The 127,506-nt window shown below is 39.8% G+C and overlaps 4 protein-coding genes across 5 annotated transcripts; 1 reads left to right on the forward strand and 3 right to left on the reverse strand.

Moving 5' to 3' along the window:
- Nucleotides 1–5,408: 5,408 nt before the first annotated feature.
- Nucleotides 5,409–114,278, reverse strand: LOC137073721 (obscurin-like). Its single transcript, XM_067442425.1, has 16 exons — nucleotides 114,257–114,278; nucleotides 113,850–114,167; nucleotides 113,416–113,742; nucleotides 113,001–113,315; nucleotides 112,611–112,922; nucleotides 72,791–73,105; nucleotides 72,401–72,712; nucleotides 51,045–51,359; nucleotides 18,422–18,730; nucleotides 17,987–18,301; nucleotides 17,609–17,911; nucleotides 10,159–10,476; nucleotides 9,806–10,081; nucleotides 9,141–9,242; nucleotides 8,236–8,279; nucleotides 5,409–5,687 (listed from the first exon to the last, which is right to left on the reverse strand). Exons 1-16 carry the CDS (start codon nucleotides 114,276–114,278, stop codon nucleotides 5,409–5,411), a joined length of 4,182 nt encoding a protein of 1,393 aa, XP_067298526.1.
- On the forward strand, nucleotides 76,398–101,895 carry LOC137072695 (serine/threonine-protein kinase pim-3-like). 2 transcript variants are annotated; one of them, XM_067440619.1, is made up of 9 exons: nucleotides 76,398–76,741; nucleotides 82,748–82,936; nucleotides 85,220–85,347; nucleotides 88,275–88,325; nucleotides 88,499–88,847; nucleotides 88,937–89,074; nucleotides 100,475–100,572; nucleotides 100,772–100,835; nucleotides 101,495–101,895. In XM_067440619.1, the coding sequence occupies exons 1-7, from the start codon at nucleotides 76,570–76,572 to the stop codon at nucleotides 100,552–100,554; spliced, it is 1,107 nt and encodes a 368-aa protein (XP_067296720.1). In that variant the 5' UTR covers nucleotides 76,398–76,569; the 3' UTR covers nucleotides 100,555–100,572; nucleotides 100,772–100,835; nucleotides 101,495–101,895. The 2 variants fall into 2 exon arrangements, with proteins under 2 accessions (XP_067296720.1, XP_067296719.1); XM_067440618.1 differs by lacking the exons at nucleotides 100,475–100,572; nucleotides 100,772–100,835; nucleotides 101,495–101,895 and adding an exon at nucleotides 92,624–92,927.
- LOC137073665 (uncharacterized) lies at nucleotides 104,690–112,449 on the reverse strand. Its single transcript, XM_067442372.1, has 6 exons — nucleotides 112,207–112,449; nucleotides 111,854–112,129; nucleotides 109,483–109,597; nucleotides 109,095–109,238; nucleotides 104,807–104,905; nucleotides 104,690–104,732 (listed from the first exon to the last, which is right to left on the reverse strand). Exons 1-6 carry the CDS (start codon nucleotides 112,214–112,216, stop codon nucleotides 104,690–104,692), a joined length of 687 nt encoding a protein of 228 aa, XP_067298473.1. The 5' UTR covers nucleotides 112,217–112,449.
- Nucleotides 114,279–124,514: 10,236 nt separating the features above from the next.
- LOC137072715 (CMRF35-like molecule 3) lies at nucleotides 124,515–126,505 on the reverse strand. The gene is made up of 3 exons (XM_067440647.1): nucleotides 126,422–126,505; nucleotides 126,069–126,344; nucleotides 124,515–124,708 (listed from the first exon to the last, which is right to left on the reverse strand). Exons 1-3 carry the CDS (start codon nucleotides 126,429–126,431, stop codon nucleotides 124,551–124,553), a joined length of 444 nt encoding a protein of 147 aa, XP_067296748.1. The 5' UTR covers nucleotides 126,432–126,505; the 3' UTR covers nucleotides 124,515–124,550.
- Nucleotides 126,506–127,506: the final 1,001 nt, after the last annotated feature.

Genomic DNA, 127,506 nt, shown 5'->3' on the forward strand with positions numbered 1-127,506 from the left:
CTGTAAGCATTTTTTAAATTAGGGGGTAATTATACTTTAAGTATTTTTTAATTAAGAGGTAATTATACTGTAAGTATTTTTAATTAAGGGGTAATTATACTGTAAGTATTTTTTAATTAAGGGGTAATTATACTTTAAGTATTTTTTAATTAAGGGGTAATTATACTTTAAGTATTTTTTAATTAAGGGGTAATTATACTGTAAGTATTTTTTTAATTAAGGGGTAATTATACTGTAAGTATTTTTTAATTAAGGGGTAATTATACTGTAAGCATTTTTTAAATTGGGGGTAATTATACTTTAAGTATTTTTTAATTAAGGGGTAATTATACTGTAAGTATTTTTAATTAAGGGGTAATTATACTGTAAGTATTTTTTAATTAAGGCCTAATTATCCGTGTAGTTACGGGGTAAGTATGAATGTGTGGGCTGTAAATTAAAGTGGCTCTTGTTCCCCTCAACACGACAGCATCAGACATCCACATGATCCACATGAGTTTTATGGCGCGCGCACGTAGCGCTTGACCCTTCAAGTTACGTCAAGCGTGAAATCAACCCTTGCATGCACACGCAGATAACTGCTGGTCGGATGCGATATATTGTTATTTTTCTTACAAACACTTATCGTTTAACTTCAGAAGACATTGATTCATCCATTGGGATCACATGGATTACTGTAGTTATTGCTGTATGTGCTGTTTGATGCCTTAACTCTTAGAAACCCAAATGAGTTTTAATTAGCAGAGATTATTTATTTATCTGTGTTCATCTGAGGAAATAAAGTCGTTGGCTGTTACATCTCGGATTACATGAGGGTAAAAGACGAGTAAACGGTGAGGATATTTCTGCGAGCACTGTATTTTCAGTGTAACAGTTACAGAATACTAGCTAGAGACATGTGGCATCCTTCTTAAGATTCATCTGTGGCAAGGAAGAAAAAGAAGAGGAACAAGAGGAGGATGAAGCCAAGCAAGAGAAATGAATGTGCTCTAAATCTGTTTTTTTTTTTTAAAGTTTTTATTTTTCATTTTTTAAATAAAGGTTTCTGAGTGATATCAGATTGTATTTGTGTTTTTATTGTACTTACCCTGTAATTAAATGAAACAAGAGGAGAACAAGAGCCACTTTAATTTACAGCCCGCACATCCATACTTACCCCGTAACTACACGGATAATTACCCCTTAATTAAAAAATACTTACAGTAAAATTACCCCTTAATTAAAAGATACTTAGAGTATAATTACCCCTTAATAATAAAAATACGTACAGTATAATTACCCCTTAATTAAAAGATACTTAGAGTATAATTACCCCTTAATAATAAAAATACGTACAGTATAATTACCCTTTAATTAAAGAATACTTACAGTATGAATAATTTGTAAATTTTCTTGATAGTTACCCCTTTATTCCCCTAATATTACATATTGTTCCCATATACTTACTTTATAGTTACACTTTAATTCCCGAAAGTTATGCTGTAAATTAACTTTAATTATGCAGTACTTTCCGGGCCGTAATCTAAAGTAATCTCACCTGAAACATGAAGTCGGATCTCTGTGAGAAGGTGAGTGTAGATCTGGTTATAGGGGTCTATTCCACAGAAATACAACCCGGCATCATGTCTGCTTACATCGGTGATTGAGGCAGTGAAGAAATGTTCCTGTTCATTTACATTCAGAGAAAATCTCCCATCGGTGGTGGAACTTCCAAATACAGTAATAATAACCTCTAATGATCCATTCTGCACTTTGAACAATTGCTTGGGAAGATCTTTATATTTCTCTGGATATTTGCAGTGGATGACAGCTGTAGTTAATATATAAGCAGTCAGTTCCTCTGAGCTACCGCAACACGGCTCTGAAAACAAGAGACTCTCAATTTAAAAAGGGCAACAAATCCTGTAAAATTACATCTCAGGAATAAAGATAAAGTGTTAAACCCAAAGGCCTGAGACAGCAAACGAGTAATGTTGTAAATATTCATTCTTACCTTGTTTCACATTCAAATTCACGTCCTGAATGTTTTGACTCCCAGCTGTACATCTGTATATTCCACTGTCGTTTACGGTCAGGTTTCTAATGAGCACACGAATCAAACCCACAGATTTATCCTCAGTCATAGAGAATCTCTCTTCTGGGATCCATAAATCATTATTCACTTCTGTCATGGTTGTACATTCATTGCCAGACACTTTGCAAAAGCTTTTTGCACTTTCTCTAGTTTGCGATTTTTTTGGATCATATACACATTTGATGATGACACTTCCTCCAGTCACGACGTCAGCAGCATCACTCATGTGACCTGCCAGTCAAAAATCAGTTCCTCTTTTAAGAGTCTTACATTCAAAACTCTTTCAGAAAGAAATGCACAAATAAAAACGGATAAAACACATAATAGCACACAAAACAATGCTTGTGATTCAATATCAGTTGAGTATAGATTGAGATTGTCACATACAGGCTGTGATATTATAATTAAAAAAACGTCTGACCTTTAATCAGGCAGAGAGTGAAGAAGAGGAAGAAGAGGAAGAAGAGGACGGTCTTCATGATCCTGAATGATAAACCTGTGAACTGGCCCCCGTGGATCCGCTTGTATTGTGTTCAGCAGTCAGAGACTCTATCAGTTCTTCTGTTGCGTCTGATTTTGTGTTTTCTCTTGAGCTCCTAAAGAGTTTTGTAGAAAACCAACGGCTCTGCCTCTTCCTTTTTCCTTCTTGCTAAACTCTTGTGACTCACTGTGATGAAATAGTCCTGCTGTCCCTGACGCACAGAAAGCTGAACCAAAGATAGTGACCATCTTTCTGTTCTTTTGTCTTATGTGAAGGATTGAAGCTTCTGCCACTCAAATTAGCACACATTTACAGATTTAGTCTGAAGAGAAGAACAACCCTGATGCTTGCATCCAAATGTGGCTTGACATCAGTTTGAAGCTTTTTTTCTTAATGCAGGATGCATTCACAGTTACCCAATAATTAATTGTCAAAAAAGAAAACTGGTGATTGTTCAAAATGGCATGTTTAATGTTTAAACAGAAGGTTGCAAACTCTAAGAGTACAAGTGCGGTTATTATAGTCAAACACTGACTAGTTAATGGTGATTCTGCAGGTTAGTGTCCCTGTAAGATGATCACTTTGCCTTTGAATATAAAACACCTGAACAATGATGAACAGAGGCATGTATAACACTAATACAGACATGATATGAACATGGAGCATGATTCATTCAGCGTCTATTAATATCTCAGTTTCATAACTGATAACGACACTGCTTTTCTTTATTTCGCATGGTCCTTCTGCTCCAGATGAGGCATGTCTAAACATGCACAGTGCGTATAAATAAACAGTTGCAGTAAAACATATTAGAACATATAAATAAACAGTTGCAGTAAGTAAAATTCACAATAAAAACACGCCTGTAAAGCCCCTTTCACACTGCACGTCGGACCCGCAATATTCCCGGAGCATTGCCGGGTCGCCTTCTGTGTGAAAGCAACCACGTCCCGGGATTGATTACCGAATTGAACCCGGGTCGGGGACCTAGGAATATTGCGGGACTCGATCCGGGACGAGCACCGTGTGAACAAAAGCCAAAACTAATGCCGCAACATATACGTAGTTATCGTGCGACTCCTAGAGCTTGTTTTTTCAATACTACAACCCTGCAGTGCCAGAAGAGCTCGTCGGTGTTTTAAACGCAGAGAGTGTTCGTATACAAAAGAAACTAAAATTAAACAAGCAGAAATGAGCGCAAACTGGACACAAGACGAGACCACGGAGCTCCTTACTATCCGCGCTGAAGCTGAGATTGTTCGCCGTTATACGTCACATCAGGATGTCACGTGTCAACTCGACCCGGGACCGTTACGGGTTGTGTGTGAAAGCGCACATATTACGGTATTTCGCTGGCAGTGTGAATGGACCAAATCTAGCGGCCCGGGAACAAATGCCGGGTCGCGTTATCCGTGTATTTGCCGGAATCGCAGTGTGAAAGGGCTTAAGTAGTTATTTTTTCTATTTGCATTCTACCACGTCAACCATTTCTATCCGTGTCCAGTCGGATTGTTTTATTGAAGATTTCTAGCCGGTGTTACGCTACGTCAACCGATAAACATCTGACAGCAAACAAAAAGTGCAGATCAAGTGTTTAGTGCAAACAAATGCTACCCCAGATGGCAAGCCACCATCGAAATAATGTTAAGTCAATGTTAATGTGTCAATGTTAATGCCATTGAATCAACATCACTTTTGCACCTGCAATTAATGTTGAACAAATGTCATCCAAAAATCAATGGTACTGGCATAGAATCAATGCCGGATCAATAGGATCAACAACTACAACTGACTTAAAGCCTCATAGCCTGAAATCAACTGAAGATGAAAGACAATAAATATCTCAAGATCTCAGCAGGAGCTCTCATTGAGAACGTACAGAGGTTTAGATGTTGATGTTTTATTGAAAATGTTTGCTCACCATTATGGTGATCAGTGTTTCCTTTAGTTGGGCAGTTTGACGCTTGGCTTTTTATGTGAGTTTGTGGTTCATGCCAAAATGCATGCTGAGAGCCATGAGTTTTATACTTGAGCTGTTGAGATTAATATGCTGATTTTTGATGTCTGGGTGTTCTCGTAGTGTATGTTAAGAATCAAAATTTGCTACAAGAATAGTTGTTGAATCTAATCTATTAATGACAATTCATGAGATTTGTGAATTATTCAACTTTATATTGCTGAAAACTATATCATCTAATCATCTTTGTTTCTGGGTTTCTTTGCAACAAATGATGTGTTCTGGTAAACACTGTTACAAAGACCAGAAACACAGATTGAAAAGTCAAGAGTCGAAACGGCGCAACTTAAAGAAATACTGATCTCCATAATGGTGACCAAACAGCTAAGCTCAATTAATTCTCAATAATAGCTTCTGCTGAGATTTTGAGAGATTTTGAGATTTATCTTCATTTACTGAACCAACATCACATTGTAATATTGAGGTTTGGATGAAATTTCAACATTTTTAAACATTTATTGCGGGTGCAAAATGACGTTGATTAAGTGCAGATTTGAGTTAATGTCATTTTAATGGTTGCTTGCTATCTGGGACAAGAGTTATTCCTAAAAAATATTAACTTCACATTTATGAGACGTTTTTCAGTAACCGCAAGCATTGCTTCACTAACCACAAGTAACAGAATACTTGTAAATTGTTTGGATTGTAAATTGTGCTGTCTTTCTTTACAATAAATGGCTCTTGATTTAAAATATTGTATCTAATGAAATGGCATTCATACAGTTTTAAGTTTGGCTTAAGCACATTGTACACATTAAAATTTCACTGTAATCATTCATGACCAGATTCCATAAAGAGCAATACAATACAGTAATAATCCCACTCAACTAGCTGAGTTACGTGCGGTGACTGACCGTGGTGTAGTCAGAGTAAATCTCCTCGTTATTGAAGGTGACTTTAGCGTCACTGAGAGACTCTTCATGCTTCTGGAAACGGACAGACGCGTACAGGAGCTCAGCAGAGGGGATTGTGGGTAACTGTACTGTTGAATACAGCATGTCTTGTGGATCAGAAGAGTCTGTGGGAAGCTTAGCATTGGAATATAACACATCGTCCTCAGGTCCCGAGGCAAAACGCTGTCTGACCTCTCCAATGTTCTCATATTCGCATGCAGCCTGAAAACAGACAAGAGATATACATTGGATTCAGTTTTGAAAATAATTCAGAGAGGATTTTACAAATTCACTAACATAATCAAATAAATATTCACCCCATCTACACAGCAAAAACTCCAGTGTTAAATTAACTCTCCTGAGAGTACATGTGAGACCACACTCAAGAGTGTTAAAGTGTTAAAATAAGAGTGTTAAAGTAACACTGAAGCAGTGTTAAAGTTAATAAGATAATTAACTGATTATTGGCAATTATTGAAGATACCTGATGATAACAAGCAGAATCACCAAATGAGAATATCACAATTCACAAGTGGACATATTTTCCATTTCTAATTGCAAAGCAACTCAGACAGTGTGTGTTTGTCCGAAAATCATAAAAATAAAAGAAACTTCACTCACACCTTTAGACACTTTAGACAACTTATCATCTGTAATTCACACATTTTTGGATCATGAGAGAAACCAGACCTGAAGGAAAGACTCTCTGGCTCAGGATTCAATCCAGGATCTTCTTGTTGTGAGGAGCAAGTGTTTCCCACTGAGACACTGTGCTGCCCTTAATCACAGATATAAGACACACTTTGACTATTTCTGTCAGAGTCAGACGTCTACAGAAGCTCTTACTGAGAATTAACAGAGGTTTAGATGTTGAGGATTTATGGTTCATTTGAAGTCACCATTGTGGAGGGAAGCGTTTGCTTTAGTTGGGCTCTTGGTCCCCGTACGTGTGTTAGCGTTTCTGAGGCTGCTGTAACTGTGTGTGTGTGAAACACAAGAGTTGTGGCTGAGAAAGCAAAGCTAATGTGACATCAGATGTTGTCAGCTCCTTGTTGATGATAACTAAATCATCAGAAAGTGAGCATCTGATGTTGTTTTTTGTGTTCTTGTTTGGCACAATAGTTATTTGTTTGTAGCCTCTATAATCTTGTGAATCTGCATTATTTGGCACCAATAGCAATAAAAGGACCACCTATCCTGACGGATGAGAAAAAAAGTATGTGTACCCAATGTTTTGAGCAAATATCACACACAGATATCAAGATTTGGCCTATGATTCACAACAATGGTGACAATCAAGCATCAGTTTTGTATTACGAAGCCACCCATCATGCATTGCAGCAGGAAGCGTTTTTGTGTCACCGTTGTTGTGAAACATAGGCCAAACCTTGATGTCTGTGTGTGATCATGGGAAATATTTTCTCAAAACATTGGGTGTATGTACTTTATCATCCTTCAGGATAAGGCTATTGGTGCCAATACTGCAGAGGCCATAAATAAATTACTATTGTACCAAATAAAAACATAATATCAGATGCACACTTTCTGATGATTTAGTTATCATCAACAAGGAGCTGACAACACCTGATTTCACTTTAGCTTTGCTTTCTCAGCCACAACTCTTGTGTTTCACACACACACAGTTACAGCAGCCTCAGAAACGCTAACATACGTACGGGGACCAAGAGCCCAACTAAAGCAAACGCTTCCCTCCACAATGGTGACTTCAAATGAACCATAACTCATCAACATCTAATTATCTGTTAATTTTGTTTTTATGATTTTTGGATAAACACACACTGTCTGTGAGTTGCTTTGCAATTACAGATAAAACATATGTCCACAATGAGCAGATTTGAACTAGTGTTTAACCTTGAGGTCCATGAGGGTCTATATCAGACGTGCAGATCACGTCCAAAACAGACGTCATAAAAACTTTCATTCTGGCTCCTCAGTGGACGTCTTTTCAACGTCTGCCTCTAATGGCAAAGAAATCATTAGAATTATATTGAAAATGCTGGATCTCATGTTATAATCAACCAGATAAACCCAACTAAGAGACTCTAAATTAGTTGAGTGATTCAGATCAAGTAATGACAACATCAAAACATAACCAACACCAAACAATCCGCTTTTCTCATGGCTTGTCTGAGTGTTGGTTACGGCATCAAACAAAATATAATCTTACAAAGTCAAGGGTCAAGAGCCCAAGTTAAACAAACACTGATCACCAAAATGGCCTCATTTGGTAATTCTGTTAACATCAGGTATCTTCAAAAATTGCCAATCATCACTCCATTAATCAGTTAATTATCTTATTAACTTTAACACTGCTTCAGTGTTACTTTAACACTCTTACTTTAACACTTTAACACTCTTGAGTGTGGTCTCACATGTACTCTCAGGGGAGTTAATTTAACACTGGACTTTTTGCTGTGTATTTTCTAAATGCATGCTATTGTTATTAATTGTCTTTCTTGAAATGCATTCAGTTTCGCCTCACTTTTTGAGTGCCACACCAACATCTTAGCAACTAATCAACAACAGATATGATAAGGAAGAATAGATCCATCACTACTCTTGTTTCATTGCAACTTCAAAGTGTTCGTCTTTTGTTTACATTGCAAGTTATCACAATTTATAATTAATTTCCAGTCCTGAACTGTGGGGTCACGTCTGGTCCATCACATGTTCTGTGTTCTAGCTCTACTTCATGTCCAAAACACAGTCAGCAAACAGTTCAATAAACAAGAAACTAAACGCCCCTCACCTCTCTGCCGCTTATCTCTGTCCCGTCCGTAGAAGGGTTCTGATCTGTGGAATAACTTAAGTAAAGTCAAGTCATTTCTAAAGCACTTTAAATAACACAGACTTTTTCAAGGCAGCCTCCCAGTAAAAGGCAGGGAAATTACAGTGTTACAAAGTTCTTCAAGTATACTGTCACTTTTCAGCTCAATTTAGATCAATTCTGAGTTAATAACAATGTCAAAGTGCATCGTTTATGAAGCAAACTCAATTAAACCACACAGCAGCTCAAAAGAGGAAAAAAAGTGTCGTTATTCAGCTTAATTCTCAGCCAGTGGAGTTATTGAATTTTGCTGAATATAAGAATATTTTCAATTAAACAAGAAAAATCATAATCAAGTTAAACTCATCATAAGATTAAAATATGTTAAGACACTAAGGCCGGCTTCGGGAGAAAAAAAGGTAGTTGTTTTTGTCAATTTGGACATGGTTGTCTCAAAACATGCAGTAGTCTTATGAAAACTAACCATGGTTTCATTGTAGTAAAAATGTAGTAACCATGTTTTTTTTGTTTTGTTTCATTGATTACCATTTATATAACCACAGTTTTACCTCAAACACCATGGTTAAACTATGGTTAGAGTAGCAAAGCCATTGTTAATTTGTGGTTACCATGGTTTAACTATAATAATAATGAGTTTTTTTCTGGTTTTAAATGTAGTAAAACCATGGTTAATTTTCGTAAATGGAGTGTCTTCAAGAATAAGGCCAGGAAAAAAATGTTACAGATACATTTTCCATGAAATCAGATGACAACTGGCTTAGACTGCGATTGCTATCTGAATTTAGAATCGCAGGGAGAATGTACAGATGTCACACAAGACCAGCAGACCATTCAATCGTGTGTGTTTGCGTCTGTATGATCCTCACCTCGTGTCTTGGTGCATCTTAATTTGTATAATATCAGGACTGATGCTGCCATCAGCAGTAGAGTCACACAAACACAAGAGGTTAGGATTCTGTTAGAAAAATCTGGAGAACAATCAGACGGTGATGAGTTTAGTCTCTACATTTTCATAAACCGTATACTAATTTGTTTAGCTTTTTTTTTGATAGAATTTAATATAATTTGCATCTGTGAATTTCCTAAAATCTATTTGTGGCTGTTCAGTTCTCTCACTTCTGCTTTCATAACCTGAGGAAATCACAAACCACCAACCTCTTGCTCAACCATTTAATATCTAACTGTGAGGTCAAGACCATTTCTGATGCCAATCACCTTAAAATAGAAACCATTGTTCAGGTTGAGCTCCATTAGCAGTTTTAATGTTCACCAGAATTGCATTAATTCCACTGTTAAAATGTGTGCTTTATTTGAGCTGTACAACTTTGTACGACATTGTTTTATTGTAAATTTGGATATAACAGAAAAGGTTAGGGAGTCATCTATTTCCCACTAAAATAATTTAAACACATTGTTTATGTGACTTTACTTTGCAGCTTTAATGTTTCTTCACTCAATAATATCTGATAACATTTAACTTGTACTGACTTTTATTGAATTGTAAATTATTGGAAATTAAAGAAACCCTTACTCTTCTTGACTTCTAGATTAACTTTAGTGATGATGTGAGCTCCACACCAGTATATCCCAGAATCCTCTTCTCTCAGATCAGTGATGTTCACAGTAAAGACTCCAGTAGATGCTTCATCACTGAAAGACACTCGATCATCTCTGATCGTCTCCAATGAAACTCCATCCTTCACACACATGGAGGGTTCATGTGCTTTGCAGAAGCATTTCTGATGTTCCTCGTGATGTTTGCACTGGATTGACATGTCGTCTCCTTCATACTTAGTCAAGTTCAGCTCTGGAAATGATTACAAATATAAGAACATCAATTCACAGCCATAGTTTGACATATTGAGATGAATAAACCTTCCTCACCCTCGTTCATGATGACGATCAGATGAGTGTAAAGATAATTCACGTGTCTCTCTAATGTCACTGCACACCAGTATTTCCCAGCATCCTCTGCTGTCAGTCCAGTGATGGTCCCAGTGAAGACACTTGCAGTGGCGTCATCATTCAGAGTCAATCTGTCAGTCTTGGTCTCTTTCTCTTCTCTCACAGTCTCACTGAGAGTATTTCTATCTCTAGTGGAGCACTTCCCCTTACAGAGAGACTTTGACTTTGATTTATAGATTGAATCATAAGGGCAGAAGATCTCAGCAGATTCTCCTTCACGTCTCACTACTGGAGACTCTGCAAACACACAAACGTGATCAATTAACACAAATTATTCTGAATAGATGGAGTTACCAAAAGCAAACAGCTCATATAAGCTGAAAATGCCTGGAGGGCAAAGTGATGAGCAGTCAAGGTAAGAACGTCAGTCCTAGGTAGAGGCGAGTAGTTGGCAGGCCAAGGTGGCATAACTTTGAGCTGGAGACTAGGAGACCTGAGGTGGATAGGAGCCGCACAGAGAGGATTCAACAAAGGATGAGCATCTGGTCAGAATCCCTGCGGGACTCAGGCGCCAGGATGAAGTTGGGCTCAGTTGTCAGCTCTGGCTTCGTGGTGGGCTTGAGCTCTGTGTCTGCTGGTCTGTAATGGCCATGTTTGAGGAAAGGCTGGGCTCTGGGTCTAAGGTATGGCCGGCAGTGTCTTCATCCACGGGGCAAACAGTTTAGGAGGATCCACAACTAGCCAGAACCAACTTTACAAATGTGGCAAATGTCCCTTGAGGACTGTGCTCCAATATGCTCATGTTGTTGAAAACCACACAAAGGGAGCATTCTGGGAAGTAAGGCACGCCAGGTGTCTAGTGTGGTCATTGAGGGCACGATGCTCTTGCTCTAAGTGGACAGCTGGTAAGTCCATAGTTATTTAAATAATAATCCTTTCTTTTGGTTCTGTGTTCTGCGTCAAGGCTGAGCATTAAGCAAAGGCACGATGACGGAGAGTTCAAAACTAAACTCACCTTTATTAACAAACAGACCCAGAGACTGTAGGAGTTAATGTACCGCACAGAAAATAAAGACCACACTGAACAAGAACAATGAATGAGAAATCAGGCAAACAGGAACAGGGGAAATACTAAAAAACGAAACCAAAACAGAACAAGACTGTTACAAATCCATTGCCAAACAGTAGTTTTCTACATCGGTTCCAGCCCTGTTTCTACCTGGTATTAAGATGTGCAAGTGTAATGGATCCACTGAGAGGCGAAGTTGTGAGAACCCAAGTGCAGTTTATTAACCGATTTCAAACATAAACGAACAGACTTGACTTGAACAGCCTCACCAACCGTGAGTAACTCATTCAATAACCGACAAATACACAAATGGCAAACATGAGGGCGTAAATACACAGACTAATGACCGGACAAGGGACACCTGTGAACAAAGATCAACAATGAATCAATGACATGACAGAACAGAAGACAAGGGAGCACATGGCAAGATTACATGACAAACCAGATGCATGAAAAAACAAAGCATGACTAAACAAAGCAAACTGAGAAACTCAAAAACATAGCATACAACATGAACATGAACCAACACCAAAACACATTGTGACAGTAAGACTGGAAAAAACTGGAAGGAGCAGAGCCATCTGGGTTAGATAATGGCTACTCTCTGAGAAAACAATGGACGTTTCTGGAAATTCTGCAAAGTTAGCATCCCCACCCGAGACACAATCACCTCAGTGTTGTCTTAATCTACTCTTCTCTCCACATGTTGAGATGATCTGAGATTGCCCATATTCTAGATGGTTTGATGTGAACAATTATCACGCTATACATGTTCGGTATCATTTGATATGATGGTACATATGGTGCAAAAGTCTCAGTCCCACAGAAGTAAATCAAAGGGAAATAAGGTTTTAAGATATGTTATGAGATATGTTGTTCACTGTGGTGGCATGCCCTCTCCCAGGGTCTTTAATGCACATTACCTTCAGTCATCAGTAAGGTGTAAACTACCCAGGTCTGGGACCTTTATTAATGCAAACTACCATTGTTAGCTCATGAGGTTTCTGTCCTGGTCTGGGAATTTAAAGAAATACTGCATGAAGCTCAGGGCTCGATTCTGTAAGCAGATCAGCAAAACAAAAAGTGTCCTTAGACACTGTATTTTTCTAAGGTCAGGTATGCATCTTTTTACTCTTTGTTTCAGAGCATTCAGTGTTTTGTTTTGATTATCTTTGGATTGACTATGCAATTAGCATGATACATTACTAAAAATACATTGTTACATTTTATTCTGACTTAACTCTGTTATGATTTTTAGTAGATTATGTTGTAACCATTGTTACAGCAAAGTTGCGTCAGATTAATAATGGACCAAAGCCTAGTTTTGAGTGGAGCCTAGGGCACATCAACTGAGGTTTTAGAGCTCGGACTAACACTTGGCACTGGCTCAAATGTACTTTAAAGGACAGCAGAATGTTGCTCGACCAACCCAAATAGGCTGAGTCTTACCTCTGTTTACTATCAAGCTACTATCAGAGAAAGTAATGTTGGTCCACTGTATCTGTAGTACTAGTCATGAGCTTTGACTAGAGATAGTGTTACTTTAATTCAAGTGTATACAGATCTATGGAGACTAAACAAGACTAAACTCTTTTAGAGAGAGGAAGCATGGGAGCAATCCTCTAAACAGTATAGTCAATTAACTGTCCACTGACCAATGTGGTGAGTTTGTGATTGTGTACTGTTTCTAGATATTGAAAAAATCACCTGAATGCAGTTGTTGCACACCAACCTACCCACATAGCAACATTGTGTCGGCCCAGATCTGGCCCTCATCTGGCACATGTGGAATACGGATCTGGCCCACATGCTGCGATGAATAACGGCCCTTGAGTGGCCCACTCCTGTTTACCAGATCTGGGCCACAAGCAGGCCATAATAATGCCACATGTCAGCCAAGAGCAAAGAAATAAACCAGAACTAGACCTTATCTGAGCCACAAAATCTGTGTATAATAAATATGGAGTCATTTCAGCATTCATAACCCTTTTAACAAGCAGAATTACTGAAGGAAAAATGAGAACAGAAAAAGAGAAGAGCAGAAACACAAGAACTACAACTGACTTCAGCCACAGCTTTAGATGAAATCAACTGAAGATAAAAGAAGACATTAAATCTCTGAAGATCTCATCAGAGGATTAAACAACTCCACAAACAGCATTACCAGCTTCACACATTACTAACCAGACTGACTTTATTTCTGTCAGACGACTACAGAAGCTCTTATTGAGAATTAACAGAGGTTTAACTCTAATGTGTTTCATTTGAAGTCACCATAATGGTGATCAGTGTTTCCATTAGTTGGGCTCTTTACTCTTATTATCATTTGTCTGTTTCTGGCTGCTGTGAAAGTGTGTTTGTAAAACATATCAGCAGCAGGAAAAGAACCTTAAACAAACGGACATCAGATGATGATGGTTACCTGTTGATGACTGGGTTATAACCAACTTAAAATTTACTAATGTCATTTGATTCTAACAATTGTGTTATTAATGCATTTTCATTATAATTCCTGAGTTATTGCAGCATCAGATCCTGCAGTATTATAACCATCAGTTAGAAGATTTTAACGAAAAGGCTAATCTACAATGACACACAGAGACATCAACAATCAGTGTATGAATCTCATCAATGGTGGCAGTCAACAAAATATTCAAAATAATCAGATCAACAAAAAGCTATTACATGTCACAACAACAAAAAGAAACAAATAAAAGCAAATATTTTGAATTAAAACAATAGGACAATTTAGCTGCATAATTTATTCATGCTGCAATGCATGCTGGGAGTTTTGTACTATGCTGGTACCCAGCATGCACTGCAGCATTAATAAATTATGCAGCTGAATTGGATTATGCCGCATTTTTGATCGTCACCATTGTTGAGATTCATACGCTAATTCTTGATGTCTGTGTGTGTCATTGTAGATTACCCTCTTGATTGTGAAAAAAAAGTCTGATTTTTATTGACTAATACTGCAGGATCTGATGCTGCAGTAACTCAAGGTTTGTAATGAAAATCCATTAATAACACAATTGTTAGAACCAAAGGACATCAGTCACTTTTAAGATGATTATAAAACTGTTAACAGGTAACCATCATCATCTGATGTCAGTTAATTTAAGATTTTTTTGCTACTGCAAATGTGTTTTACAAACACACTTTTACAGCAGCCAAATGTATAATAAGAGTAAAGAGCCCAACTAATTTTGTGACTCAGATAAGGTCTAGTTCTGGTTTATTTCTTTGCTCTTGGCTGACATGTGGCATTATTATGGCCTGCTTGTGGCCCAGATCTGGCAAACAGGAGTGGGCCACTCAAGGGCCGTCATTCATTGCAGCATGTGGGCCAGATCCGTATTCCAGCTGTGCCAGATGAGGGCCAGATCTGGGCCGACACAATGTTGCTATGTGGGTAACTAAATCTTGCAACATGGATTATAAAATTTACTTGAAGTAACAAATGAAGGATCAGATAATGTAATCTAAATAATGGAAAGTAGAAAATGGGCATACATTTAAATCTACACCTACTATGATGTTTATTTTTTGCTGCTTTGAGTTTATCTTATGCTGGTTCACGTAGACTATATGCCATTTACCAGATAATTACATAAATTCAATTCAATTCAATTCAATAATTTATTGCCATGTCAACAAGTTGATAGGAATTTGTCTTGGTACAACTCTCAGACGTAAAAGACATAAAGGACAGACAACATAAGTACAAAAACAGACAATGTTCCCCAACAATACCCAGCAAACAGTATGACTTTAGACCAAAACCCCGCAGACATTAAAAAGAAAATACCCCTGGACAAGAAAAAGAAAGTGCACAGTGCATACAGTTGATAGTGCAGCTAGCTGTCAGTGCAAATTCAGATGTCTAATAGCCAGAGGATAAGTACTGTCTCTGAAACGTGAAGTAGAAGTCTTAATGCTTCTATATCTTCTTCCTGATGGGAGGAGATTAAAGAGGTGAGGAGCAGGGTGAGAGTCGTCCGCTATGATTTTTTTTGCCTTTCTAATTATTCTGGTGGAGAAAAGTGAAGAAAGTGATGGAAGGCTACAGCCTATAATTTTTGATGCTCTGCGTACTACTCTTTCCAACCTAGTTTTGTCCTGAACGGTTGTGTGACCGAACCAGACAAGCATGGAAAAAGTGAGCACGCTTTCAATAGTTGACCTATAAAAGTGGGTCATGGCAATTTGGCTGACTTTAAATTTTTTGAGCTGCTGCAGAAAGTGAAGTCGCTGGTGAGCTTTACTGATCTTAATATTAGCGTTGAGCTCCCATGATAAGGATTCCTGTATTGTGGTCCCAAGGAACTGGAAGGAAGTGACCCTCTCCACCTCCACCCCATTAGTGATGTGTCGTTCATGAACGATTCGTTCATTTTGAACGAATCTTTATTATGACTCGGGACTACCGAGTTGTCTCAGATAGTGATTCATTCATTTTGTGTTGACCGCACATGCGCATTACGCAACATATGGCTTCTGAATCAGCTCTGAATCTCAGAATGATTAGTTCTTACGAGTCTTTCGGGTTTGAGTCTTTCGTTCTTCCTGTTAGTCCCATAGAGTCTATGCTGTCAGTAACGGAAACAGAAAAGATTAGTTCTTTTGATCGAGTCTCGGGTTTGAGTCGTTCGTTCTTCCTGTTAGTCCCATGCTCTGTGTGTGTGTGTGTGTGTGTGTGTGTGTGTGTGTGTGTATGTATGTATGTATGTATATAATTGAATTTGTGATGTTAGACTTGAATAGTCAATATATTTCCCATATTTGTATAAGTCTGATATTAACTGAGAATAGTATATAAAAAATAAATAACTACGTGCTTTTTACTAAAAAGTTGTGAACTAGTGTTCTATACGGTGACAAGTCACGTGACAAAAGAACGAACGACTCAAACCTGAGACTCAAAAGAACTAATCTTTTCTGTTTCCGTTATTGACAGCATAGACTATATGGGACTAACAGGAAGAACGAAAGACTCAAACCCGAAAGACTCGTAAGAACTAATCATTTTTGTTTCCGGACCTGTGTCACGCACGGTCCGGGCGGCCCAGCCCCCAGATCTGATCAGAGTCAGACACAGACGAGTCGACAGCTAACGTCTCGAGGAGCTCGAAGACACGAGAGGCGGAGAACAAACGTGATAAATATGAAGTTGCAAGAGAAAGAATGTTTTGGATCAGGAGGTGAGATGAACTAACAGAGTTAGACTGCAATAGCCTGACCCAACAACTAATCAATTAATAAAACATTTTAGTTTCTTATAATTTGGCTTTGGTTGCAGTACCCTATAGTTTATTTTTATGTCGTTTTAAAATGTAATCAACATTTTCATAAGTACTAGATGTGTTGGGCTATTTAACATGTCATTTTGGTGAAATGAACGAAATGACTCGAAAAAAGATTCATTCATTTTGCTGAACGAGACTCAAAGATCCGAGTCAGTAAAATGATCCGAACTTCCCACTACTACACCCCATTAATGGAGAGCGTAGGGAGGGGACTAGGGGTCCTTCTAAAATCCACTACCAGTTCCTTGGTTTTTGAGGTGTTAAGTATCAAGTCAAAGCTTTTGCACCATTTCACCAGCCCCTGCACTTCTCTGCGGTGGTCAGACTCATCTCCATTAGTAATAAGACCAACTACAGAGGTATCGTCAGCAAACTTAAACAACAAAACTGAACTAGTGTGTGATTGACAGAATTGTGTGTATAAAGAGTACAAAAGTGGGGAAAGGATGCAGCCCTGAGGGGCGCCAGTGTTCAAAAACCTTGACTGTGAGACGTAATCACCCATTTTAACCACCTGCTTCCTATCGCATAGAAAGTTGAAAATCCATTTGCAGAGTGATGTACTAACACCTAGCTCCTGTAGAGTGTTAATCAGCTTCACAGGAACGATGGTGTTGAACGCAGAGCTAAAGTCCACAAAGAGTAACCGAACATATGTAGATTTTAACTCCAGATGTTGAAGAATAGAATGCAAACAGAGTGAGACTGCATCATCAAGACTCCTATTTGCTCTATAAGCAAATTGGTGGGGGTCAAGCGAAATACTGGACAGGTGTTTACATATCAAACGCTCAAACACTTTCATAATGACAGAAGTTAAGGCCACTGGCCTATAATCATTAAGACATGAGATTCTATTTTTCTTTGGAACTGGAATGATCACAGCAGATTTAAAACAAGCAGGCACAATACCAAGTTGGAGAGACCAGTTAAAGATAAAAGTGAGGACAGATGTTAATTGATCAGCACAGTGTCTTAAAGTGGCAGACATTAGATAAATAAAAGATTGCCACTGTTATTTACTACAATGAAATGCTCTGAATTCACTCACTGATGATGTTGAGCTGAACTTTGGTGGTCAGGGAGATGAAAGTCAAATATGTGTCTCTGGTTTCTGCTCCACACCAGTAAACTCCAGCATCTCTCACGCTCACATTACTGATGCTCACTGTAAAAACTCTCTCTTCATTTCTCTCAGATGAACCACTCATTTGTGTCACTGTAGATGTGCTGATGCTTTGGCAGATGTGATTATCATCCTCTTTGCAGAAATGAACTTCATGTTCCTCTGGGATCTGACAGAAGATGTTGACTTCTTCACCAAGATGAGCAGATTCAGGCACAAAAGTTGCATCTGTAAACCAAGAGAAATTACATTAAAATCATGAAAACTTTAAACATGCCAGCTAAAGTATATTGTGTTCCTCACCGTGTGTGACGTGCAGCTGAAGTTCAGTGAAGCTCTCAGTATAGTCAGACACATTCACTCCACACCTGTATGTTCCTGCATCTGCAGCTTTCAGCTCTCTAAAAAACACCATCAAGACTCCTGCTCTGGTGTCGTCATATAAAGAAACATCTCCATTCTCCATCCATTCATCCTGAACTCCTGGATTCTTCCTCTCTGAACATCCATCTGACTCTTTACAGATGTATTTTGGCCTGGTTTTGTATTGAGGATGTTCACACTTGATCATCACACGACCTCCTGAGTGGCCAGCGACTCGAGACACGCCCACTTTAGCTGTCAATCAGATATTTTATTCATTTATAATACATTGCATTAACTCAACATCCACTTCACTGTAATTCTACAGAATTGTTTGATGGCTACATTATTTCTAAAACATCTGAATTCACTCACTGATGATGTTGAGCTGAATGTTGGTGGTCAGGGAGATGAAAGTCAAATATGTGTCTCTGGTTTCTGCTCCACACCAGTAAACTCCAGCATCTCTCACGCTCACATTACTGATGCTCACTGTAAAAACTCTCTCTTCATTTCTCTCAGATGAACCACTCATTTGTGTCACTGGAGATGTGCTGATGCTTTGGCAGATGTGATTATCATCCTCTTTGCAGAAATAAACTTCATGTTCCTCTGGGATCTGACAGAAGATGACTTCTTCACCAATATAAGAAGTTTTACTCACACTCTTTGGATACTTTGCCTCTATAAACCAAGATAAAATTGCATTAAAAATCAGTTCAGATTCAAACATGCCAGCTTAAGTATATTGTGTTCCTCACCGTGTGTGACGTGCAGCTGAAGTTCAGTGAAGCTCTCAGTATAGTAAGACACATCCACTCCACACCTGTATGTTCCTGCATCTGCAGCTTTCAGCTCTCTAAAAAACACCATCAAGACTCCTGCTCTGGTGTCGTCATATAAAGAAACATCTCCATTCTCCATCCATTCATCCTGAACTCCTGGATTCTTCCTCTCTGAACATCCATCTGACTCTTTACAGATGTATTTTGGCCTGGTTTTGTATTGAGGATGTTCACACTTGATCATCACACGACCTCCTGAGTGGCCAGCGACTCGAGACACGCCCACTTTAGCTATCAATCACAAATATCATACAATCTCAAAGAAAATGCTACTAATTTGTCAGTTTTGATTAAAAAGTTTGTTCTACTCAATGTATAAATATCACTTCTAATAAAATTTACCATAGACATTGTAGAAAAAAACAACAACTGATTTTAGTTATTTCCACTTACTACCAACATATAGGTGAACAGTTTTAATAATGGAGTAACTGTACGAGTATCTGTAGGTCCAACCTCCACATAAATAAACTCCTCCATCATCTGGTGTCACAGCTGTAATTCTCACAGTCATGAGGTTATTATGTATGTCATCAGAAACACTCAATCTTTCTTTCTTCTTCCATTTGCTGTAAATCGTCTCAATGGAGTCTCTTCCTTCTTTGAATAAGATCTTGGGATCATTGATATGATTCTGTGAATATTCACAGCTGAAGGCGGCAGTTTCTCCAATCTTCACCTTCACCCTCTTTGACACTTTACAACAGAAATCTGTCATTCACATAATAAAGAAATATATTTCACAAATATAAAAGCTTTGAAATTATCAGGAATTTTACTAAACAACAATTTTAATACTAAAATGACTGACCTTCTTTCACATTGAGAGTCATATCGATTGACCATTTGCCAGAAACCTCAATCCGGTAAGTTCCAGCATCTTCTGTGTTCAGTTCTCTAATGTAGATCACGAGTGTTCCATAATCATTGCAAAATAAAGTGAATCTTCCTTCATTAATCCATTGATTGTGTTTTCTATTATGTATTATTAGTGTATTCTGTTGTTTTTCCATGTATTTAGCATTGTCTTTATGCCAAGGCTTCCATGGACTAACCAGAAGACTTGCTCCAGAATATCCAGTGACGCTAAAGCATCTCACTGCACCTGTCAATCAGATTGATACTGTGATCAGAAACCTCATGAACAGAAAACAGCATCATTACTGCAGTGATGAAAGAGAAAAGCTCTGACCTGAGATCAGGTAGAAAGTCAAGAAGATGAGGAGGATCTTCATTGTGAGTTGAGTTCAGTCTTCTTTCTGCTGAATCTCTCTGTCTCTACATCTGTCTGCTTTAGTTCCTTCCTCTTTCTTCAGCTCTTTATCAGTAATGAGCAGCTTTACTGGCCCCTCCCACCATCAGCACTGACTGAATATGACATTAATCACACTGAAAGAGCGCCACCTAGAGGATTTGATGGAGCATCTGGATTAGGTCAAAAACAATAAAAACCAGGGAGTCAGTGTAGAAGATGGAGATTAACAGACACACAGACACAAACACAGACACACACACATACACTGCTGTTAGACTCCATTAGGGTTGGATTTGATGGAGCATGGAATTACCTTTGTCTCAATAAAACTGTACGAAACTTTTTCAGAAACGATCAAAAATATGCCATTACAATAGAAGAAAAAACACATTCAAAATGAAAAAAACCAAAATCTCAGTTTTGGTTTGCTGTTTTGACACAAACCTCTCGTGGGGGCGGGCTTAACAGTGATCTACTCTGATTGGATAAAGAGCTTTTGATGGACAGGTGGAATGATCTCGCGGTGCTTTGTATTAGTTCGTAAAGATGAGCTCTCAGGAGAGACATGGAGCGGCGGTGGCTTCATCTTCATCATCTTCACCCGCCTGTTCTTCGAGGTAGCAATATGTTTGTGTTATTGAAGTAACCAGGGACAGACTGGGGCTAAAAAACAGCCCTGGACTTTCTCCCAAATAGACCCATCATCCGGCCATTCGCCCCTAGGCGTGCACAACAGACACTGTACTATGGTGTACTATATACTACACTGTACTTGGCCCTCTTTTCTTTAACTTTTTCCCATCCACCTTTCTCCTTACGTTTTCTGCTAGACATTCTGCTGCGATTTGATTACGGAAATCCGGGGACCAATCACAAACTAGTAGGCCGACTCATCTTCCTCAGGTTTTTTGTTTTTAATAAGTGATCGTATTAGTGTCCCTACTGATGGCTGTTCATATTGTGTTATTATAGGCCTGTTACGATAACAAATTTTGCTGGATGATAAATTGGCTACGAAAATATTGTGATAAACGATAATATAGTCATTCTGAGACCATTTACATTTAAAATAATGATAATGGCATAATAATGCAGGTACACCTTCAAAGATCAATAAACTTCTATTTCTAAAGACTATTTACCACGGAAACATTTTAAATATTCACAATAAATGAACAAAACAACCAAAAACAATAAAAGCAATGGACTCTCAGTCTGTTAAAAAATGCACTTGAATAAATACCAAAAACAATTAATAAAATGGATGAAAACTGCAACGGATGATTGTGTTTTAGGTGCATATTAGAGGTGGCACGGTTCACAAAACACACGGTTCGGTTCGTATCACAGTTTTAGGGTAACGGTTTTTAGTTCTGTGCGGTTCTTGTTGTTGTTTTTTTCTTTTAATCGTTAACACTCCAGAAATTTACTTCAGCATATTATATTTAGCTTAATTATCCACATTTTAGGATACAGAATTTAAAAAACATTGTTATATCATGTAATAATGCACAGACTTGACTTGACCATCTCTGAGGAAATCTAGGTGAGATTTTGATACAGCAAGAGAGAAGACACTGATGACATGCTTTTCATTTATTTGGCATAAAAAGGAGAATGTGTATCTCTACAGGAACTTATTGGCCTTTCACACAAACATTAAACTGAAGAATTAACTTGCATTTATCGGAATGAGCGAGACCCCGTAACGCTTAGCAGTGTGCACGTCAAATTTTTTAACTTTGCGTGCGGCTCCGCAACCGAAGAAGCACGAGTTCCAGACGAATCTGGCTGAGCTTGACGTCTCATCACGCCGCACCATGCGCTGCACCCAGTCAGTGCGTCTTACGTCTACACTAATCCGGATAAATTTAAAAACGAGTTTTTGTCTAAAAACGCTCCGCGTCCACACTATCATTTTCAATCGTTTTCCAAAAAATTTTAATCTACACTGAAACGTCTGAAAACGTAGTACAGTGTTGGGTTTCCATTAAACGCAGTACAGTGTTGGGTTTCCATTAAACGCAGTACAGTGTTGGGTTTCCATTAAACGTAGTACAGTGTTGGGTTTCCATTAAACGCAGTACAGTGTTGGGTTTCCATTAAACGTAGTACAGTGTTGGGTTTCCATTAAACGCAGTACAGTGTTGGGTTTCCATTAAACGCAGTACAGTGTTGGGTTTCCATTAAACGCAGTACAGTGTTGGGTTTCCATTAAACGCAGTACAGTGTTGGGTTTCCATTAAACGTAGTACAGTGTTGGGTTTCCATTAAACGTAGTACAGTGTTGGGTTTCCATTAAACGCAGTACAGTGTTGGGTTTCCGTTAAACGCAGTACAGTGTTGGGTTTCCGTTAAACGCAGTACAGTGTTGGGTTTCCGTTAAACGCAGTACAGTGTTGGGTTTCCGTTAAACGCAGTACAGTGTTGGGTTTCCGTTAAACGCAGTACAGTGTTGGGTTTCCGTTAAACGCAGTACAGTGTTGGGTTTCCGTTAAACGCAGTACAGTGTTGGGTTTCCGTTAAACGTAGTACAGTGTTCGGTTTCCATTAAACGCAGTACAGTGTTGGGTTTCCATTAAACGCAGTACAGTGTTGGGTTTCCATTAAACGCAGTACAGTGTTGGGTTTCCATTAAACGCAGTACAGTGTTGGGTTTCCATTAAACGCAGTACAGTGTTGGGTTTCCATTAAACGTAGTACAGTGTTGGGTTTCCATTAAACGCAGTACAGTGTTGGGTTTCCGTTAAACGCAGTACAGTACAGTGTTGGGTTTCCATTAAACGTAGTACAGTGTTCGGTTTCCATTAAACGCAGTACAGTGTTGGGTTTCCATTAAACGCAGTACAGTGTTGGGTTTCCATTAAACGCAGTACAGTGTTGGGTTTCCATTAAACGCAGTACAGTGTTGGGTTTCCATTAAACGTAGTACAGTGTTGGGTTTCCATTAAACGTAGTACAGTGTTGGGTTTCCATTAAACGCAGTACAGTACAGTGTTGGGTTTCCATTAAACGTAGTACAGTGTTGGGTTTCCATTAAACGGAGTACAGTGTTGGGTTTCCATTAAACGTAGTACAGTGTTGGGTTTCCATTAAACGCAGTACAGTGTTGGGTTTCCATTAAACGCAGTACAGTGTTGGGTTTCCATTAAACGTAGTACAGTGTTGGGTTTCCATTAAACGTAGTACAGTGTTGGGTTTCCATTAAACGGAGTACAGTGTTGGGTTTCCATTAAACGTAGTACAGTGTTGGGTTTCCATTAAACGCAGTACAGTACAGTGTTGGGTTTCCATTAAACGTAGTACAGTGTTGGGTTTCCATTAAACGCAGTACAGTGTTGGGTTTCCATTAAACGTAGTACAGTGTTGGGTTTCCATTAAACGCAGTACAGTGTTGGGTTTCCATTAAACGCAGTACAGTACAGTGTTGGGTTTCCATTAAACGTAGTACAGTGTTGGGTTTCCATTAAACGTAGTACAGTGTTGGGTTTCCATTAAACGCAGTACAGTGTTGGGTTTCCATTAAACGCAGTACAGTGTTGGGTTTCCATTAAACGCAGTACAGTGTTGGGTTTCCATTAAACGTAGTACAGTGTTGGGTTTCCATTAAACGCAGTACAGTGTTGGGTTTCCATTAAACGTAGTACAGTGTTGGGTTTCCATTAAACGCAGTACAGTGTTGGGTTTCCATTAAACGTAGTACAGTGTTGGGTTTCTATTAAACGCAGAACAGTGTTGGGTTTCCTAAAACACATATATAGTTACAATGGAAGCCAGATGCAAATCAGGTGATATAGTTTTCATACTGAAACAGAATTAATTACTAACCTAATCACTGACCAAATGTGGTAGTTAGTAGACTTTTTATTTTGCCACAGATCATATTTTGAATTTAGATTTTTTTTTTTTTTTGAAATTACATAATCAAATATTTTAGACAGACATCAAGATTCATCATATGATTCTCAACAATGGTGACACGCTTCATGCTGCAATGCATGCTGGGAGCAATTTTACTGGGACTTTAAATGGGACTTTTATTGTTGGGTGGCTCCCAGAATGCATTGTGACATAAAACTTGTCACCATGGTTGAGATTCATATGCTGATTATTGATGTCTGTGTCTAAATAATTTTATCCCCATGATAAAAAAAGAGACACGCCCACTTTAGCTGTCAATCACAAATATCATAAAATCTCAATGCTACTTATTTGCCAGTTTTGATTAAGAAGCCTGTCCTACTCACCAATGATGTACAGATGAACATTATTAATAATGGAGTAACTGTACGAGTCTCCGCTGATCCAAACTCCACATAAATAAACTCCTCCATCATCTGGTGTCACAGCTGTAATTCTCACAGTCATGAGTTTATTATGTCTGTCATCAGAAACACTCAATCTTTCTTTCTTCTTCAATGTGCTGTAAATCGTCTCAATGGAGTCTCTTCCTTCTTTGAATATGATCTTGGTATCATTAATATGATTCTGTGAATATTCACAGCTGAAGGCGGCAGTTTCTTCAGTATTCACCATCACTCTCTTTGACACGTTACAACAGGAATCTGTGATTCACATAATAAAGAAATACATTTCATATACATAAAAGCTTGAAATGATCAGTAATTTTACTGAACAACAACTTTGATCCTAAAATGGCTGACCTTCTTCCACATTGAGAGTCATATTTATGGACCAGCGGCGTTTCACTTTAATCTGGTAAATTCCGACATCTTGTGTGTTCAGTTCACTAATGTAGATCACGAGTTTTCCATAACTGCTGAATAAAGTGAATCTTCCTTCATTAATCCATTGATCGTGTTTTCTATTATGTATTATTAGTGTACTCTGTTGTTTTCTCATGTATTTAGCATTGTATTTATGCCAAGGCTTCCGTGATCTAACCAGAAGACTTGCTCCAGAATATCCAGTGACGCTAAAGCATCTCACTGCACCTGTCAATCAGATTGATACTGTGATCAGAAACCTCATGAACAGAAAACAGCATCATTACTGCAGTGATGAAAGAGAAAAGCTCTGACCTGAGATCAGGTAGAAAGTCAAGAAGATGAGGAGGATCTTCATTGTGAGTTGAGTTCAGTCTTCTTTCTGCTGAATCTCTCTGTCTCTACATCTGTCTGCTTTAGTTCCTTCCTCTTTCTTCAGCTCTTTATCAGTAATGAGCAGCTTTACTGGCCCCTCCCACCATCAGCACTGACTGAATATGACATTAATCACACTGAAAGAGCGCCACCTAGAGGAGGTTACAGTGAAGGATACTGAGAGCTCACACAGGCTTCATCTTCTCTATAGAAGGACACATGACACTGACTGAATATGACATTAATCACACTTAAAGAGCGCCACCTAGAGGAGGTTACAGTGAAGGATACTGAGAGCTCACACAGGCTTCATCTTCTCTATGGAAGGACACATGACACTGACTGAATATGACATTAATCACACTGAAAGAGCGCCACCTAGAGGATTTTATGGAGCATTTGGATTAGGTCAAAAACAATACAAACCATTGTAACTGAATGAACTTCAGGGAAAGACATTTTATGTGATTCTCAGACATGAAATAAAATGTCTATATGTTATTGTTAGGTCCCTATGTGACGTTGAGTTGTGGTTTGGGTGTTTTGTATCGTCTCTCATATGTTTCTCTGCTGCTCTGTCTCTCACTTTCACTTTTGTAGGTGACGAGCTGAGTGGATGCCTCGGCTGTCGATCATTTGGGACGAGGATTAACGGTGTCAGGTTACAAAAGTGTGTGTCGCTTTAGCGCTGCCGTGCGCTCTAACTGTTACTATGCCAATCAAACATTGGATACATTTTCGTCAACAAACATGACAATCAACTATTGTCTTATAAACGAGTAAACATAATTGATAACAAAACATGGCCAATTGTATATTGACAAAATAATACTTCTGAGGTAAAATCAACTGAAAAACGTTGTGACACACTCTGAAACACACCTACAACGAGAATAAATATTGTTACTTACGGAGTTATTAACGCACAGCAATACCACACGAGGAAAAACGAACTTTTAAGGAATAAACAAAGCCAGTAAAACTCTGTAAAACGCTGCAGCTGGATGCTGCTGAAATGAAACGTTCTGCGCATGCACCAGACCAGCCTGAAGTTTGGCTTGCGCATGCGTGAGGCAGGGCAATATTTGTACAAGGGGTTGTTCTCAAATTGCCTTTGTGTGAACTTGAGCTGTGATTTATTCTTTATCGAGTTTAATCTTGTTGATGTGCTTTGATGGCCATGTAAAAGCTGCTTAACTGGCTGCCCTATAATTCCTCATTTGCGAGGTTGTAAAAGCTTTAAAAGCTTCTCAAACCTCTATAGGTAAGATTGGCTATATATATATATATATATATATATATATATATATATATATATATATATATATATATATATATATATATATATATATATATACCATATTAGGGCTTTCATATTATATATTCATATAATTAATTGCATGATTGTCATGAGTTAACTTGCGATTAATCACACATTTTTGTCAGTTGTACATGTACCTTGAATTAATATTTTTCAAGCTTTTTAATACTCTTATCAACATGGGTATGGACAAATAGGCAAATGTACGTTTATTATTAGTGAAACCATACTCATAACAAGACTAGACATGTATCAAAGGTCACAGATGTTTTTCAAAGAACTAGTTCATGTCTCTTAAGCCTAAGCTTAAAACGTCAGAATAAGCAGTGATTCCTCTCATTTTAAGAATAGAAATAGAGGAAGTTTTTACACTGGCAGTTAAGTTCAGAACAGGGCATGGTTCATATGAATCATTGGTAATGTGAAAGCTGTCATGTGGACCTGAGAGCGCACCAGGTACCGAACCTGAGACCAAATCCTGCAGGAGGTGCTCTGAGTTCATTTGCTCTCAAACTGTGCTGGGATTCATGTGAAGGGTGTGAAAGACACGGACTCGGGATCACTCTTGTTCAGAAAAGTAAACAATGTTGCCAACTCTCGCAAGACAAATAAGCAACCGCAACCAAAAAAACCCAAGCCCAAACCAAGCCCAATATATTAATATTATCATCAACATCATTTAGGATCAATAATTTTGGTATCAATAAATGAGCCTGCAACATATTAAACTGAAACCTCTCCGAGTTTGAAAAACAAAAACACATGTGATTTTACTTTTTTTTATTTTTTTTATTGCAGTAAAAGGCACACAATATCTTCCAATTAGCTGTGAACAGAATATGTTTGGAGATGGAAAATGAGAAAAAGTGACGTAAAGTCTAATTATGGTAATCCACAGAGTTACCATACCAGTTAGAGTTACCATGGAGTTAGTGTACACATATTAAGAGCAGTGGTGAACACACACACACACACACACACACACACACACACACACACACACACACACACACACACACACACACACGCATGAACACACACTGCAAAACGTGAAACAGATAAGCCCTGTATCTATAATGTATATCTGTCCATCAGTTTACTGATATTTTTTTTTTTTAACAATCGTTTTAAATTCCAGTTATTGTGCTTATGATGCTAATGAATAGTCCTTGTGTTGTCACCCAATAGAGCTCCGGAGGTCACGTGACCCATTCTGTTTACGACGCCATTTTGGCAGGCAAGAACAGCTGGCGCCAGCATCAAGTTTCAAGGCAACGGAGTTCACTGCGCACTTTAATTCAAAAGACATAGACTTGTACATATAAAACATTAATAGATCATACAGAACATATCTAGGACTGTGACGGTGTCAGTTTTTTTTTTTTACCACGACGGTGGTCTAGGGCTGTGCCAGTGTCCGGTGAACATGACAACCACGCCACCGTTGTGGTAGAGCGCCACCGCGGTGGCTGAGTAGCATCGGCAGGGGTCAGCCAAACAATAGTAATATCTAAATACGGTTTTACATGAATATTATGACACGAGTGAAGCACTACGCTTTATTTACAAAATAAATAATAGGTCCGCAATTGTTACCTCGCAGCCATGGGAACAACATTCATGCCGAACAAGATACTTCATTTACGTCTCTCAAGATTTGGGGAAATAAATAAGAGATTCCATGTCCAGTAGAATAAAATGGAGTAAGCCTTTTTTTTAATTCGTGGAGAATTGAGTAACCAGATCGATTTATTCTGTACGCGTATGTACTTCACTCGTGTCATAATATCCACGTAACTAAAGCATTAACATACAAAAAAAAGACACGAGAGGTGTAACGTTACTAATCATTCCAGGGAACAGAAGAGATTAAACGTGAGAGAATAAAAGCAAGAACGACTCTGATTCGGAGCTGAGGTGAACTAACAGACTGCTCAGCCTGAAGACCTAGATGAGATATTAATGAATAATAACAGTGCGTTTTGCTTGAGACTCGCCCCATAATCACAGCCCAAAGGAGAAGCATCAGACTCATATTCTGAATAGAATTGAGTATGACGACGTCAGTCTAATAGTTTTCAGCGTTATAAGGTTGATTGATTCACTTTTCTGATTTAACACAGGATTTTTCTGTGTAAAAACACCATGTGAAAACTGAAAAACAACAATTAAGTCTTAAAATCGACTTCATCACAATACATTTATGACTGAAATCCTGGTACATAGAAATCTAAAGCTGGTCATAGAGCACAAGGGTAACCGAGAGATGAACAACAACAACAAAACAGTACTTTCACAGCTCTGAACAGACTACAAATGATTCTTAAGTTACATGTTTCTCATCATAAAGGTTAGTTACTAAAAAGATGTTATTGAGTTCAAAAGCTGCTGTGTCTGCATTTGGAGTGGAAATGTTTTTCTCTAAGTGTCACTCAGGGGTTTTATTTCCTGTCTTCATCACGACCTCAGATAAACTGAGATGACAAACTATTTAAAACATGCGAAAGAAGCAACATGAGCAGCAGCGGAAACTTTAAAGTGTCTCATGATTCAACAGACTGAATGACATCTGTACATTAACACTGATAGTAACAGATGCTGATCTGTGATCTCCGATATAAAGGACCAACTAGTTGAGTCTTGGTATTGTTGGTGTGGTAAATGACCGTGGTGTAGTCAGAGTGAATCTGGTCCTTACTGAAGGAGACTGTAGCGGCACTGAGAGACTCTTCATGCTTCTGGAAACTGACAGATGTGTACAGGAGCTCATCAGAGGGGATTGTGGGTAACTGTGAAGACCAAACTGACCTGTGTGTGTGAGCATCACCTCGTCTTATGTGTCTTAATTTACACACAGTCAGAGTGAATCCACCAATCAGCAGCAGAAACACACACACACCAATAATGATGATCGTGGAGGAATCTGGAAATAAAGCACAAACACAGTTAAAGAGAATCCAAGACATACACATGAATGAAATAATATCTACACAAATATTTAAACTGACAACATCCAGGTCCAGCATGAATATATAACATGAGCTAAAGTGATGCCTTATCTTAAAGCTGCTCTGTTTCTGGTCATATTTCTGTTTTTGTGGCTATTTCATTATTTTTGGTCTGTTTTATACTGAGAATTAACCATAAAGAACATTTGTGAACCTAAACAAATAAAAATATAAGAACTTAAATACAATCAATTATACAATATTATAATAATAAATAAATCAATAAAAGTTAATAACATTTATTGATCACTTACTGGCCAACATTACTGAGGGTTTTTACATGCATAGCTTCATACACTTTATTTTTGCTTATTATTCATTAGAACTGAATTACTCTGCAGTAACATGCGTGTATTTTAGTCTCTCCTCTGCAGATCTGCTTCATCTCTGTTTCTGTCTCTGAGTCTTACTGTGGGTTTCCTGAATAAAGACCGTAAGTTCTTCACAGGTAAACTAAACTGAGACTCAGGCAGGAAGACGATGAGAGTTAACAGATCTTATATGCAGCACTTTTAACTTTATTAAACAAAAACACAACAACCAGATGAAAACTAAACTGAGACCAAAGCTGAATGTGACCGACTCAGAACCTTCAGCTCATTTCTGTGGTTTAATCTGGAATAAACACAAACACAGACCAGGAGTCAAGACCAGGAGTCAAGTCCTGCTTCTGGAGGGCCAAAGTCCCGTTTAACTCAAACACACTTGTGGTTTTCACACTGGGCAAACATCCATGGCGCATGACAGAAAACTGAACTCGGGTGTCATGGCGGGGAATGGTAAAAGAGGAGCGAGAGCTGAATTGCAGGAAGATTGGAAGTTTATTAAATAAAAATAATAATATAAACAAAAACTAAAAACTAAAACTTACAACACACAAGGAGCAGGGAAACATGCATCACATGAGAAGCACATGACGGGTGTAGAACTTTCCAGCAAGTTTAACTATTGTTTATATATACACACTCACATAAAGGATTATTAGGAACACACACTAATACTGTGTTTGACCCCCTTTCGCCTTCAGAACTGCCTTAATTCTCCGTGGCATTGATCATCAAGCTGCTGAAAGCATTCTTTAGAAATGTTGGCCCATTTTGATAGGAGAGCATCTTGCAGTTGATGGAGATTTGTGGGATGCACATCCAGGGCACGAAGCTCCCATTCCACCACATCCCAAAGATGCTCTATTGGGTTGAGATCTGGTGACTGTGGCGGCCATTTTAGTACAGTCAACTCATTGGCATGTTCAAGAAACCAATTTGAAATGATTGGAGCTTTGTGACGGTGCATTATCCTGCTGGAAGTAGCCATCAGAGGATGGGTACATGGTGGTCAAAAAGGGATGGACATGGTCAAAAACAATGTTCAGGTAGGCCGTGGCATTTAAACGATGCCCATTTGGCACTAAGGGCCTATTGTGTGCCAAGAAAACATCCCCCACACCATTACACCACCACCACCAGCCTGCACAGTGGTCACAAGGCATGATGGATCCATGTTCTCATTCTGTTTACGCCAAATTCTGACTCTACCATCTGAATGTCTCAACAGAAATCGAGACTCATCAGACCAGGCAACATTTTTCCAGAATTCATATGTCCAATTTTCGTGAGCTTGTGCAAATTCTAGCCTCTTTTTCTTATTTGTAGTGAATATGAGTGGTACCCGGTGGGGTCTTCTGCTGTTTAAGCACATCCACTTCAAGGTTGTGCATGTTGTGGCTTCACAAATGCTTTGCTGCAACCCTTGGTTGTGACAAGCAGTTATTTCATTAAAAGTTGCTCTTCATATGTTATAATCTTACTAGGCCACAGGGTTGTTTTTTTATCATTCCTGGTCACCAGGCAGAGTGTCCGTATATGCTTAATTGGTCACAGTGCGCTATCGTCACCTTTAGGTTTCATTTTCATTATATTGATAGTCAGGACTGGTACAGCTTGCCAGTGAGTGTCTATAAACGGTCATTGCTAGTGTAGTTCAGATCAATAATTAATATCACTTTCAGGCTACTTAGTTTGTGGATGATTATTGTGTATGTGTGCACAATAAAAGCTCAAAAAGTGACTCAAGTTGTATCCACAGTTCTTGTCCTGAAACCTTTCCAGTCTGGAGTTTATTGAGCTATAGCAAGTAGCTCAGTAGAGAACTGGACAATGGGTGACAGAAAACAATAATCCAAAAAAGTCATAGAAGATGGCACAGTCCAGAAAGTTCTTAGAAGGGACCAGGGAGGGGTGGAGAGTTGAGCCAGCAAGGCTTAGATAGGCCTGGAATCCTGGCAGACAATCCAGAAGGCCAGAGAGGGATGGACCAAGCGGCGTACCGGCTCGGACCAGGCAGACTCTGGTGGCTCTAGAGTCCCAGCAGAGGGCCAGGGTGGATCAATCGGTTCAGAATCCCTACCAGGAAGCTATAATGTGCCAGACGGATTTGGACACTGGTCAGGGGAAAGGCGCTTGGGCGGCACAGGCAGGGCAGGTAACGCAGTTAGGGCAAGGCAAGGACAAGACAGGTGGGGAAAAGGAATCAATAATTAGAGAACAAGATAGGCGGGGTCATGAACACATGGCACAATGAATGTGTGACAAGCCATGTGCTCACACCCCACATGAGAAACACAAGCACATGGCAAGCAATGACAAATACCAGCCATGTGCTCACACAAAAACAAGACCTTCTGTCTCAAAACCAAGAATAAGCTAAACAGAAGTGACAGAACCCTGACATCGGTTCAATATGTTATGATTTTTTTATTAATTTGGTGCTATTATATGCAGCAGAGTAAAGGACACTTGCGTCTACTATATGTTTTTCACATGAATGCTGCTTTCTTAGGCTTACAAACAGACTCTTGAGGAGAATGCTGACTGTGAGCCATTAAACGGTTAGCTCACCTGACAATGTAAATTCTGTCATTAATTCCTCTACCTCATGTCAGTCCAAACTCATAAGACCTTCGTTCATCTTTAAAACATAAATGAAGATATTTTTGATAAAATCTAGAGCTCTCTGACCCTCCATAGGCCACAATTTAATCAACACTTTCAAGGCTCAGAAAGGCAGTAAAGACATTCGTTAAAATAGTCTATGTGACTCCAGTGGTTCAAACTTAATATTATGAAGCAATGAGAAAAAACTAAAATAATGAATTTTTTCAACCATTTCAGAACTCAGGCTCAGTATTGGCCTGCCACTGTGCATGTCACATGTATGCATCATGGTGCTCAAAATTGTTGAATAAAGTCATTATTTTTGTGTGTTTTTTGCGCACAAAAAGTATTCTCTTCGCTTCATAATATTAAGGTTGAACCACTGGAGTCACATGGACTATTTTAACAATGTCTTTACCCTTTTCTGGGCCTTGAAAGTGTTGATTAAATTGCTGTCCATGGAGGAGTCAGAGAGCTCTCGGATTTAATCAGAAATATCTTCATTTGTGTTCTAAAGATGATATGAAGGTTTTATGGGTTTGGAACGACATGAGGAACAGGAATTAATGACAGAATTTACATTTTAGGGTGGGCTATTCCTTTCCTTTCCCAATCATTCTACGCGCTCACTTTTGCTTTTATCAAAGGTAAATCAACACCACTGGCATCCCATCCCATGTGTTTTGTTTAACTAATGACGCCGTCATCGTCTACATCACATGCTTTCACATTCACAATCGTAACACAGTTTGGGTGCAACCAAACACAGACCTCCTCCTACAGGTAGACTCATTTTACATTTTTCATGCAAACCATGTCCCGTTTCAAACTAAACTGCCAGTGTGAAAGACCCCTGAAAGTTTATAATAATCCTGGAGATCGATTAGCTTATTCAGCTGATTAGGATTGGAGCTAAATTCAGCAGGATAGCGGACCTCTAGGACTCAATCGCAAATAAAATCATCAAAATCTGTCACAAACACAGACTGCAGATACTTTTGTACCAGATATGTTTGTTTTTTTCACTTACCTATAATATGCAGATGAACCGTATTAATAATGGAGTAACTGTACGAGTGTCCGCTGATCCAAACTCCACATAAATAAACTCCTCCATCATCTGGTGTCACAGCTGTAATTCTCACAGTCATGAGTTTATTATGTCTGTCATCAGAAACACTCAATCTTTCTTTCTTCTTCAGTGTGCTGTAAATCGTCTCAATGGAGTCTCTTCCTTCTTTGAATATGATCTTGGGTTCATTAATATGATTCTGTGAATATTCACAGCTGAAGGCGGCCGTTTCTCCACTTTTCACCATCACTGTCTTTGGCAGATTACAGCAGGAATCTGTCATTTATAAAAAAATATTATTTTATAATTAAAAAAGATTTGAAATAATTTTACTAAACAAAGACTTCTTAAAATGACTGACCTTCTTCCACATTTAAAGTCATATATATCCGCCAGTTGTGAAGGACTTCGATTGCGTATCTTCCAGCGTCACGTTGGTTCAGTTCTCTGATGAAGATCATGAGGTTTCCCTCATTGTTACGAAAGAGTGTGAATCGTCCTTCATTAATCAATTTATCATGTTTCTTATCATTTATTATTACTCTCCACTCTGGTAATTTGGCCACATATTTAGCAAAATCACTGAACCAAAGTTTCTGTGAATCAACCAGAAGACTTGCTCCAGAATATCCAGTGACGCTAAAGCATCTCACTGCACCTGTCAATCAGATTGATACTGTGATCAGAAACCTCATGAACAGAAAACAGCATCATTACTGCAGTGATGAAAGAGAAAAGCTCTGACCTGAGATCAGGTAGAAAGTCAAGAAGATGAGGAGGATCTTCATTGTGAGTTGAGTTCAGTCTTCTTTCTGCTGAATCTCTCTGTCTCTACATCTGTCTGCTTTAGTTCCTTCCTCTTTCTTCAGCTCTTTATCAGTAATGAGCAGCTTTACTGGCCCCTCCCACCATCAGCACTGACTGAATATGACATTAATCACACTGAAAGAACGCCACCTAGAGGAGGTTACAGTGAAGGATACTGAGAGCTCACACAGGCTTCATCTTCTCTATAGAAGGACACATGACACTCTATATTAATATTCCTCTAGAGGGCGACATAAAAATGTACATGTAAGCCTTTACATGTACATTTATATGTCGCCCTCTAGAGGAATATTAATATAAATTTATATAAAAAACTGCATCTGATAATTTGAGTTTGATATTTTTTCTCAGTTGTAAGAAACTTTAGCAGCTGATTAGGAGCAGATGGAACAGATCTGACTGGATTTGTTTGGATACTTTATGCATATGAATAATATCATAGATCGATGTGCTTTCAGCACCACGGACAGCAGCCGTCAGACAAACTTCACATGAGTTTCATTCCTCCAGATTTACTCTTTCTTTCACACATACAGGCGTCGAGTAAATCAGTGTCTTTTATAAATCATCAGCAGAACAGAAGAGAATAAATCTCTGTTCTGCATCAGCACATTGCAACTACTTCAATAAAACAACAAAACTGTAAGTTTACTCTCAGAAATTGAACATGAAGTCATATTTGCCTCTAGATGGAGCCAGAGATTTTATTAACACTTCTCGTTGTGTTTAGGAGCTACAAAACGAAAATGATAAATGCAATCATTAACATGAAACCACAAACACTATATCCAGGAAAAGAGAAAACCCCACACATCCAAGTGTTGTTTGAGTTTGTAAAAATATTAAATATATAAGCTTGTCTGTGTCAGTTAAAGAGTTGCTGTCAGGATCAAATAAAGTACCACAAGTCATTCATACACTTTGTAGTCAAAATTGTACGATGGGCAGAGTTCAAGAAAATAGACATTAGAGCGCATGGCACAAGGAACATGTGACAAGCCATGTGCTCACACCCAACATGACAAACACAAACACATGGCCAGCAATGACAAATACCAGCCATGAGCTCACCAAACAGAATACCGCCTGTCACAAAACCAAGAATAAGCTAATCCAAAGTCACAGAACCCTGACATCAGGTCAATATGTTATGATTTTTTTTTAAATTAATTTGGTGCTATTATATGCAGCAGAGTAAATTACACTTGCGTCTACTCTGTGTTTCACATGAAGGCCGATTGCTTCATTTTTGTAGTACTAATTTCAAATCTTCTGACGAGATAAAGATTTGTGTGAGAAACAGGTTTACATTTAATTGATTACTTATAAAAAAAAATACTTGACAGTCAAAAGTTGACTGGCCTGCACAGAGTCCTGAGCTCAACCTGATAGAACAGCTTTGGGATGAATTAGAGCGGAGACTGAGAGCCAGGCCTTCTCGTCCAACATCAGTGCCTGACCTCACAAATGAGCTTCTAGAAGAATGGGCAAAAATCCCCATAAACACACTCCTAAACCTTGAGGAAAGCCTTCCCAGAAGAGCTGAAGCTGTTAGAGCTGTGAAGGGCCGACTCCAGATTAAACCCACAGGATTAAGAATAGGATGGCATTAAAGTTCATGTGCATGTTAAGGCAGGCATCCCAAAACTTTTGGAAATATGTTGTTTATTTAAAGTTATCATGTATTACACAAATTTACAGCATCTTTTTTATGGAGTGGAAAATCTTTGACCACACTGAAAAAAATCACACCTTTTTATCACACCTGCAGACTTCAGTTTCAAACAACCCAACAAACACAAAGGGACTTTTACAAGCAAGTGTTTTTAACCTAGTAAAGAAAAACTGGGGTAAAGAGCATTTTTCTGAAAAAACACACTTTTGGTCTTAGGTGCAAATGCAAATTACGTGTTTTCTTTAAAACAATCTTGTAAATTTTTAAAATGAACATACAGATTAATTTCAATGTTTATCATGTTTTTTCTCTCGGATGATGATATTATTTTCAAATTTCTGAGTGATCAGCTCTTAGTCTTTATTGTCTTCTGTTCAGCTTGTGTCTCTCTGTGGGTTTCCTGAGTAAGTGTTTCATTCATCTGAACTGAGACCCTGAGCCTTCACTAGTTTTCTGTGGCTTTGAGCTGGACAGAATAAAACAGCCTGTTCATCACGGAAACAAAAAACACCTCCAGCATTCACGAGAAACAGCACTGAACAGATTCTCAAGCTTTATGTGTCTCATCATAAAGGTTGGCTGAATTGGTGGCTGCCTGTTTAAGAGCTGCTATTATATGTCAAAAGCTGCATTTGAAATGTGTCTCTGCATCTGGAGTGGACACTTTATACCACAGTTCAGTTTGTGTCACTTAAGGTGTGTGTTTCCTGTTTTTAATCACGCCTTCAGAAAAACTGAGCTGACAAATGCTTTATAACACCAATAAACCTCAGACACAAAAGCAATTTCAAATGTGTGAAAGTAGAAACATGAGCAACAGTGGAAACTGTAAAGTGTCTCATGATTCAACACACTGAACAATAGAACAACTGTTTAACACTAAATCATGGATTATGAAGGTATTTTTATTAATTTACTGAAATCGTTAGGAAATACTGGTGTAATGTGTGCTGATCTGTGATCTGTGAGTTAGTTGAGTCTCATGTGGTAAATGACCGTGGTGTAGTCAGAGTAAATCTGGTCCTTACTGAAGGAGACTGTAGCGTCACTGAGAGACTCTTCATGCTTCTGGAAACTGACAGACGTGTACAGGAGCTCAGCAGAGGGGATTGTGGGTAACTGTGCAGTAGAGTAAATTGGACTTTGTAGATCAGAGGAGCGAGTAGGAAGGTATTTAGAGTAAAGTGCATCTGCTGCAGCATCTAAGTGAGAATGTGGAGTCTGAAATGGAAACGTGCAGAATTAATCTTACAGATGAAACAAGAACTGCAGTGCATTAAGACAGACTCACCATTTCACTGTTTGTCACCCGTGTCCCGTTTGATGATGAGATCATTCCTATGATCAGAGCACAACATCAGTTACTTAGAGGACGTGTGTGTGTGTGTGTGCGTGTGTGCGCGCATGTGCGTGTTTTCAAAAAGAAGAGCATCACCTTGTCTCAATTTGCACACAATCAGTGCGAATCCTCCAGTCAGCAGCAGAATCACACTCACACAAATAATGAGAATTGTGGAAAGATCTGGAAAACAGAAATGTTGTGTCATTATCTACATCTACAACAATGCAGTGCATTGTTCTATGGTACAATGATTTGTATCTGACAGAGTTGAATAAATTAGCCATATAGAGACGAAACGTGAGCTCTTCAAGATATTTTGTAACGTCCATAAAAGCTTTTTCTCTCTGCTACACTTTTCATTATCTCCTCCTCCTGTTACTTCTCACCTAAGAACATTCTGTAAATCAAACATATTGAGATGAATAAACCTTCCTCACCCTCGTTCCTGATGACGATCAGATGAGTGTAAAGATAATTCACGTCTCTCTCTAATGTCACTGCACACCAGTATTTCCCAGCATCCTCTGCTGTCAGTCCAGTGATGGTCCCAGTGAAGACACTTGCAGTGGCGTCATCATTCAGAGTCAGTCTGTCAGTCTTGGTCTCTTTCTCTTCTCTCACAGTCTCACTGAGAGTATTTCTATCTCTAGTGGAGCACTTCCCCTTACAGAGAGACTTTGACTTTGATTTATAGATTGAATCATAAGGGCAGAAGATCTCAGCAGATTCTCCTTCACGTCTCACTACTGGAGCCACTGCAAACACACAAACACAGACATTTAACACACATTATTCTGAATATACTGCATTTACTACAATGAAATGCTCTGAAGTCACTCACTGATGAGGTTGAGCTGAATGTTGGTGGTCAGGGAGATGAAAGTCAAATATGTGTCTCTGGTTTCTGCTCCACACCAGTAAACTCCAGCATCTCTCACGCTCACATTACTGATGCTCACTGTAAAAACTCTCTCTTCATTTCTCTCAGATGAACCACTCATTTGTGTCACTGTAGATGTGCTGATGTTGTGGCAGATGTGATTATCATCCTCTTTGCAGAAATGAACTTCATGTTCCTCTGGGATCTGACAGGTGATGTTGACTTCTTCCCCAATATAAGCAGATTCAGTAACAAACGTTGCATCTGTAAACCAAAATTCCATTAAAATCAGATCAGATCAGATTCAAGCATGCCAGCTAAAGTATATTGTGGTTCCTCACCGTGTGTGACGTGCAGCTGAAGTTCAGTGAAGCTCTCAGTATAGTCAGACACATTCACTCCACACCTGTATGTTCCTGCATCTGCAGCTTTCAGCTCTCTAAAAAACACCATCAAGACTCCTGCTCTGGTGTCGTCATATAAAGAAACATCTCCATTCTCCATCCATTCATCCTGAACTCCTGGATTCTTCCTCTCTGAACATCCATCTGACTCTTTACAGATGTATTTTGGCCTGGTTTTGTATTGAGGATGTTCACACTTGATCATCACACGACCTCCTGAGTGGCCAGTGACTCGAGACACACCCACTTTAGCTGTCGACCACAAATATCACTTCTAATTAATTTGGCAGCAAATGTAGAAACTATTATACCAGACTTTACTGAGTTTGTTCTACTTTAGACCTCCATTTAATCATTTAACAGATGCTTTTATCCAAAGTGACCTGCAAATGACATCAATCAAAACAATTAAAATCAACAAAAGGGCAACCATATGTGACCAGTCATGGAAAGTAGGGACACAAGTCGGTTCTGGGGCATTTTAAGTTACTCACAGATTCTGAAAGTGTGGTCTCGATGTTTTCCAACGATGTGTAACACATGAAAATCTGATAATATTTGGAGAAGTAGTGGCCATTTGAAGGTAGGCACTCAAAATAGCTCAAACGGCAGAAAATGGCCTCTAAAGATCGTGCAGTTCTCACCTGTTCTCATTGCTAGGAGTAAAAGCTAATGTCTACAAGACTGTCTCACATGCAGAGAGTTCTCTTTTATCCTCGTGTAGCATTTACAGTCAAAGTTATGGATTTTCACCATTTCTCTGTCTTTATTACCATCAAATGTTACTACCGATATAGCCTCTGATATCTTACGGTCCAACTCCTCTGACGCCAGTCCAATACATTCTTCCTCGTCTTCAACTTCGCTCAGTTGTAGATTAGGGATATTATACAGTCTTATTATGCCGCTTTCATTGTCGCTCTGATCGTCTTCAGAGTCAGTGAGCTCTTGCTCATAAGCATCCGGCTTGACGAAGAAGTACTTCGAAACATTTTCGGTGTAACGGCCACGGTTCAGCTCGTCTGCGATCATCTTTGCGGCGTCCATCTTCATTGAATTTTTATATCAGCTAGAGCCGGCCAGAGCGCTGCATATTAAGTAGCCACGCTTCCCTTGGAGGGCGGGGACAATAACAAAAGAAACAAAAGCCTGCTTATCCCGTATGGAAATACACACAGACAATGACACGCCCCTACTGCGTGCTAGAATCTCCGAAAACAAGCCGATTTCAACCTCAAAATGTACGCTTTTAAATATACCAATACTGCTTTCTCAAAAACTGAGAGGCTTCTTCGTGATCTCAACTAACAGATTCTGCAAAAAAACGAAAATCACCAATTTTGAAAAAAAAACGCTTCTTTCTCATTTTGCTCGAAAGTTGTGCTGCCGACTTCTGTCACTGGTTTCCGTGACGGGTCACATATGTATATGGCAAAATCCCCAGTGCCAAATCAGCACATATGGTCTGAATCTACAGTGTTAAAATAACACGGTATCAGTGTTAGAGTTAATGAGACAATCAAGAGATTAATTAAGTGATGATTGAGCATTAGTGATGTACTGCATTTATATATCGCTTTTAACAGTCCCTATGGCCATCCAAAGCGCTTTACAATTTTGCCTCACATTCACCCATTCATACACTGACGGCGATGTCAGCCATGTAAGGCGCCATCCAGCTCGTCGGGAGCAGCTGGGGTTAGGTGCCTTGCTCATGGACACTTCGACACTTGGTCAGGTGGAACCGGGGATTGAACCACCAACCTTTCGGTTTGTAGACAACCACTGAGCCACTGCCGCCCCGCCCTAGTGATGAACACCTGATGATAATGAGCAGAATAACTTAAAGCTGCACACAATGCTTTTCTTATTTAGTATTTTTTTGGGGTAAGAAAAATAATCTTATTTATGTTTGGGAACGAAACAAGAATCATGATTTCAAACAGAAATAAGATTATTTTTTAGATCATTGTTAGATAATTTTGTTTTTGTTTTAACTCTCACAGGTTTGCACCGTATGACAATAAAAGCTAAATCAGCTGACCATATTTGTTTATGGCTTCCTTTGTAACAAATGATGTGCTGTTGCAAACACTGTTACAAAAACCACAAACTCAAATAAAAATCCAAGAGTCAAACTGTCCAACTAAAGGAAACACTGATCAATATAATGGTGACCAAACATTTTCAATAAAAAAGCAACATCTAAACCTCTGTTAATTCTCTCAAAAAAAAAAAAAAAAAAAAAAACTTCTGGTGAGATCTTGAGAGATTTAATGTCTTTTTTATCTTCAGTTGAATGCAGGCTGTGTTTCTTTGATGTTTATTCTTAGCAGTGTTCTTGGGAGCAATTCTCAGAGGCTTGATAAATATGGGCCATAATGTATTCAGGATAATAAATTATGATATACATATTGGAAAGAAAAACACATTTTATACCATGTCTTAATAAAAAAAAATTAACAAGTATGCTGTTAACTGACCTGCCTGTATATAACCTACATTTTATTATATAATCAGCTACCATGACACTGATATATCAGTGCAAGTTATGTTCTGTTAAAACCGCTCAAACTTGTACTGTAATCTGAAAGTAGTTTAAGCCTTATTTGTGAGACCGAGGGGTTAATGTCTTCTTTTATCGTAAGTTAATTTCATAAGGCTATGGCTGAAGTCCGTTTTTTCCTTCAGTGATTCTGCTCATTATCATCAGGTGTTCATCACTTAATTCATCTCTTAATTATATCATTAACTCTAACACTGATTCAGTGTTACTTTAACACTCTGAAGATTCGGACCATGATTTGACACTGGGGATTTTGCTTTGTAGTCCTAGTTAGTCCAGCACAGTATCTACTTACTAATATGTAGATGAACAGTATTAATAATTTTGTAACTATACAAGTGTCCATAGATCCAAACTCCACATAAATAAACTCCTCCATCATCTGGTGTCACAGCTGTAATTCTCACAGTCATGAGTTTATTATGTCTGTCATTAGAAACACTCAATCTTTCTTTCTTTTTCCATGTGCTGTAAATCGTCTCAATGGAGTCTCTTCCTTCTTTGAATATGATCTTGGGATCATTAATATGATTCTGTGAATATTCACAGCTGAAGGCGGCAGTTTCTCCACTTTTCACCATCACTCTCTTTGACACTTTACAACATGAATCTGTCATTTCCATAAAGAAACATATGAGTATAAAAAAATGAAATGTTCAGCAATTTTACTACACAAAGACTTTAAAATGACTGACCTTCTTCCACACTGAGAGTCATATCGATGGACCATTTGCCATCAACCCCAATCCAGTAAGTTCCAGCATCTTGTGTGTTCAGTTCTCTAATGTAGATCATGAGGTTTCCATTTTCAGTGCAAAATAAAGTGAATCTTCCTTCTTTAATCCATTGATCATGTTTTCTATTATGTATTATTAGTGTATTCTGTTGTTTTTCCATGTATTTAGCATTGTCTTTATGCCAAGGCTTCCATGATCTAACCAGAAGACTTGCTCCAGAATATCCAGTGACGCTAAAGCATCTCACTGCACCTGTCAATCAGATTGATACTGTGATCAGAAACCTCATGAACAGAAAACAGCATCATTACTGCAGTGATGAAAGAGAAAAGCTCTGACCTGAGATCAGGTAGAAAGTCAAGAAGATGAGGAGGATCTTCATTGTGAGTTGAGTTCAGTCTTCTTTCTGCTGAATCTCTCTGTCTCTACATCTGTCTGCTTTAGTTCCTTCCTCTTTCTTCAGCTCTTTATCAGTAATGAGCAGCTTTACTGGCCCCTCCCACCATCAGCACTGACTGAATATGACATTAATCACACTGAAAGAGCGCCACCTAGAGGAGGTTACAGTGAAGGATACTGAGAGCTCACACAGGCTTCATCTTCTCTATAGAAGGACACATGACACTGATCTGCATTATATTAATATTCCTCAAGAGGGCGACAGGATATTTTTTTTAAAGTTTACTCCCAAGAGCCTGTATAAAACAATCTGATACTTAAGGTTCTTGACATTTTTATCAGTTGTAAGAAACACCAACAGCTTAGGTGGAAGCAAAGCAGATCTGACAAATACTTTATGCATTAAGACATATTTTATTTAAGACATATAATATTATAATTGTTTGATGTGGATTCAGCACCATGGACAGCAGTCATCAGAGAACCATCATCATCATTGATGAACTTCAGTTTATCTGCTTCCTTCCCTTCATCTCTGATTTGGCCAACGTTTCCTTCCTCCAGAATGATTCACTCGTTCTTTTTGAGTAAATCTGTGACATTTACATTTCATAGTTTCAGAACAGGGAAAACATGTTCTGTGTTAACTACAATACAACATAATTTTTTTTAATGAAAACAAGAAATGTTATGTTTAGTCACTTAAATTAGAAAGATAGAACATGAAGATATATACATGAACTTACATATGCCACTAGATGGAGGCAGAGGGTTCAATAAGACAGCTGGATGTGTTTACAGGAGGTGCTACAGATCTATAATTAATACAATGGTCATCACACACACTAGAGAGATTCTCACAGAGGTTTTCACAGCATCTTTCGCAATCACATCCCCAGTCTCGCTCGCTCCTCCCATGTCTCTCGCTCGTTCACCTCGCCTTATACCCCCATCGCCCCTCGCAGGCCGGGGGGTACACCCGAGACGGCGCCTACTCCCCCCTGGGTGACCCAATCTCCGTGTCTCACGCGTCTGGGGTATGGGCAGACGAGACGAGAGAAGCGAGAGACGGAGACCGAGCGACAGGACGAGAGAGTGGAGAGGAGCGAGCTCTCCGTCCCACCAGTCTTCACTCGATCCAGCACCAACGCCTCGGGCAGCCACTTGCGGTCTTTCCTCATCCGCGCTGCCTGAACTCCTCAGCACCGCGATCCCCCTCAGCCGCGAGGGCTCTTCGACAGCATGTCCCTCCTTCCTCCCGTGTTTCGGCACCAATGTAATTAAGTTCGTTGATATGGGAAGAAAGGAGGTGGGAACCGGCGAACGTTCAACAACTTTAATCAAATAAATAGACAAAACGAAAGTAAACTGCGGGCAGCCCCTCATGGACGAATGCCCGCACACACATAACAAAACTCAACGTAAAGTCCAGGCCTGGTACTCTCTCATCCTTCACTGGTGTCGCTCGTCCTTAAATGCCTCCAAGCTCCCTCATGAGAGGACTTGAGACCGGTGTGGCTCGCAGGTGACACTCTTTCGCAGTCACATCCCCTGTCTCGCACGTTCACCTCACCACAGGAGGGTTCTTTATACACTGATCAGGCATAACATTATGACCACTGACAGGTGAATAAAACAGATGATCTTGCCATCACGGCACCTGTTAGTCGGTGGGATATATTAGGCAGCAAGTGAACATTTTCCCCTTAAAGTTGATGTGTTAGAAGCAGGAAAAATGAGCAACCGTAAGGATTTGAGCGAGTTTGTTATTTAAAGGGGAAAAATGTGATGGCTAGACGGTCAGAGCATCTCCCAAACTGCAGCTCTTGTGGGCTGTTCCCAGTCTGCAGTGGTCAGTATCTATCAAAAGTGCTCCAAGGAAGGACCAGTGGAGAACCGGCCACTGACCCCTGACCCCACCGAAAGCACCAACAGTGGCACGTGAGCATCAGAACTGGACCACGGAGCAATGGAAGAAGGTGGCCTGGTCTGAGGAATCACGTGTTCTTTTACATCACGTGGATGGCCATGTTTTTGGTTTGATGAAGGAATATACAGTAAATAAAGCAAAGAGCATTTAATGATGATCTTATCACACTGACCACAGTCTCAAACAATCCTGCAAACACAGGGCTTATCCTAAAAATACAGTAAACCTGGAGGTGCTGCTTGTTCAAGTGTCATTAACAACATTCATCAATTAAATAATACAAATGTGTTATATTTAAAACATTTACAGGTGTATTGTGTCCTCGACTTGTGTACTCATTGTTTTGATTTGATTTATTCTGTTTTAAAATGTGTATTGTCATATCACACATGGATAATTGTTGATTATAAGCATTTTTCCTCAATACGTCACTTCTGGTCACAATCAATGTTCATCTTCTGTCTCTCTCTGTTCAGTCTCGTGTCTCACGATGGGTTTTCTGAGTAAGTGTTTAATAAAACTGAACTGAGACCCTGAACCTTAACCAGTTTCCTGTGACTTTGAGTTGGACGGAAAAACAGCCAGTTTTTCACACACACGCACACACTCATACACTCACACACACACACACACACACACACACACACACACACACACACACACACACACACACACACACACACACACACACACACCTCCAGTGCTCAATAGAAACTGCTTTAAATATCTGATTGATTTCCATGTGAATATTTAGATCAGTACTAAAGCTGATACTGTTACATATTTTTGTTTCTGTTGTGATGTTTTCCATGTATTTCCTGTTTTGAGTTGTCACATGTTCCTTTTTTCTCAGTTTCCCGCCACTTGTCTGTTTCTATAGTTACCCTTGTTAGTCTAGTTCTGTTCAGCTGTGTAAGTATATGTTAGTCTAGTCTTCAGTGTGTGTGTGTGTATTTAGATTCCTCATGTTCATTCCTTCCTTGTCCGGTCTTAAGTTATGTTACCCTGAGAGAAGCTAAGTTTATGGTGTTTGATGTTCCATGAGTCTGATTTGAATAAAGCCCATTTTGTTTGGAAGTCTTGGATCTCCTCTTCTCTGCTGCATCCGACACTTGTAACATCGATACAACATCAAATTAATATAAAATTGTTCAAATTTTTCTTCACAGAGTATACACTTAAATTATAAAATTACGTCAAGATATAAATCAGCTCAATATAAGGCAAGGAAAGTTTATTTTTATAGCACATTACATACACAGTGGCAATTCAAAGTGATTTAAAAAGTGCTTTAAAGCAGCCCCACAAGTCCAGAGAAAATGTGACCAAGTGTTGATGGTTATGTTTTGACATAATCTTCATGAGCTGAATCACTGATGTCATTTAGAGCCTAATCTTTGAGTTAGGTTTACTTTACTGATTATAGCAGCTCTGTGATTCTACAGCATAAGATCTGGTGTTTACAATATAATCTGAGGAATTAAAAAAATTATTCTGTTCTTAAAAAAAACAAAAGGTTTGAATCTCTTGTCATTCAGCCACACAGAGACATCAATAATCAGCGTATGAATCTCAACAATGGTGGCCATCAAAAAGATTAATAATAAAAAAGTATGTTTTTGTAAAACTATCTGTGATCTGTGAGTTAGTTGAGTCTCATGCAGTCACTGTAATCATTGATAACCATATTCCATAAAGAGCAATACAATACAGTAATAATCCCACTGAACTAGCTGAGCGACGTGTGGTAAATGACCGTGGTGTAATCGGAGTAAATCTGGTCCTTACTGAAGGAGACTGTAGCGTCACTGAGAGACTCTTCATGCTTCTGGAAACTGACAGACGTGTACAGGAGCTCAGCAGAGGGGATTGTGGGTAAATCATCATGACTGTTAATCTGAGCTGATCCAGGATCTGTGAGATAATGTCTGCAGTCTAAACATGAAGACTGAGCATGGATAAAATAGAGAGAAAATGATATTAATGGGAGAAACATCTCTTAAAGCTACACTGTGTAACTTTTTTAGTTTATTCTTAGCTAAAATCAATTAGTTCTTTCAAAAATATATGTGCTCATTAATGTACATTTACTTCTTTCAAGTAATAATGTATTCTCGTAATTTTATAATATACCATTGAAAATACATATGGGTTCGGATGGCGGTCGCCATGTGGCTCCCCCATATTGAAAGTACATTTGCCAAAGAGGGACACACCCGTAAATTCAAGCTTCGCTTTTCGCGTTTTTACACTCGATGGCACCGTGTCGAATGTGAAGAGGAGGATTGCTTAAGGCTGCTATATGATGATGGAGGATCACTCTTAAGCCCCCTTCACACTGCACGACGGACCCGCAATATTCCCGGAACATTGCCGGGTCGCCTTCTGTGTGAAAGCAACCACGTCCCGGAATTGATTACCGAATTCGACCCGGGTCGGGGACCTAGTAACATTGTGGGATATGTATCAGAGTCGCCAAGGAAGCGGAAAAGAGAATTAAGACGGCAACGCAACGGGCAAATCAACAAGACAAAAGTAAATATTGGAGTGTCCTTTCCAAGATGGAAAGAGCTCATGAGGAGCAACGATTTTAAAAAGAACGCCGACGTTGCCTGCTTTCTTCTCGACAGGTAATATTAATTCAGCCTATTTGTGTATATTGGAAGTTTTATTGTTGCTTTGCTAATTATATCATGGTGTGCTGTGCATAACACTAGAACGACGTCTAGGATAGTTTTCCTCGCGTCAATGATGAAAAAGTATTGTTTACCTTATAACATAAATCCGTGTTCTATGACGGATAACATGAGATTAATATTTTAATTGCATTATAATTTGTTTGCCTTACGCTAGTGATGTCGTACAATATACAGAATAACGATAGCACTGATAAAAGTTACTTTACTAAGATTAGCTTGCATTCGTCTGGGAACCTGATAGCTGATGATAGCAATGAAATGGTTAAAAATAACGAAAACGTAAAACTAGTATTCATTTTACATAGATTAATTTGATCATAGATCATTTGGCAAATTAAATAACTGCAAATTATAATAGTTTTCAAAAGTAACCTCATCATTTGAAGCAACAGACACCGAAGAGGTCGAACTGAAAGCCATGACTAAATCGGCCACCGTAGGAGTGGAAACGAAATCGAAATTGAGAGGAACAGAAACTATTATTCACTGGATGGTCATATACCTTTACACCACTAGATGGGGGAAAATATCACACAGTGTAGCTTTAAGCACAACTCTCTTACACACACACACACACACTGCCCCACCGTTATGTTTTTCTCCCTCTTTCTCTCGTCTGATGTCGAGGTTCTTCCTAATAACAGAGAAAGATGAACAGCAGCATCTGAGACAGAAACTCATCGAGTCTGTGAGATTTTACAGACGCTGACAGTCAGAAGATTGAAGCAGCTCAAATAACTCATTATTGTTTTGTTTCAACAGATAATAAATGATCAAACCTCGTCTCTTGTGTCTTAATTTACACACAGTCAGTGTGAATCCACCAATCAGCAGCAGAAACACACACACACCAATAATGATGATCGTGGAGAAATCTGGAACTAAAGCACAAACACAGTCCAGCGATTAATTAAATACAAATATAATACAAAATTCAGCCACTCCTAAAAAATGTCCATTACTTTTACAGAAGTGTGAGTAAAGAACGCCTTATATAAATGAAATAGTTATAGAAAGTTGTTGTAACATTGACCTCTGACTTCTGTCATAAAGCGACTACTGTAACTGAATTACTCTGCAGTAACATGCGTGTATTTTAGTCTCTCCTCTGCAGATCTGCTTCATCTCTGTTTCTGTCTCTGAGTCTCATGCGTCTCACTGTGGGTTTCCTGAATAAAGACCGTAAGTTCTTCACAGGTAAACTAAACTGAGACTCTGAACCTTCAGCTCATTTCTGTGGTTTTAATCTGAAGTAAGAACAGCCTGTTCATCACAACCACAGTGAGAAGCCTTACTGTACACAGTGATACAAATAAAAGAGATATAATAACATAAAATAACACTTCTGCACGACATGAGTAAATGCAAGATATGGTACTCAACAAATTTAACCAAGAAGAAGAGTGGAAAACATGCCACAATCACACTCAATCCTATAAGCTCAGGTTTTTTTCTCTGAGGTCCTCTGAGCTAGCCGATAATTATCATATTCATCTCTAGAGAAAAAGTTACTGATATCTCACGGTTCAGTTGGTGCCAGTGGTCAGAAGCTGATTCAGTGAATGAACTGACTGAGTTTGATCCAGAAAGGGTTCATACATAGGGGAATACAGTGGGGCAAAAAAATTATTTGGTGAGCCACTAATTGTGTAAGTTCTCCCACTTACAAAAATGAGAGAGGCCTGTAATTTTCATCATAGGTACACTTCAACTATGAGAGACAGAATGATTTGCAAATTATGGTGGAAAAAAATTATTTGGTCAATAACAAAAGTTAATCTCAACTTTGTTATAAACCCTTTATTGGCAATGACAGAGTTCAAATGTTTTCTGTAAGTCGCCACAGGGTTTTTACACACTGTTGCTGGTAGTTTGGCCCCTTCCTCCATTCAGATCTCCTCTAGAGCAGTGATGTTTGGGGCTGTTGCTGGGCAACACAGATTTTAAACTCCATCCAAAGATTTTCTTTGGGGTTGAGATCTGGAGACTGGCTAGGCTACTCCAGGACCCTGAAATGCTTCTTATGAAGTCACTCCTTCGTTGCGCAGGCAGTGTGTTTGGGATCATTGTCATGCTGAAAGACCCAGCCATGTTTCATCTTTAATGCCCTTGGTGGTTGAAGGAGGTTTTTACTCAAAATCTCATGATACATGACCCTATTCATTATTTCCTTTACATGGATCAGTCGTCCTGGTCCCTTTGCAGAAAAACAGCCCCAAAGCATGATGTTTCCACCCCCATGCTTCACAGTAGGTATGATGCAACTCAGCATTCTCCTCAAGTTGACAAGTTGAGTTTTTACCAAAAAATTCTATTTTGGTTTCATCTGATCAAATGACATTCTACCAGTCCTCTTCTGGATCATCCAAATGCTCTTTAGCAAACTTCAGACGGGCCCGGACATGTACTGGCTTAAGCAGGGGGACACGTCTGGCACTGCAGGATTTGAGTCCCTGGCGGTGTAGTGTGTTACTGATGGTAGCCTTTGTTACTTTGGTCCCAGCTCTTTCCAGGTCATTCACTAGGTCCCCCGTGTGGTTCTGGGATGTTTGCTTACCATTCTTGAGATCATTTTGACCCCATGAGGTGAGATCTTGCGTTGAGCCCCAGATCGATGGAGATTATCAGTGGTCTTGTATGTCTTCCATTTTCTAATAATTGCTCCCACAATTGATTACTTTACAGCAAGCTGCTTACCTATTGCAGATTCAATCTCCCCAGCCTGGTGCAAGTCTACAATTTAGTTTCTGGTGTCCTTTGACAGCTCTTTCAAAAGAGGTGAAGCTATTTCTTCGCCAATGTAGAGTTTGGAGTCTGACTGTTTGAGGTTGGGGACAGGTGTCTTTTATACGGATAATGAGTTCAAACAGCTGCCATTAATTGATGTTTTATAAACTAATTTCGGGAGAACCACATTCAGACAATTAAAATGAATTACACACAAGTGGAGCAGGCTCAGATAATTAAACGTAATTGGACACAAGAGGAGCACATTAAACTAATTAGTTAATAAATGATAGAAGGTGTATATAGACAGCCGGTTTACCTTCCTGTCATTGACAATTTCGTAGCATCCCCCCACCACCCTCTCCTCACCTACTTAATTAAACTCCTATAAATATCACAACAATCATAAGGTTTACTCTGGGTTTGGGCAAACATTTCTGAGCCCGGAGTCCTCCCCGGACAGCACGCCAAATACGCATAATCTTTACTCTATTTATTTGATGTAAGTGTGAACTCATGAATACAGGTAACGAGTGGAGGACAGAGGAGTCTCTTAAATCTAGCTTTTTTTGTAGGTGACCAAATACTTATTTTCACCATAATTAGCAAATAAATTCTTTAAAAATCACACAATGTGATTTTCAGTTTTTTTTCCCCTTCTCATTATATCTCTTATAGTTGAAGTGTACCTATGATGAAAATTACAGGTCTCTCTTATCTTTTTAAATGGAATAACTTGCACAATTGGTGGCTAAATAAATACTTTTTTTTGTCCCACTGTATATTTACTTTCTGTAAGCGTATACTGCTAACATTTATATTTTATCCATTAGATGACTCTGAATAGACGGCATTTACTACAATGAAATGCTCTGAATTCACTCACTGATGATGTTGAGCTGAATGCTGGTGGTCAGGGAGATGAAAGTCAAATATGTGTCTCTGGTTTCTGCTCCACACCAGTAAACTCCAGCATCTCTCACGCTCACATTACTGATGCTCACTGTAAAAACTCTCTCTTCATTTCTCTCAGATGAACCACTCATTTGTGTCACTGTAGATGTGCTGATGCTTTGGCAGATGTGATTATCATCCTCTTTGCAGAAATAAACTTCATGTTCCTCTGGGATCTGACAGGTGATGTTGACTTCTTCACCAATATAAGCAGATTTACTCACACTCTTTGGATATTTTGCATCTATAAACCAAGATTACAATTAAATTAAAATCAGATCAGATTCAAACATGCCAGCTAAAGTATATTGTGCTCCTCACCGTGTGTGACGTGCAGCTGAAGTTCAGTGAAGCTCTCAGTATAGTCAGACACATCCACTCCACACCTGTATGTTCCTGCATCTGCAGCTTTCAGCTCTCTAAAAAACACCATCAAGACTCCTGCTCTGGTGTCGTCATATAAAGAAACATCTCCATTCTCCATCCATTCATCCTGAACTCCTGGATTCTTCCTCTCTGAACATCCATCTGACTCTTTACAGATGTATTTTGGCCTGGTTTTGTATTGAGGATGTTCACACTTGATCATCACACGACCTCCTGAGTGGCCAGTCACTCGAGACACGCCCACTTTAGCTGTCAACCACAAATATCATAAAATCTCAAAGAAAATTATAATTGTTTGCCAGATTTTATTTAGATTTTTTTTTCTACTCACTCATGATGTGCAGATGGACAGTTTTAATAATGGAGTAACTGTACGAGTGTCCGCTGATCCAAACTCCACATAAATAAACTCCTCCATCATCTGGTGTCACAGCTGTAATTCTCACAGTCATGAGTTTATTATGTCTGTCATCAGAAACACTCAATCTTTCTTTCTTCTTCAATGTGCTGTAAATCGTCTCAATGGAGTCTCTTCCTTCTTTGAATATGATCTTGGGATCATTAATATGATTCTGTGAATATTCACAGCTGAAGGCGGCAGTTTCTCCAATCTTCACCATCACTCTCTTTGACACTTTACAACAGGAATCTGTGATTTATAAAAAAATATTATTTTATAATTAAAAAAGATTGGAAAAAATTTAACTACACAAAGACTTCTTAAAATGACTGACCTTCTTCCACATTTAAAGTCATATATATCCGCCAGTTGTGAAGGACTTCGATTGCGTATCTTCCAGCGTCACGTTGGTTCAGTTCTCTGATGAAGATCATGAGGTTTCCCTCATTGTTACGAAACAGTGTGAATCGTCCTTCATTAATCAATTTATCATGTTTCGTATCATTTATTATTACTCTCCACTCTGGTAATTTGGCCACATATTTAGCAAAATCACTGAACCAAAGTTGCTGTGAATCAACCAGAAGACTTGCTCCAGAATATCCAGTGACGCTAAAGCATCTCACTGCACCTGTCAATCAGATTGATACTGTGATCAGAAACCTCATGAACAGAAAACAGCATCATTACTGCAGTGATGAAAGAGAAAAGCTCTGACCTGAGATCAGGTAGAAAGTCAAGAAGATGAGGAGGATCTTCATTGTGAGTTGAGTTCAGTCTTCTTTCTGCTGAATCTCTCTGTCTCTACATCTGTCTGCTTTAGTTCCTTCCTCTTTCTTCAGCTCTTTATCAGTAATGAGCAGCTTTACTGGCCCCTCCCACCATCAGCACTGACTGAATATGACATTAATCACACTGAAAGAGCGCCACCTAGAGGAGGTTACAGTGAAGGATACTGAGAGCTCACACAGGCTTCATCTTCTCTATAGAAGGACACATGACACTGACTGAATATGACATTAATCACACTGAAAGAGCGCCACCTAGAGGAGGTTACAGTGAAGGATACTGACAGCTCACACAGGCTTCATCTCATAGACAGTAAAAGAAATGGACTGAGCGATCCCATTGACGTCAACGGCGAAAAAATGAAGTCAACCTAGGGGCACTCACTTCCTGATGGCTGAGCGAACTGCGCAGGCTCAGACTGAGCTTGAGGACGTAGATGTGACGTGAGCCTCCTGTCTGACAGCTGTAGGTCTTCTAGTAGTTGTGGAAAGTGAAATCTGAATCACGTTGTTTAAATATTTTCTCCCGTTGCTTTTGGCTCACTATGGGCTTCTCCCCATTCTTCTCCCTTGACTTTATCAGACTTTATGTCTCCACGTCCCCCCGACTGTCTCATAGACAGTAAAGATTGCCTGCGAGCGTCTCCTCAGGTAATTTCTCTACTGTGCGACAGAGTCGCGTTGGTTATGACGCAATCGTTAGCCTATTTTTACAAAAAACAGCTTCAACGGGGCGATAGTGTAAGATACAAGGTAACGGAGCCTTTTATACATTTTCGTGTTTCTTTAGAAATAAACAATGGAGAAATGGAGTCTTTAAACGCCTCTGATGTAAAGTTATTCACTGTCAAAGTGACTCAAAAATGAATGGGAGTCAATGGGATGCTAACAGCAGGTGAGGGCTTGGTTAGCAATGGCCGCCCCTAGGGGTGGAACGCTTTCCGAGCGCTAGATTACCCCCTTGCTTCATCTTCTCTATAGAAGGACACATGACACTGATCTGCATTATATTAATATTCCTCTAGAGGGCGACGGGATATTTTTTAAAGTTTACTCCCAAGAGCCTGTATAAAACAATCTGATACTTTGGGTTCTTGATTTTTATTAGTTGTTTGAAACACCAACAACTTTTTTAGGAGAAAGCAAAGCAGATCTGACAAATATTTTATACATTAAAAACATAATAATAATAATAATAATACTGTTTGATGTGGATTCAGCACCACGGACAGCAGTCGTCAGAGAAACATCAGCATCATTGATGAACTTCAGTTTATCTGCTTCCTTCCCTTCATCTCTGATTTGGTCAAAGTTTTCTTCCTCCAGAATGATTCACTCGTTCTTTTTGAGTAAATCTGTGACATTTACATTTAATAGTTTCAGAACAGGGAAAACATGTTCTGTGTTAACTACCGTTCAACATAAAAATAAATTGCAATGAAACCAAGAAATGTTGTTTAGTCACTGAAATTATAATGATAAAAGATGAAGATATATACATGAACTTACATATGCCACTAGATGGAGGCAGAGGGTTTAATAAGACAGCTGGATGTGTTTACAGGAGGTGCTACAGATCTATAATTGATACAATGAACATCACACACACTAGAAAGATTCTCTAGAGGTTTTCACAGCATCTTTTCAATACCTATAAAAAGTTCAATGCCTTTACTGCCTCTTTAAATCACACTATCCCTCAATACATTTTATAAAATATTTATGTTCTTCTGTTTTATATTCTGAAAGGTTGAAGTTTGCTGATAATATGTTTATCCAATTTTACCATTAGGAACTGGCCAGCACTTCATTGCATTGTGGGGGAGTTTTGCACATTAAAATATTCACATTTCCTTCTGAAAATCTAGTTTTATATGTAGTTAGAAATAAGTCAATTTGAATTTGTCATTGTGTTTTAGGTGTCAGTGTTTAATGTTTATTCTACATAATGTTTACACCTGCATGTTTTTAAAAACCGATTCCAAACAAGTTGTTGTCAGCGCTCAGTTCAGAAGCTGCATCTCTGATGGTATGGGGTTCATGAGTGTGTGTGGCATGGGCAGCTTACACATCTGGAAAGGCACCATCAATGCTGAAAGGTCCATCCAAGTTCTAGAACAACATATGCTCCATCCAGACGTCGTCTCTGTCAGGGAAGACCTTGCATTTTCCAACATGACAATGCCAGACCACATACTGCATCAATTACAACATCATGGCTGTGTAGAAGAAGGATCCGGCACTGAAATGGCCAGCCTGCAGTCCAGATCTTTCACCTACAGAAAACATTTGGTGCATCATAAAGAGGAAGATGCGATAAAGAAGACCTGAGACAGTTGAGCAACTAGAAGCCTGTATTAGACAAGAATGGGACAACATTCCTATTCCTAAACTTGAGCAACTTGTCTCCTCAGTCCCCAGACGTTTGCAGACTGTTATAAAAAGAAGAGGGGATGACACACAATGGTAAACATGGCCTTGCCAGAACTTTTGAGATGTGTTGATGCCATGAAATTAAAAATCAACTTTTTTCCCCCTTAAAAGTATACATTTTTTCAATTTAAACATTTTTTGTAATCTATTTTGTATTCTGAATAAAATATTGAAATTTGAAACTTCCATATTATTGTATTCTGTTTTTCTTCACACTGGCCCTCATTTATCAATCTTGCGTAGAAACGGGCGTATATGTTGGCGTAAGATTATGCTTACACTCCTCTCACCGCCTGATTTATGAAGCTGTGCTCACCTCTGCAATCCAGGTGTATGCAATACCTGCACTTGAAAAATGCCGCGGCTGAAAACGATCGTCATTAGAATAAAACGCCCCTATATATTTAAGTCTCCGTCTCCCCCACGCCATCATTTTACCCCATGGACACACGGAAGACGGCAAAGAAGCGAAACTTCTCCGATGTGGAGATCGGGCGCGCTCAATCATCTCACTAGTCCACTAGTCAGGGCACTGATTAGGACAGAAGTCAATGGGCTGACTCCCTGATCAGTGCTCTGACTACTGAACTATTGAGATGATTGAGACGCGATTTTCCCATCGGAAGTGGGAAAAAAACCCGAAATTGTTTTATTTGGGAGTTTAAAGAGTGAGAATAAAGGCACCCACAAAAACAAAATATGGACCTAAATTACGAGTACTGTTAATAGAGTGGAGGTTGAGAAACGCACTCCAGCAGTTTAAAGCTGTTTGGATGAGAAATTAGGCCGTGCATTATTTTACAGCACATGTTTTGAAACAATTAGCATTTAATTTCGTATCACGGCACATGTATTGGGGTGTACAGTGATAATGATGTGATGTGGCGGACCATTCATTCACATTAATAATTACATGACAATTTGTAAGATTCTTTTTATTATATTATTATGATTTTTATTATTAATTACGTTTATTGTTATTTAGAAGAAGAATGCCGTTATTATTTATTTTATTAATATTTAAAAGAAGAATGTAATTTGTATTATTTTGTCAGTCTGAATTATTCAGTCCCAGTCCGTGTGCAGCTGCCGTTCAGGCTCGCAACTGGAGGAATACATGCCTCAAATGCTTTGGTAGCCTCACATAAATTAAACATTGAATCTATGTTGCATAAAAATAAACACCGAAGTTTATAATTACTATGTTGTTGTGGTTTTTTACAGTGGGTCATATAGCATATCTTGCATTTTGTGGTGTTATTGTTTTTCTGCGCATTTTCCCACTAACTCAAACGTGCGTACACCACCTCCTGAGCTGGCGTAGGATTTGAGCGTGTGTGTGTGTGTGTGTGCGCGTGCGTACACCACCTCCTGAGCTGGCGTAGGATTTGAGCGTGTGTGTGTGTGTGTGCGCGTGCGTACACCGCCTCCTGAGCTGGCGTAGGATTTGAGCGTGTGTGTGTGTGTGTGCGCGTGCGTACACCGCCTCCTGAGCTGGCGTAGGATTTGAGCGTGCCGTACGCCAACGTCCATATTGATAAATCTCAGAGTCACCGTGGGTTTGGGTGTACGCAAGGTGTACGCTGGAAATTTGGTGTACGCACTTTTGATAAATGAGGGCCAATATGTACAGTGTCCCAAATTTTTTAAAAGATATTTAGTGATTCACGAGCCTCAGCGCAACTTTTAGGTAAACCAATAAAAATCCTCCAAACACTTTGTGTACTGTAATTAAAAATATTCTGAAGACATATAACTTAGTTTAAATTTAATTGATTACTGAGAGAACATCTTTCTCACTGATCTTCCTGAACACACGACTGTTTTCATTCAAATGGCCGTGTAGCACTCAGCGCCATATAAGGAGAAAGGAGAGGGGTCAAAACTGAACTTAATTGGCTCTTGTGTATATGTTGTCATGTCATATAAAAGGTTCTATATACACTGATAAGGTGAACACTGACAGGTGAAGTGAATAACACTGATGATCTCTTCATCACGGCTCCTGTTAGTGGGTGGGATATATTAGGCAGCAAGTGAACATTTTGTCCTCAGAGTTGATGTGTTAGAAGCAGGAAAAATGGGCAAGCGTAAGGATTTGAGCGAGTTTGACAAGGGCCAGATTGTGATGGCTAGACGACTGGGTCAGAGCATCTCCAAAACTGCAGCTCTTGTGGGCTGTTCCCGGTCTGCAGTGGTCAGTATCTATCAAAAGTGCTCCAAGAGGAACAGTGGAGAACCGGCCACAGGGTCATGGGCGGCCAAGGCTCATTGATGCACGTGGGGAGCGAAGGCTGGCCCGTGGGGTCCTATCAAACAGACGAGCTACTGGAGCTCAGACTGCTCCAGAAGTTAATGCTGGTTCTGATAGAAAGCTGTCAGAATACACAGAGCAGCTCAGTTTGTTCTGTATGGGGTGGCATAGCCGCTGACCCATGATGACCCCTGACCCCACCCATGCTGACCCCTGACCCCGCCGAAAGCTCCAACAGTGGCACGTGAGCATCAGAACTGGACCATGGAGCAATGGAAAAAGGTGGCCTGGTCTGAGGAATCACGTGTTCTTTTACATCACGTGCGGCCGGGTTTTTGGTTTGATGAAGGAATATACAGAAAATGAAGCAAAGAGCATTTAAAGGGTTAATTCACCCAAAAATGAAAATTAGATGTTTATTTGTTTATATAAAAGGTCATGGTAATATAAGAATATCCTATAAGTTTCAGAGCTGAAAACTTCCTTGTTAGTCAAAGAAAAGCTTTTAAAGACACCAGGCCCAACTAAAGGTCTTGTGCTTCTACTGACGTCAGTGCGTGACGAAACACCGCCTCTACCACGCTTCTGATCCAGTAGCCTCGCCCACCGAGCTGCGAGGAATATAGCATTCCTGGTTGCTGAAGAACACAGTCGCTGCATAAGCTTCCTCCTTATCCTAATATTAGGAATGAGTGGTTGAACTTTATTTTTAATGAAGTTCCAGCTCAAAGACATGTTCACTTCAGTTCACTGTGGGATCGTTTGTAAACTAATCTCTGGTCGATGCTGGATTTGTAGACATTTGAGATTAGAACACAATGTATGACCTATACACACAGCAACGGTTGAGTTAAACGTCTTCATTTGTGTTCTACTGAAGAAACAAATACACCTACATGTTGGATGCACTGGGGGTCAACAGATAAACATCTAACTTTTATTTTTGGGTGAAGTAACACTTTAATGATCTTTATCACACTGACCACGATCTCAAACAATGCTGTAAACACAGGGTTTATCCTAAAAATACAGTAAACCCGGAGGTGCGGCTTGTTCAAGTGTTATTAACATAAAATGTATAACTTACATAATACACATTTTACATTTAAAACATTTACAGTCTCATGTCTCTCTGTGGGTTTTCTGAGTAAGTGTTTCAGTAAACTGAGCTGAGACCCTGAACCTTCAACAGTTTCCTGTGGCTTTGAGCTGGACGGAAAAACAGCCTGTTCTCACACACACACACACACACACACACACACACACACACACACACACACACACACACACACACACATACATACACACACACACACACACGTCTGGTGCGCTATCTTTCTGGGGACTCGCTATAGATGTAATGGTTTTTATATACTGTAAAAACCATATATTATATCCCTCTACAACTGCCCCTAAACCTACCCATCACAGGAAACATTCTGCATTTTTATTTTTGCAAAAGAACTCATTTCTTTTAAAGATTTATAAGCTTTTGAGTCCCCATGAGTTTGTGTGCATTCAGGCTGAAGTCCCCACCCGGCTGGAAAAACATGTACACACACACACACACACTCACACACACACACACACACACACACTCACACACACACACACACACACACACACACACACACACACACACACACACACACACACACACACACACACACACACACCTCCAGTGCTCATTAGAAACTGCTTTAATTACTATAAAATATCTGATTGATTTCCAAGTGAATATTTAGATCCGTACTAAAGCTGATACAACATCAAATCAATAATATAAAATCGTTTCTAATTTTTCTTTTTCATAGAGTATAAACTTATTCATTCAATATACTGTATTTATGGATTTTTATGTAAGGTAAGGCAAGCTTATTAATATAGCACAAACACAGTGGCCATTAAAAGTGCTTTATACAGAAATTTAATACAAATATTCAAAATAAGAGAATCAAATCAAATATATATATATATATATATATATATATATATATATATATATATATATATATATATATATATATATATATATATATATATATATATATATATATAAAACCTGATTCCCCCCTATCTGGAGTCAGGAGAGTCAGGTTTCCGATTGTACTATTTATATTTGTCAGGTAACTGTGTGTTTAAACAGTACCCTTGCAGACAAATCTTCCAGTTATGCTGTTAATGCTGTCATTGTAATGCCCCATCTGCAAATCAAATATAATGTAAAAAATATATATATATATATATATATATATTGTAAGATTTTAAATTACATCTTTGGACAGTGAACAAAAAACAAGACCAATGGTATTTTCTGTAAGTGTCACTCAGGGGTTTTATTTCCTGTCTTCATCACGACCTCAGATAAACTGAGATGACAAACTATTTAAAACATGAAAGAAGCAACATGAGCAGCAGCGGAAACTTTAAAGACAATGATCAAACCAAACATTACATCATGGATTATAAGTAGATTTTAAATGAATTGCAAGCATTAAGAAATGTAAAAAATAAAAGTTTGTTTTTGTCAAACTGATCTGTGAGTTAGTTGAGTCTGACTGTAGCGTCACTGAGAGACTCTTCATGCTTCTGGAAACTGACAGACGCATACAGGAGCTCAGCAGAGGGGATTGTGGGTAAATCATCATGACTGTTAATCTGAGCTGATCCAGGATCTGTGAGAGAATCACGTCTGCAGTCTGAACATGATGACTGACCATGGATAAAATAGAAATAAAACGTATATTAATTGATATATTAATTGTGGAGAAACATATCATAAGCACAACTCTCACAACACACAAACACACACAAACACACACACACACACACACACACACACACACACACACACACACACTGCCCCACCGTTGTGTCTTTCTCCCTCTTTCTCTTGTCTGATGTCGAGGTTCTTCCTAATAACAGAAAGACGAACAGCAGCATCTGAGACAGAAACTCATCGAGTCGGTGAGATTTTACAGCCGCTGACAGTCAGAAGATTGAAGCAGCTCAAATAACTCATTATTCATTTGTTTCAACAGATAATAAATGATCAAACCTCGTCTCTTGTGTCTTAATTTACACACAGTCAGAGTGAATCCACCAATCAGCAGCAGAAACACACACACACCAATAATGATGATCGTGGAGAAATCTGGAACTAAAGCACAAACACAGCCCAGAGATGAAGGAAATAATACAAATATAATACAAATTTCAGAATTACTTTTGTAGAGTAATTTGTAGATTACTACAGAAGTGTGAGTAAAGAACACCTTATATAAATGAAATAGTTATAGAAAGTTGTTGTAACATTGACCTCTGACTTCTGTAATAAAGCGACTACTGTAACTGAATTACTCTGCAGTAACATGCGTGTATTTTAGTCTCTCCTCTGCAGATCTGCTTCATCTCTGTTTCTGTCTCTGAGTCTCATGCGTCTCACTGTGGGTTTCCTGAATAAAGACCGTAAGTTCTTGACAGCCAATCTAAACTTAGACTCTGAACCTTCAGCACATTTCTGCGGTTTTGATATGAAGTAAGAACAGCCTGTTCATCACAACCATGGTAAGAAGGTTTACTGTCCACAGTGATGAAAACCAAAGAGATATAATAACATAAAATAACACTTACAAAATGTTCAGGCAGACAATCTGCACAACACGAGTAAATGCAAGTTACGGTACTCAACAAATTTAACAGAGAAGAAGTGCGAAAAACATGCCACAATCACACTCGATCCTATAAGCTCAGGTTTTTTTCTCTGAGGTCCTCTGAGCTAGCCGATAATTATCATATTCATCTCTAGAGAAAAAGTTACTGATATCTCACGGTTCAGTTAGTGGCAGTGGTCAGAAGCTGATTCAGTAAATTAAATGATTATGTTTGATCAGGAAAGGGTTCATATATACACACTCTCAGAACAAAAAGGTACAGTGGAGGTACAATGTTGATCATTGGGTAACAAAACATATAACTGTACCTTTAAAGGCACTCAATTGGTCCTTAGGGTACAATTATACCATTGTTTTCCTCAGTTCGGTCCTAGTGAGCCGCTGTCCTGTGGAGTTTGGTTGCAACCCTGAAAGACGTCTGTAAATGCACTTATTGAGAATTAACAGGTTTAGATTTTGATGTTTTATCGAAAAAGTTTCCTCACCATTATGGTGATCAGTGTTTCCTTTAGTTGGGCAGTTTGACTTGGATTTTTAAGCGAGTTTGTGGCTTTTGTTACAGTGTAAAACACATAATTGTTCAAAACAAAATATGTATCATGAAGAATAAAGTTTGATTAAACTCATCACTGAAAAAAAAAAAAAAAAAAAATAATAATAATAATAATAATAATCACCAACAATACTTTCTTGCCACAGATCAGACATTCAAAATTATGATTTTTAAAAAACATTCTAAGGGGGAAAGTTTAAAAAGATGCACACAAATATCTAAAATCAGCATTCTTGATAATTTGTGTGTGTCTAAACTCTAAACAAACTCACATAAAAATCCAAGTCAAATTGTCCAATTAAAGTAAAAATACTGATCACCATAATGGTGAGCAAACATTTTCAATAAAACATCAACATCTAAACCTGTTAATTCTCAATAAGAGCTTCTATAGACGTCTTTTAGGGTTGAGGACAAACTCTGCAGGAAAGCGGCTCACTAAAACCGAACTGAGGAAATCAATGGTATAATTGTACCCTGAGGACCAATTTTGTATCTTTAAAATTGATTGTGTAGATTTAAATCTTTAAATCACACCTCCAAAGTACCTTTTTTGTCTGTGTAAGGAAAATCCCAAATAAATATTGTGAAAAGGTACAATATTGAAGACACCTTGTGCCAGACTCTAATCAGCTAATTCACTCCAAACACCTGCAAAGGCCTTTAAATGATTTCTCAGTCTAGTTCTGTAGGCTACACAATCATGGGAAGACTGCTGACTTGACAGTTGTCCAAAAGACGACCATTTACACCTTGCACAAGAAGGGCAAGACACAAAAGGTCATTGCAAAAGAGGCTGGCTGTTCACAGAGCTCTGTGTCAAAGCACATTAATAGAGAGGCAGAGGGAAAGAAAATATGTGGTAACCAAAAAAGTGTCCAACCAATAGGGATAACCACACGCTGGAGAGGATTGCGAAACAAAACCCATAAAAAAATGTGGGGGAGATTCACAAAGAATGGACTGCAGCTGGAGTCAGTGCTTCAAGAATCACTACGCACAGATGTTTTCAAGAAATGGGTTTCAGGTTCGCATTCCTTGTGTCAAGCCACTCTTGAACATCAGACAGCGTCATAAGCGCCTCGCCTGGGCTAAAGACAAAAAAAAAGAACTGCTGAGTGGTCCAAAGTTATGTTCTCTGATGAAGGTAAATTTTGGATTTCCTTTGGGTCCCAGAGTCTGGAGGAAGAGAGGAGAGGCACACAATCCACGTTGCTTGAGGTCTCGTGTAAAGTTTCCTCATTCAGTGATGGTTTGGGGTGCCATGTCATCTGCTGGTGTCGGTCACTGTGTTTTCTGAGGTTTTAAAGCGCTTCATGGTTCCTGCTGCTGACCAACTTTATGGAGATACAGATTTCATATTTCAACAGGACTTGTCACCTGCGCACAGTGCCAAAGCAACCAGTACCTAAAGGTGTCATGAACTGGCTTTTTTTATTTTTTATACTGTTGTCTGAGCTCAACTAATTATGTCCGTGTGGTTTTTACGCCGCATTCACACGGGGCGTAGGCGTTAACGCTTCCCATTTACTTTGAATGGGTGACATCATCCGTTGCCGAACTGAATTGTGGGTTCCGTCGCGGCGCTTCACTCGCGTTGCAAGCGGCAGAAGTTGAAGAATTCTCAACTTTTCAAGCGCCAGCGCAGGCGTCATCCAATCAGATCGCCGTATGCAAATATCCTACAGCAGACACTAGCCAATTGCGTTCATTACTGCTCCGTGAACCATCCAGACCATAGACCGTTAAAAATCCAGACGCAGCTCCTGGACCACTACGTGGTATTCTTCCCGCTGTTGGCGCTTTTTCAGGATTTAATGTACTTAACAGCTTCGTGCACCTGTGCAGTGCGCTGACAACAACTACACGGGCAATCTCACTCGCACATACAACCAAAAAAGGCGTTTTTTTGTGTTGTGTTTTGGTCCAAGCGGCAAGTTAATGTGATTGGCTGTTGTCACTATGACGATCGCGTCAGCACCCAGCTTCAGCCACGCCCTCCGTCAAGCGTTAACGCCTACGCCCCGTGTGAATGCGGCGTTACATTCAAAAACACCATAACTAATAAGTAATAGGCTATTTTCAACACTGGTTTTGAGGCTGTCTCCTGAACGCTGGGTTTTGATGGGCGTGTCACTGGAGACTTGGAAGTAAACGCCCACGACTAGGATTGGAGAAGATTTGCATATTTAATGAGCTTTAGCTCCTGTCAGTTCACATGAGGGAGGGATTGATTTAAGAGCGAGACCAGAAAGATTCTCTCGATCACAGGGCTCGTAAACGTCTTCATCAAACAAACACAACGATTTATTTCTCAATCACCTGCAATTGATTGGACTATTATTTTTGTATTACATGGCCCGCACACACACAAACACACACACACACACACACACACACACACACACACAAACACACGTGCGCGCCCTTTAAATGTCAAGTCAACAGAGAGTTAACAGCACAGGAATATTATGAGATTCATCGGTCTGCCAACAGGCTTCCTTTTTGGTTGCCCTCTGGAGAACACAGGTACGTTGGGCTTTGTGAGCCCTGGCCTATACATGTCTGAGTCCGGCGTGGTAAAGGTATGTTCTGTTAGATAAGTACACATAAGCAAAACGATCTATAACAATGCAGTACTATCACATATAAAAACACGTTTTACTCACATAAGTGTATTGGACCATTCCTGTTGGATCCAAATCCAGCATCAACCTGAGATTGGTTTGCAAAGTGAACACCTTGTCTTCCCCACTTGAGCTGGAACTTCATTAAAATAAAGTTCAACCAAACATTCCTAATATCAGGATCTGAATTGTTATTCCACAACCAGGAATAGCGCAATATCTTAATCTTCCTCAGCATGTTTTTTTGTTGTTGGCCAGCACGAGCCGATCACCTCCCTGATTCGGTGGGCGGGGCTACTGAATTCAGGGTATATGCAGGAATCCTGAAGTTAATTTCAATACCTTTTTAAGACTTTTTAAAGACCTTCTCAAAATATTTTAAGACCCCATCGCACTTCAAGTTCTAATCGGCAACAAACCTTTAACTTAATAAACAGTTGTAGTCGAATGTAGACTTTAAATCTCTATCATAGGCCAATTTTGTATCGTTTTTATTGCATATCTGTTTCGCAACATAAGGAGGGCGACACATTCCCTGACTGCGCATTTCGCAAAATACATGACGTCACCCGTAGACGGCGCACACCAGGGATGGAAAGTAACTTTTTTTAAAGTCTACCACTCAATGTTTTTACAGCCACTTTTTTGTTTTTAACTGACAATGTGTAACTGCATGTGAAAATTAATACTACAAGCTCTACAATACTTAAGCAGTTTATTTAATCTCAAGTTTCAATGAAATACTGACATTTTCTCTTTCTCGCTTATACACACACAAAACATGAACTGATATACATTTCATTAAATAAGTAGGGCTCTGTGTGCTCTTTTTTTACCTGGATGTGGCATTTGGAAGATTTGCGGTCTTTTATGGCTTCCAGTTTTATGGTTTTTAGTCCCAACAAAGAAAGCGTGTTGACAACATACCGAGCAGAACATTGTCAGTAGGGATGCACCAAAATAAAAAATCTTGGCCAAAACCAAAGCCAAAAACTGGAAAATAAAATTCAAACTAAAATGTTTAACTCGACCTCACTCATGTGTTCATTAAATAACAATGTACATGCCTACTGGCCTGCAGAGAAGGACAGAAATTGAATAATGTAATCAAATGTAAAATAACTGCATATTTAACTGTTTAAATGAAAGATTAATCCTTATTAAACATATAAAAGCTATTCAATCAAGAGCATTGTTTAATGTCAAACTAATTATAAGGACATCACTCAGGCAGCAGTAAAGGCTACTGCGCCTTTAAGACCTGAGGCAGGGATATGCTCGTCTTTCTCGACTGTGCATACTATACAGTTCACTTAAGGCATATTCAGACTATGTCTGCTAGGATACTCATCAAGATGGACATGTTGACATACTTCTTGTGTGAGTTTGTCCGTTTAAGTGCAAGACTTGAAAGAGAACTCAATATTTGCGCGCTGTGAGACGAGCGCGCGCTCTCGGATGATGCGCGAGTCTCACAGCGCGTCTTCACGCGAGTGATGACGGAGAAAACGACTGGTCATATGCGCACATACGGCAGCACTCGCATGCATTGAACAAAGTTTACAAAGAGGTGAAACAGCTCGGTAGGTGAAGCGAGTTTACCTGCCACAACTCAAAATCAGCCGCATTTGGCTGGTGGCGGTGCTAATTTCCACCCCTGGTGCGCGCGCTCCGAGCCGATCTCAGACTGAGTACTCTATTGTTTTTTAATACTTACGGGGATGAAAATAAATATATTCATAAATACTTTTTGGAGTCAAACTCTTTTGACAAAGCTTGAACAAAATTCTTTCAAAATTTAAGACTTTATAAAGCCGTGATAAGACTTTTTAATACTTTATAAGGGTCTTAAATTTCCCAAAATTGATTTATCACCTTTTAAGACTTTTCAAGACCCCGCGGATACCCTGGAATTAGACACGCTGTAGAGGTGTGTTTCCTCGCGCGATGACGTAAAGATGCGCACACAGTGGTTTTCTGGGCTTGGTGTCTATAAAAACTTTTCTTTGACTAACAAGGACGTTTTTAGCTTTGAAACTTACAGGATAATCTTATATTACCATGAACCTTTATATTTCAAAAGCTCAAGAGAAAGTTGATTTCTCAATTCATCACCACTTTAAAGGTCCCGTTCTTCACGTGTTTTTGAAGCTTTGATTATGTTTAAAGTGTGCAATATAACATGAGTTCATGTTTCGCGTGTAAAAACACAGTATTTTTTCATATAATTGACTTATCTGTACAGCGCTGTTTCCTCTGTCCTAAAAACGGCCTGATGATTTCCTTGTTCTATGAAGTCTCTCCTTCAGAAATACGTAACGAGTTCTGATTGGGCTAGCGCTTCCCGAGATGTGATTGGACAGCAGCTTAGCGCACTTTGCCCGGAAAGGTCCCGCCTCTTACCATAACGGGGAGATGCAAGCGCTGAATGCACGCTCTTCTCCACGTGGGAGAGCAACAAGACCACGCCCCCTATTGCGTGTTCTTGTGGGCGAAGGGTTAGTCAGCAAACGGTTCTAGTGACGTCATTACATCCCTGCACTTCCTGCTGTAGTCCAAACCGGCCGTTCGCTGTAGGCTTTGAAAGGGAACTTCTGTTAAATAAAATATTTCGCTTGGCATTGAACTTTGAGCTTTATAATTTTACAGGTATTATTTATGCTCTAACAGCAACATTACACACTAACTAAAGTTTGAAAGATGGAGTCGCGAAGAACGGGACCTTTAAGGACCATGGTATCCATGTTCTTAATTGGCCAGCAAACTCGCCTGACCTTAACTCCATTGAAAATCTATGGAGTATTGTGAAGAGGAAGATGCGATATGCCAGACCCAATAATGCAGAGGAGCTGAAGGCCACTATCAGAGCAACCTGGGCTCTCATAACACCTGAGCAGAGCCACAGTCTGATCGACTCCTGCCACACCGCATTGATGCAGTTCCCTTTTGGGGAACTCGAGCTGCATCGAAACGCTGTGAGAACGCCTCTGTGTTAATGCGTCGTGAAGCGCGTGTAGAACCATTCCATTGGAAGATCGATCGATCGTCGGCTTTATGACGTCATCGACCGGAAGCTATAAAGCGTCCGTGAAAACAAACAGGAACTAGCTTCTGTGCCTTCAGCAAGCGATCTGTGTGAACCTGTCTGTCTATTTGGTGTTTTTGTCTGTCTATTTAGAAGAATTTTCCACCCTTTTGTTAAATATTCCCTATATTAACAAAAAAAGAGAAAATAAATAGATCGAAATGGCGAGTGATAGCAGCAGTTAGTTTAAGAGGTGTGTTCATCCCTGCCCTCGCTACATCACGGGTGGGGATACACACTCTCTTTGTGTTGCCTGCTTGGGAGCGCAGCATGCCCAGGCAGCCCTCGAGGGGGCTGCTTGCGAGCATTGTGAAAGACTACCGCTGAGAACGCTGCGCTCCCGCCGGGCACTCTTTGAGGAGGGTGCCTCGGCTCGTGTTCCCCACGGCTCTGGTCCCGCTGCTGCCGAGGCAGAGCGGAGACTGCAGTCGTGGGGTTCACAATTGGACGTTGCAGAGGGGTTAGAGACGGGCGCTGCCTTATCTCTGCTCTCACCTGCACCGTCCAGCGGCTCTTCTCGGGGCTTGGAAGCACGCATGGCAGTTTCTTCCCCCCCGAGAGAGTCGCCGGTGCTCCAACTCTCCAGCTCTGAGGAGGTGGACGTTGAGAGCATCGCGACTGAAGATTCGCCAATTCAGTCCCCTGCGAGTGAGGAGCTCGTTGAGGTTTTGACGCGAGCAGTGGCCAGATTAAACATCGACTGGCCCACTGAAAGATCAGAGGCAGGAAGAAAGCGTGCTAGTAAATTAGACAAAAGATTCCTGCCCTCTCGCGCTTCAGAACCTCAGCGCCGGGGCCTGCCGTTCTTACATAATTTGCACACCGAGGTGGCAAGATCATGGAAGAGACCGTTATCATATCGTGTCTTCAGCCCGCAGACTTCGGTCAATAGCAACATTCTCGGGCTGAAGCAGTATGGTTATGGGGCAATGCCAAAGATAGAAGAGACGCTTGCGAGCCATCTCTCGCCTTCCTCGGCATCGTCCCTGAAGGCCCCGACTTTGCCCACCAGACCTTTAAAAACAACGTCGGCACTGGTGGGCAAAGCGTACTCGGCAGCAGGTCAGGCTGCCGCATGCCTGCATACAATGTCAATAATGCAGGCGTATCAGGCTGACCTGCTAAGGGACCTAGATGGACGTGATGAGGTGGGGGGAGATATCATTAATGAATTGAGAACATCAGCAGATCTTGCTCTCCGGGCCACCAAGGAGACGGCTAGATGTGTAGGCCGCTCTATGGCAGCCTTGGTGGCTACGGAGAGACATCTATGGCTCAACCCCACCGAAATCAAAGAGAGGGAGAAAAGCTTCCTGCTAGACACGCCGCTGTCTCCTGGCGGCCTCTTCGGTGACGCAGTCCACACTGTCACCGAGAGGTTCCAGGAGTCAAAGAAACAAGCTGCGGCGCTGAAGCAGTTTCTCCCTCTCCGGGTACAGGTCCCTGGGGCTGCTGCTGACACCAAGCAGCCCAAGCCGAGTATGAGCTCTGCTCACAGGGCTCAACAGAAGCAGAGCGTCGCCACCCGAACTCCCCCTCAGCGCGGGGACGAGGGGCGGCGCTCTCACGCGAGGCCTTCGAGGGGCAGGGCTGATCTGAGGACAGTCCTGATCGCCAAGAAGGCCTTGTCCCCCGTAGGGAAACGGTGTTTACCCCTGCCAACGGTACCCGTTTCCCTGCGGCACCCTCTGGGGCCTGTGCTGCCAACCCGGGGCGCAGTCGGTCTCCGCGGGCCACCAGAGGGTGGTCCGCGCCCCCCTCGGGGGGCTCCCGAGCAGTCAAGTCAGTTGTTCCCTGCCGGTTCGCCGCTTCAGGGCGCTGTGCTTGCTGTTCAAAGTACACCAGAGGCAAGCCTCGAGAGGCTGGTTCCCTTAGTAGATTTTCTAGACGAATGGAAACGTCTATCAAATATATCTCGTTGGGTCCTGCAGATAATCGAAAGGGGGTACGCCATTCAATTCAAGAGGCGGCCACCTCCTTTCAGCGGTGTCCTACCCACAGAGGTGGGCCCGGAGCAGGCTCTGGTGATGGCACAGGAAGTAGAGACACTCCTGCGAAAGGGGGCTATAGAGAGGGTTCCTCCTCCCGGCAGGGAGTCGGGGTTTTACAGCCGTTACTTCATCGTGCCAAAGAAGGATGGGGGCTTACGCCCGATATTAGATCTGCGCCTATTAAATCGCTCAGTGGCCAAGCTCAAGTTCAAGATGCTCACACTCAGACAGATTGTATGGCAGATCAAATCGGAGGATTGGTTTGTCACCACAGACCTCAAAGATGCGTATTTTCATGTCTCCATCCTTCCACATCACAGGAAGTTCCTCAGGTTTGCCTTCGGGGGAGAGGCATACCAATATCGGGTACTTCCCTTCGGTCTAGCACTGTCACCCCGCACATTCACCAAGTGTGTGGATGCAGCTCTGGCGCCGTTGCATCTGCAGGGCATCCGCATACTGAATTATATCGACGACTGGCTGATTCTAGCGCATACAGAACAGATGGCGGTTCAGCATCGAGATGCTGTTCTCGCACACATGTCGAAATTTGGGTTGAGGCTGAACGCCAAGAAGAGTGTGCTTTCTCCGGCTCAGAGAACCACTTTTCTAGGTGTGAACTGGGACTCGGTAATTATGCGGGCGCAATTATCGCCAACACGCATAACATCGATCCTGGCAGCAGTCAAAGAACAGAAGCTAGACCGGGCCGTCACTGTGAAACAGTTCCAGAAACTGTTAGGTCTCATGGCAGCAGCGTCCAACGTAATACCTTTTGGCCTACTGAACATGAGGCCGCTACAGTGGTGGCTCAAAACAAAAGGGTTCTCCCCGGGGCGGAAATCCGCTCCGCACGTTCAAAGTCACGCGGCGATGCTTACGTGCTCTGGTCATGTGGAAAAACCCGGGGTTTCTGTCCCAGGGTCCCGTGTTGGGGGCTCATGTTCGACGCGTAACGCTAACGACAGACGCCTCTCTCACGGGCTGGGGTGCGACCAGTAGTGGCCGTTCATCCCAGGGTCTATGGCAGGAACATCAGCGGCACTGGCACATAAATCGGCTAGAGATGCTCGCAGTGTTTCTTGCATTGAAACAGTTTCTGCCCGACCTCAGGGGCCATCATGTGTTAGTCAGGACAGACAACACATCGGTGGTCGCCTATATAAATCACCAGGGGGGTCTGAGGTCCCGTCCATTGGACAAATTGGCACGTCGAATCCTCCTGTGGGCCCAGGGGAAATTGCTGTCCATCAGAGCCGTATATATCCCAGGGGTCCTAAATCAGGAAGCGGACATCCTGTCGAGGCAGGGGCCGAGGCCCGGGGAGTGGAGACTCCCCCCCGAGGTGGTGGAGCTCCTATGGAAGAAATATGGGAAAGCAGAGATAGACCTATTTGCTTCGGCAGAGAATTCTCACTGTCCTCAGTGGTTCTCTCTGTCCCATCCAGCCCCGCTGGGGTTGGATGCCATGGTACAGGAGTGGCCGAGGCTGCCCCTGTACGCCTTTCCCCCGATTGTCTTGCTTCCAGGAGTTCTGGAGAGGGTACGCCGGGACGGGGCCCAGGTACTTCTAGTGGCTCCGTACTGGCCGACCAGAATATGGTTCTCGGACCTAATATCTCTCCTGGAAGGCTCTCCGATAGAGATTCCGACCAGGAGGGATCTACTCTCTCAGGCGGGCGGGAGATTCCTGCACCCATGCCCAGAGTTGTGGAAACTGTGGGCCTGGCCTCTGAGGGGGCCAGGCTCATGGAGGAGGGTCTCTCGGCCGAGGTCGTTGAGACCATCCTTTACTCCAGAGCTCCGTCCACGAGGAAGCTGTACGCTTTGAAATGGAAACTTTTCTCAGCATGGTGCAGAGAACGCCAGTGGGACCCAGTTAACTGCCCGGTTGGTACAGTGCTGGAGTTCCTGCAGGCAAGGTTCTCGGCAGGGTTGACCCCCTCCACAATAAAGGTGTACGTGGCGGCCCTGGCTGCCTTCCACGTCCCTTTGGGTGGAGTGTCTTTGGGAAGACACCCTCTTATTACACGTTTCCTCCATGGTACCCTAAGGTTGAGACCGGTCAAGCACTCGAGGGTCCCGGCATGGGACTTTAGAGGAGGTGTCAGAGAAGTTTCTCACCCTAAAAACCATCTTTCTTTTGGCCATTTCATCCCTCAAAAGAATAGGAGATATTCAGTCCCTGTCGGTAGGGCCCTCATGCCTAGAGTTTGCGCCTGATATGGTAAAGGCTTTTCTGCATCCTAGACCAGGCTACATCCCCAAGATTCCTACGAGCCCACGGGGCCCCATTACTCTTCAAGCCTTCTGTCCTCCTCCTTTCATGACGTCAGACCAGGAAAGATTGAATCTGCTGTGCCCTGTTAGGGTGTTAGATACGTATGTCCACAGAGCTGCCCTGTGGAGAAAGACCGATCAGCTGTTCGTCTGTTTCGGAGCCCAGAAAAAGGGGGCTCCAGTATCTTAGCAGAGAATGAGCAAGTGGGTGGTCGAGGCCATCTCACTTGCTTATGAGGCGGTCGGGCAGCCGTCTCCACTGGCTGTCCGGGCGCACTCTACCAGGGGTATGGCTGCTTCTAAAGCAATTTTGTCGGGGGCTTCCCTCCAAGACATATGTAATGCGGCAGGCTGGTCGTCGCCGCTGAACTTCGTCAGATTCTACGAGTTAGATTTGGCATCTACAGTTGGGGAGCAGGTACTCTCGTAATCGTGTGCGCTTCGGCTTCACACATACGAAGCATTTGGTCCCATGGCGATGTGGGTATAAGCGTTCTTACAGCGTTTCGACGGAGCTCGAGTTCCCCGAAAGGGAACGTCTCCGTTACGTATGTAACCCTAGTTCCCTGAGGGAACGAGACACTGCGTCGCCCTGCCATACTCCCGGCGTGCCCGTGATCACTTACTTCAGGCTTTATCAGAAGCTAGTTCCTGTTTGTTTTCACGGACGCTTTTTTAGCTTCCGGTCGATGACGTCATCACGCCGACGATCGATCGATCTTCCGATGGAATGGTTCTACAGGCGCTTCACGACACATTAATGCAGAGGCGTTCTCACAGCGTTTCGACGCAGCGTCTCGTTCACTCAGGGAACTAGGGTTACATACGTAACCGAGACGTACTTCAGGCTAAAGGAGCTGCGATAAGTACTGAGTGCTGTACATGCTCATACTTTCATGTTCATACTTTCCAGTTGGCATTTCTAAAAATCTTTTCTAAAAAAAAATTTCCTTAGTCATCAACATTAAAATAAATAAACATTTGAAATATATCAGTCTGTTTGTAATGACTGAATATAAGCTTCACTTTTTGAATGGAATTATTGAAATAAATCAACTTTTTCTAATTATAACTATTCTGATTATATGACCAGCACCTGTAGGGGAATATATTTAATGTAAGCGTATACTGCTAACATTTGTATTTTATCCATTAAATGATTCTGTATATACTGTACTACAATGAAATGCTCTGAATTCACTCACTGATGAGGTTGAGCTGAATGTTGGTGGTCAGGGAGATGAAAGTCAAATATGTGTCTCTGGTTTCTGCTCCACACCAGTAAACTCCAGCATCTCTCACGCTCACATTACTGATGCTCACTGTAAAAACTCTCTCTTCATTTCTCTCAGATGAACCACTCATTTGTGTCACTGTAGATGTGCTGATGCTTTGGCAGATGTGATTATCATCCTCTTTGCAGAAATGAACTTCATGTTCCTCTGGGATCGGACAGGTGATGTTGACTTCTTCACCAATATAAGCAGTTTTCCTCACACTCTTTGGATATGTTGCATCTATAAACCAAGATGAAAATTACATTAAAATCAGATCAGATTCAAACATGTAAGTGCTGTGTATTTGTGGTTCCTCACCGTGTGTGACGTGCAGCTGAAGTTCAGTGAAGCTCTCAGTATAGTCAGACACATTCACTCCACACCTGTATGTTCCTGCATCTGCAGCTTTCAGCTCTCTAAAAAACACCATCAAGACTCCTGCTCTGGTGTCGTCATATAAAGAAACATCTCCATTCTCCATCCATTCATCCTGAACTCCTGGATTCTTCCTCTCTGAACATCCATCTGACTCTTTACAGATGTATTTTGGCCTGGTTTTGTATTGAGGATGTTCACACTTGATCATCACACGACCTCCTGAGTGGCCAGTGACTCGAGACACGCCCACTTTAGCTGTCGATCACAAATATCACATTTAATCAAATTTACCATCGACATTGTAGAAACTTAAAAAAGATGGATTTTAGTTATTTCCACTTACTACCAATATATAGATGAACCGTATTAATAACAGAGTAACTGTACGAGTGTCTGTAGATCCAAACTCCACATAAATAAACTCCTCCATCATCTGGTGTCACAGCTGTAATTCTCACAGTCATGAGTTTATTATGTCTGTCATCAGAAACACTCAATCTTTCTTTCTTCTTCAATGTGCTGTAAATCGTCTCAATGGAGTCTCTTCCTTCTTTGAATATGATCTTGGGTTCATTAATATGATTATGTGAATATTCACAGCTGAAGGCGGCAGTTTCTCCACTATTCACCATCACTCTCTTTGACAGATTACAGCAGGAATCTGTAATTCACCAAATAAAGAAATATATTTCACATATAAAGCTTTAAAATGATCAATCGTTTTACTTTGATTTTAAAATGACTGACCTTCTTTCATATTCAGAGTCATTTCGATGTACCATTTGTTATGATTCAAAATCTGGTATCTTCCGGCATCTTGTTGAATTAAATCTCTGATGTAGATCATGAGGTTTCCCTCAATGTTTCTAAACAGTGTGAATCGTCCTTCATTAATCAATGTATCGTGTTTCTTATAATTTATTATTGTTCTCAAGTCAGGTAATTTGGTCATATGTTTAGCAGAGTTACTGAACCAAAGTTTCTGTGAATCAACCAGAAGACTTGCTCCAGAATATCCAGTGACGCTAAAGCATCTCACTGCACCTGTCAATCAGATTGATACTGTGATCAGAAACCTCATGAACAGAAAACAGCATCATTACTGCAGTGATGAAAGAGAAAAGCTCTGACCTGAGATCAGGTAGAAAGTCAAGAAGATGAGGAGGATCTTCATTGTGAGTTGAGTTCAGTCTTCTTTCTGCTGAATCTCTCTGTCTCTACATCTGTCTGCTTTAGTTCCTTCCTCTTTCTTCAGCTCTTTATCAGTAATGAGCAGCTTTACTGGCCCCTCCCACCATCAGCACTGACTGAATATGACATTAATCACACTGAAAGAGCGCCACCTAGAGGAGGTTACAGTGAAGGATACTGAGAGCTCACACAGGCTTCATCTTCTCTATAGAAGGACTCATGACACTGACTGAATATGACATTAATCACACTGAAAGAGCGCCACCTAGAGGATTTTATGGAGCATCTGGACTGGACAATTAGGTTAAAAACATTAGTCACAGATCATCTCCTCTAGTGTGGACAGAAGACATCATTTCATCTTGGAAGATGAAAAACTATGATTAGTATTAATAATATATAATTATTATTATTAAATGATTATAAATTACTGACTGATGATTTCTTTCTTTTTTTCGCAAAACCTAGTAATGTTTCAGCCTGGTTGCTATTCACTTGCACTATAGGAAGGAGCACGTAAAAAAACTTTTGCTTTTGAGGTCTAAAAAGGATAGATGGAGACAGGACATTGAGTAAAATATGGCTTTATTTTCATTTTAAAGTGAACAATACCTTTAACAGTCTCTAAAAACTCTCTTTTACATCTTAAAGGGATACGCCACCATTTTTTCATATTAAACTATGTTATTCGCTTAACTAAGATGAGTTGATACATACCCCTCTCATCTCTGACGTGCAGTGATGATCTGATAGCATTTAGCTTAGCCCACTAAGCCCAGTTCATTCACTAGGGTACCAAACAGAGATCAAGTTAGAAGTAAACACGTTTCCCCTATTTAAATACAGTTACACCAATAGCTGAACGACCAAGTATGGTGACACAAAATGCAAAGCTTTTCTAAGCGGGTTAAAAAGGAGAACTATAATGTATGGCGGAATAGCACTTTTGAGAGTATATTAGTATTATAGTATTTTACAGTGCATTATTACACTGTATTACTGTAACTGTAATACGCTTCTAACGTGATCTCTGTTTGGTACCTAATGCTGCGTTCACATCGGACGCGAATGACACAAATAAATCGCACGAAGTTGGACGCGTGAACATTTTGAATCATGGGCTTCAATCGTGCGTGAAATTCGCTTCATTCGCATGTGACATTAACTACACAACAGACACGAATTCACGTCATGGGAGGGCTTCTGCCAGGTGCCTCGTCTCATGGAGAAATGGCTGACATGGGCTGTGTTTACACATCTTTATAATAAAAAAATCTATAATATCATGAGAACTTCAATATTTCTTTTGAACACAAGTTGGTTAGACATATGGCTTTGCTTGTATAGTAATTTTTTTTTGTAAAATATATATTTTATATAAAATAATTTTTTTTTTTTTCAGTATTTTTCATTTCATACATTTTTTTTTACTTTTTCATACGTTCATATTTTGAATTGCTTCAGCAATAATCTGCTCAGTGTCTTCCTTAAAACAAGACCAAACTTCTGTCTTATATCCCAAAGCATTCTTGAATTACAGCTCTTTAGGTTTGGATAGTGCATTTGGGCAGTTAAGGGGTTAAAGGGATAGTTTACCAGATCGCGCCAGATTGACCTTATCAGACGAAAGTAATGACGGATGGGAACACTAGATGAGATTTCTTTGGTTATGAGGCAAAAAAAAAAAAAACATAAATACTGTTGTGTTTCTCACTGAAACCGATCAGTTTCGTGTCTTAAGACATCAGTGTGTCGTCACGAGCAGCAGGGTTTTTGTGCATGTTGTCTAAAGCCCTTTTCACACGGGACTAGTATTATCTGGTGACCTCTGGTGATTTTTGTAATAATTGTAAAGTCTGCCATCTTAATCCTGTGCGAATCGGCCATGTCTGTCATTTGGCCAGAATTAGGTGGCTCGTATATCATTTTTGCAAGGCTTTTGTTTCCTGTATGCATTTCTATCTATATCTTTCTCAAAGAATGGAGGCTGCATTCATTATGAATCCCAACTCGGATACTTTCACTTTAGAATGAGTACCTATTTGGGAGCAAATTGCTTGAATGGTGTGTTTAATATTAATATCAATGGCACCAGAGGGAGACTCGCACAGAGATTCACCTTTCTCTCGATTAATTTGGTCTAGGCCTATATTGCTTTTGTATTGCTTTTGTATATTAACATGCTATTAACAGATAATACTAAATCTGTCCGAATAGTGCTTAAGTTAAGCAACAACTTAGAGTTGTTACTTATTCACATGCATTATGACTGGCGGAGTGCAACGATTGGAATTAAAAATCTTCATTTGTGTTCTACTGAAGATACAAAGACACCTATATGTTGGATGCACTGGTGGTTAGCAGAAACACCACATTCTCATTTTTGGGTGAACTATCCCTTTAAATGCGTTTGTTATTGTTCGCGCGGCTTTACTGCCAAAGGCACTGCAGTTCTACTCGTGACGTCACATGCAGACCGTCGAGAGTGAGTTCAGTTCAGAAGTTACTCGTAAAAATACAGTTTACAAATGCAGTCTAGAGTTATAATAGAGAGTCATGTGAACATGGAGAGCAGCAGCAGCACCTGCAGCAAGGAGTTATTCGACTCGCCTGAGTTTTTACCCGAGGAGACGAGCGGTAACGTTAACTCTGTTGTTTCTGACGACAACTCCAGCCCAGTAGACGCGCAGAGCCCAGCAGGTGCTATTGACATTAATACATAAACTGATATGTGTACAGAAATACTAATCAAGCACTTTGGGTGCGTCTCAGTCGGCCTCCCTGGTCCACTAAGCGGGACACTGATCAGAGAGTCGGCCATTTTAAGCGCCGTCTCTATCGCAGAATCTTAACGGAAATTCTGAAGCGCGAAATTTAAATCACGCGAGCCAACTGACTAACTTGCACATAACGAAGGCATTATTTTATTATATTTCACTTCAGTGTCATTAGACAATCTAGAAAACATTTATAATTTATTTACAGCTTGGGCTTTTAACAAGCAAAGTATTTATCCTGATGTACTGTCCATAACATTAATGTCAGAAAAGATATCAGCTCTTCTGTTGTTCATAAATACCAATAATTACCGCAATAGTGGGCTGCATAATAGTTGTGTTAACATTATATAGTGGCTTATGAGAGAATATGTTAATATTGTTGTGTCCCCTTTTGCTGAAATAGTAAAAGATTAATAATGTTATAGTGATTTCACAACTTTCACGAGGCAGTGAAAAGAGAAAAAGATGTTCATTTTTTCCATCACTCCCATAGACGCTGTATTAGAAACAACCTCACTGCAGCGCTTGAACTTGTTTTTTTGTAATTTGATGCAAAAGTAATAAAATATTAGTGTTAAAACAATATATGATTCACAAGCTCGGGAACAGATTGAGACACCCTTTATAAGAACCTTTAGCCATTTATAAATGATTAGTAAATGTTATTAATAAGTGGTATGCTAATGATTTATGTGTTGTAATCTATTACTTTTTTTTAAACTCATGAACACACCGTGCACATGCTAACTATGTGATGTTGTAGATTAGATGTTTTCACTGCATGATTTACTCTAGGGGTGTGCACGAATATTCGAATAGTCAAATATCCGATCTGTCATTAACATTCGAAAACTAAAAAATACTATTCAAATTTTATTGCGTTGATTTGCTGGCTGTAAATGCACTGAATCCATGAGAAATCCCTCTAAATCTCGCAGTTATAACTAAATCCACTGGGTGGCACTGTGGAGCAGGTTAATAAGATCACAAGAGGTGTGTTCGACATCGGCTGCGGCTGGATGCATGCGATCGGCGAGAGTAGCCGAGTGCAGGCGGGGAGTAGCTGCAAACGGAGATGTGAAGTCGGACACTTTCTGCTTCCCGTGGTGACGCTTGAGCTGTGTTTGCAAACTTTATCACAGCTGAAGTTAAATAAATGCAATATTTCTCAAATACACAGATGTTTCAAATGACATTTTCATTCAATACTTTATGTACTGTTTAATAAAGCGTCTATTTGGACAAGATTAATGTTCAACAACATACACTGTCAATGAAGTGTTGTCAACGGTTTTTATCAGTTTTAGTTTGATAAACATGATGATATAACATCGCGGCTACATGAAAAGAGGTTTTACTGTTATAAATAAATGATTTGTGAGCATTAGCGTGACATAAGTTTTTAGAATAAACACGAAACGCACGTGATCGCTGTCATACGGCGAATCGGCCAATCGTGGATCAGCTGTGTCGTCATCAGAGCTTGTGCAGCCTCCTGCAGCCACCCTTGAGAATCTGCAGCGGCTGCATCAGCCGCCTGCTCTCGAATCGCTCTCGCGGTACTTTGTTGACATACGTCACAGTCACGTGCCGTCGGCGCTGTCTCAAGTCGGACAAAATTTCTAACCGGCATGCACTGCTTTAAGTCAGCCGCCGATCGGTCTGCGCATCGCTAGGTGAAGTCGAACAAGCCTATTATCACAGGTATTTGATCACATTTGTTTGCGCCGAACACGCCTCCTTTTTTGCGCTGAACTGCCCAGGAAGCGCAAGTTCATTCACTAGTTTAGCGACGTGCTTCTGTGGAGGGAAAAGCGCGCTTTGCGCTGGTGCAAAATAGGAATGACACATGTGTCGGTGTACAAAGTCAATTGCGCTGGGTGCAAGATAGGGCCCAAAGTGCTTCACTCAAACTTCACGCTTTTTCTTTGTCTCCGCAATGCGGAATATTATAGTTTCTCTTAACATGAAAATGTCAAACAAAACAAACACGGCAGCCATATAACCTACCGACATGTGTGTGTGTGTGTGTGTGTGTGTGTGTACGTTCTGCACGCTAACTGACCGCTCTGCTTTATAAGTGTTTAAACTTTTAAAAAAAGTGTTCTTTCCGCTTGCGCTCCTTGAGCTTATAATGCTTTTGTTCTTTAGCCATTTTTTTTACACACTGTTTAATGTTTTAAAAACCTTAAGATATAACGTAAGCGTGTTGTATAGGCTACATTGCCTAATCATAAGCTTGTTCAGAAATGGGGACGACATGTAAAAAAAAAAAAAAAATGTCTCATTTTCTCAAAATAGCCTACCTATTTTAAATAAACAAATATTCGATTTTTATGAGCCCAAATATTTGAATACAATATTTTGGGAAAATGCCTAATTTACTCGTTTATATATAATTAACACACGAAGAGTGCAGTTTTCTCCAGGTATCCGCATAACAAATGCGATATTGATTTTATTGAGTTTACTAAATATAAGAAGTTAATATTAAGTGACTTGTGTTTTACCGCATATTGCCTTTTCTCGCTCGCATTTTGAACGAATCACTTAAACCAACGACTACTTTTAGTCCCTCATAATGCGATTATTATAGGATTTTGACAATGTTGCGATCAAGCTTTACCTCATGTAAACGCAATACTTCGATCAAACGAATGCGATTAAGCTCATAATCGTTGTAACCATAGTCGCATTAAACTAGGTCGACTACATAAATAATTTCAAATGTCAATGTTCACCGTTGTGTACAAGTAATTTACGACACTTTCTGCATCCCCTAATCTAAAGTAGCGGTCGACCGATTCATCGGATTTGCAGATTAATCGGCACCGATAGCTGATTGGTGGAACAATCGTTATTGTCAAAAATCAATACCGATAGTTTTTCCGGTTTGCGTCCATTGCGGGAGCGACTGAGAAGGGTGCTGTCATTACACAATCAATCAATCAATCAACTTTATTTATATAGCGCTTTTACAATCACGATTGTGTCAAAGCAGCTTCACAGTGTCAAACAGGATAATATTGCGACAAAATTAGATTTGGCTGTACAGTCGTACTGGAGAAAACAGTGATGTTATCAGCTTATTTTAATTTATCATATAGCGACAATGTTGGCAGATCAGTATTTAAGTTTATAGAAGTAAATAATACCTAATTCATACATTTTATTTGTATAATAAGTTGAATAACTTTAATCATATTTTTGTATCCCCACCTGAGCAAGCCAAGCCAAAGGCGACAGTGGCAAGGAACCAAAACTCCATCAGGGCGTGATGGAGAAAAATAAACCTTGGGAGAAACCAGACTCAGTCGGGGTGCCAGTTCTCCTCTGGCCTATTAACACACCGTGTAAGATTATTATTCTGGCAAACTTACAGGTCAGAAATCATATTAGATCGGAATATTCAAAATTTCAGTGTATCACGGAAGAGACAGATTTATTTGGAAATAAATGATGGGATGGGGCGTCGATTTCACAAGAGTATGAATACATGAAAGATCAGAATTATTGTGCCGAAGACGGGTTTTGAGCATGTAGTTCAGTACACAGTAGCCTACGAGAGCTCTGAGAAGGGTCTGCTGGCATTATATAGCGCGAGAGTGGCCTCTAGAGGACAAATGAAAAACTATCACTGTTTACATTAACACGTGAGTACACCGAACGCTGCACAGAGCGTGTTGACACATCTGACACGCATTTAAAACACAGAAAGGAAAACGGTATGAATACAGAACACTTCAGTACATGTTGCCAAATCACTATTACGTAATTTTTTTGGTGACTAGATCTGCTTTAGCAACGAAAGAACAGCAGTATGTATGTACTTTACATTGTCGAGGCTGAGAGGACGCTAACATTAGCAGTAACATTTACCTCAAGCAGTTAAAGTGATGTAACAACTAGGTGATGTAAGAAACCAGACTGTATGGTCATGCATCCGACAGAAACACATCAGAAACGTTTATTTCTCGCCTGAAAACAAATAGGCAACTCTTTATAAATAAACCACAGATTTGAGCTACAAATAAATACATTCTCATCTGTAAAAGTCTTAAAACTACATTTTGTGACACAATAACAGTAGTATTTTTAAATTGCACTGGGTTTCTCGTTCGCTATTGATCACGTCAACTCACCATGTGACAGCAGAAAGCCGGCTCCTCATTGGTTAAAGCGGCGCAAACAGACGCCAAAGTAAAAAAAAATTGTACGCGGGCGTCAGACGCAAGTTCGCTTGAAACACGTGAGTGCACAAAATGCACCAATTAAAATAACTTTTTCGCTCAATTCACATCTTTCCAGATGCGCGTCAACGCGTCTTTACATTGACTTAAAGGGGGGGTGAAATGCTGTTTCCTGCACACTGAGCTCTTTACACTGTTAAAGACTTGGATTCCCATCCTAAACATAGACAAAGTTTCAAAAACTAATGTTGGACGTTTGATGGAGTATTTCTGTGTTAAAAATACTCCTTCCGGTTTCTCACAAGTTTCAGAGAGTTTTTTTCGAGTATGGGTCGGCTTGACGTTAATAGAGCGGAAGGTCCTTGTATGGGCCGTACGGGCTCTTCTCCCGGTAGGGTGCGCGCGCGTGACTAGAGGGAGAGAGAGGAAATGCACGCTGTAAACAGTCTCTCAGGTGCAGATCCAGTCGTCCGTGAACACTTATGAAGCGCCGCGCTCCACTTTATTCCTATGGGTGACGTCGAGCGACTTCAACGCTTCAGCACAGCATTCCGGGAAGGCAGCGCTGCATTTGAACCGATTTGAACGCAGAAATGACGGGAAGCTTCAAGGCATCGCTTCAGTCGCATCGCAAAGTGGATTTCCACGGTCACTGCTGTCACAGGACTTCACCAAATCATACCAAAGAAGTGTGTTTTTGACAGAGCGGTCCTGCTTTGGAAGATGCCGGTGAGTAAATCAACTTCAAATGTCTCTGCTATTGGCTACCGTCGCATGAGTAAACATCAGTAAACGATACGATCGCGTGCTTCGTCATTCAAATGCGCTAACGGTTACTCCATTGTTGTTCTGTATAACGTTACACTAGTCTGACTCTGACGTGCAAAACCGTTTTGCTTGCTACCTCTAAGGTCTAACGTTAGTCACATACAATAGTCCATAAACCGAATCATGTCCTCATAAACTGCACACAAAGGCCCCTAAATACAGTACATACCACAGAGACGGACATCCTGATGTTGCCGTTTCTCCTGTTCAATTTATTTCAGCCTCAGATTTGATTGTGGATCATTATCTGTATTAGCTGAGATAGATGGGTTTCTCCACGCTTGAGGACGTCACCGCTTTGCGCGCTTGTCATTCTTTAGCTCCGCCCACACGATACGCCTCCAGGCGCTCGGTTTTTTCCGGAAAGACTCGGTACAGCCCATATTTCTTTTATAAATATGATAAAACTAAAGACTTTTCGGAGATATGAAGGATGCAATACTACTCTATAGGTACTCAAGATTGACATGAGATTGACTGAAACTGAGTGTTTCACCCCCCCCTTAAACATGGAAATCACTCGCTCCAGGCGCTATATTCGCGTTCGGCGTGAATGCAGCATTACAGACATGTTTGCAACAATCCTATTATTATTATCATGTCAACATTCACTAACTATGAGATTTTTATATATTTTGGACCATTCATAGCCAATAATCAGCGAAAGAGAACTGAAGGTACGATCACATGCTATCTGAGAGGTGCGCGCTTCAGGACTCACGACACTTTATTTTCTCATGTTTCTGTTTGTTTCTTTGTCATGTGCTGAGCGTATATATTTGCCTGTTTCCATTGTCAGCAAAGGTAAGCAGTGTGAAGCACATACGTCCTGACTCCTGCTGTCACACAGACACAAAGCCGCGATACCTTACTAGTACTTCTTCTAACCAATATTCTTTTGCTTGCAGAAAGAGACTCAAATGGGAGGAAAAAAAGTGCTGGGAGGGCTGTAAGACATGCCGTCCAAACACTCAAATCTCTCGTGAAGCCGAAAGCAGCTACAGAGCCAGTCGAGCCAGAGATCGCTCAACCATCGACTAGCACATTTGTGTCACCGCAAAACATTCCCTGCAAAGAGAGTGAATATCCGTCAAACCGTGAGTCTTTAGTTATCACCACTCTGATCGTTCCAGTGCTGTAGTCTAGGGGTTTTCTGTAGTTCTCAAAACATGGAGGTTGTATTCTGTTTGCTACTACACACACACACACACACACACACACACACACACACACACACACACACACACACACACACACACACACACACACACACACACACACTGCCCCTAAACCTACAGGAAACATTCATGATATTTCACAAAAAACAAGCACACATACACACACACACTCCCGCCTTCTCCTGCATTCATTGATCCAGCACACTAACATTAGTGAAGTTAGCTAGTTCTTCAGACAATTCAATACACCAAACCCCACTACTCCGCACTCCGCAGAAGTGGAGCAGTGCTGCGCCTTCTGAGAATATAGTCCACAGTATGTATATGTTTATAAGATAGCCGTGTCTCATGTAACCTTGTTATTTGTACGCACTGTGACTATACACATTGCAACATGTAAATAGGAAAATGTTGGCGTTATTTTGTCACTTTTTGAGCAGTATAGGCTAGCTGAAGCCATATACCTCCAGTCTTTGTGCTAAGCTAGGCTAGCGGGAGTGCGTGTCAGACTGAGTTATGGGATGCACGGAGATGAGAATGATATATATGGACTTATCTAACTCTGGGGGATACACTTAATAAGCCAAAGTCCAAAAAAGTTGGCGTGTTCCTTTAATCCGGATATGTTTTAAAACGCTCTCCGTCCACACGTTATCAAGCGTTTTCCCAAAAGTTTCTTGTCTACACTGAAACAACAGAAAACGGTAAATTCACCTCACTGTCTAAACCTCATAAAAGCTCACGGAGATGACAAACAGAACGATACATTAAAGTCAAGTTAGCACACAATTCGTCCGGCAGGATCATTTTATTAAGCAAAATGATATCACATTTTACTAATGCATCCAGTTCGCACTCACTCAGCATTAAACGCTATTGCTCTCGTGTTTTGCCACAAGACCGCAATTGCGAGTACATTCTGTGTCATCTTTGCCATCTTTGGTATAAACATGACTGGTATGTGTGTCAATATGTGTCACATGACTAAACATGCATCATCGTAGTCAAATATCTCGTCACAGTCCACACTACGATGCAAAGACAGCGTTTTCAAATGTATCCGCTTTGGAGAGCATTTTCAGCTAAAAAGCTACGTTTTCGTGGACAAAACGCTGTGTCAGAGTTGACGGGAGTTTCTCTCAAAACTGAGAGAAAAATATATAATTACTACTCACTAAAGGCCTGTACACACCGAGACGAATATCGCACATGCTTATCGCCAGAGTTTTTCCAAGACGTTTTTCAGCACGTGTTGAGTGTTCACACCCAAGCGATTGTTTTCACTAGTGATGCACTGAGTGAATGTGCAAACTCAGTACATGGCGCTCACGGTACACAAGGTGGTGCTTTACGCTTCTGACCAGGGATGGGCATTCGATTCAATATAAATCAATCGTCAGGAGAGACCGTATGTGCTTGCCAAAACCATTCACATCTTTTTTTGCTAACTGGCAAACAGCGTTGTTACAGTGACAGGGATTAGCAGCTCATCTTCTTCTTTGTCTACTTACTACTTCTTCGTATCAATGTGTGCTCGGCCAGACCGTTTTGTGCTTGAGCGCCACCAAGTCGTGTTTTCCTGTAACGTCACCAGCTTCAGTCGTGTAAAAAAAAAGCACTAATCTCATTGGTAAGCAAGTTTTAAACGTGGCGCGTCAAAAAAAAAACCGCGAACCCAAGGGATTTTTAAAAAATGACGCTTTTATGCTGTTTTGCGCGTCGATATGTACACTCACATTGGCGCCCATTGTTTAGTCACAAGGTGTTAAATGTCGACGATAAACGTGCATGGAAATCATCCCACTGTGAACAGGCCTTAAAGATGGATATTTTGACATAATTTAGTGTGTATTGGACTAAGGAAAACAGCTTAATTTTTGATTGTGTGTTTGTTGTTGGTATGAGCACAAAGAAAACTCTCTATCAAAGAGCTCCCGTATCATGTATTATGAAATCGCTTGCATGTTCATGCACGGTTTAAAAATATGTGGGCAGTGATTTCCGTCAGCTCTCCTGCAACAACAGTGAAGGCGTTGATTCTGATTGCTTTTATAGTGCAGGTGCGACGTCTTTTAAAGCAACTTACTAATGTTGAGAGATAGAGAAGGGATGCCATTTATTGGTTCCTCACCTGATCAGGTGTATTTAGTCTGGAGTTCAGTCTCATGCTGTATATTAACATGTTGCTGATGTGTTTTTCAGACAGCTCCATCACTGGTGATCAATTGAGTCTGACAGTTGAAGACTTCCACCGTCTTTACAAAGTGGAAGAAGAACTGGAATATTACCCTGGAGCTTATGAAGGAACAAGGAAAATCGACGGCCAAAAAGTATGTTGCTCTATCTCTGTGACCAAACGCTCTTCTAATTGTTTCCATACACACTAAGTGTTCACAAGCTGTAAAGACATCAGGGGTCACAGGGCTAGACATTAACACTCGTCCAGGATTTTTTTTGAAGGGACAAGCTAAATAGAATTTGACTTGCCTAACGGACAACCGGACTAAAACACCAATAACAAAAAAATAACTAGCGAATGACCAAAATGCAAAAAATATCATTTATTTAGTGTAAGTGGCGATCGATAGTGGATAATATTATGTATAATGAACTGACGGTAAAAAGGTGGCGCTGTTGACGCTCGTGCAGCCTCTCGAGGATAAATCAAAACACGAGCACCGCTCACACTGAGAAACTGCGCTAAACATTCAAAATGGGCATTTTTTATATATAACATCACACAACCAAGAGTGTGTTTTCCTGAATACCATCTCGACTGAAAATGACACTGATTTCATATGACAGCTCCATAAACAATTAACATTTAAACAATTAATTAATTAACACTTACATTTTAGATGCAGTATTGACTGTTTTTGTTCAATTTCAGCAGCGAAAATAGTTCCAAACAGCTGAACCATTACGCATCTCACAGCAACAGTGTGTTACTGAATGATTCAGTGTTAGAATGAATCGGCTGAATCAAAGATTTGATGACCTGTTCATTAAAGGGGGGGTGAAACACTCAGTTTCAGTCAATCTCATGTCAATCTTGAGGACCTATAGAGTAGTATTGCATCCTTCATATCTCCGAAAAGTCTTTAGTTTTATTATATTTATAAAAGAAATATAGGCTGTACCGAGTCTTTCCGGAAAAAAACGAGTGCCTGGAGGCGTATCGAGTGGGCGGAGCTAAAGAATGACGAGCGCGCAAAGCTGTGACGTCCTCAAGCGTGGAGAAACTCTTGTATGCTATCACAGATAATGATCCAGAATCATTTGGAGGCTGAAATAAATTGAACAGGAGAAACAGCAGCAGCAGGACGTCCGTCTCTGTGGTATGGACTGTATTTAGTGGCCTGTCAACATTTGTGTGTCTTTACTCGCAGTTTATGAGGACATGATTCGGTTTATGGACTATTGTATGCGACTAAACCTTAGCAGTAGCAAGCAAAACGGTTTTGCACGTCAGACTAGTGTAACGTTATACAGAGAACAGCAATGGAGTCCGTTAGCGCATTTAGGAAGCACGCGATCGTGTCGTTTACTGATGTTTACTCACGCGACGATAGCCAACAGCACAGACATTTGAAGCAGTTTTACTCACCGGCTGCTTCCAAAGCAGGACCGAACCTTTATCGCTGGGACCGCTCCGTCAAAAACACACTTCTTTGGTATGATTTGGTGAAGTCCTGACAGCAGTGACCGTGGAGATCCACTTTGAGATGCGACTGAAGCGATGTTGTGACGCTTCCCGTCATTTCTGTGTTCAAATTGGTTCAAATGCAGCGCTGCCTTCCCAGAATGCTGTGCTGAAGCGTTGAAGTCACCCATAGGAATAAAGTGGAGCGTGGCGCCTGGATCAACTGGATCTGCACCTGAGTGTTTATGGGCGTGCATTTCCTCTCTCTCGCTCTAGTCACGCGCGCGCACCCTACCGGGAGAAGAGCCCGTACGGCCCATACAAGGACCTTCCGCTCTATTAACGTCAAGCCGACCCATACTCGAAAAAAACTCTCCGAAACTTGTGAGAAACCGGAAGGAGTATTTTTAACACAGAAATACTCCATCAAACGTCCAACATTATCCAACTTTGTCTATGTTTAGGATGGGAATCCAAGTCTTTAACCGTGTAAAAAGCTCAGTATGCATGAAACAGCATTTCACCGCCCCTTTAACGACTGCCTCGTTCTGGAATGAATCAGCCATTTGAATGAATGACTCAATGACTCACTCATTAAGACTCACCTGCTGCCACCTACTGGTGGTTTAGTTTCATGTTTAAACATACTTACATACATTTCTTATTTGTCTTTTCAAAAATACATATCTTAAAACATTATTTAATGCAGTAGTCATTTTTCAGTGTAAATTATTTGATTGGTAACAGCCCTATAGTGTCTTATTTTAATTGAATGTATTGATCAAATTTAAGAATGTAATATGAAACCTGAAGCATAGCCTATATTTAAAAAGATTAGGGGGAAAATGCCCTTTATAAAAGGTAAAAATATCACAAATATGCAGATTTAAAATGTCAAAGCTGATTGAACACTGGTGAGAATTTTTTAATAAATTTTTTTTTGAGAAAATTAAAATTAAATAACTTTTTCCGGACAAGCAAATGTTTTACTCAAGCGGCAACCTCCCGCGATCTCTCTTGAAGCCAATACGGAAGTAATGTAAACTGCAATTCCTCAACTGGCCACTAGAGCGGCTCCAGAAGGAGCAGAATCTCATTGAGCCCCATGTTAAAATTCTCAACTTTAAAGCAGAAAAAAACATGTTTACAGCCTGGTACAAATTGTGGTTTTGGCTTATAATGCTAATTTTGTCCTTCATGACAACTCTGAGGGGGGTGAATTTTTTTATAACTCATTCGTTTACGTTATATAAAGCCTTAAGGTTCTGCATAATTAAGGGCGTGGTTACAAGTGGATAGCCATTTATCCGCCGTCTATAGTCATTGCGTCACCTAAGCTCCGCGCACATCCCGCCGTTTTGCCCATTTTCTGTTATCCGGGAGTGACACGCGATGACTCGCTCACAAGATGGCAACGCCCAGCTCGGCCATACTTTAAGCTTCAGAACGGCTTATCAGAATCCTATGGGTGACGTCACGGATACTACGTCCATATTTTTTTACAGTCAATGGTTTTACTCGGACAAGTGAATGACAAGCTCATATACATGCTTAATGTCGAGCCCTGGATCAGTTTACTCACGTTTGCAAAAAATATGTGCTTTATTTTTTTAGATGACCTTCAGATTTATTGAGAGGCGCCAGCTTGGAGAAAAGTCTGCATCGGTGAGTTGACAAGACTTTATTCTTCATGAAATTTTCTATAAAGAAAATTTGTTTGTTAAATTTATCTTGAGAATGAACCACATTAGACAGAGAAGCATCAGTTGTGAAGTTAATTTCCCATGCTCTTTCCTGATTTAAAACGAGCTTACCTTTTGTCAAAATCTTCTCTTTAGACTACGGTCACCAAACCTCTTTATGAAGAGATGGCAGCATTGCTGATACTGCAAAAGGACCCAACTTGCAAACAGATCATTAGATTATACGACTGCTTTACGATGCTGGACGTGTTAGTCATGGAGCATCCTGATCCCTACATAACATTGGAGAAGTTCCTCAACATCAAAAACCAACACCTGGATGAGCAAAAAGCAAAACACATCATGTTGGAACTCTTTTCTGTTCTCAATCACTGCTGGAATCGGGGTGTTTTTTTTCCGATTGATGTGGAGAGTATCTTGATCAATCCCGACACCCTCCAGATAAAAATCATGAACTTCAGTTGTGCGCAGCTCATCGTGAAGAGTGAGTTGGCTTTTTGAACACCAGTCCCTTTATAACTTTTGTTATGATGATTAATGTTTTACCAAACACTGGAAATTTACTGCTTGCAGGAAGTGACGAAGCAAAGGTAGAGGAGTGGTTAAGAGAGCAGGCTAAAATAAAACACTCTGAGAACTTGTACAGAGTGATGGAGGCACTTGTGAGGAACATCAGAAGCCCGTTTTTGAAAAGGAAATGCCTGTCCATAGGTGAGATCAATAACAATAATGATAATCAATGCAGAGATAAAATTAAATGCTCATGTCATAATAACAGCAACCAATGCATTATAACATTACCTTTAGGGCTGCACGATAATGGTTAAACTGATAATCACAATTAGAAACTCAGTTGTAATCACGTTTATTCTATCAAAAAAGGATCATGCAGTTATGGCCATTTTGCATGTTTTATACCAACCTACACTACACCCAGAAGGGTTGTAGGTGGCACACCGACTTCTTTAACGAACTATGATAACTTTATTTGATGATAAATCAATAAAGAACATTGGTTTTGGTGAACGCTTTGTAATCTGTATTCACATTAGATTTTTAAAGCAACAAATTAGACAAACCACAGTTTCATATTGCTCTGCAAATTGCTGGAAATGTGAACTTAAGTTAGGAATGCTTTTGAATTGAAAAACTTGCGTTTAATAAAAAAAATAATAATTCTGCATCGGAGTGCATGCAAAATCCGTTACCTGAGACTATGGTCTTTGTTGTAATTGTGAGTGTACACAAATAAAAGTAGCCAAAGTAGCTTATTTAGTAGTGATCGACCGATATATCGGATTCCCGATATTTAAGCATTTTCCAATAATCGGGTATCGGTTTTGTAATATCGGATTTCCCGATAAATGACGCCATCTTGTAGACGTTTTAAGAATTGTATACAAGCGCGCCATTAAGGAGATGAGTCAACAATGGTGTTCAAAGGTAAAATAACCTGCATCCCTTAATTAATCAACTTTGTTTAACATAACATTAATGCACAATTGGGACAAATAAGATGTTATGAGATGATATTATATAGTTTAAACTTGGCGCCGCTGTAGAGACGAACTCACTGACGGAGTCGTCAGGTAATCCCTCATGTCACATTAAAGATGCAACTTCACATGAATGAAACAAAACGGCCATGAATTAGAGCATGTTGGAAGTAAAAGCACCGAATTTCTTTCTTTCTGTGTGTTTATTCTCAGCTGCATTCAGCCGTTCACTCACCGAGTTGTTGCTCCAGCATATAGGCTAGTCACTGTATGTAAACAAGACCGACTCGTTTAAAACTGCTAATTATATTAACGTCTGCCATATAACATTTATAAAATAAACATCTAATTAATTACAGCTCCGTGAAAATTAATTATGCCTATCTCTGCGAGATGTGTAAGTTAAACGCAGAGATGAAAACAGCGCTGTCGTCAGCATTTCATAGACATACACAAACATTCATTTTGATACCGTACTAGATGAGATTGAGTCTGTAAAAAAAAGAAACAAACCCACGAATACATCATAGCTATTACAATTCCAGAGAATATTCAATCTTTAGTCTATTAAACACATAAACCTTTTAAAACTGTAGTTTAAAATAAATGCTTATATTTATGCTCATAGTTATGGGGATTTGATAGACTCAACTCTCATTTATGTTCTCCATTTGAAAATATTAGACTTTATAATCTAATATTAATATTAGTATAATCTAATACTAATATTGTTTAAAAAGCTCAGTTCAGTGCTGTTGCTGTAATTGTAAAAAACAGAAATAACACAATAAATAAATATCGGTTCTATATATCGGGTTATCAGATCATAAACATCCAAATAATCGGCATCGGTTATAAAAAAATCAATATCGGTCGATCACTATTATTTAGTTTAACCATATTTAAGCTATGTGTAAATATTAGCCTATACTATTATACATTTTTAAATTTCATATGTTGATTATGAAAAGTGAGCAGCGTGAGTACGATACGCTACATCATAAGATTGTGAAGTGGGGTCAGATGTGATTTTGAATACTTTATTGAGTTTTGTTTTCTAGAAAGTCTTTCTTTAAAATTAAATTTTAATTACTAATTAGCTAATTGCCTGTTTATTTAATAAATAAGAAGCAAACCAAGATCGTCTGGAATGGATTGACGTGCGTAACTGGTCTATTTCTGTGGTCTTTGAGTAAGGCTGAAACTAGGGGTGGGCGATACATCGATATTTAAAATATGTCAAGATATTTTTTTAACTCGATATGGATTTTGACATATCGTATATATCGATATATTGTATATTTAAAGCAGCACTGGGTAACTTTTGCTCTCGGGGTCCCCCTACAGTTGGGAAAAAATAATGTCCTCCACTACTGTCGTACTCTGTCCTCCTACAACAGGGGATGCCATCGCGCGTGCATTTGTTGACATGACAGCCCTGATAGCCCTGAACTAGTGATGCGCGGGTCGTCTCATAATCCGCCAACTCCGTATGTCTATTTAATGGTCGCGGGTGCGGGCGGGTTGTATATACAGTGGTGCAGGGTGGGCCAAATAATTTCATAAAAGCGTAACAAGCAGGACAGCATCGGTCAGGCACGCCTCCTTCAGCTCACGCCGACGAGCAAACGCTGGTCACATGTTGATCCTCGTCCTGCCTTTAATCCCATCACTTTTTCGTTTCCTCTTATTGATTTCCTCCAACAAAACCTTTTCTTTCTTATTTGTCTCTGCTGCTTCGGACATGACTATATTATCCGACGAACAAAGTTGGGCTCGCACGTCCGAATTTAAGGAAGTGTGTGTGTTGGTGGAAGTGACGTATGCCGTAAAGCAGTCGAATTTTGTAGTTCCCTTTCAGTCGGTCACGTTCGACGTACGTCGGACTTAGACCGACGAATTGGGATAACTTCTGTGAGCCCCTATCAGCTTAGAGACATAGAAAACGGGCCGGCGCAGGACGGCGATCCCACTGAAACAATTTCAGAGGCTCCTGGGGCATATGGCATATGAGACCGCTTCAACGCTGGCTACACGACCGAGTCCCGAGGTTGGCGTGGCACAGCGGATCCCTCAGTGTCTCAGTTACACCGAGATGCCTTCAGCCTTCAGCCCGTGGTCGGACCCTGGGTTTCTACGGGTGGGGGTGCCCCTAGAACAGGTGTCCAGGCATGCGATTGTCTCCACGAATGCCTCATCCACCGGCTGGGGTGCCACATACAACGGGCTTGCAATATGTCAATTACAGTTGGCCTATAGATAGTTATAATATTTGAGGCTGCACCGGGATCTGTCATTACAAGGTTAAAGTTATGCCACTGTCCTTATTAGGAGAAAATATGTTGTTTTAATGACATAAGATCTTGAACGCATAACATCTTGTTAATACGATATAATTGAGTGGAATAAAAATATGTAGGCCCTGGCAGCCATGTGTCACTGTACTGGCCTGTGAAACATTTGTTTTCAGATCAGCAGCGCTTTTTCCACATTTAGAGGGAGCCAGATTGCACAGAATAGGTAAAACACCGGGTAGAAAGTATATCCTTTTAAGGGAAAAGCTCTATTTAGATAACACAAATCCCAAAGAAAAAAAAAACATGTTTTAAGGATTAATAATGATCGGGGCAATATCATGACAGTTATTTGTAAACCAGTCGCGTTTAAAATACTATAGTCGTGCAGCCCTAATAACCTTACATGATCTGCAGATCTCAGGTGAGGACAAACATGACTAATCAGCTCTTTTCTGATAACTTCACAGCATGCCTTGATCTTCTTGAGCAGCTGAAAACAAATCAGGGGATGCGGCTGCTAAATACCTTGGAGAATATTTTCGATCATCCCTGGTTTTTTAAATAGCAGAGAATAAGAAAGAAGCAAAAAAGAGATGTTCCTCTTGTGACGATGTCATAAAATAAATAAAGTGCAAGGTCTTGTTCATTTATCAGTCATCTTCATTTGTATAAATAATCATCGTTCCCTATTGCCGAATTAAGATGGTGGCGTCTTAAGTCCAGCCTCTTTACCTTTATCTGTAGGACGTGTGTCACTGACAAACGGTAGGTGGTGGCAAGATGGCGGCGGCTGTCTAGTGTCATTGAAAACGCTCGTGAAACTCCCTTTAAAAACTCCCGCGGCGATTTGTTGCTTTATCCGCGGGTAGAAGTATTCGTCGGCGTGTTCTATTGAGAGTGCTTTCCGGAGCATGAAGAGAAAGTATCCTCGTCATTGAGTTACTAGTGGTTCGTCGTTGAGACGCTGCAGGGAGAACGCTATGAGAGGGCTGGTCTGAAAACTTGAAATGGATGAACGGAGTGGGAGTGTGCAGCCTCGTATTAATGCCTAAGGAGCGGTGTACCAGGCCATGAGGAGTTGTGAGTAAAATCCATCGCTGTGTAATTTGTGTTCCTGGGAGTCGGGGGCGAGTTTGGGTTTTGGGTTCGTCCCTGTATAATTTGTGTTCCTGGGGATATAGGTTAAAATATAGGTTTTCCATGTACTACAATAACTAAGATATTATTTATAAAAATGCAGTAAGCACATCAATTCAAAAACATGTTTTCATATTTACAGTATTAATCTTTATTTTAAAAGTACCACTCACAACTTCAACCTCTAAATTAAGTAGGCCTACTTGTACATAAATAGCAACCTTTACAGCCAATTTCTGTTAAATTTACAAAATATACTAGCCTGACGTGGTCATACTCAATTCTAGTCAGAATATGAGTCTGAAACTGCTCCATTGGGCTGTGATTATGAGGCGTGTTTCAACCGAACCAGGAAAGACATCAATTGGACAGACCTTTGCAGGTCTATTGCAAGGCTTATGTCATGCCTGAGCTGAAGCTGAAACATGAAAGTTAAGTTGCACAACATAAATACAAATCTTTAGGCATTATTGTAATTTATATTACTATTATTTTGGTTTATTGGTTGCAGGTTTAGTTTTAGATTGAACTATGTTTACCTTTTTAAAGTAATTTGAAATAGATTTTTATATGATATAATATGGCAATTGTATGCATTAAAATTGTTTAGTTTCACAGTTATTAATGTATGCAATTTCAGCAATTAAACTTAATTTTTCTCTTATATATTTAGTATTGCTCTTTAATAAAGAAAATTATTTAATTATTATTTATTTAAAAGTAATTATTATCCGATTAATCGACCGATTATGTGCTACATTAATCGATTACAAAAAGAATCGATAGCTGCAGCCCTATTTAATAGTGAAAGACAATGTACTGTCAGATTAATTCTTGAAATTAAACACGATTTTGTGAATAAGCTACAGACAATACATTCAATCATTAAATCTCCTCAAATTCATAGTTCCTATGAATAATCTCAGCATTATTCATGATGATCCACACCCTCCCCGCATACAGCCATTCTGACAATGAGTGTCTTACAAAAGGTTAAATAGCTACATTATATCGTTTGAATGAGTGATCAAAATGGTTTTCACACCGTTTTGAAGAAAAAACTAGGCAACAATATCCAGTTCTAAAAAGTTTACAAATGTTTAAAATTTGTTAGATGGCCTTATTTTAGCGATTTAACTTTTTCTTTTTTTAACTACGCATAAACATATTCTCAAAACTATAAACGTTTATATACATGTTGCTCACATATTACTGTAGCCATGTTTGTAATGAATAGAGTGTGATCAGACTTTAGCCATTTAGACGACTAGTGGTCCGCGAAAAGATGACCTAAACTAGGCACGTGTTTATAAAGCCCACTCTTATAAAGCAGCACCACCCGTCTCATTGATATTCATGTTAAGTTTTAAATGGAAATCTTAAAATCTAAAATCCACAGATCTATTAGTTTTGTAATGTACTAGTTTTTGTTTCATGTGTAAAATGCCAGTGATTTCAGTGATATTGGACATTAAGGGCAACATTCTTTTCAGCATTTTATTGTTACCATAGTTACAACCATAGACTTCCTATACCCACCCGTGAGCGTCTCGGCTGCGTGGCGTGTCCGTTTTTATTTCGGCTCCTATGTTAACCGGTTAGAGCTTGCATACTGCCTGCGTCACGCGCGGAAAACACGCTGTCCGAGCCGTGCGGAAAACGCGTGCATGCTTCAAATAGAAGAGACGCCTATTTTTCACCCGACACGCGAGCGTGTTGAAAGCGTTTCCAGGCAAAATAGTATAGGAAAAGATGTTTATATGCCATTTTGACACGAATATATATTAATAAATGACATTTTCATGTTTGAAAGACTGTAGGTTAACATAAATGTAGATATAGGCCTAATTGTAATAATAAAAAACAACATAATTATTGATTTTGAAATATTAAACCTGTCAATACAGAACGAAATATTCTGTAGCCTATTTTGCCATCAATACCGGCCAATAATAGCCTGACAAGCCAGACCCACATCAAGATGTTTGGTCTGGAAACTCACCATTGACAGCTCAATCCAAGGGGCGGGATAAACGGTTGTCTTTCAAACTCCCTCTGCACGCGATAGGATAGCGGTACACCAACCGGAGCAACGACGGTGAAGCAGAGCTCACTGAGTGATTAAACATTCGCTGTATCCGGTTGGCTAAACTCCGAACACATCTTCCCTTTTTACTCTGGTGCTCCTCGTTTAGGGGTTACATTGGTTGTCTTCCCGGTCATAAGTGACCGGACACCTAAAAATTAAACTTCCTCCACCCCAGTAAAACCAATGCAATTTATTTTTCTTCAATAATATTTTTTCTTTTTAATTTTGTATTTTGAGATGATTTTATGGTATTTTTTAATATTTATGCAATAATTATTGTCTTTTTGCCATTTAAAATTATAAAATATTTTTTTTTAAAAACCATTTTATTTAAAAAAAAAATTAATTGCAGTATTTTAGGTTAAAATAGAGACTAGGCCTTAAAAAAAAAAAAATTGAAGACAGATTAGCGCCCTCTTTTGGAATTATTTAAGAAATTATGCAACCATGGGTGTAATCCACTAGAGGTCTCTATGGAGGGGCTTGTGAATTCCCAAGTTCACTTTTCAACACATTTAATATTTTTTTTTAGCTGGATTTGAATAAATATATAAAAATAATCAAATACTATTTTTATATTATTACTTTTTTTTAGAAATGGTGATTTTTTTTTTTCTGTGAATTTGTGTTTTTGCAGATTTCCCATTCATTTCCTATGGCAAGTGGGAGTATTTTTTTTACAACCACTTAGCATTCTCGAATCATGCCCTCAATTTTTTTGTGTGTTTACATACCTAATGTTAGAAAAGTCACCAAGTTTCATGTCATTCTGACGAAGATGTGATTTTTAATAATTCAAAATGTGGTTCATAGGTTCAGTTTTTCATGGGTGTGTGTGTGTATAAGTGTGCGTGTGTGCGTGGATGTGTCAATATCACACTCCTGATGTTTTAGAGTGTCATCCCTATACTGCTGTGTACTTTTTTTCAGCATTGTGGCCGATTTGTAGATTGTACACACAAATATCCTGCAAATATTTGTGTTTTTGCAGATTTCCCATTCATTTCCTATGGGGGGTCATTTTTGACCGAAGAGCACAAGTGGAAGTAATTTTTTTTATGACCACTTAGCATGCCCGAATAATGCCCTAATTTTTTTGTGTGTGTTTACATACCTAATGCTAGAAAAGTCACCAAGTTTTATAATTTTCAGATGAAGCTGTGATTTTTAAAAATTCTAAATGTGGTTGATAGGTTACATTTTTCATAAGTGTGTGTGTGTGTATAAGTGTGCGTGTGTGTGTGTGTGTGTGAGTGGATGTGTCAGTATCACACTCTTGATGTTTTAGAGTGTCACCCCTATACTGCTGTGTACTTTTTTTCATTATTGTGGCCGATTTGTAGATTGTACACACAAATATTCAGAGAATTTTTGTATTTTTGCCGATTTCCCATTCATTTCCTATGGTCGGTCATTTATGACCGAAGACAATGAACGTTACTTTTTTTTTAATGACCAATTAACATGCTCAAATCATGACCCCAATTTTTTTGTGTGTTTACATACCTAATGCTAAAAAAGTCACTACGTTTCATATCATTCTGATGAAGCTGGGATTTTTAAAATTTTAAAACAGAAAATTTTTCGGTCAGAAATGACCGAAGAGCACCAGAGGGTTAAGAATGACTTCAATGCCGCTCTTTGTTCTTTTCTCAGAGGAAAGCTTAACTCCAAGTCTTCCGGAGGCGCGGGCAGAGCTGATTCGAAAGACCGCCGCCGTTCGCCAGTTTCTGTGTTTACTAGAAGACTGTGTTACTAGAAGCACACAAACGCAACTCGGCCGTCGTCATTATGGCCCCGCCCGCCGACTCTATAGCCTACACGATGTGATTGGGCCGTCCAGATTCTGAGGAATACAGCTCAGATAGGAATTGAGAGTTGCTAGACCACACTTGCGGGCAAATTAAATTTGCTGCCGCTAGGGTGCGTCTAGATTTCTAGGCTAGGTCAATAGGCTACTGCCGACGTTGTCTTTGCTGTTTCAATAGGCAATATATTTATGTTTAACATGAAGTATAGGGCTTCCTATCACATTAATAGCAGCAGCGCCGCGTCAGACACGCTTCTGGTGTTCAATGACAGAGATAACGCCACACAGCCACCCTGCGGCCGATACGCAGCAGAAACGCCACGCTCACACCACGCTTGCAGTGTCTCTCCGGCCTAAGGGCTCTTTGGAATGGCATTAAGTGGGACCTAGGCTGTTACAGTATGTTTAATTGCCGTTTTTTTTTTTTCATATGTGCAGTTTGTTGTTCATATTAAGCTGCAACTCGTTTCACATTTACTTTTTCAAATTAAATAAAAATGTATATAATAATTTCTGATTATATCATTGCATTTGTGTTTGAATGATTAGTTTTTGACTTGAAACAGTTGCATATTAAACTTAAATTTAGCTTATCCTTCCTATTTTGTTGGTTTTTGGGGGCGTGTTAGAGTGGGATTCTGTAGGTGGTCCTCAGAATAAAATTGGAAGATAAAGTGGTCCTTGGGCTGATAAAGTTTGAGAAACACTGTTTTAAAGCAACTGAAAAAACACAAATGTCAAACTTCTTCAGGGCCACAAATTATCCTTAGGGTCCAGAGGGTTAATATAGGCTTCAAAATGTCAAGGATGACACCCAAACTTCTAACCTTATTAGACAGAGGAACATAGCAGTTATTTAGTGTCACAGATAAAATGTTTGACTTGGCTTTTGTATTTTGTTGTTCCAATGGGAAGAATATCCGTTTTACTATTATTAAACTTGAGAAAATTACCTGAAAAAAACATTTGTTTTTAAATTTATCCAAGCATTCCAAAAGAGCTGAAGGGGGAAACTTTGAGGAAGGTTTAGAACAGTCATTCCCAATCTGTGGTCCGCGGACCACTAGTGGTCCATGAGGGTACTGCAGGTGGTCCGCGGACCACTAGTGGTCCATGAGGGTTCTGCAGGTGCTCCGCGGACCACTAGTGGTCCATGAGGGTACTGCAGGTGGTCCGCGGACCACTAGTGGTCCATGAGGGTACTGCAGGTGGTCCGCGGACCACTAGTGGTCCATGAGGGTACTGCAGGTGCTCCGCGGACCACTAGTGGTCCATGAGGGTACTGCAGGTGCTCCGCGGACCACTAGTGGTCCATGAGGGTACTGCAGGTGGTCCGCGGACCACTAGTGGTCCATGAGGGTACTGCAGGTGGTCCGCGGACCACTAGTGGTCCATGAGGGTACTGCAGGTGGTCCGCGGACCTCTAGTGGTCCATGAGGGTACTGCAGGTGGTCCGTGGAAAGGCAAAATAAAATAAAATACATTTTTACCTTCATTTTACCAGGAAAAGTAAAGAGAATATGTAGGCCTATATTGATATAACATTTGTATTAAATTGTCAAGTTATTGTGCGATTACTAAAATAGCCTAGTGGCGCTCGGCCGTGACGTTCAAGTTCAGTGCCGTTATGGATCGGTGGATAGCAACGGGTTCTCTGAAGAGAAAAGAGCCAGAGGCAGAAGTTACAAAAAATGAAGAGATTGACAGTGAGTCGGATGCATCTATGAGCCAGATTCATCATAAAAAAACTAAGAAAAGGAGGGTGAAGAGAAAATACTGCGAAAGCGATTTAGCATTAGGGCGCTTGAGTAAATAAATAAATGAACTATGTGGCACCCGTTGTGTGCAGTAAACTTTCCTTTAACAAGCCTGTTGTACTGATGTGATAGTTATAGTTTTAGTGCTAGTAAGACTATTTACAGGTGCGGGTTAATTCAGGCAGGACTGTGTGTAGAGATATTTTATTATGTGTTATAAGGTGGTCCGCAAATTTTTTTGATTACAAATAGTGGTCCACACACACAAAAAGTTTGAAAACCCCTGGTTTAGAAGACAGATAAAACTGGGTGTCATCAGCATAATTAATTTGGATAACATTTCCTGAAGATGGTGCCAAATGGTAAAACATAAATTATAAACAAAAGAGATGTATCTAATGTGTTCTGGAATCGGTCTTTTGACAATGCACTGCAAAAATAAAACTCTTATATCAAAAATATACTAGACATGAGCTTTGAGAATTAAGTAAGTAAGTAATCTAAAAGTTTTACAGTTTTACAGCTGATGAAGTGTTGATAGATCTGGAGATTTAGCAGGATATAAATTCACAGTTCTGGGGAAATAAGACATATCTCATTCATATCTCACAATTCTGCTTTTTCCTCATAATTGTGAGATAAAAACTCGAAATTACCCTTTTTACTCTTAGATAGGGCTCCCACAGAACGGACATTTTCTGCCAGCAGGTAAAAGCTCCACCCACCCAAATGTGCCACCGTGGGTGAGAGACAGACGCAGATGCAAATACAGCTCATTATCTCAGGAGATTTACATCTAGCAGAATGAATAATATAATATAATATAATATAATAATATTAATATCAGTGCAACAATGTCAAATGTATTAGTGCTACAGACAACACGGACAAGCAAGCAGATATTTTATGATGCACATTTATTTATGAACAGTTGCACTTCCCTCGAACAAATATTTCACATAACCTGACAAACCTTTTTGAGGAAGGGCTGGGGTATGTTATAAGAAATATATATATGTGGAGTGGAAAGTCTGCTCATCATCGCTTAGATCAACATTTCCTGTTTTTATCACACCTGCAGGCAGCTGAAGGGCTTCTGGGTTTGACTTGAAGAGAAAACCACAAGCTGAAGAGCATCTCATGTTAACATCTTTATCACACTGACCACAGTCAAACACAAAGCACTGAGACTATTAGAAGAAAGCCTCTTCAGCCTAGTAAACATTACAGGTTCAGGGTCTCAGTTTAGTTTGGTGGTGAAGAATAAACAAGACGAGTTCAGGAAACCCACAGTGAGACAGAAACAGAGATGAAGTGGAGCGTGTGCAGATGAAAACCTAATGCCTTCAGAGAAACGCTAGCAACTTCCGCTAGTGGCTGCTGTCTTTAGCCTACTTGCTAGAGTTTGAGTCTTGCTCGGAGTGGGACCGGTTACATTTGGTGCCGTGACCCGGATGTGAGGGAGGTTTGGGGGGGTGAGTGTAATGGAGCCCAGCCAGTAAGAGCTGTGTGTGTTTATCCCGAGGTTTACTGCAGTCGGGCCGTGTCTATCGGATGATGGACCTGCGCCCAGACATGACCAACACATCCTGGAGTGTCTGCTGAGTCCAGTTACATAAAATGGTAAAACAGTTTAATTTGACTTAGAAAAGTAAGACTGATTACAGTTTGACTAATTGCTAGTTGGACAAATGAGTGCTTAAGACACAGTCTTAACATAGTGGCTAAGTTTATACAACTACCTGATAAGTAGCAAATTAATTTATTGGTACTTTATTGTGAGATTTTGCCTTACCTCCTACTATTGCTGTACCCCTTCTAGCCACAACTCTTCTCCCTTTTTAGTGTATTTCTGTGGCGGAATTACATCGCTACACACTGGCCTGGTATGTATACTATGTATATAAAATGTATACTACATTGTCAGTATCAGCAGTTTTGTGTGTACGCAGATATTTCTTGAAACAAGGGGAAAAAGATTGGATAGGGAAAGCTTTGGCTTTGTGTGGACGGGGCCTACGAAATGTTCATTTAGATACACATTTACGTGAGTTAATGAAGGACAGCATCACCTCATCTTAATAAACACTCAGTCACAGTGAATCCTCCAATCAGCAACAGAGTCGCACACGTAGAAATAATGTTGAACAAATAGAAATCTGAAAATACATAAACACATACAATGATTATTAGACAGAAATGGGGGTGTTAATATGTGTATTTAAACATGTAGTAAACAAATAAGGGGGGGAAATACAGTTGTGAATGAATGAAAAGTGCACTTTTCTAATCTGCTCTTGTCAGGTTATGTTCAATTCTCCTGTGTTTTCTACACGTTTTCCCCTTGTGGTAATTACTACTACTATTATTAGAGTTTTTTGACTTGGTTACTGATTCAGTTGCACCTGTGGTTCATTTCTTTAAATGGTTTAAGCCCTGTGTTTCCTCAGTTCTCTTTGTGTTATTCCCAGTTTGTTCTGTTCTTGTGCCCAGAGTGTTTGGTTATTGAGGTCTTTGATTAATAACTATATTCTGCTGTGCTTAGATCCTTTCCTCACCTTTTTTCAACCAAACTGTGACAAAAGAACTGACTAAAAATGGATCTAGCAGCAGATGGTATCCTCCTCTCGCAGGGGAACCAGTCCCGCCTCGTCCAATACAACGACTGCCTTTGAGTCATTTTTTGAGCCTCCAGGGACCTTTATGTACTACATGGAGTGGGTACTCCTCCATAACGGTTCCCCCTTCACCAACTGCAAGAGTGAGGATGGAAACAGTGCCAGCTTAAGCCCAAAGAAACCTATGACCAGGTGTGTGAGCCGGCCACATCTGTCACATGCCTGTCCTGTCCTGTGTGGCACTTGTGGTGTTTTGTTATTTTGGGCTTGTGTCTCTTGCTGCGTCCCAATTCGCCTACTTATACTACGTCCTAAAAGTATGTATTCTTTTTGTGAAGAAAAAGTATATACTTTTGAGCGTGTAGCAGAAAAGTATGCAAGCTTCGGGACATACTACTTCGCCATCTTTAACGGACTCTGTCGCTTAGTTACGAGCGTCACCGTTTATCCGCCCTGTCAATCATCGTCAGATTCGTCACAGTTCAAATCCTCCACATTCAGTTTAATCTCCGGCCGTATCAGAGAGAAATGGAGCCGCTCTTTGATCTGCCATAAGTGGGCCTTTGTGGGTCAGAGACTCTCCTCATGTGTTTGCAGTTTAAATATAATGATGCATTTAAAAGTTAATGGCCAAACGTGTCGTTAAAAAAGTTCACAATGCTGCTCCGGGTGAAATATAATGTGGACAACACTGAATAAATATAAGAATTATGTACCCAAGGTGGGTTGTTGTTTTATGTTTGTTTTCTTTTGTTATCAATAAATCAACATGGTAATTTCCTGAAGGGATCTTGGTGGACTTTGAGGTTGTGAAGAGGAGCCCTACGCCCTGCCTCCCAGCTCCTCTAAATGTTTTGATTAAGGCTAGTGGAATATGTCTGAACTTGAACTTTCTTCTCCTGCGTCCTTTTCTTCTGCAACACAAAATGTCTGCTCAGCGTAAAGGTTTGTTTGAGCTGCGCTCTCTATTGTACAGACGTGAATCTAAATTTCTGATAGCCTGAGGCTTATTCTTTCTTCTTTTTACTTATAAAGCACTTTCAACACAACTCATGGTTGACCCAAAGTGCTGTACAATACAACTAATATCTGAATGCAATAGAATACAATCAACCTTGTAAGCTATTAATGATAGGAATTTGAAGGTCATAGGTTAAATGGGAGAACAAGGCCCTTTACGTTTACCAAAAACGAAGAAAAAAAAAATTGAATTCAAAATAATACAAACATGTTTCTTACCTTGTTTTACATTAAGATTAACTTTAGTGAGTATGTGAGCTCCACACCAGTATATCCCAGAATCCTCTTCTCTCAGATCAGTGATGTTCACAGTAAAGACTCCAGTAGATGCTTCATCACTGAAAGACACTCGATCATCTCTGATCGTCTCCAATGAAACTCCATCCTTCACACACATGGAGGGTTCATGTGCTTTGCAGAAGCATTTCTGATGTTCCTCATGATGTTTGCACTGGATTGACATGTCGTCTCCTTCATACTTAGTCAAGTTCAGCTCTGGAAATGATTAGAAATATAAGAACATCAATTCACAGCCATAGTTTGACATATTGAGATGAATAAACCTTCCTCACCCTCGTTCATGATGATGATCAGATGAGTGTAAAGATAATTCACGTCTCTCTCTAATGTCACTGCACACCAGTATTTCCCAGCATCCTCTGCTGTCAGTCCAGTGATGGTCCCAGTGAAGACACTTGCAGTGGCGTCATCATTCAGAGTCAATCTGTCAGTCTTGGTCTCTTTCTCTTCTCTCACAGTCTCACTGAGAGTATTTCTATCTCTAGTGGAGCACTTCCCCTTACAGAGAGACTTTGACTTTGATTTATAGATTGAATCATAAGGGCAGAAGATCTCAGCAGATTCTCCTTCACGTCTCACTACTGGAGACACTGCAAACAAAGATAAGCTACATTTTACATTAGTTACAGTGCTTATACAATATTTCTGTTTTTTTTTTCCGTATGTAATGTAAACAATAATACTTAAACTACTCAGGTTCCTCACCAATATCATATCTTATAAATTCTGCAACACACAAATTTGAGAAACTTTTAAGTAAGATTGGATTGAGTTTGTTTACTTACTACTAATATGCAGATGAACCGTATTAATAATGGAGTAACTGTACGAGTGTCCGCTGATCCAAACTCCACATAAATAAACTCCTCCATCATCTGGTGTCACAGCTGTAATTCTCACAGTCATGAGTTTATTATGTCTGTCATCAGAAACACTCAATCTTTCTTTCTTCTTCATTGTGCTGTAAATCGTCTCAATGGAGTCTCTTCCTTCTTTGAATATGATCTTGGGATCATTAATATGATTCTGTGAATATTCACAGCTGAAGGCGGCAGTTTCTCCAATCTTCACCTTCACTGTCTTTGACAGATTACAGCAGGAATCTGTTTCCATAAAAATAAAAACTTTTATACAGGCTTTAAAAATGATCAGGAATTTCAGTGCACCACCAAGACTTTGATGTTAAAATGGCTGACCTTCTTCCACATGTAAAGTCATATCTACGCCCCACTTGTAAAGAACACCAATCCAGTATTCTCCAGCGTCACGTTGGTTCAGTTCTCTGATGTAGATCATGAGGTTTCCCTCACTGTTACAAAACAGTGTGAATCTTCCATCGCTGATCCATTTATCATGTTTTGTATCATTTATTATTTTTCTCCACTCAGGTAATTTATTAAAGCGTTTAGTATTTGCACTAAACCAAAGTTTCTGTGAATCAACCAGCAGACTTGCTCCAGAATATCCAGAGACGCTAAAGCATCTCACTGCACCTGTCAATCAGATTGATACTGTGATCAGAAACCTCATGAACAGAAAACAGCATCATTACTGCAGTGATGAAAGAGAAAAGCTCTGACCTGAGATCAGGTAGAAAGTCAAGAAGATGAGGAGGATCTTCATTGTGAGTTGAGTTCAGTCTTCTTTCTGCTGAATCTCTCTGTCTCTACATCTGTCTGCTTTAGTTCCTTCCTCTTTCTTCAGCTCTTTATCAGTAATGAGCAGCTTTACTGGCCCCTCCCACCATCAGCACTGACTGAATATGACATTAATCACACTGAAAGAGCGCCACCTAGAGGAGGTTACAGTGAAGGATACTGAGAGCTCACACAGGCTTCATCTTCTCTATAGAAGGACACATGACACTGACTGAATATGACATTAATCACACTGAAAGAGCGCCACCTAGAGGAGGTTACAGTGAAGGATACTGAGAGCTCACACAGGCTTCATCTTCTCTATAGAAGGACACATGACACTGACTGAATATGACATTAATCACACTGAAAGAGCGCCACCTAGAGGAGGTTACAGTGAAGGATACTGAGAGCTCACACAGGCTTCATCTTCTCTATAGAAGGACACATGACACTGATCTGAATTATATTAATATTCCTCTAGAGGGCGACAGTATCAATGATGTCTCAATTCACTGAGGTCCCCTAGAGACCATAACATAATGCATCTGATAATTTGAGTTTGAAATTTTTCTCAGTTATAAGAAACTTTAAAAGCTGATTAGGAGCAGATGAAACAGATCTGACTGGATTTGTTGTTGTGCTCATTAACAAGTCTGGTCATTATCGAATATTAGGCCAAAGTTTCATTCCTTTCTCCATTCTGTCACTGATGGAGTTTGGGTTCTTGCCACTGTCGCCACTGGCTTGCTTAGTTGGGGACACTTAATATTCAACAATTAACTCGTTTAATCTTTACAATGGATCTGATTCAACACTAAACTAACTTCAGCCTGTTATCACTGTAAAGCTGCTTTGAAACCATTCGTATTGTTTAAAGTACTATAGAAATAAAAGGTGACAACTTGACATATATGAGGTGAGTAAATCACTTATAAATTATCAAAACAGAACAGAAGAGAATATATCATATATGTTCTGTATCAACTTACAACGCAACTACTTCTTTCAATAAAACAAGCTTTACTTTAGTTCAAGGAGAGGAGAGAATGAGGGAGAAGCAGCAACCAGAATGATTATCTCGATCACGGGGCTCGTAAATGTCTTTATCAAACAAACACAATGATTTTTTTCTCATCCACCCGCGATTGATTGGACTACTATTTTTATATTACTCATAGCTTGCAAGATTGAACGATATAAGCACGAACCGTACATACACGCATGCTGCCCTTCAGATGTCAACGAGAGAGAGAGAGAGAGAGAGAGAGAGAGAGAGAGATAGCAGAACAAGAACGGAATATAATGAGATTGATCGGCCTGCCGGGCTTTGCGAGCCCTGGCCCATTAGTGTCTGAGTCCAGTGTGCTAAATTTATGCTCTGTTAGACACGTAGACATAATCAAAACGATCTATAACAATACTATTACATATAAAAACACGTTTTACTCACATAAGTGTGTTGCACCATTTCTGTCGGATCCAAATCCAGCATCGACTGGAGATTTTTTTTTACAAACAATCCCACAGTGAACTGAAGTGAACATGTCTTCCCCACATGAGCTGGAACTTCATTAAAAATAAAGTTCAACCACTCACTAATATTAGGATCAGGAGGAAGCTTATGCAGCGACTGTGTTCTTCCACAACCAGGAATCTTGCGATCTTCCTCGGCATGTTTGTTGTTGGCCAGCGCGAGCCGATCACCTCCATGAGTCAGTGGGCGAGGCTACTGGATTAGGCACGCGGTAGAGGCAGTATTTCGTCACGCACTGACGTCAGTAGAAGCACAAGACCTTTAGTTGGGCCTGGTGTCTATAAAAGCTTTTCTTTGACTAACAAGGAAGTTTTCAGCTCTGAAACTTACAGGATATTCTTATATTACCATGACCTTTTATATATCAAAAGCTCAAGGGAAAGTTGATTTCTCAATTCATTACCCATTTAATACAGAATAATTTAATTTTGCAACTAAAGGGTGACTCTAAAATTTATATGTACGATTGCTGAGTTGCTCTGGAGCAATGCTTGAACTGATAATTTGAGTTTTTGACATTTTTATTTGTTGAAAGAAACATTCAGAGTGTTTAGGTGCAAACAGACCAGATCTGACTGGCTTTTGGATTTGTTTGGATACATATTTAAAATACTATCAAATTGATGTGGTTACATGGACAGCAGCTGTCAATCAAACGCTGATGTCATTTATGACAGTTTAAGACAAACTGGGCTTTTCTTAATCTCTGGCTGTGGTCATGAAAACTACTATTTGCAATAAAACAAAAAATTTACAGTTTACTCAGAAATGTAACATCTCAGTTACTAGTGTAACTGTCATTCCCTGATGGAGGCAGCAGACACTAGTGGTCACTCTTAGGAGCCCCAAACACCTTTGACACATTTAGACACAAAAGGCCAGTTGGAATTGACAAATGCAATGTGCACCCCTGGCCATAAAAGAGTCCAGTGTACATCACTCAATGTCCCAATCACTTCAGTGGCAGTTCAGAGATGTGGCAGGAGGGACACGTCATCTCCATTCCCTCCATAGGGGAATGGGGATTAAACTAGTAACTGAGACAACTAGCTGAAATACAGTCCAAAGTTGCAATGCCTAGGGGTCGTGATCAACAGTCTTCCTTCATTAAGGAGACTTACCATGCAAAGGAGAAGGTCACATCAGCTGCAGATAGCCTTTTCTGCTAGTTACTTAAAATAAAGCATTTACAGCAGAGTACATTATGTTGTCAATCTATAATGAGAAGGGAGCACTAGTGAGACCACATCCTACACAACAGGGAGGTTTGCACATGGAGAATACATCCTATGGACTTACTGGAGGTAGTAAAACATAGGGAAGAAGTCTCTGTGGAGTGCTCCACCTTAAAGGGGAGAAAGTACCAACCACAGTGACTGGTGACAAAGTAAAGCATTATGGAAACTGAACAGTGGAGGAATACAAATTTGGGACCAGCGTTAAGGAGTCACTATATATGGAGCACTAAACAAAACAAGTGCTCACCTGAAGGGGGCACACAAAGGTAATAGGACAGATGACGAGCTCCTCAGCCAAACTCATCTGCCAAATATGTTTTAATCATGGGTGTATAGCAGAAGAACCCGAATGGGGAGCAACTGAAGTGACACGTTTCCAATCCACAAAAAAGAGTGGCGATTGCAACATCGGCATGATCTCACATTGAAAAAATGAACCATCCATGGCCATCAGAGACCTCTTGTACCTAGATGTCCAGGGCGTGCCCTTTTCCAAATACATCATAGGTGTTTGGGGCTTGCAAGACTAACCCTTAGTGTTGATATATTAAATATCGATATTATTTCTGAAAGATGGCGGCTTACTTAATAAAGCTACATTTGGGATAAGTTAATTATAGCATTTACCTTATTTTATAATTAAGACTTTGCAACAACTATTACATTGTGGAGGTGATTTCCCTCTAAAAATGTACAAATTTATATTGATATAGTTTGATATTACTCATTTAATATCTTAGCATCTCTTAGAATAAAACCATGTATATTCTGCATAATTAGACGTTTATAATTTAGTCACATCACATGTTGTTTGAATTTGTAAAGCTATTGTGAGATTCGCAAGCCCAGCAGAGTGCCAAAAAGTACATACATACAACAGTATTAAATGAGAAACAACTTTAAATATAATTGATTACTCACAAAATCTAACATTTGAAAAGGCACACAGGTCCATAGGATTGATATCTAAGGCTGAGACTAAAGTATTTATGACTGTAGCTGAATGTACTTATTAGAAAACTGTTTGATATCTCTCTGGAAACATTTCAGATGAGATTAAATAAGACTTAAAACAGTAAAGTAAAGCTTTGAAGAAAAAAAAAAGTTATTATAAACAACATTTTTTATATCTTACACAAAAGGGCATCTTGGTTTGACCCAAATAATGTGTTTACAAGAACAAAGAAAACCACACGCTGAAGAGCATTTCATGTTGTTGATCGTTATCAAACTGCAATTAATAAACCCTGCAAACACAAAGCACTAAGGCAGAGAGATCATGCCGATAAAAATAAATGACAAATGTACAGAAAAACTCTAGGTGTAGAAGTGGTATTGACATTTTATGTTGTGCTGGTACATTTATGTCAAAGTAAATTCACTAAGAAATGACATTTAAAGGATTTTTTTTTAAAGATATTCTGGTTTTGGTTGATCTGTTTATACAAGTCATTTTGTTAAATCACACATTTGTAATTCATCTCAGTTCATAACTCATTAAATGTAGAACATGAATAACTGAACAAGCAGCTCTTAGTCTTTATCTTCTTCTGCTCACAAACAACGTTCATCTTCTGTCTCTGTGTGTCTCACTGTGGGTTTCCTGAATAAGTGTTTAATCTTCACAATCAGACTAAACCAAGACCCGGACCTTCTGCTGTTTTCTGTTGCTTTGAGTGTCTATCACTGTGCATAGCACACTGTCCTTTTTTTTACTTACATAGTACTTTGTGTGCTGTAATCTAAAGTGTTTTCCAGGGATTTTTATCAGCTAACTGTAATCTCAAGCAAATACTGGTGTAATGTGTGCTGCTGATCTCTGTTATAAGCGAGTTTGTTGAGTCTCATGCAGTGACTGACCGTGGTGTAATCAGAGTGAATCTGGTCCTTACTGAAGGAGACTGTAGCGTCACTGAGAGACTCTTCATTCTTCTGGAAACTGACAGACGTGTACAGGAGCTCAGCAGAGGGGATTGTGGGTAACTGTGAAGACCAAACTGACCTGTGTGTGTAAGCGTCACCTCGTCTTATGTGTCTTAATTTACACACAGTCAGAGTAAATCTCCTCGTTATTGAAGGAGACTGTAGCGTCCCTGAGAGACTCTTCATGCCTTTGGAAACTGACAGACGCGTACAGGAGCTCAGCAGAGGGGATTGTGGGTAACTGTGAAGACCGAACTGACCTGTGTGTATGAGTGTCCCCTCGTCTCTTGAGTCTTAATTTACACACAGTCAGAGTGAATCCACCGATCAGCATCAGAAACACACACACACCAATAATGATGATCATGGAGAAATCTGGAAATAAAGCACAGAAACCCAGAGATGTACAAATCTGATTGAAACCCTAAAAAATGGGACACTGTACAAATTGTGAATAAAAACAGAATGCAATGATGTGGAAATTTTAATATATTATTCAGAATACAACATAGATTATCAAATGCTTAAACTGATAATTAACTAATAATTATTAACTAATAATTTTAAGGTAAAATAAGTTGATTTTAAATTTCATGGCAACAACAAATCTCAAAAAGAAATTGTGCCAAGGCCATGTTTCCCCCTGTGTGTCATCCCTTCTTCTTTTTATATCAGTCTGCAAACGTCTGGGGACTGAGGAGACAAGTTGCTCAAGTTTAGGAATAGGAATGTTGTCCCATTCTTGTCTAATACAGGCTTCTAGTTGCTCAACTGTCTTAGGTCTTCTTTATCGCATCTTCCTCTTTATGATGCGCCAAATGTTTTCTATGAGTGAAAGATCTGGACTGCAGGCTGGCCATTTCAGTGCCTGGATTATTCTTCTACGCAGCCATGATGTTGTAATTGATCCATTGTCATGTCCCCTTTAGTCGTCCCGTCCCTGTCCCCCCCCCCCCCCCCCCCCAAAAAAAAAACAACTTCGCATTTTGATTCTTCTGACCACAGAACAGTTTTCCAAAGTCCATTTTAAATTAGCATTGGCCCAGAGAAAACACCTGCACTTCTGTATCATGTTTAGATATGGCTACTTTTTTGTCGTATAGAGTTTTAGCTGACAACGGCGAATGGCACGGTGGATTGCATTCACCGACAATGTTTTCTGGAAGTATTCCTGAGCCCATGTTGTGATTTCCATAATCAGTAGCAATCCTGAATGTGATGCAGTGCCGTCTAAGGGCTGAAGATCACGGCATCCAGTATGGTTTTCCGACCTTGACCCTTACGCACAGAGATTGTTCCAGATTCTCTGAATCTTTGGATGATACTATGCTCTGTAAGTGATGATAGCTTCAGACTGAAGGGGGGAGTGGGCCGACACCCTTGCCTCTTCATCATATGCATCTTCATCATATGCATCTTATCCTTTTGAATGATTTTTAATAACCTCATGAATTAAATAATCAGTTATTATCCTTTCAAAATAATGAATTATTTTGACAATCAATTTTATGTGATCATTAATACATTTAACTATTGTTTAATATGATTTTGACTCTATGTCTACTGTATGGTGTCTAATTTGCTTTCCAGAGACGGTCTGACAAAGACAGTCTGACCCCTATCTATGTGCCCTGACATAGATAGCCTGACCTCTATCTCTGGGTCCTGACCAACAGGGCCTTGGAGAGAAAGTTAGAACTTCCAAGAGGTGAATCCTGCCTGTTGTTAGTAACCCCAGGACAGGAAGGGGTGGGAGGATTTGAGTCTCCCAATTTTGATTTCTTCTCATTTATATAGTGTGATTTTTCCCATTGATAGAAGTACATTTTTGTCTTTATATTTCTTTATATTTCTTTATAGAATGAGGTAGATGATATAACTCATACTTTTCTTTCTGGAGATCTGTTTGTCATGTGGTGTTGATATCTTGTTCTGTTGATAAGCTCACTGCTGCGCTAACCTTGGAGGAGAGATGTGCCCTAGAGTCTTGTGTGTGTGTGTGTTACATGTTCTGTGCAGGTCTATGGACTGGATTGGACCGCTTTTCTCACACCCTAGACCTCTTGGCGTCTTTCTAGGACTCCCCTGAAGTCAACACTACCCCAATCTTGGGATTGTCTGATGTATACATCCTAATTAACAACAACAACATCTCCTATCTATTCTCGTGTGACACATTGTTTAGACTTTATGCCAATCAGTAATATTCCACGTGTTTGTAATGATGTAAATCATGCCCTTGAAATTGGTATAACTGGTGTGGTAATTTTGTGTAGAGTAGAGTCTGGCCTGACACCGCCCTGAGAGACTCTAAAGCTGACTCTACTGATGAAACTGCAAACTATTCTTCAGTAAAATTCTCTCCGATGATTGAACATCCTGACTCCTGGTCTTCATTTTGCATATCTGGTCTATGGGTCAAAACTGTCAACCCCTAACAATACTATTCGCAATTTTTCTCTGAGAAACTCTTTTCTGATATTGCTCCACTATGGAGGTCAGGTCATGATCTAAGTCACTTTAGAATAGCCTTCTCAGTGTCACTCTGATAGATATGCACCTGAGTGATTGCTAATATCTGAATATTTAAATCAGACTCTAAGGCAATGTAATTAATATAAACTAGCTTACCCTTTTTCACATTGAGGGTGACTTTAGTGGTGATGTGAGCTCCACACCAGTATATCCCAGAATCCTCTTCTCTCAGATCAGTGATGTTCACAGTAAAGACTCCAGTAGATGCTTCATCACTGAAAGACACTCGATCATCTCTGATCGTCTCCAATGAAACTCCATCCTTCACACACATGGAGGGTTCATGTGCTTTGCAGAAGCATTTCTGATGTTCCTCATGATGTTTGCACTGGATTGACATGTCGTCTCCTTCATACTTAGTCAAGTTCAGCTCTGGAAATGATTAGAAATATAAGAACATCAGTTCACAGCCATAGTTTGACATATTGAGATGAATAAACCTTCCTCACCCTCGTTCATGATGACGATCAGATGAGTGTAAAGATAATTCACGTCTCTCTCTAATGTCACTGCACACCAGTATTTCCCAGCATCCTCTGCTGTCAGTCCAGTGATGGTCCCAGTGAAGACACTTGCAGTGGCGTCATCATTCAGAGTCAATCTGTCAGTCTTGGTCTCTTTCTCTTCTCTCACAGTCTCACTGAGAGTATTTCTATCTCTAGTGGAGCACTTCCCCTTACAGAGAGACTTTGACTTTGATTTAAAGATTGAATCATAAGGGCAGAAGATCTCAGCAGATTCTCCTTCACGTCTCACTACTGGAGCCACTGCAAACACACAAACACAGACATGTATCACACATGATTCTGAATAAACTGCATTTACTACAATGAAATGCTATGAATTCACTCACTTGTGATGTTGAGCTGAATGTTGGTGGTCAGGGAGATGAAAGTCAAATATGTGTCTCTGGTTTCTGCTCCACACCAGTAAACTCCAGCATCTCTCACGCTCACATTACTGATGCTCACTGTAAAAACTCTCTCTTCATTTCTCTCAGATGAACCACTCATTTGTGTCACTGTAGATGTGCTGATGCTTTGGCAGATGTGATTATCATCCTCTTTGCAGAAATGAACTTCATGTTCCTCTGGGATCTGACAGGTGATGTTGACTTCTTCACCAATATAAGCAGATTCAGTCACACTCTTTGGATAGTTTGCATCTATAAACCAAGATTAAAAATTAAATTGTCATCAGATCAGATTCAAACATGCCAGCTAAAGTATATTGTGTTCCTCACCGTGTGTGACGTGCAGCTGAAGTTCACTGAAGCTCTCAGTATAGTCAGACACATTCACTCCACACCTGTATGTTCCTGCATCTGCAGCTTTCAGCTCTCTAAAAAACACCATCAAGACTCCTGCTCTGGTGTCGTCATATAAAGAAACATCTCCATTCTCCATCCATTCATCCTGAACTCCTGGATTCTTCCTCTCTGAACATCCATCTGACTCTTTACAGATGTATTTTGGCCTGGTTTTGTATTGAGGATGTTCACACTTGATCATCACACGACCTCCTGAGTGGCCAGTGACTCTAGACGTGCCCACTTTAGCTGCCAATCAGAGAGTATCAACATGACATCATACCGAAATATTCATGAACAAAGACCTAAAAATGTTTCTATTAGATTTTATTGAGTTTATTCTACTCACCCATGATGTTCAGATGAACAGTTTTAATAATGGAGTAACTGTACGAGTCTCCGCTGATCCAAACTCCACATAAATAAACTCCTCCATCATCTGGTGTCACAGCTGTAATTCTCACAGTCATGAGTTTATTATGTCTGTCATCAGAAACACTGAATCTTTCTCTCTGATCCTGCGCTTTAGTAGTGGAGATCACCTCATCAATGATGTCATTTCCTGTTTTGAATATGGTTTTTCCATCAAACCTTTGATCCAGTGAATATTCGCAGCTGAAAGCAGCAGTTTCTCCACTGTTTACAGTCACTGTCTTTGACGCTCCGCAACACGAATCTGTCAACATTCAAAGTCTTCATTTATGAACTGGGAGAACTACATAAATATGTGAAACATGGAAAACAATGACAAATAGATTGTATCGATCATTATGTCCTACTCACTCATGATGTGCAGATGAACAGTTTTAATAATGCAGTAACTGTACGAGTGTCCGCTGATCCAAACTCCACATAAATAAACTCCTCCATCATCTGGTGTCACAGCTGTAATTCTCACAGTCATGAGTTTATTATGTCTGTCATCAGAAACACTCAATCTTTCTTTCTTCTTCATTGTGCTGTAAATCGTCTCAATGGAGTCTCTTCCTTCTTTGAATATGATCTTGGGATCATTAATATGATTCTGTGAATATTCACAGCTGAAGGCGGCAGTTTCTCCAATATTCACCATCACTCTCTTTGACACGTTACAGCAGGAATCTGTCATTCACATAATAAATAAATTTGTTTCACACATATAAAAGCTTTGAAATGATCAGTAGTTTTACAACACCAAGACTCTCACTGACCTTCTTTCACATTCAGAGTCATTTCGCTGTACCGCTGACCAATAACTCTAATCCCGTATGTTCCGGCATCTTGTTGATTTAAATCTCTGATGTAGATCATGAGGTTGTTCTTATCGTTTCTAAACAGTGTGAATCGTCCTTCATTAATCAATGTATCGTGTTTCTTATAATTTATTATTGTTCTCAATTCAGGTAATTTGGCCATATGTTTAGCAGAGTTACTGAACCAAACCTCTCCAGAATCAACCAGAAGACTTGCTCCAGAATATCCAGTGACGCTAAAGCATCTCACTGCACCTGTCAATCAGATTGATACTGTGATCAGAAACCTCATGAACAGAAAACAGCATCATTACTGCAGTGATGAAAGAGAAAAGCTCTGACCTGAGATCAGGTAGAAAGTCAAGAAGATGAGGAGGATCTTCATTGTGAGTTGAGTTCAGTCTTCTTTCTGCTGAATCTCTCTGTCTCTACATCTGTCTGCTTTAGTTCCTTCCTCTTTCTTCAGCTCTTTATCAGTAATGAGCAGCTTTACTGGCCCCTCCCACCATCAGCACTGACTGAATATGACATTAATCACACTGAAAGAGCGCCACCTAGAGGAGGTTACAGTGAAGGATACTGAGAGCTCACACAGGCTTCATCTTCTCTATAGAAGGACACATGACACTGACTGAATATGACATTAATCACACTGAAAGAGCGCCACCTAGAGGAGGTTACAGTGAAGGATACTGAGAGCTCACACAGGCTTCATCTTCTCTATAGAAGGACACATGACACTGACTGAATATGACATTAATCACACTGAAAGAGCGCCACCTAGAGGAGGTTACAGTGAAGGATACTGAGAGCTCACACAGGCTTCATCTTCTCTATAGAAGGACACATTTCTATGTATCAAATTTATCAGCATTATTTAAATCATCCACTAGAGGGCGACATTAAAATGTACACGTAAATTCACAGAGGTTCCCTAGAGCAGTGGTTCTTAAACCTGTCCTGGGGACTCCTCATCACTGCACATTTTGTATTTTTCCCTCATCAGACAAACCCAATTAAAGTTTTGTAGTGTCTACACTGCAAAAAAATACCCATCAAATTTACGGTAAAAAAAACGGCAGCTCTGTTTGCCAGAACTTCACCACAAAAAATACAACAGTAACGTTTTAGGTTTTACGGGATAGCAGAATATAATTTAAAGGTTTATAATGTGGTAATTACGGTTAAAAACAGTTTATTTTACAGTTAAAAACCCTATAAATTGAAAGTTTATATTGTAATAATTATGTGTACACAGGACACTATAAAACAATAACGGTAAAAAAATGTTTATTTAACTGAAATAATATTAAATTACCAACTTATTGAAATGCTAATGGTAATTTAATATTATTTCAGTTAAATAAACATTACCGTCTATCGTTTACTGTTATTGTTTTATAGTGTCCTGTGTACACATAATTATTTCAATATAAACTTTCATTTTATAGGCCATGTCTTCTCAGCTTTCATTCAGTCTATTGCCTCTATTGTTAAGAGGTGCAAACTGCCCCATTCAGTTTGTCTCCCCGGCACACATTCACACTTCTGCGGACTGGTTATGGCTCTAATTATTATTCTTTTGTCTGCATTATAATTACTAACGATTCTCTATTCAAACTGTTCTATTCAAACCTCATTTCTAAATCAAACCTCTCACTTTACCCTCACTGAGACTCTATCGAATGCATTTCGTCCAAATAAGCATTTCAGTAGTTTTACATTTAGAAAATGTTCATAAAAATAAGTATATGCTCAGTGGCAGGTGCATCTAGGGCAAGCTAGCATGTTAGCTTAGCACACCAGCAAAACAACAATTTATACGATTAAAATCATGTTTTATTCAAAACTTACTTCATATAATTTTATACTTTATAAGTCGAGTGTTTTATATAACAATATGTGATCTCATGCCGCTTCGGGTCAAAAAATCTGACAGAAAATACACAATGCTGAAAGCTGTGGAGTAGCATTGCATTATAAATATCATCTATTATGAAACCACCCAACATGGCATAAAGAACACAGACCAACCATATATTGCCGCGACTGTGTGTTTATTGTCTTCAAACGTGTCTATCTGCATAAAATAGTGATCTGACGATCTCTGGAAGCTGTTTTGGTTATGTCAGTGTGGTGTGACAAGCAGCGGGGCGAGGGACCGCGAGAGCGGGCCGGTGATGAGTGTTGATGAGTGCCAGCTGCGTGACACACCGGTCTCGTCTCGCGGCCATGTGACGGGAGCATAAAAGGAGGAGCGAAGGCAGCGGAAGACGAGAGAGGACCAGGCTTGGACTTTACGTTATGTTTTGTTTATGTTTTATTATGTTTAGGTGGGCAGTCTCATGCAGCGACCAGCAGCAAGGCACAGGTTTAATGTTTTGTAAATGTTTAATGTTTACGTTACGTTTTTGTTTATTGTTTGTTTATATTCATTTATTTCAAGTAGCCTAGTATGGAGTGGACTATTTTGTTTTTGTGGTGGACGGCGCTACACCTCGTGGAGACGCTGAATGAGTTGCCCAACCCTACGCACATTCGATACAGCAGAGACTTTCTCTTAAAATGGAGTAACTTTCAAGTCAATAACCCTCCCTCGGATTTAATCTTCCCTAACCTGGGCTGTTTCGCCGATAAATCGAGAGGAAAGGGGGAATTTATAGATGAGCCACCCCGCAAGACCAGGAAACGAGGTAAGCGAGGTGGCGTACTTCATAGACTGAGGAAACAATCTCTTTCCCGGTTCCCCCTGCCTTCTATCATTTTATCAAATGCCCAGTCACTTCGAAATAAAACTGAGGAGCTACAAGCCAATGTACGTTTCCAGCATGAATTCAGAGACGCGTGTTTACTGGCGATCACAGAGACATGGCTTTCAGAAAGTGATTTGAACTCGGAGCTGGTCATTGATGGTTTTGGGGCACCTGTCCGCCTGGACCGAGATGCGAGTGTTACTGGAAGGTCGCGGGGTGGAGGGGTTTGCCTATACGTGAATCAAAGATATTGTAAAAATGTCCTTGTTAGAGAAAGTTTATGCACTAAGGATGTTGAACTTCTGTCAGTGTCCCTGCGCCCCCCATACTTGCCCCGGGAGTTTCCCCAAATATTTGTGACAGTTGTGTATATTCATCCAAGAGCAAATGCGGATAAAGCCGCGGAGTCGATATTGCAAGTAACACAAAAACTGCAAGGAATATCGCCCGAAGCACCTGTCTTCGTTCTTGGTGATTTTAACCATTGTTCGCAGAAGAAATGTCTGAGAGACTTTCACCAATATGTTACGTGCCCGACCAGACAAAAGAAGTCACTGGACTTGTGTTACGGTTCTATCAAGGACGCATATAAAGCTCTCCCGCTCCCTCCGCTGGGCGGGGCCGATCATAACTGTGTCCAGCTCATCCCGTCATATCGCACGGCCCTAAGGAGGGGAAAAACTCTCATTAAACACGTTAAGAACTGGACTGAGGAAGCAATCCTGAGTTTACAGGGTTGTTTTGATTGCACCGACTGGGGCATGTTTAAGGACTCCTGTACCAACATAAATGATCTTACAGATGTTGTTAGTTGTTATGCTTCCTATTGTGTTGATAATGTAATCCCTGATAAAATTGTACAGGTATATCCAAACAATAAGCCATGGGTAAGGAAATCACTAAAGCTGTTACTAAACAAAAAGAGGCAGGCATTTAGGGAAGGAAACTTTTTAAAATTAAATGAATTGAAAAAGGAAATAAGAAGTGAAATAAGGAGGGCAAAGCAGGGTTACAAAGAAAAAATAGAGAAAGACTTTGGTGGTAGGAATTTACGTTCAGCCTGGGATGGTATGAGAACTGTTATCGGAACCAGGAGAGAAAAGAATGTCAAGGTTGTGTTAGAAGGGTTTAGTTGTGACAGTTTGCTTGCAACAGAGCTAAACAAATTTTATTTGAGGTTTGATACCAATAATTTTAGTAATGTTATTTTAGAACAGAAATCACATTTATCTGGAAATGGTGTTGTCCCCTTTTTTGGCGAACAAGCTGTGGTCACTATGTTTAAGCACTCTAGGTCAGGAAAAAGCCCTGGGCCTGACAATATAAGTAGTCGCCTGCTCATCTCTTGTGCAGAGCAGTTAGGTCCAATTTTTCATTATATTTTCCAGATGTCCCTAGAGCAACAGAGAGTGCCGAACATATGGAAACAGTCAACAGTTATTCCAGTGGCCAAACTAAATCATCCAAAATTATTAAATGACTTTAGGCCAGTAGCTCTGACCTCCTTAGTCATGAAGTGTTTTGAAAAACTGGTTAAAAAAGTCATACTTACAAAAACAGAGAATCTCTTAGATCCACTACAGTTCGCTTATAGGGCTAAGCGAGGGGTAGATGATGCCACCACTACCTTGTTAAACTTATTATTCAAACATCTTGAAGGTAGTAAAACACACGCAAGGATTTTATTTGTTGATTTTTCATCGGCTTTTAATACAATACAACCACATATTTTAGTTGATAAGCTCTTAAAGAATTTTGATCTCGATTTTAATATTGTAGGATGGATTCTTGATTTTTTAACCGACAGAACTCAGAGAGTGAGGGTAAATGGTTGCTTGTCTGAGGAGATGTCATCATCCACTGGGTCTCCTCAGGGGTGTGTCCTCTCACCTCTCCTTTATATTCTTTATTCTGACGACTGCCGCAGTCAGCATGAAAATAGACATATTTTAAAATTTGCCGATGACTCTGCTATTGTTAGTCTCCTCTCTAATGAGGAAAGTGACCATGGTCCTGTTGTGGATGATTTTGCACTTTGGTGTGATAGGGCATTCCTTCAACTAAATGTTGAAAAGACAAAGGATATGCTGATTGATTTTAGGCGAAAGTCATCAACTCCACAGACCACTATTATAAATGGGAAGATGGTGGAATTCGTAGAAACATACAAGTATCTAGGCAGTTTGATCGACAATAAGTTAACTTTTATCTCCAACACTGAAATGCTTTGCAAAAGAGGCCAACAAAGACTGTTTTGTCTTCGCAAACTGTCAAAATTTCGTGTTGACAAGACTCTCATGACCCTTTTTTATAAATCATACATTGAGTCTGTTTTAACATTCTCATTAATTTGCTGGTATGGTAGTCTCACTGTCAAGGCCAAAACTGCCCTTTCCAATATAGTGAAGGTCAGTAGTAAAATTATAGGTGTCCAGCAGAGTAGCCTTTCTGTCCTGTATGATAGACAGGTAGTTAGGAAGGCCAACGCAGTTATCTCTGATAGCTCCCACCCCCTTCATTCTGAGTTCCAGATATTGCCTTCCGGGTTTCGGTACCGTTTACCTCCAGTGAAGAATAACAGATATAAGCATTCATTCGTCCCGAGAGCCATCTTGTTTATGAATTCAGCCCGGAGGGGTAGACAGACTATAACTATTAAATAGTGATGGGGTTATTATTATTATTATTATAATATGTATAGTATTGCTTGTTTTTGATGATGTTGTTGCTGAAATGGGGTTGGTTATGAAATTGTTTATGAAAATGTCAGATTTTACTTTAACAAGGGCCAGTTACATAAATTATTTCTTATGTGTTTTCGTCTTGTATTTGTGCATCTGTAAACTGTTCTGTGTTTATCTTGCTGCAAAACCAATTGCCCTATGGGGACAAATAAAGTATAAAGTCTAAAGTCAGTCGTCCATGAGGGGCTGCCCGCGGTTTTACTTTCGTTTTGTTTATTTATTTTATTAAGTTTGTATTTGAAAGTTTGTTGAACGTTCGCTGGTTCCCGCCTCCTTCCTTCCCATCTACAAACATCGTTACAGTCAGATACTTCCTGAATGTCACATGATGTGTCTGTTCTTCATGAGCCATATATATTAGGACTGAATGTTGAGTAGTACAGCTTGCCAGGGCCCTCCGGTTGCCAGTATGAACTGAAAACACAGCACATCACATCACAGTATACAGCGCTCATAATGAAACATCCGCGGGTTTTGGATAAAGATTGAATAAATAATACTTCTCTGTATAGAAATTTGACTCAAACATGTGAGAATCTATCAATATTTCTCCACATCTGCACACATTTGAAGTAAAAGCCCTGAGGGAAGTTGTTTTGTCGAGTGTATTCATGACGACCACTGAGGAGTTTTTTATGAATGGGAGCAAATGACGTGCATATTACAATCAAAAGGTAGCGACGCCCAAGATCATATTCATAACTCCTGGCACATATTAACACTTTACAGTCACTATAAGATTTTGAGAATAAAACAGAAGTAAAAAAAAAAAGAAACTTTAGTCTTAGATCTTTTTAATGATGTATAGTTTGTCAAGGTAATTACTTACATCTGATAGTAATTTTGAGCTAATTTAAGCAAAGAGAGCTTCAGTGCGTCACCGTCCTCGTGAACGTTAAGAGGTTAAAGTACCATTGAAGCAGTGTTGAAGTTAATGAGATAATTATGTGATGATTGGGCATTAATGATGAACACCTGATGATAATGAGCACAATCACTGAAGGACAGAGAAACACGAGAACTACGACTGACTTCAGCCACAGCTTTAGATGAAATCAACTGAAGATAAAAGAAGACATTAAATCTCTGAAGATCTCATCAGAGGATTAAACAACTCTGAGCAGATTGTGCAGATAGTGCAGTTAATTATTACGGATATTATGGGATGGCTTGATGCAGCTCAAGAGATGCAGATAATTTGATCTTGACTGTTAAGAAACTTTAATTAATATTGTCACATAACAAATCTGCTTCAAATTGAATTAAAAATGAAATTGCAACATTAAAATAAAAATGTAAAGTGTGTACAAATATTATAAAATAGTGAATATAAATAATTGGGAATCATCACAACAGTGCACATTTAATGGATCTACCTTTGATATTGGTTTGGTCGTTCGTCTGTTTCCTTATAAAGGTCCAGAAATTTGTGTTTTTTCTTCTTTCTTTTTTTCAGATGTATTAAGCGAGGTACGAAGAACGGGCCCCTTATAAGACAAATCCAAGAAAAAAAATGGCATACATGTCCATGTAAGAGTCAACTCTTCAAAATGCTTCCCACTTTTTAAAAAATAAGGAACAAAACAAAAAATCCTCCGTTGTTTGCATGAGCGTTTTGCGTTAGAGTAATCAATCATGTCCATTTTCAATGAAATATCGATTATCGATAATCAGTTTCTGGTGATATCCCCTACAAGAGTACTCTCTTTCGTGTAATATAAATCCTCTCAGGTCTCTCTCCTTCAATCACAGCCTTTCTGAGAAGTCGTTATAGACAGGAAGCAATTTACTGGCTGCGAAAGCTGTCAGTCAAAGCTCCTATGGATTTCATTTGATAAAGCCAGTCAATGCCTAGCCAATGTCTTGCCAGCAAAGTTTTGACGGATGGATGTAGTAAATGTATAATCTTTTGCACATTTTATGTAAACAGAAACTACTATTGGTTACGTTTACATTCACATTCCCAAACTGGCAGGCGCTTCTCAGTTTACGCACACATCGTAGTGCAGCGCGCAGACTCTATGACTGACTGTTATATAAAACACTGTTATATAAACTTTGTTAATTCTGTAAATAGTTGCTTTAGTTTTTCAGGAACTGTATATCCATATGTAATAACGTTCGTAGAAATGGGATAGTAGGAGGCGGCCACCAGCGAACGTTCTCCACTCTCATCTTCCACTGTCCTTGCTCCTCCTTTTATACTCCCGTCACTCCGCCGTGGTGAGACGAGATTATCACTCGCCACCGGCACGCTCTCACAGTCCCTTGCCTCGCTGCTTGCCACACCATTATAATTAGCAGTTTATTGCAGATTTATTTGAATAAAAAAATACTCTTGACAATTACAAAAGTTTTGAAACAAAGGGCCTTTTTTTATTACATGAAAGCTTACAGATACTACATTTTTGAGAGAATCATCCTTAAATTTGATTACAAACATAATCAGACGTTCAGTTTGATATTTAGGTTATTTTCAGGGCCTCAACATTAACATCTTATAAATGTTTCCCTCAGGGAATAAAAAAAAAGTTAAAAAAGGGGTCCCTTACATGCATATTTCCCCTCGTTTTACTCTATTCTATGACTCTTGGGTAACAGCATTTCACGTATCTAGTTTAAAATAAGACCATATGGACCTGCATGTAATAATTCAGCATTGTCGTTTCTAATACCTTGAGTATCTTGAATAATATTGTGCCTTTTGAGGTGCTTTTTTTGGAAGGGGCTGTACTCTGGATTCCTGGATGTGAGCAGGGTGAATTTCTATTGAAATTGTGTCATTTATGTAGTAAAAATGTGAAATTATTTCAGAAGTTGGTGCCTTCTAGACTGAGAAACGCTAACAAATGTATTTTTTGCTCATATGGATAAAAGACAACAACTCCCAGAATGCACCTGCTTTGCTGCCCTACAAGGTCACTCCCACCGGCTACATCACTTGCCCACGGTGGCACCACCCAAATGTCATTTAGATTTTTTAGGAAGTCATTTAGTTCAGTTAGAGAACAGACACTACAATTAAAAAGTGAACGGGTCTACTCAGTCGTCGCAAACACCAGCAGGAGTCAGATCTCATTAATCAGAGAGTTAGAAGCTGACAGACAAGATTATCGTGGAAGATTTGGTTTCAGAGAGAATGTAAAAGAGTTTTATCTCTTAAAACAGATTAGCTTATAACTCTTGTCTATGGGGCACAGAGTACGTGAAATTAAATGGCTAGTTAATACCACTAACAAGGCTCAAAATAGCCCTACACTAACACGGTAGCATGATGTAAAATCTCTTTACATTCGATTTCATGAAAACGCATCCCAGAGAACGATTTACTCGGTAACCATGTGCCAATCACCCCAGGATCATTTTTCACCTGAGTTGTCCTCTAAGGGAGTTTTTTATTGTACCGTTTTGTTGTTGTATTTTTCATTATGAATAAAAGGTTAATGAACCCACAATTCAAGCAACCCGGACCTGAATTGATGCTAATTCTGAAAGTAAAAAAAAAGATTCAACCAGTCATGCGATCATTTGAATATACCACTGGGTTTCTATTTCATATGCTCAGAATAAGAACTTTGATATATTATAATCACGATTTTAATTGTCCATATATTAAACAAATTTACAGCAGTTTTTTATGGCGTGGAAAATGCTACGAGTGGGCAATGGACAACCATTTCCTGTTGTCATCACACCTGCAGGAGGCTGAAGGGCTTTGGTGTGACCTAAAGATCTCATCTTGAGCCTCTCATGTTAATATTTTCCACACAGTATCAAACAGCCCTGCAAACACAAAGAACTTTTACAAGCAAGTCTCTTTAACGGCTTAAAAAGAAATACTTTTAAAGAGCATTTCATATTGTTCAAGTCATATTGAAATAAATGTAAAACATTTTATAGACATTTTCTGTCATTGTTTTTATTTAGTTTTATCTGAGAAGTTAAAATGTCAAATCATACAGATAATTTGTTGATCATAAATATTTTCAATCTTTCGAGTCTCATTGATCACTTTCAGTAAATGTTGAAGGTGAACTACTGAATGATCAGCTCTTAGTCTTTAATGTCTTTTGTTCATCTCGTGTCTCTCTGTGGGTTTTCTGAGTAAGTAAGAAACCCTGAACCTTCACAAGTTTCCTGTGGCTTTGAACTGGACGGAAAAAAACAGCCTGTTCTCTCTCTCTCTCTCACACACACACACACACACACACACACACACACACACACGCGCGCATATACATGCACATTGCAACACCATGCATACTGCAAAAAAATTTGCAGTATTTATTTTCATTTGAAGTTGATATGACAATGGAAAAATAATATATGCTATGGTTGTTCACAATGTGCTAAAATAAAGTTATTAAAAAGAATGAGAAAAAAAAAAAACTGACCACGACACAGTAAAAATTGCGGCGTCTCAACATTTGGAGTGGAACATTTATAGTATATATTTTTTGTTGCTTAATGTTTCTATTTCCTGCTTTCATCACAAACACAGGAAAAAGTTTAAAGTTTCTCATGATTCAACAAACTGATTAATCAAACAACAAACGTCTATTAGAATACCATAACAATAATAATAATAATAATAATAGTGTAATGTGTGCTGATCTGTGATCTGAGAGTTAGTTGAGTCTCGTGCGGTGACTGACCGTGGTGTAATCAGAGTGAATCTCCTCGTTACTGAAGGAGACTGTAGCGTCACTGAGAGACTCTTCATGCTTCTGGAAACTGACAGACGCGTACAGGAGCTCAGCAGAGGGGATTGTGGGTAACTGTGCTGTAGACTGAACTGAACTGTGTGCGAGCATCACCTCGTCTCTTGTGTCTTAATTTACACACAGTCAGAGTGAATCCACCGATCAGCAGCAGAAACACACACACACCAATAATGATGATCGTGGAGAAATCTGAAGATAAAACACACAAACTGTGTAAATAAGCCTGAAAAAAAAGAATGTTGATTCTTCACTACACTAAACTCCGGACCTTCAGCTAATTTATGTGTTTTTTGTCCGATAAAAATATAAATATGTGATGGAAAAACGCAAAACATATCCTGTATTCATGAATTATAAAGATAAACTCAAATACTTACATTTAAAAACAAGTAGAAAACTGTGTACAAATTTTTGTACACCATGATTCTGTACTGAAAAAGTCTCAGTTATTACTGAACACATCACAAGCCTCAGCGGATGCTAGCAAGCAAAGTAGTCAATGGCAAATGAACTCAACCCACTTGCCTGAGTGCCTGCCTGCCTGTCTCTTTGTGACCTCTAGCCCCCCTCCAAGTAGGAGACTTATCATACAATGGCAAAGGTCACTCAGCTGCAAATCGCCTTTCATGCTGAACATTGAAGCAAAGTACAGCTGGGCATACATGGTTGCCAATTTTGAGAAGCGTCCCTTCTTAATGAAAAGGGAACACTTCGGAGACCACATCGTACCCAACAGGGAGGTCTGTATGTGGCGAATACATCCTATGGACTTAGTAGTACAACATAGGGAAGAGGCCGAAACTTCTGTCTGACTCCAGCAAATACCATCCTTGTGGTGGATGTAGGCCACGGTCCCCACAGGCCAATGTTTGCCATCAGGACAAACACAGCCAACAACTTGAGGCAGTTAAAGTGCCAATGCAGTCGATGGCCTGTATCTGCATGCCCGTTGAATACAGCACCCCAGCCTGTCTTGGATGTGCCTGGACACTTGTTCTAACGAAACTCCTGTCTGTTGAAATGCAAGGTCTGTCCAAGGCCTGAATGCGTGACGACTTGCCTATCTCAGGACTCGGGGAAGAAGCCAATGCTAAAGATCATGCTATATGCCCTAGGAGCCTCTGCGTATGTATGAGTGGAACGTCTGTTCTGTTCTCGAATTAATTCAGGCTATACAGCTCTGAACAAGCATGATCTTCTGAAAGACATGCTATAATTGTGCCACTCTGAGAAAAGACATGCTCTGCACAGAAGAGAGCTTGCCTTTCTCCCAGTTGATGTGAAGCGGCTGAACACAGGGTTGAGGAGTTCACTCAAGCTCAATGCTCTCAGCTGCCTAATTGCCTTTAATTTCATAGGCCTTTTCTGAATATGTCACAGGTGATTGGGGCTCTCAAGAGTGACCACTAGTGTCAGTTTGACACAACGTCAAATCTGACTGTCAGAAAGGAACTGATATCATTATTGGTATTTTGTTTATATCTGAATATTTGAAGTCCTGAGAAAAACAAAACAAAACTAATGTATTCATTAAGTGAAGTTATTTTACCCCTTTTGACATTTAAATGCATTTTGGTGAGTATGTGAGCTCCACACCAGTATATCCCAGAATCCTCTTCTCTCAGATCAGTGATGTTCACAGTAAAGACTCCAGTAGATGCTTCATCACTGAAAGACACTCGATCATCTCTGATCGTCTCCAATGAAACTCCATCCTTCACACACATGGAGGGTTCATGTGCTTTGCAGAAGCATTTCTGATGTTCCTCATGATGTTTGCACTGGATTGACATGTCGTCTCCTTCATACTTAGTCAAGTTCAGCTCTGGAAATGATTAGAAATATAAGAACATCAATTCACAGCCATAGTTTGACATATTGAGATGAATAAACCTTCCTCACCCTCATTCATGATGATGATCAGATGAGTGTAAAGATAATTCACGTCTCTCTCTAATGTCACTGCACACCAGTATTTCCCAGCATCCTCTGCTTTCAGTCCAGTGATGGTCCCAGTGAAGACACTTGCAGTGGCGTCATCATTCAGAGTCAATCTGTCAGTCTTGGTCTCTTTCTCTTCTCTCACAGTCTCACTGAGAGTATTTCTATCTCTAGTGGAGCACTTCCCCTTACAGAGAGACTTTGACTTTGATTTATAGATTGAATCATAAGGGCAGAAGATCTCAGCAGATTCTCCTTCACGTCTCACTACTGGAGACACTGCAAACAAAGATAAGCTACATTAATAATTCTGCTTATAAAATATTTCTATATTATTTGTAATGTAAACAATAATACTTCAACTACTCTGGGGTCTTTACTTCATACGTGGATTACTCAGTTAGCTGGATTTGAGCCCCTGCCTCTAATCGTGAAAGTGCTCTTTTCGATTGCTCCACAGTGCCACCATGATCATCCTACTTTCTACCAAAGGTGATTTAACCATCAAGAACACACACACATCATGTACATCGACAAACAACTGAAGCACAGAGGTATATACATATGCAACGCGGGGGGCGGCAGTGGCTCAGTGGTTCATGTAGGTTGTCTACAAACCGAAAGGTTGGTGGTTCAATCCCCGGTTCCACCTGAACAAGTGTCGAGGTGTCCTTGAGCAAGACACCCAACCCCAGCTGCTCCCGACGAGCTGGATGGCGCCTTGCATGGCTGACATCGCCGTCGGTGTGTGAATGGGTGAATGTGAGGCAAAATGTAAAGCGCTTTGGATGGCCATAGGGTCTGTTAAAATCGCTATATAAATGCAGTCCATATATATACAAAGGGAAACAAGGATAACACGATAACAAGGGGGAGTGGCTGGGGAAAACTAATCATGATGAAAAACTCCAAAGGACTACAACACATGGCACAGGACAGGAAGTAACAAAAGAGTTCACAAACACACTGGGAATATATGACAATGATGTTGTGAAATCTATCTCAGAGATTGTTCGGGAGAGAATAATTACAGGTGGTTCCTGTTC

Source organism: Pseudorasbora parva, chromosome 4 (assembly GCF_024679245.1).
Source record: "Pseudorasbora parva isolate DD20220531a chromosome 4, ASM2467924v1, whole genome shotgun sequence".
NCBI classification, from domain to species: domain Eukaryota; kingdom Metazoa; phylum Chordata; class Actinopteri; order Cypriniformes; family Gobionidae; genus Pseudorasbora; species Pseudorasbora parva.

What these genes read in the sequence shown, in the direction of transcription:
- LOC137072695 (XM_067440618.1), top strand. Translation starts at nt 76,570, where the DNA reads ATGCAGTCTAGAGTTATAATAGAGAGTCATGTGAACATGGAGAGCAGC. An exon ending in AGACGCGCAGAGCCCAGCAG is followed by an intron (nt 76,742 to 82,747) that starts GTGCTATTGACA and finishes TTTTGCTTGCAG; the next exon opens with AAAGAGACTCAAATGGGAGG. An exon ending in TTGGAGAAAAGTCTGCATCG is followed by an intron (nt 88,326 to 88,498) that starts GTGAGTTGACAA and finishes TCTTCTCTTTAG; the next exon opens with ACTACGGTCACCAAACCTCT.
- LOC137073665 (XM_067442372.1), bottom strand. An exon ending in GGGGACACTCATACACACAG is followed by an intron (nt 109,239 to 109,482) that starts GTCAGTTCGGTC and finishes CACGTCTGTCAG; the next exon opens with TTTCCAGAAGAATGAAGAGT. An exon ending in AGCTCTCAGTATCCTTCACT is followed by an intron (nt 104,733 to 104,806) that starts GTAACCTCCTCT and finishes GTCCTTCTATAG; the next exon opens with AGAAGATGAAGCCTGTGTGA.
- LOC137073721 (XM_067442425.1), bottom strand. Translation starts at nt 114,278, where the DNA reads ATGACTCTGAATGTGAAAGAAG. An exon ending in TCAGCTGCACGTCACACACG is followed by an intron (nt 112,923 to 113,000) that starts GTGAGGAACACA and finishes CTTGGTTTATAG; the next exon opens with ATGCAAACTATCCAAAGAGT. An exon ending in CAGAGATAAGCGGCAGAGAG is followed by an intron (nt 5,688 to 8,235) that starts GTGAGGGGCGTT and finishes GTCTGTTTTCAG; the next exon opens with GCTGCATGCGAATATGAGAA.
- LOC137072715 (XM_067440647.1), bottom strand. An exon ending in GCATTTAAATGTCAAAAGGG is followed by an intron (nt 124,709 to 126,068) that starts GTAAAATAACTT and finishes TTTTATCTTCAG; the next exon opens with ATTTCTCCACGATCATCATT.